Below are 121896 nucleotides of genomic sequence, written 5' to 3'. Positions count from 1 at the left end.
TCCAGCTCCCTTCCCTTCCTTGGACACATTCCAGCCCCTCAATGCCCTTCCGCTCATGACGGGCCCAAACTGACCCTGGGATTTGAGGTGTGGCCACACCAGGGCTGAGTACAGGGGGAAAATAAGACCTGACTCGCTCCTGACTCTGGTCACTCCAACTACGTGCCCGTATTCCCAGGAAAAGCTGTCCTGTCCATGGACAGGGGGATCTGGGGGATGGGAGTTATCCATCTCAATCTGTTTCAGCTGCTCTGGTCCTCCCTGTGGCTCAAGCTGGAGCTGCACCTCACAGCTGCAACAGTTTCAGTTATCAGAGCATTAATTAATTGATTAAATTAAGTGATTTAAGTGATTAAATTCAAGATTGCCATCTGGGAGGAACTCACTGCTCAAAGGAGGGTAATTCAGGGCTCTGCTTCCCAGTTACTCATCCTCCTCTTCCCACGAGCTGAGTTGCTTCAGGATGGCCCCAAGGCACGCCTCAGATCCCAAATTTTAGCCTCGTTCTCAGTGGATTAGGAAAATGGGACTGTGATTAGAATTAGTCCCATGTTGGAGTTCTGGCTGCTGAGAATTTTGGGCTTTCTGTGCTGCCAGGCACTGACCCCCAGGAGAACACTGCATTGACCTGAGGCCGTGGAGAAGCTTCCAAAATGGAATGACAGAACTGGGATTGTGGGGGTGGAGTTTGGATAGAAGTGTGTGATATCACAGGCTGGGAAACTCAGAGTTTAAGGGTTTAGAATACAGGAATAGATAGAAAGTTAAGATGGAGGTTTTGGGGTGGAGGCTGGTTCTTCTCCTCCTCCTCCTTCTCCTCCTTCTCCTCCTTCTCCTCCTTCTCCTCCTTCTCCTCCTTCTCCTCCTTCTCCTCCTTCTCCTCCTTCTCCTCCTTCTCCTCCTTCTCCTCCTTCTCCTCCTTCTCCTCCTTCTCCTCCTTCTCCTCCTTCTCCTCCTTCTCCTCCTTCTCCTCCTTCTCCTCCTCCTCCTTCTTTCTTCTCCCTCTCCTCCTTCTTTCTTCTCCTTCTTCTTCTCTTTCTTCACCACGGGTTCGGGTGGTGCCATTCATGGTGGGGGTTGAAGTGAGCCGACGTCACTGGGCTCCATCGCCCTCTGAGAAGCCCAAACTGAGCTGGCAGAACGTTGTACAATCACCTAATCCTGCGTGGACGTGGAAAAAAAAAAAGGTGCATTTCCAGCCCTCCCAGCGGCAATATTTTATCCTCCACCTGCACACAGCCTAGAAAAACACAACGCGGGGCTGAGTGTGAGGCAACACGACGTCGGGGCATCCTCTGGAGAGCTCCCTGCCCAAAAAGACCCTAAAACCTGCGGCTGTGCACGGGCTGGGGCTGGGGCTGTGCCGGGGAAGGTCTCGTTTGCCAGAAGATGGCACTGGTTCTCCACGGAGCCGCCGGTGGAGCAGGTGCATCCCAAGCCATGCCAGCTGCTTCTGCTCCTCAGCTTGCCCTAAAGCCCTTCCCAGGGATCCCGCAGATTTTGGGTTTATCAGGAGCACCGGGGCAGCTTTATCCGCCCGCAGGATGTCCTGGGATTCACAGCTCTTCCTACACGACGAGTGCAGACCAGGCAGAGTGCATCCCTCACTTGTAAATGTACAGAAAAGCCACTTTGTTTTCTTTTTTTAAATTTTTTTTTCCTGCAGCGTTTCACTCCCTCGACTCAAAGCCTTGTTTCCTAAGGAGAAAAAGCACCTGAAATAAATGTCTTCAGCTCGGCAAGGATTGTTTTATTTAATTGCTGTTTATCTCTACGCTGGAGATGTTCATCTGCCCATTCCAGCTCATGGAATCCCACGGAAATCACGGGAGAAGTGGGAAACGGAGCGTTTTGATTCTGACACGGACGAACAATTGTGGATTTTAAGGTGATTTGGAGCTCCCCGTGCTCCGGGTCAAGTCTGTGGCCAACAGATGGGGCCATTTGCACACCCTCCACCTGCAGATCCCTCAGAGCAGCTTCTCCCAGCGCCCGCAGCAAGGTGGCTCCGGAGTCCCCGGGATGAAATTTCCATGGGATGTGCTGAGGAAAAGCTGTCGGGAGGAAGGTCAGTGGAAAAGGTCATGGAAAAGACCAGCAGGCAGGCAGGAGCAAGTCTACGACAAATCCTGTTCCTCTGCTTCTTGCCCGTGATAAAACCTGCCGGTTCTGCCAATAAAACCTGGAAAAACTCCCCGAGGGCGGCGGTGGTTCCTCAGAGGAGCAGCAGGGTTTTCCCAGCCTGGAGAACAGCACAGATTTTTCCCAACCTTTTCCGCACCCACCAGGAACTCTGTTCCCGAACTTTCCACTTGTAGGGATGCAGGATTTCTCTCTGCCTGGGGAAAATCCAGTTATTCATCATTTAGTGAGCCATGGCACTCAGAGGAGGTCACATACACACCAGGGAATCACAGGATTCCCAGACTGGGGATCAAGGACCAGCAAAGAATCCATCAAAACGGCAGAAAAAACATTTTTTTCCCCCCTCCACATCTGGAAAAGCAGAGAAACACTTGCTGCAGAAGCAAATAATAGCCCCTCTTTTATTCCATTTTCAACACTTTCAATCCCTTGTGCGTTAAGACCTCAACCTGTAAAAAGCAAAATAAAGACATTCAACTTTTTATAGCAGGAATGTTCCTGCTGATTAGTAATATAAATAATAATAAATATTCATTCATAAATAAAATATAAATAATAAAAATCATCGTTAAAATTAATAAAATAAATAATAATAAATATTATTCAACTGCCAAGTGGAAGAGAGAAGCGCTGGGACTTGCTTTGGCCTGCCAGGTTCCATCCTGTGTGTGGGTTTAATTGCCTGAACCACTGATTTCTTACTCACGACCTGTGGGAAGGAAAGAAAGCCCCGAGAGCAAAGAGAAAGCCCCCAAACATCAAAGGAAAGCCCAGCAAGGTGCAGTTCTAGCCCAGGACAAGGCTGAGTCACCCAGGCATTATCCAGCAGCACAGGTAAGTGCTAGTCCTGGAGTTTTACGAGGCTCCTGCCAATCACACCTGGATTCATGGAATATCCTGAGCCCACAGGGATCCGTGAGGATCAACGGGTCCAAATCCTGGCCCTGCCCAGGACAACCCCAAAATCCACACTGTGGTTTAATAAGGGATCACAAGGGAGAAAATGCCCCAGCTTTGCACCTGAGGGGAGGCTGTGTTACCCCAGTCCCCACCTCCTCCATCTCCTCCCGAGGCCAACTGGCTCTCCCAAAAACCTCTTCCCAAATTTTAGCCTCCTCCTATTGCTTCAGGCCAAGACTAGAAGCACTGACTTCCAGTAGCAAGGCCACCTTCAGCACCTAAATCTTCACTCGCCATAAAAGCTGCTACTGGAGATTTATCCCAGCGCTTTCCAGCCTGGCCCTGCCAGTCCCAGGCTTTGCTGCAACTTGCAGGAGCCCTTAAACCTTCGGTGTGGCTTTGCTTCAAGACAGGACCTGAAGGGAGGATGGACGAGGTCCAGCCTGTGCTGAAAGTGCCAACAAGCCTTGGCCGCCTCGCACATACTTGGGAGGATTTAAAGCGAGTGGTTAAATTGGATGGGAATTGCTTTTATCTGCCCAGCAGCCCAGGCCAGCAGGAACACGCTCTTGGAAGCTGCACACGCCTTTTTGGCTTCTGAACGTGCCCCCCGGTGGAGGAAGCCAGGGCACACGGGATCCTCCCTGCAGGAAACACGAGTGCTGCAGCCTTTCCTCCACGCGGGACCACACAGAGCTGGGGACACCCAGGGCGGCCCCTCCTGCCACCCCCGTGGTGCTTGGAGACCCTGCCTAGGCCTGGACTAACCAGGATGGGCTGGGGCTGAAATCGGTGCTAATTGCAGAGAGATGGAATCGTGGAATACCCTGAGTGGGAAGGGACACGCAGGGATCATGGATCCAGCTCTTGGTCTCTCAGGGTCTGCTCTGTTGGGATGACCCCAAGATTGTAAAAGTCCTCATTTCCCAGCCGGTGCAGCCAAAGAAGGAGTCTGAAATGTGTAGGATCGGCTTCTCAAGGTTGTTTATTTTTCCTTACCTAGAACATTCTTTCTCTGACCTGCCGAGCTCTGGCTAGCAAGGAGGCCATGGCATTCTGTCTGTCACCTCGGGTGGCGTTTCCATTTTATACTAGAAATTACATGTACAATGTTTACAATATCGTACCAATATCTATCCTCTATGTTAGTGTGTCCCTACCTTAAACCAATAGAAAAGTGTCACCATCACACCAAGACACAGAGGGCAAGGAGAAGGAGAAGAAGGCCAGGACACGCCCAAATCCCTCCATTTTACCCCCTGAACCCTACTCTAAAAATCCCAAATTTCTACTTTTCCACCCTGTGTTAGTTCAAATATCACACTACTCAAACCCTTGTGGCTTGTAATTCCTCATACAAATTTGGCAGCTTTTTCCACGGGCTAAAATCGAAGCCACAGGTGTTTTTGACTTAATGCCAAGGTCTCTGAGCCCCCTGCCAGGGTCTTGAGACAGCCAGGGCAGCCAGAGGGATGTCCTGGGTTCCAACACCGGTCCTGCACAACAATCCCACCCTGGGCATCCCTGGGAGTGTTGTCCAAACTCTCCTGGAGCTCTGGCAGCCTCGAGGCTGTGCCCATTCCCTGGGGAGCCTGGGCAGTGCTCAGCACTCTCTGGGGAAGAGCCTTTCCCTGATTTCCACCCTAAACCTCCCGTGGCACAGCTCCAGCCCTTCCCTGAGTCCTGTCACAGTCACAGAGAGACAGGAGCTCTCCCTGCTGTCCCCTTCCCCTCAGGGGGAAGCTGTAGCTGAACGATTCAGGTCGGTGGGGATCTCAGGAGGGGTCTGGTGGTGAGAGGGTGGATGTGAGACACCCGTTTGGCCTGGAGGTGGATGCAGAAAAAATGTGGGAATGGGGGAATGAGAAGACCTGGGCTGATAAGAAGGTTAAGAAGGGGATTAAGAGCTGCAAGGTGATCGTGGTGATTTTTGTGTTTTCCACCCTCACTGCTGTTTGCTGGGCTCAGGCTCACACCAACAACAAGCGCTGTGCTGAAGAAGCACAAAATCTCTCAGCAGATCACCCAGAGCAGAGCCCAGCACATGCTCTGGGTGTCCTGTGCCTTGGCCGTGTCTCACCCACACCAGTCTCAGGACTGAGAGGTGGTCCTGCAGCAGCTGAGGGGTCCAGGGGCCTCTCTGCAGCCTCCTTGTGTCCTTTCCACCACCTCTTTCCAGCTGAACCCAGCGCTTCCCATGTGTGAGGCGTCTCAGTGTGACCAAGCTGCACATCGTGCACCCACAGAACCCCCTGAAAATGTCCTGAGCTCCCCAGAGCCTGGGACCCCATTGCACTTGGGTGAGGAACCACCTCAGGAGGGCTGGGACTGCTTAAATCAGGGCATGGTGGCAGGGGATGCTTCAGTGCTCAGCCCCTGACCTGTGGCCTGCTCTGTGTGAGTGCTGACAATGATTTACAGGCCAGCAGAGCCTGGCGTGCCCACACACACTCCCAGGGGCCAAAATGCCCTTGCAAATTGCAGCTGCAGCCTGCACTCCATCCCCTGGGAATCGGGCAGGGCATGGATTCTGCTTCTCACCCCTGTGCCAGCATGTGAGAGGAGAGCAGGCTGCTTCCCTCGTGCTCCTCAGGGAGGTTTAGGAACAACTAAAACAAGAGAGAGGAGGGAAGGGTGATGCCTCAGGTTTGAGCTTTTATGTTTTTCAGATTCTGTGCTGCTTTAGTGTGTGGGTCTGAGCTTCACATCAGGGGATGGTGAGCTCTGTGCACAGAGCAGGGAGACAAAACAATTCCTGCTCCAGCTGGGCACCAAGGACAAATGATCCAAACCTCAGGCCCAGGAGCACAAACAGCGTGGGCTGGAGAGAGAAAAACAAGCAGGATGGGAGTGCGTGGGCTAAAGCTGGAATGGGACAATGAACTGCAAGGTGCAAATGGAGCAGAGCTGATCCCAGTGAGAGCCCCCGGGAGCGCTCGTGCATTTTGGGACCATTTTGGTTCATCTTGGCTGCAGCCCTGGCTGGGCTCTGGTGCTGCCCAAGATGGATCCATTGAGGCTTTTTAATAAATCCCTACTTTATTCTTTAGCTCTATCCAGCCTCTGTTCTAGGTCAGCCTTCACAAGGCATCAAGGGCAGGTGGGTGATGGGGACTTGGCTGCAGGAGGAACCTGGAGTGAACCCTGCCCATCAGTCAGGGCATCAGTTTGAGGATATCTCACTTCATTCGGAGCTCAGGTGTGCCAGGCTGGTCACAACCCTGCCTGTGCCCGCCCAAAAACCCGAGGTCTGAGCCAGGATCCCGTGGCACTAAATAAACCAAGCTGGGGCATGGACAGAGCCCATCCAGGCCCCTCCATGGTGTCCCCACTCCAAACAGGGTGGCTGCCCCAAACTGGCTCCTGAGAAATTGCATTTTACCTAAAACTACTCTGGAAAAGAAGAGATCCCATCCAAAAAAAAAAAAGATGTGCTGATGCACATCTACATGCAAACATACTCTATCTCTTGCTCCAGGTGTGCACAAGCTTGGAAAAATGTTCCCAAGCCAACCACCCGACCTGGGACTCCTGCCCATGGCCCAGTGATGTGATGTGACTACTTTGGAGGGACATAAAGAAACCTGAGTGCCCAGCAGCTCCAGTGCACACAGCAGAACATTTTCCTGCTATTGGCCTCAGAAAATGATTCGAAAAAGCCAGAAGATGAAGGCCAGTTAGAGTAACATGGAGATAAACTAGAAATTAGTGATCAGGTGTCTCCTAAACTTCCCTGGAAGCTGGGGAAGGAAAGATGCAAATACAGAACCACGCTTGGTCTGGCTTGTGGCTCCTTCCAAGGTCAAATTCTCATTCCATGTCCAAGCTGAGGGCATCAGGCAAAGATGTGCAAGTTATCCAGCCACTTACAGGCCTCTGGAGCCAGAAGCCTCCCAGAACAAGGCTTTGCTGAATCCAGCAAATCCAGGGGAAGTTTTCCTTCCATGTGAGTCATTCCATGTGGCTCGAGAAGGTCCAGACATGAGCAGGAGAAAAGCAGTCCAAGATCCTTCCAGGGATTGCCCACGTTTGGTGATGGGATCAGATCCCCAGAGATCACAACGAAACCTTCGATTCCCTCTCACACGGAGCCCCCCAGATCTCAAATCAGCCGCCTCAATGTGGGTGTTTAATGTTGTCTGAGACACTGTGGGGCACCTAGGACATCCACGTGAGCCTGACCTGCAGGGCATCAAACCTTTTGGATGTCTGCATCCAGGTGGGGCAGCCCATGGGGGATTTTAGATGGCAGGAAGTCCCTGTGGTCAAACCCCATCGTCCCTCGAGGTGCAGACAACAAGATTTAGATGCTTCAACGTGCATCCAAATCCCACTTCTTCAAGGTCTGGAGGTTAATCCAAAGGCTTCCTGTGGCCAGCAGAGTTTTAAGGACAGTGGTGAAGGAGAAGAAAGCGTCCAAACTGGGGAATTTCTGGTCACTGGGACCTGGGGGTGCCTTTCCACCCTCTGCATCCTTTTCTTGGCATCAACTCTGGCACCAAGAGTCTCCTAAATAGTCACGAGTTGCCCTGGGTTGCTGCCAGATTTTCCTTTGGCCATAGACCTGAGAGCCCCAGAGCTCAGGTTTTATTGGGAAGTGATAAAACAAAACCATTTGCTGCAGGAACATTCAGAAGGGGAATCCCCGAGGATCAATGTCAAGAGTTTTACCCAAGCTGTTTTTGCAGGGATCACGTGGTCAAGAGCAATGGCTTCGTGAAGGATTGGAAATGTAAACCCTGAAGTTTTTATTTAGCTGAAAATTAGTCTGGCAAACAGTTTAGACCTGCTGGAGAGAGAAACCTGGCTGGGGACAGACCTTTTGGTTGTTTTTATTGGTTTGCAATGATCTGTGTTGGGCATTTTTTGGGGGATCAACAGCTTCTCTCTTCCCTGGCACAGGAAGAGTGTTTCAGGTTCTTTTTTAGGACAGTGCAAAAGGAGACAAAAAAAAAAATCTTTAAAACAGTGAGATGGGGAAACTGGAGACTGGCTACAGGAAGCAGCAGAGAGATCTGCAGGGAGGAATGATATAGAAATGACTGATGGATGGCTGAAACACTGATTTTTCTGTAGCTTGCAGATGCCATCTGCAGAAAATGAGTTGGGCTTTGAATTGAAACTGAATTTCACGGGCCCTTGGGAAAGGGAAAAGTGGCCTCAAAAAGATGTATGTAGCTGGTCAGACTGGAGGAAGTTCCTGTGATTTTCATCTGCTGCCTGTGGATCCCTGGAAATGTCCAAGGCCAGGTTGGAGCAACCTGGGATAATGGAAGGTGTCCCTGCCCATGGCAGGGAGTTGGAACTGGATGATCTACAAGACTTCTCCCAACCCAGACCATCCTGGGATTTTGTAGCAGGCATGGAAGTGCCTTTAAGCTCCTCCTCACACAGGTTTTTCCTGGATTCCCAGTAAAAAAAAAAAAAAAAAAAAAAATCATCAGCCTGGTAGCAAAGGCTTGAAATCAAAGCAATCAGAGCACAGCTGTCTTCTAGAGGGATGAGATCCCAAAGGATGGAGGGTTTGTTGGAACTGGATGGAGAGGAGCTGGGCTGAAACAGAGGGGACAAACAGGCAGGGGAAAGATTATTTTACATAGGTTCATTTTCTGTGCAGGGGAGTTTTTTCTGTGTGTTACTTTGCATTTCTGTCTTGAGGAAGAGGACATATTTCATCTTTGCTCCCTTGAGTAAAATACTCCTTGTTATTCTACCATTTGCCTTGGTGAATTTCAGCTCCTGAGTGAATTTCCTGGGTGTCCTGAGGTTCCTGGGGTTGGAAGCCAAGCTGGTGATTTCTGAGTGACCCCTCCACCCCCGAGCCCTGTCCCTGCTGCTGCCAGCCAGGCCTGCAGACAGGTCACACTAATGTTTAACTCCAGCCTGTGTCACTGCATTCAGAGCCTGTTTTCCCTCCCCTCTGGACAAGTTTATTCCCAGTGGATAAAGCGGCCTCATCACCTCTCGGTGTCCCCTACACCAAACAAGGCTGGCTGTCCCTCCACTGCCCTTCACAGGGCATCTTCTGAGAGCTCTTTTCATCTCAGCTCTTCAGCTCTGAGCCTCTCCAGGGGGCCCACATCCTTCCCTGGAGCAGCAGAAAGGATTTTTGTTAGGAAGAACAGGTGGATTCCTGTGCTGGGAGGAGGATGGGGTCCTGAGACAGGTCAGATTCAGGACTACGGGGTGAGAGGGCTCTGGCTTATTGTCCCTGAGCAGAAGAAAAGCCAATCTCAAAGAAGATTTGCTTCGTTGTCTTTCACTTGCAAGGTTGGATATTTGGTATTTATTAGGATGACTATTATGATTATGTATTTTATTATATATTATTCTCATTGTTGGTGTGATTATGATTGATGATTACTGATGATGATGATGATACCAGGTTATTATCACCATCTGCAGTACCTGTGCTGTGGTAAGCTCCTCCAGGAACACAGATACCTCTGGCACAGGGGCACATGGAGGAGTTCCTGTCTGGACCCAGCCAAAAACATCCCTGCCAGCTCAGCCTGGCTGTGTTTGCCTCACTCTAAATTTCCTTGAGGAGAAACCTGTCCCATTCCCCCTGATTTTAAAACCCTGGAGCACATTTTCCCCCTGGACTAATTCCTGCTGCTGATCCTCTTCTCCAGCCTGGTGGCCACGGCCTCTCCCCATCGTCCTGCGTGACATCGCTGCTTTACAACAACAAAATCAGCTTCATGACAGAAGATTCCAGCCGGGCTGTGGTGCTGCTGGAGCTCTCCAGGTGGGAAGGGAGCCTGCACTTCAAAGCTTACTCATCCCTGCCCTGAGAGGCTGCAAGTACTTCCCAAGTGTCAAGTGCCCTCCGGGGAGGAACAAACACTCCAAGTGTTTGCAGACCATTCTCCTCTTGCCCCTTTCCTCCTGGGAGGATGACAAAAAGCCAGGAGAGTTGTTCCTGGAGTGGACTTGAAGTGTGTTGACCTTGCTGAGTCACACGGGTCTCAAGGCTGCTGAGGGTAGTCCTGTGTCTGGTCTGCCAGCCCTGAGTGGCTCAGATGTCTCTTTTTTTTTTTCCCTCCTGGGTGTTGTTTCCCGGTGTTGGGGGGGCTGGGCTGTGTGTTTTAGGAGACAGGAAAATGGTGATATCCTGTTCAGGGCAATGGGAATGGATCAAGGGAGTTATTAAGTGTTGGAACCCAGAATACTGAGAGTTTTGGGCTTTCTGTGCTGCCAGGCACTGACCCCCAGGAGAACACTGCATTGACCTGAGGCCGTGGAGAAGCTTCCAAAATGGAATGACAGAGCTGGGATTGTGGGGGTGGAGTTTGGATAGAAGTGTGTGATATCACAGGCTGGGAAACTTAAGAGTTTAAGGGTTTAGCGTATAGTAATATATATAAAGCTAAGATAAAGTTTTTAGAGCAGTCCATCTTCACCGCCTTCTTCTTCAAGGGTTTCAGTGGTATTTTGTAATTAGACAAAAAAATCCACATTACGAGACACGAGTGATTAGTTATTAAGTTAAAAATAAAAAGGACATAAATAATAAATAAATAAAGGACATGTTCCAGGTATTGGGGGTGGTGTTCCCTCCTATCAATTCCCTGTGGAAAGGAGCAGATGCTCTGGAAGGGACCAACTCAAGGGAGTGGAGTTGGATGCTTAATTTTCATTATGTGTGGAACCAAACTCCTGTCAAATTAGGGTCTATCACAGAATCATGGAATATCCTGAGCTGGAAGAGACCCACAAGGATCATCCAGCCCAGCTCCTGGCCCTGCCCAGACCCCCAACAATCCCACCCTGTGCATCCCTGAGAGCATTGTCCAAACCCTCCTGGAGCTCTGGCAGTCTTGGGGCTGTGCTCATTCCCTGGGGAGCCTGGGCAGTGCCCAGAACCCTCTGGGGGAAGAATTTCTCCCTCATATCCAACCTGACGCTCCCCTGGCACAGCTTCATGCCATTCCCTGGGTCCTGTCACTGTCACAGAGAGAAAAACTCAGTGCCTGCCCCTCCACTTGGGGTGAAAATGCACATTTGTCACGGTCACACAGAGATGTTTAGGTCAGGATGCAATAGTGAAGTTTGATATTTGCTGAATACACTGAGGGGGAAAATTTGACCCAGAGGCTCCTTCCTTGACACTGACAAACTCTGATTATTCATGTGGAGCAGTCCAGGGGATCAGGTAGATGTCCCCAGGGCCGCAGCAGATGTGGTGCTTGGAGACGTGGTCCAGGGGGATTTGGCAGTGCTGGATGAATGGTTGGACTTGACTCCCAGAATTCCCAGAGTGACCAGGTTGGAAGAGACCTTCAAGATCATCGAGTCCAACCCAGCCCCAACACCTCAACTCAACCCTGGCACCCAGTGCCACATCCAGGCTTTGTTAAACACACCCAGGGATGGTGACTGCACCACCTTCCCGGGCAGCCATTCCAGAACTTTATCACCTTTCTGTGAAAAACTTCTTCCTAATATCCAACCTGAATTTCCCTTGGTGCAGCTCGAGGCTGTGTGCTCTGGTTCTGTCAGTTCCTGGAGAAAGAGCCCAAGCCCAGCTGAGCACAGGCACCTTTCAGGAGCTGTGGAGAGTGCTGAGGTCAGCCCTGAGTCTCCTTTTCTCCAGGCTAATGATGATGATCTTGGCTTTCCAACCTCAAGGGTTCCAAGGTCTTCCAGGGATTGAAACAGTGGTGTATTCCCTGTGTGAGACATCTCCAAACAAGAGACTCCTCCAAAATGATACCAGGGAGGAGAACTGAGCCCTCTGACTCCTCCACAGCATCTCTGGTGGACCTATTCAGACAGCAAAGGGTGCAGGGTGGGACGTGCAAGCTCAGGACTTGCAATCACAGTAAGAGGAGACACTCCTGAGATCCTGAAACCCGGATGGTGATGGCTCTGAGCCTGACTTGCTGCTAAAAGAATTTGGAGTGAGTTTTGCCTGTGACATCACAACCATTTGTGTGAAATTTCCCCTTCCTCCCTGCCCATGGACAGATGATTTGTAGGGTCCCTTCTGACTGAAACCATTCCCTGATTCGGTGATATCTGAAAATCAGCTCATTTATCTGTTGGAAAATCATCTGGGGTGGAAATAATAATTTCATGTCCAGGCAGGAACTCCTCCATGTGCCCTTGTGCCAGAGGTATCTGTGTTCCTGGAGGAGCTTACCACAGCACAGGTGCTGCAGATGGTGACAATAATCTGGTGTCATCATCATCATCATCAGTAACCATCAATCATAATCACACCAATAATGAGAATAATATATAATAAAATACATAACCACAATAGTCATACTAGTAACTAGAACTACAGATAGCAATAACAAATAAAATCATCATCATCATATCATAACCGTCAGTCATCAAGGTAACCTCACTGCCCTGACCAAATATCCAACCTTGCAAGTGAAAGGCAGAAATAACAATTCCATCATTTCATTTTGTGGATCTGTGTGTGTTTCTGCTCTACACACATTTTTGCTTGAGCACGCAACGTGTGTATCTACAGCCACAAATGGATTTATGCGTGTTTTTACTCATTTTGTAACCACCAGAGCCTCCCAGCCTGGCATTTTCCCTCTCCCTCCTTGTCCCAGTGTGAAATCCTTGCCCTGCTCTGCCTGGGAAGCCAGCCTGTCACATGAACGGCAGGCCAGGGGCATTATCTGCCTGCCTTTCCTCGCTGAACAATGTAAGTAGATGATTAACCATTAAAGCAACACACTTTGCTGAGCCATTAACCAGAGAGGAAGGCCTGTGCTTGGCTGAACAATGGGCTCCATACAGAAACCAGCCCGGCCTGTCCATCCTGGAAGCGCCTCTCCGACAGAGCCGGATTTTGCCTTGGAATGGCTCGGTTTGGGCTCTCACAGAGCCAGCCCCGTGCTCCCCACCTTCCCATCTGCCCTGTGCTGACCTTGGAAGCTGATCTTGCCCAAATCCAGGCTTTGGAGCAAATCTTGGGAGGCTTAGGAGCTGCCACTCGTTTTCCAGCCTCCCTTTTGCACGCTGCAGGAATGCTGTGTGGGAATTGAGGAGCTCCTAACGATGCCTTGAGAGGCTGACCTAGAACAGAGATGGACAGAGCTAAAGAATAAAGCAGGGATTTATTAAAAAGCCTCAATGGGTCCACCTTGGGCAGCACCAGAGCCCAGCCAGGGCTGCACCCAAGAGGAACCAAAATGGTCCCAAAATGCACGAGCACTCCCGGGGGCTCTCACTGGGATCAGCTCTGCTCCATTTGCACCTTGCAGTTCATTGTCCCATTCCAGCTTTAGCCCAGGCACTCCCATCCTGCTTGTTTTTCTCTCTCCAGCCCACGCTGTTTGTGCTCCTGGGCCTGAGATTTGGATCATTTGTCCTTGGTGCCCAGCTGGAGCAGGAATTGTTTTGTCTCCCTGCTCTGTGCACAGAGCTCACCATCCCCTAATGTGAAACTCAGACCCACACACTAAAGCAGCACAGAATCTGAAAATAAAACAGCTAAAACTTAAGGCACCACTAATTCAGCCAGATTTACCCATCTGGAGGCATTGGCCAAACACATGAGGCAGAATTAATAATTTCTCTCTAGCTAATAATGACTAATTAAATCTTTTTTTGGGAATTATGGTGCTCCATCCCATCCTGGCTGTGTCTGTCAGATTCATCCTCAATCAAATCATCACAGAATCACTGAAGGGCTTGGGTTGGAAGGGACCTCAAACACCACCCCCTTCCATCACTCCTGTGTTTTAAAATCCACCCAGTTCCATCTGGATGTGTGTTTTAGAGTCCCTCTTTTTTGTGTTTTAAAGACCACCTAATGTGTTTTAATGACCATCTAATTCCATCATTCCTGTGTTTCAAAGACCTTCCAGTTCCATGATTTATTTTGGGTCTATTCCTGCTCAGCTGTCCCATACTTATCCCCTGACATTCTCCTTGGTGGGTGCCACTGGAAAATCAAGGAAAAGAATTTCCCAACTCTCTGATTTCAGAAGAGAAGGAAATCTGGTGATGTGATAAAACAAAGGAGGGAACTCTTCTATCTGGATGTCATCAAAATCAGGATTTGACACAAAACCTGGATACTCTGATGGGAAGATTCCCACTTTTTTTGCCCCTGCCCAGGTTAGTACATGGATACAGACTGGGGGGCTGTTCTGCAATGTGTACATTTGGTACATGGAATATTCCTGGTGCACCTCAGGCTTCCCAGGAATATTGAAAAAGGAAGTCCCCCAAAGGCAGAGATCCTTGGAGTTGCATTTGACTCAGATTTCCAAAGTTCTTTAGTACAGTGAATATAAAAAGAACACAGAATATTTCTTTTTCATTTTCATGAAAATGAACACAAAAGATTTCTTTTGGGGCTGAGAAGAAGAGTGAAAAATGGGTGAAAATCCTACCTTTGTGGCATTTGGAGATCCAGGTTTGGGGTGATTATGTTGGTGTTGAGTTCATGGTTGGAATGGATGTCTTGAAGGTCTCTTCCAGCCTTGATGACTCTTTGATTTCCCAAATTGAAACTTCGAAAAAAAACATTTCTTTGAAACAAATAAGGATGAACCTTCCTACGTATTGAGCTTCATCTCTGCTTCCCCAGACGAATTCCTTGAAAAATTCCTTGTCAGATTAACCAAATATCTGATAGAAGTCAGATTTTGGGCCAGATCTGGAGTGACCCACTTGGTGCCTCTAGGATGAGTATCCTGCCCTGGAGTCTGCACATCCATCCCAACGTTCCACTGGGAATGGGCCCTGCTTCCCATTGCTCTGCTTCCCAACTATCCACACCCCTCACATGGTGATGTCACATCCCAAACACCCACCAGACAACACAGCCTTGGACTCTGAGCTCGTCCAGCCCTGTGGGCACAGAAATTGGGATGCTCCAAGATTCCAAGGCTTCAGGTTGGCTCCCAAACTGGATTTGGTCAAAGATTTGGACAGAAGAAAACGGATGACAGCAAAACCAGAAGGGCCCAGTGATACTGAGGTTTTCCCCAGCTGGGGGTTACCTGTTGAGAGCTGGAATTTTTGTTCTTCTGCTTAGCTGGAAACAATCCTGGGAAAGGATTTCAGGGACGCAGCAGGCTGGGATGAGGTTTGAAAGAACTTGAGCAGCAACTGGAACTTGTAAAATGATTATTTCTGTATTTTGGCTGCGCAGGGAGGCAAAACCACTGGCAGCAGACAGGTAGAGCAGCAAGAAAAATACTCTATGCTCAGAAACTCCAGAATTACAGAACAGTTTGGGTTGAAAGGGACCTTAAAGTTCATCCAAGTCTACCCAGGGACACCTTCCACTATCCCAAGTTGCTCCAAGTCCCATCCAACCTGGCCCTGGACACTTCCAGGGATCCAGGGGCGGCCACAGCTTCTCTGGGAACCTGAGCCAGGGAGGAATTTCTTCCCAATATCCCATCTAAACCTTCTCTCTGTCAGTTTGGATCCACCCCCCCTTGTCTTGTCACTCCAGGTCCTTGTTAAAAGGACTTTTGAACTCGAGTTTTCTTTCAAAAGGCTCATTTTACTCACAGGAGTGGAGGTCACTCATAGGAACCTTCTTCTAACTCGGCCAAAACCTGGCAGTGCTCACAAACCAGGCCAGGTGACAACACCCAGCTCCCAGACACGCTGGCTGGGGACCAGACAGATGACAACCTTGGAGACAATGACATTTCAGTTCCAGCAGGAAATCATAAGCCCAGTGTCAAAGGAAGCAAAACACTGTGAAATAAAACACTTTTATTAGCACGGAACGTCCAAAAAAAAAAAAAAAAGTGAAATAACACCACCGGCATCACCCGTCCTCCAAAAATAAAAGCAAAGAAGAGAGAGGTTTCAGCAGGGCTGGAAAATCCCCGACACACTTTCAATGGGTGGGCTTGATGTTGTGGCTACAAAAATATTTCTGCTCAGCTTGTTTCTGGCTGCTCTGCAGCTGAAGGGTTGCCAGATCTCTTGGCCGGATCGCTTTTCCTTCAGCGTTCTGCACAATGGGATTGCTCATCCCAAAAAGGCTTGGAGGGACGGTGGACTCGGGGAATAACTCCCCTGGTAAATGTCCTAGAAATATTCCCAACGTTTTGAGCCACAGCAACTGCCAACAACTTCAGAGAAATTCCTTAAAAAACGCCAAAAAAAATGTCATTTTTTTCTCCAGAATTTCAGGCTGGGAATAGTGGGAGCAGTTTTCCCATTTTTGTTGAAATAAGTGTGGCTGCTCACAGGATGGAGAAGCACGGGAGGACACGTCCCTGGGGACACTCCTGCCACCCAAGAGCTGCTGGGGAGTGGCTTTGGACAACGTGGGTCTCCCAGAACCCAAAACCAGGCTGGGTTCAGGAGGAAGTTCAGGTAGTTTGGAAACACCAAAGGAGCTTGGTGTGGTTTTTTTGGGGTTTTTTTGGTTTTGTTTTTGTTTTTTTTTTTTTTTTTTTTTTTTTTTTTTTGTTGTTGTTTTTTTTTTTTTTTCCAAGGCTTTCCAGCAAAAAGTGAAACTGGAAAACATCAAATGTCCTTTTAGCTCAGCCCAGGACATCCATGGAGCTCAGTGTTGTTCCCTTCTCAGGGCATTTCACTCCACCCTTTTCCAGCCTTTCCTTTGCACATTGGGATTTTATTTCTTAAAGCCAGTGTGTAATTTGCAGGCAAAAAAGGTCATATTTTGAAATATCCAAGGAAATCTGTTGATGTTTTGGACCTGCCTTGGGAATACTTTCATTTTTCCCCCACAGAAATTTTCTCCCACCTTTTGTGCCACCCACACAATTTCAACGTGGATTTTTTGGTTATCTTCTCTTCCCTGCCATTCTCCATTCCCAGAAAATTCACTATTAAAAAAAAAACAAAACAAAACCAAAAACCCAACAAACAAAACCAACCAAACCAACCAAATGAAAACAAACAAACAAACAAAACATAAAAAAGAAAGAAAAATAGAGAGAAAAAGCACTGCCCACCCAGACCTGCTCCTCATCCGCTATTTTTGTGATTTTTTGTTCTTTGCTGTGTTAAAAACTGATTAAACATCCCATGTTTCTTCCCAGTGGATCCAATGGAGAGAGGATTTTTTAACTGGGATTATCAGAGGAGTAATCAATTAGAGGGATTAAAAAAAAAAAACAAAACAAAAAAACCCACCAAAACTCCATTGTAGAATGCAGCAGCCACAGACAACAGAGATGGTTGGAAACTCTTGCAAAACTTCAACCAGAAATGAATTTGTAGAGATTTAAAGAGGTTTCTGTTACTTCTCTCCAAGGTGACAGCAGTGACCACAGCCAGGGGCAGCTGAACTCCAGAAAAAACAGCTTCTACTCCTTTTTCTGTTTTTTTTTTTTCCTTTTTCTCCTTTTTTCCTTCCTTTTTTCCCCTCCTTTTCCCCTTTTTCCCTTTCCCTTTTCCCCCACATTATCTCATCTCTCCTCTCCCCTCTCAGGGACCGTGTGTTAAATGGTTTAATGTATGTTCAAGGTCAAAGAGCCTTGACTGGGGCATCTCCCTGGCCACTGCCACCAGTCCCTGAGGGACAGAGGTGGGTGACCTTAAAGACAGAGGGACAGGTCACCAAGGGCACCCGTCACCCCGGGGCTGAGGTAAACAAGAGGTCCTGGAGGAGCAGAGCTGATGAGATCTGCACTGGGATATTTACCCTCCCTGTAACCCTTGAGTCTCCCTCTTCTCCCCCAACTCCTCCCCTCCCACAACCTCAAATTCTTCATTTCCCCCTTCCAGTCGCTCTCCCAGAATGTCCCCAGTGAGCCCAGAAGTGTCACAGCTGGGGAATGTCTCAGGGTTTCAGTATTAATTCTACTCTAGAATAGAATTAATCAGCTCAGAGGAAGTGCTGAGCTCACACAGGGGCTTCTCCCTCACTGTGCACAAATCCAGGTCTGTGTTTTACACCTGATTTTCATAAGGAAATGACAATTTTCCAGTTGTCAGCGCAATCCCTCAAATGATGGCTGGCCAATCCATGTGTTTTACAGCACAGGCAGAAGGTGGGAAGAGTCCCTGCTTCCTTGGCACTGCTCCTTCAGAACTTAAAAATCCCTCCTGCAGCTCTGCCTCACAAAATTCCTTCATTCCCGACGTGCCTGGTTGCCATAAAGACAAAACAAAGCTGATTTTGCACTGGGGTTAATTGTGTTAAAAACCATTCTGGTCCAGACTATAAAGTCCATCATTCTCCATGAAATTACCAGCAAAAAGGTGATTTCCATGTGAGGAACTCCTGCCTGGGTTTGCTCGGAGGGGCTGTTTTGATGGTATGGATGTAATGAAGAAAAAGCTTTGCAAGAGCAGAGCTCAGCTCAGGAAGGATGTGCATGGAAGCAGGAGGCAAAAAAAAAAAAAAAAAATCCCTTTTTAGGTACTTTAAAAAATAATTTGCCAGCTCTTGGAAGCATCAGTGAAAAGAAATGTGCTTTGTTACCAGAGCGAAAGGATTGGACATTAACAGAAGCAAAAAGAGAGAAAAAGAGGGTCATGAAAACACTCCTGGTGTTGGAGCCCCTCTGCTCTGGAGCTGGGAGAGCTGGGAATGTTCACCTGGAGAGGAGAAGCTCCAGGGAGAGCTCAGAGCCCCTTGCAGGGCCTGAAGGGGCTCCAGGAGAGCTGCAGAGGGACTGGGGACAAGGCCTGGAGGGACAGGACACAGGGAATGGCTCCCACTGCCAGAGGGCAGGGATGGATGGGAGATTGGGAATTGGGAATTGTTCCCTGGGAGGGTGGGGAGGGGCTGGGATGGAATTCCCAGAGCAGCTGTGGCTGCCCCTGGATCCCTGGCAGTGTCCAAGGCCAGGTTGGACAGGGCTTGGAGCAGCCTGGGATAGTGGAAAGTGTCCCTGCTCATGGCAGGGGTGGGGCTGGATGAGCTTTAAGCTCCCTTCCAACCTTTTTACACTTCCACGATTCTCTGAAGGTCTGTGCAGGCACCTCAAGGTCACTTCATGCAAAAAAGATGAAGAATTGGTGCTTCCTTCTGTTTAACTTGGAAGCAACACCTTCCTAAATTAGAGGGAAAGGGGAAAAAAAAAAAAAAACTAAAAATCACCCCATTCTCTTCTTGCATGCGATAATTTCAAAGCGTTTTATTGTGTGTCCTGAAATCAGTTGAGGGAGGGGATCCCTGAGGGGAGGGAGGTTTAGGGAAACCTCCACCTTGTTGAGACTTGAGGGGCTCTGCTGCATTTTGACCACCTCGGTGCCCTGGCTGATTCTTTTCCCATAAGATTGTCCCGTTTGGGGTAGATTTACAGAGGGGAAATTGAACACGTGCAGCCCAATAAGCGCAGCTTTGAGTCCACGGATGCCAGAGGGATCCCAGAAGGATCTCAGAGAGCAAAGCTGGTGGCTCCACACCTTCTGCAGCAGGGGACACACTCAGCCTTACAACACCCCCACATATTCCTCCATCCAGCTCTGCTCTGCATGGCAAGAGTGGGGAAACTGCTGTAATTTGCTTTTTGTTTTCCATAACACTGCAACGGGCCCATTGCCTTTTCTTCACTTACAGAAGTAAGTGAAGGGCCATGCCACTCCTTCTTCCAGTTATTTGCACGATCCAGAGCCCTGGGGAAGCAGGGATGTTCTCAGCCTGGCTCTCAGCATTCCAGCTGAAAGGATCAGAGGTGTTTTGATCACATTTTTACCCCACAGAATTATTGACCCTGATGCCTTGTGTAGGCTGACCTAGAGCAGCCTGGACAGAGAATGGAGTGAGCTAAAGAATAAAGCAGGGATTTATTCGAAGGATCTCCTCACTGGATGAACCAAAATGGTCCCAAAATGCACGAGCGCTCCCGGGGGCTCTCACTGGGATCAGCTCTGCTCCATTTGCACCTTGCAGTTCATTGTCCCATTCCAGCTTTAGCCCATGCACTCCCATCCTGCTTGTTTTTCTCTCTCCAGCCCACGCTGTTTGTGCTCTTGGGCCTGAGATTTGGATCATTTGTCCTTGGTGCCCAGCTGGAGCAGGAATTGTTTTGTCTCCCTGCTCTGTGCAGAGAGCTCAGCATCCCCTGATGTGAAGCCCAGACCCACACACTAAAGCAGCAGAGAATCTGAAAATATAAAAGCTGAAACCTGAGGCATCAACCCAAGGAAGGGATGGAGGTATAACAGCACCAGTGGCTCCAGCTCAGAGCCGTCCCTAGGGTGACTCCTGATGGAAAAAAAGTAGGAATGTGGCTTCTAGTCCATGTGTGGTCACTTGAAGGGAAGAAACACCCTGGAAGTCCACATGATGGTGAAAAAAGAGTGACTGGAAATGCAGGAGTGTTGGATTAAGCCCTTTTCTGACCCAGAGCTGGGGCACCTGAGAGGTGTTTTAAAAACTTTCATTCCATTTTCAGTCTCATGAGAAGGGTGAGACAATGCAGATGTTATAATTCACTCCATCACAACCAGAAGCCAACTATTTCCTAATGACAATACACTGTCAGTGTTTCTTGGCCTATCAGCTTTAGCCACACCATGCTGAAAATGCCTTAAAGCCAATCATCTGAAATTACCCCTCGTGGGTCCTACTGCAATGCATCTTTCACAGTTCTATTTCTCCAGAGTATCTGGTCTTATTTGCAAGCCCATCCTCTGAAACTTGTTTCCAGCTCCATTTCTCTCTCAGCAATGTCTGTCCTATTCCACGGCATTTCTAAGCCAGCATTTCTTGTCTGTCAGGCTTGGAGAATTCTCTACAAACCCATTTCTCCCTCTCTCTTGAACGGGAAAAAAACCTCTTTGATGGCTTTGTTTGTTGTTTGCTGTGTACAGTGAAGTACACAAGGTGCTATCACGAAGATTGTCACTATAATAATGAATGTCTCTAAATTAAAGGAGGTGGTGCAAGGAGTGATCCCAGTGGAACAAACGCTGTCCCGTGGGCAGGCGGCCTTCCCGGCTCTTGTCTGTTATTTCAGCCTCCCTCCGGAGGGCAGAGAAATGCCAGGCCCACTTCTAATTCAGGGAACTGAGGAAGGGAAATGTGAGTGGCTCCTCTCGGAGGTGATCTGCCGGGAGGAAACGCCGCCGAAGGCTTCTCAGCTGTCCCGGGAACGGCCTCGGACACCCGGCCCAGCCCAAGCCTCTCCTGCCCTGCTTGGGTTACTCCAACCTGGGAGTCGCTGCCAAATATCTGGTGGGGAATCCATGCAGGACTGGCAGTGAGGGATGAGCGGGATGAGCTCGCGGGTGTTTTCCTTCCCTCTCACCCTCCTGTGAGTCAGTCGCCCCGCTGAGCTGGAGTCGCTGCCCTGCAGAGGTTGGGTTTGTGCAGAGAGACTTCCACGGGCAAAATCCTGAGCTCTCTCAGGATTTTTTCATAGAGGTGCACAGAGAGAAGAAAGAGAAAACAATTTCTATTTCTGCTCCTTGTTTTTCCCATGTGGAATGTGTTTGGAGAATTGTTTACCTGGGGTGATTGCTTGGTTGGATTCTGGTGAGGATTGTTTGAGCCTGATGGCCAATCCAACCCACCTGTGGCTGGACTCTCAGAGAGGGGCACGAGCTGTGGGTTAGATTTGGTAGTTAGAAAAGCAGGTTTGTAGTTTTAGTATCTCCTTTAAATAGTATATTAATATATTATAGCATAGTTATAATGAAGAAATCATTCAGCCTTCTGAACTGGAATCAGAAATCAGCATTTCTTCCCACTGGGTTCACCTGCATTTACAATACTGCACTGCAGAGAAAAACACCTGGAGCAAGGCTTTAGGGAGGGAAGGGAAGCCCTGCAGAAACGGTGAGCTGGGATTCCTGCAGAAAACACACGGATGGGAGTGAGGGCTCCTCTGGGATGGGGAAGCCTCAGGCAGGCTCCTGCTCCAGAGCTGAGTCATGGAGCAGGAAAACTTGAAGTCACCCTCCAGGTCCCCCTGGGAAGAGCCTGCTGGGGTGGACACAGCAGTGCTGGCTGAGATCCTGGCGCCTGAGCTGCCATGGGACGGTGTCACCCACAGGACAGGGACACGGGGAATGGGATGTTGGGACCCTCTGCAGGATGCCAGGCTTGAATCCTCACAGGTCACTCTCACAACTGCTTTGCCTGCAGGAGCACATCCCCAGCGGTGGGGTCGGGGTTAGGGGGAGGACACAGGGTTTGTGCTGATGTCAGCCCAGAGGTGACAACAACTCTGGGACACCTTGTCCAGCCTTGTCCTTGCACCTGGCATCTTTTGATCCCAAAGAAAACAATTATGACCCTTTGGAATCTGCTTCCCCCCGGCTCTGCTGTGTCCCTTCCATCCCGGACAGAAAAATTCCCACTTCCAGAGCCGTGGCACTGCGCCGATGTGGCACTGCCCTCTGCTGTCGGTGGCTGCGGGGACACCGCCCAGGGCCACTGCTCTGAGTAGAAACGCCGGGATTTATGTCACCCGAGGGATTCCTGAAGGACCTGAAAGCCACAAAGCTGTCCCAGGAAGACGCTGCATGCACGGTCCCCAGGCATGACAAGCAGCAAAGCCCTGCAGGAGTCAGCGCCTGCTTGGGCTTCCCTTTTTCCCTGGCTGGAAGCAGAAGTGGGGACTATTTTTGGTGCTGCCTCGCTTTGGAAAGAGTCACACACGCCCAGGGCATCACCTCGGATCCAGCACCTCGCTGTGGGCAGAGAAAATGAGTAACAGCAAGGGTCTCACTGCCTTTCCATGAGCCACAGCTCTGCCTCGGGGCTGCCTGGGGGAACTGGAGTTTCCTTCCACGTGCTGGGATCACCAGCTTCTTGGGGATGTGCATGGAAAATGACTCTTAAACTGCTTTTTCCACCAGAGAAACGCTCAGGAAAAGCCTCCCAGTGATAACATTGCTTGTCCTGGCCTCCACCTACAACCCTGCGTTGCCTTTTCCCAAGCTGGAAGAGCTCGGGTGGCAGGATAAGGACACTCAGCATGACCCTGGCACTGGTCCTATCTCCCAAATTCTCCTCCAGGAAAGGCCTCTAGATGGGGCTTTAATGAAATATTGCTCTGGCCTGTGCCGGGCTCTGGTGGCCCATGGGGCTTCTGAACCCCAGCACCCACAGGGGGCTGACTCGGTGCCACTTCACTGGGAGAAGGAAACGGAGATATTCCCGGATAATGGTGAATCACATGGATTTGAGGAAGCTGGAATGGATGTGACACCCACTCCAAGCAAGTTTCAGCTCCCACCCCAAGGGGTGCTGATGTAGAGCCACAGTGGGAGCCCCACATCCCATGCACGGGTGGGTGTGGGAAGCTTTGAACTGTGCTTTTCCACAGGGATGCTTTTGTTTTGCCAAAACTGTGGTCAGGAGCTGGGCTGAGAAGTTTTAAACATTAAAAAATAATAAAAAAAATTATTTCTCCTTCTCATCCCCAAAAAAAGCAGAACCAACACAGTTTGCACAGTGCTGGGAAGACTGGAAATGCTCAAGGGTACAGTCAGAGGTGAGAATAAATTCACCGAGCTCCCAATGTCACTCCAGGAGCTGTTCCAGGACAAAAGGTTCATCCCCCATGATCTCTCCCTCTGTGTGGCTCCTGAACTGGTGTGTCCACAGGTTCTGGGGGTCAGAAACACCGATGGCCCCATTCTGAGCACCCGAGGGTTTTGCTGCTCATCATGCACCCAAATGTCACCTGCTGGGCGCAGCTCCTAAACCCCAGGGACAGTGGCTTTTGAGAAGAGAGCCCAGTGCCAAGTGTCCTCCTGCCTCTGTCCCCGCGGGGACACGGGGTGGCTCAGCAGTGTGACACACACGTGCTCAGGAGGGGAACCTTCCCGTTCTCGGGTGCTGGAATTACCTCCAGGACGACGGTGACAGTGACATGGACGGACCTGGAAAAACGCTGCCGGCCAAAAGGGCGACGCTTAGGGCATTAACTGTTCCCCCCCCCTCCTCGGGCTGCCCGGTGTCCCTGCATTGCTCACAGCCGTGTGGGTGCGCACACGAGTGTGCGACGGCTGTGCCTTCCCACATCCAACCTCTGCACGACTGCCCAGATGTGGCAAACCTCCCCCTTGCCCAGCTGCCTACCCCGGGGCGCACCCAGCCCTTTCACGACCGCTCGCTTCTCGCACAGCTGCCCAGATGTGCCACGCCTACCCCTCGCACGGCCACCTGGCCCTTGCACACCCCATCCTTGCCCAGCTGCCCACCCCTGGAGCAGCCACGCCTTGCACACCTGGCCCTCGCCCTGCTGCCCATCCCTCGCCCAGATGCCAATCCCTCGCACACCCACCCCTGGCACGCTCATCCCTCTCCCGCCTGCCCATCTCCCTCACCCCCTGCACCCTCACCCCATTCCCACCCAGCCGTGTCCCACCACCCCGCGATCGCAGAATAAGAAACAGATTCAGAAACGGGCATGGGTGCCATTCTTCTGTTTGTTTCTTGAGGTGGACGTGGAGGGAGAAATGGAAAGCCCTGAGGAGCAAAAGGAGGCATTCCAGCTGGTTTGTTGAAAAGGTACGGAAATGATGTTGAGCTAGGAGCTAGAACTGGAGGATTCTTCCAAAACTCCTCCAGTAAACTCCGAATAATTTTTCCAAGATCTGAATGCATTGTGAAATTACTTATTAATGCACCGGCCACATATACTCCCTGCTTGTCCCACAGGCGGGAAAACACTGATGCCTGTTTTCCCCTGAGGAAACTGAGGTGGAAGCAAAATGCTAATATTAATCGTCAACTTGTTTACGGTGAATCCCGCCGCGAATCCCCGTCTCCCCGCTCCGCTCCCGTTCCCCAGGACTCTCCCCGCCCCGCCGCTCCGTCCCTCCTCCCGGGGCGTGTCCCCGTGTCCCAGCCCGCCTCTCCTCCGTGTCCCACCCCCCCGGCGGCCCCTCCCCGGCCCGCCCCGCCGCCGCTCGGGCTCTCGCCGCCGGCCGCGCTATAAGAAGCGGGGCGGGCGGCGGGGCCGCAGCGGGCGCGGCGGGGGAACGAGATGAGCAGCGCCGGCGCCGCTGCAAGATGCTGGATGGACACGTCCTGCTGGGATGGCTCTCCTCCTGCGCGCTCCTAGGGCTGCTCGCCTGCGCCCCGCGGCCCTCCGCTGCCTACTTCGGGTAGGTGCCCCCCACGCTCCTGCGCCTTAACTTTTGCCCGAGTTTATTTTTTTTTTTTTTGATGCTGACGGGGTTTTGCGCCCGAGGTGGGGATGCTGCCGTGCGCCTGCGGGCACCCTCCGTCCCTCGCGGGGTGCGGGCATCCCCTCCCGCGGGCGCTGACAGCCGGCGCGGGACAGGGGCAGCGACAGCGCCGTGCCCGCGGCTGTCCCGCGTCCCGGCGCTCGGAGCCGGGCGCCCGGAATCCCCTCGGATTTGCCAGTCGGGACCGGGCTCTCCGGCAGCCGCGGGTCGCAGCCCCCCGGGAGCTGCCGGGCTGCCTCCCGGGGCCGCGGGCAGGAGCTGCCGGGGGCGAGCGAGCGCTTCGTTCCGCCGCTCCCCGCGCGGAGCGGACCTGTAGCGCACCAGCCGCGGGTTGTAACCCCCCCGCCACCCAGCGCGGGACAGAAAACTCCTTTTTCCCCGCAACCAAAGCGCGGGTTCCAAGGCCGGGTGGCGGCAGGCGGGCGCTGCCGGTTGTTTTTCCGGGGGGGATCCGCGGGTGCGGGCGCTGCGCGGCCGCCGCATCCCCGGCGCTCACCTGTGCGCGGGGCGCGGCGCGGCCGGCAGGGGGCGCTCCCGGCCCGGCGCGCGCCGCGCAGGTGGATCCCGATCCCGCTCCCTTCCCGATCCCGATCCCGATCCCGGGGGTTTTGTCCCCCTTGTCCCGCTGTCCCGGCTCTGTGCGGTGAGCTGGCCCGGGCGAATCAACGCGCTCCTCTCCGACGCCCCCCGCAGCCGCGTCGCGGAGCCTCAGCTCCCTGCGGGGTTTTCCCTCTGTGCTTTTTGGGGTGTCTCTGCCTCTTACCCTTAATTTTAGGCCATTTGTCCCAAAATGTTGTCGGGTTGAGAGAGAAGTTTGACGCGAGTACCTGTGTAAAGAGATTTTGGTGTAAGTTTACGCAACAGTGATGATTCTTGATTCTTTTTTTTTTTTTTCCTTTTCCTTTTTTTTTTTGGGGATGTTGTGTTGTGACCACTGGTAGGAGCCACCGGACCAGCCGTGGAGAATGTTTTAGCAGACTTGAGGTTTTCCCCCCTTCTTTCCAGTAAAACAAATCCTGGTGTTGAGGCTTGTCCATTGCTTGTGGTCTGGCAAAGTTTTCCAAACAGTGCTACTTACATCTTCTGTTTCCAGCTCCAGAACCGTTTCACTTCCTGCTGCTGGGGCTGGTTTTCTAAGGAAACAGCCTGTCCTGTGTGTGCAGGTTTTTAGGAAAAGCCCTTTTCTCCCTCGGCAGTGTGCAGAGGGCTGTTCCCAGCCCGCTGGCTCACGTGTCTGCCGAGGACCACCGGCACTGTGCAGCTGAATTGTGCCTTGGGGACTGACAGGCTTTGGAAGGAGCTTGGCTGTAGCTCTCCTATTAATCCCTGCCGTGCTGGTATCTGCTCTAGAGCAGCAGGTAACTCATTCCAGTTCCTTCTGGGATTTCTCTCTCGGCTTGTAGAGGTTTTAACTTTGGAAGGGACATTCTGAGCCGAGGGCAGTGTCTGCTGTCTGTCCTGACCGCTTTGGGTTTTCCTCTGTCTTGGTACAGCTGCTGTTTCTGGTTTGAGGCTCCCTCCCTGGCAGTGAGGAGGGGAGAGGAGATGCTGCCAGATGTGCACCCAGCCAGATGTGCACTCCAGGGCTGCTGTGGTGTGCAGTGGAGTTTGCTTTTGCAAAGCCTCCTTGTCTCTGGTTAAAGCCCCAGCCAAGGAGCAGCTGATCCCTTCTTTGTTCTTCCAAGAGCAGAGGTTGCACTTGCGGAGCTGCTGGGGACACTGGGAATAGTCAGTGCTGAGATCCCAGCTCCTGATAATCCTCAGTGAGATCCGACAAGTGTGCGTGGAAGAGCTGAGCTCCCCTCGCTGTGGCCTTCTGTCTGTTGATAAAGAAGGAAATCCCACCTGGTAAAAGCTGGATGTTCCTGCAGCACTTCCCAGGTCTCTCAGCAAGTGCCCTGGGTGGGCTGGTATTGATCTTTTTTTCTTCTGCCACGTGCATGAAGGAGCTGCTCCAGGTGAGGCAGCACATCTGTTCACTCTGATAAATCCTTGCTGACAACTTGGCTGCATCACCTGAGCTAAAACCTTCCAGGCAGGGAGAGGGATGCTCCTTTTGAGTCCAAGGCATCACCAAAGCCACTTTTTGGTGGCGTGCTGGCCCCTCTGGGTGCTGGCATCCCTGTGGAGGAGGTGGTGGGGCACAGAGTGAGGCGGTGTTCAGCAGATGTCACGCTGTGGCTGCTCCCTTCCTCAGTCTGGAGGGGGACAGGGACAGCTGTGGATGATCCCTTCCCCAGCCCCAATGTCTTATTTCAGGGAAAGAATTCCATGTCTCCAAATGCGTGGCCTGGTGGGGAATTAGTGCCCAGGGACAGAAACGGGGCATGGTTACACGATAACGAGATTGTGTCAGCATGGAGTTATGTCTGTGCCTGCCCCGGGGGGCAGCAGGAAGGGATGCTGGGCTGGGGAGACCACGGCTGGAGGCTGCTGCTTCCCTGGAAGTCTGGCTCTGGTGTTCTTGGAGGATGCACAAGCGGCTGAGCAGGATAAATGCCCTCTGGAAGCAGAGTTTGCAGTGTGTGTGGCAGCTGGAGCCGTGGTGCAGGTGGGGCTCTTGCTGCTGTTTTGCTCCGTGCCCAAGCTGTCTGACTGGGAGATGTGCTGAAGGTGGAGGGAGAGATGTGTGTCTGCCTGTGGAGGGAGAGACAGATTTTCCCTTTTTCTGAGGGGAATTCTGGCAGCCTGGCTGTTGCTGCCCTCCTCCCTGGAGCAGGTGCCAGCAAGACCCGGGGTTCCTGCCCAGGAGCAGCACCTGCAGCGATGCTGAGCGGAGCTGAGACCCTGCAGGCACCTGCTCAGGAGGGGTTTTGAGGGTTTGGCTCAGCCCTAACTCCTGGGAAACAGCTGGAGCAGCCTGGCTGCAGGGATCGGGGATGTGGTGATGCTACAGCTCCAAAACCCTTGGCTGATAAGAAACTTTTTGACAGAGAGAAAAAAGCATGCTTGCGAAACTGAGCACAGCCCTGCTGGCTTTTTGTGCGTTTAGAGCTGCCCCTCAGGAGGAGGATGATGATGGTGGTGGCTGAATTTTGGGCTGGGATGACTGTGGGAGAGGCCGTGCCTGCACCAGAGGGGGAGGCATTGCCTCGGGATCGGTGTCAGCCTGCTGGGATGCACTGGCTGCCCCAGAAGTGAAGCTGCTTTCATGTCCAGCCACGGCCTCTGCAGCTGGGCTGTCTGAGCACTAATTTGCACCGTATTCCTACTGCCTGCTGGGGGGAGCTTGGAGCAGCCCCAGGCTGCCGGGATCCCTGAGAAAGCATTGCATTTCACTTTTCCTCCCCGCTCTGCTTTCCCGGTGCCTGACACGCTCGGGGTACCTCCCCTCCCTCCCTCCCTCCCTTTCCCCTCTCAAATGTGGCTGGGGGTGGTGGAAATGCCAGAGCGGCATCTGGGAATTGTGTTGGGACTTGCACTTCTGGGCTTTGGAAGTGGCAGGTGACAAGATTAGCCGTGCTGGGGTGACAGGGTGGCCGAGGAACTTCAATCCTGCTGTGCCCTGAGCTGCTGGGAAGGGAAACCAGCCCGCAGGAGCTTCTGCTTTCCTGAGCTGCCTGATCCGTGGATCTGAGGCGACCCAGGCCATAAATCAACCCCCCTCTATTTCTATTTTTGTGGGGTCTGATTCAGTTTTGGTGCACCTCTTAAAAAAAATTAATTCTCGCTGGAAGAAGTGTTTCTCCTGCCGGTTGGGATTTGCTCTGCTTCCCCTCCGGGAGCAGAAGGATCCCAGCAGCTCTGCCCCCTCTGCAAACACTTGTCAAGACAGTAGTAATGTTACAAGTGGCTCATGCTTACATAGTGTTTATATTGACAGATTGCAATGTTCTGCATAAATGTAACTGATCTGTCCCCTGCACGCAGGCAACAGGAACCCTCAAATGCTCACGGGGTGGGGAGAGGGAGGGAGGGGAAGCATAGCTTGCCCTAATTTACCAACACACCACTCCCGAGAGCTGCGCTGGGGCTTCGCAGTGTGGGAAGCGCCGTGTATTTTTATTCCCTTTGGCAGGTGCAGAAAAAGGTGCCCTGCTCCGAAACCTCGTCGTCCAGGCTGTGATTTTTGTTGAGGGAGACTTGGGAAAGAGGGGGATGCTGGACTCGAAGGGGCTGTTCGGGCGCTGCGAGCGCTCTGGCGTGGGCACGAAGCCACGGCGAGTTCCAGCGTCACCTCCAAATAAAAGCAACCCCACGGGCTCTGCCCCTTGTTTGTGCAGCCCGTGGGCCACGCTGGGCGATGGCAGCTCCCGTGTGCGTGGCCGTCACCGGAGGGTGGCGCGGGGCCACCTGCGGCCTGCTGGCCGCGGTGGCTTCGCGGGCGCGCCCGCCGGGCCCTGGCGTGTGTGAGATGGAGCAGCTGCTTCCCAGCACAACCCAAAAAAACAAAACCTGGCCCTGGCTGGCGAGGAGGCAGGAATGCGGCGCGCAGGCAAACACAGCTGGAGCGCCCGGAAAGGACGGCTCGGCCATCCCGCCCTGAGCCGCGCGTTCTGCCTCTCCCGCGCGGCTCCGCGGGCTTTCAGCTGCTGGGTTTGGGGTTTTCCTTGGAAAACTGGGAGGGTTTGCCTGGTTTGGGCAGGTGTGGTTTTTTTTTTTTTTTTTTCCTTCTTTTTTTCTTCCTCCCTTGCTTTTTTGGAGCTGGGTGAGTCGTCACTGCCGCGAGTCCTGCCTGGCTTGGCTCCCAAAGTTGGCCTCTCTGGGTCAACTCAAAGCAGTGTTTAACCTCCATTCCTTTGGAAAGGGAGCCCCGTGCCCAGAAGCAGCATTTGCTTTGGAGGTGCTTGGAAGTGGCACTGGATTTGATGAGGCGCCACCAGCGTGGTGACAAAGCCAGGAATATTTGGAAAAATAACTGCGCCAGACCTGCATCCTCATCCCTGGGGAGCAGGATTCGTCCCAGAGCGGGCTGGGAAGTGCCTGGAAGCTCCTCCTGCCTGCAGAGGATGGAGCAGCATTCACTCAGACAAGAATTAGTATTTTTTTTTGGCTTAAATAGTGGACTGATCATGTTGCTTGACATTTTGGATCTACTGCCTTGTGCCTCAGTTTCCCTCACCTGAGGCTGTTCCTCTCTGAACTCAGGTTAATGATGAGCTCTGCTGCAGCCTCCGTGTCCAAATACTGCTTTTTTTTCTTTTTTCCCAGTGCTGTAAATGACACGTTGGAGGGGGAAGATGGGTTGTTAGGAGGATATTGAGCGGATACCTGGCAAAGCAGGAGGCTGGTGACTTCCTTTAGCCTGACTGGTGATGCAGAACCAGAGACCAGGAATCCACAGGACTCTGGTCTCCTGCTGAAAGGCCTGGTCAATGATTAACTTGATTTCTGGGAGCTGCTGACAACAATAAAAGGGAGTCCAGCCCCACAACCCCAACACAAAAAGCCCCAGAGTGTTTAATAATTCAAGGCCTCGTGCTTTATCGGGGTAATGAGAACGGCCTTAAGGCTCATTTGGTGGCAGGTAATTGAATTAGGCTGTGGGATTGGGAAGGGAGAGCAAGTTAAGTGGAAAGTCTGGAAGACTGCACGGAGAAGCCTCTGTGATGCAGCTTAGTCTGAATCTTTCTGGCCGGAGCAAGTTTTGTCAGTTTTTGCCGCTTTCTTCATTTTTCTGTCGGATTAATTCATTGTGCTGGCAGACTTGGTGTAGTTGCCTCTTGGAGAGTCATGGACTGATTTGGGTTAGGAAAGATTTTCTAGTTCCACCTCCTGCCATGGGAAGGGACACTTTCCACCATCCCAGGCTGCTCCAAGCACTGTCCAACCTGCCCTTGGACACTTCCAGGGATCCAGGGGCAGCCACAACTTCTCTGGGAAATCTGTGCCAGGGCCTCTCCACCCTCACAGAGAAGAATTTCCTCCTAATACCTCACCTAAACCTATTTTCTTTCACTTTAAAACATTCCCAGTCATCCTATCACTATCTACCTGTGTAAAAAGTTCTCCCCAGCTCTCTTGTGGATATTCCTGGCCCAGGGGTGCTCCATTCCATTCACTTCGTTTAAGGACATGCTGACAGTGTTGTTATTTCTAATAAATGTTGGTATTTAAACATTCTTTAAGGTTTTTTTTTTTTAAGTGGAAAATCTGAGTCAGAAGAAACTGCTGAGCTTAAGCTGTTGTGGGGGTGGCTGGGCAGCCAGAGGAGCTGCTGGACCAGTGACCATCACTGGTATTTCCAGAGTATGAGGCATTCATGGTCCAGAGCTGCATGAGGGGTGGTGGGACATGGAAATCTTGGCTCAGGAGAGCTGAAGACTTGGATTTGCCTTCCCTGTCTCCTGTTTGATCCCTGTGCCTTGTCGCCTTCTAAGAGAGAGTTAGGTTGGAAGGGGATTTTGAAGCTGTTAAATCAGGATATCCCCACTGGGGGGACCACCCGAGGTGGGAGGATTTCTGAGGCCAGAAGCTCCATGCAGATCCTCTCTGCTCCAGTTCCACGGAATAATGTGGCCCCCATAGGGCTTGCATTCTGTGGCCACCTGAGTTCTGTAGAAGACAAAGGGGTCAACGCTTCACCTGATCTTTGAGGAGAGGACTTGATGCATTCCAAGTGTCTTTATCTGCTCCCCCTCAATTTCTGGTTCCAGCTGCCTCCTGAGAGACCCCTCTGGGGTGGGATGGCGCCGAGTTCACGCTGAAACCTTCTGTTAGACACAAACTTCCCAAGTTCCCAACTCCCAGGGGTGTGTTGGAGCAATCCAAGAACTCTCCTGGACCCGGTTTTCCAACCTAAAACCTGCTGAGCCTCTGGCTTCCCTCCACACTGAAGCAGCCCCTTCTCTCTGCAGCCAAAACAGCTCTCAGGTGGCTTGTAGTGTGTTCATACAACTGGTTCCTTGACCTGAGGAGCCCTCGAGCACAGGACCTGGTGTTTGCACTCTTAAATGGTCCTGGGGGGCCGCTGCTCCTCCTGCAGAACGTGGCTGCAGGTTCTGGACCAACATGAGCCAGGTAGGATTTGCTTTCCTGACTTTTTCCAGAGCTCAGGAACCAGCTTGAAGTTGAGAGGACCCAGAAATTATGAGGATTATTATTATGGAAAGGGTTAACCCTTTAGAAGCTTTTTTTTTTGACGTCAAGATGCAAATTTTTTTCCTCTTCTCCTGTTTGTAACTGTGCTTTTTAAGGTTCCTTCAGATGGTGGCTGTAAGTGCTAATGAGCCTTATCTCTCCAGATACTGTCATAAAACACACTTATGGAGTTTATCAGCTCAGCAAGCTTTACATTTTATTGTAATGTGTGTTTGCACTTCCCCAAGTGGAACAGGGAGTATTTTGATTCCGTGGATAAACACAGCAGTTACAGGATTTGCTGGAGCTGATAGAAAAATCTATCCTGATTTTTTTTATTTTTTTTTTTCTTCTCTCCCCACCTCTCAGCCCTTACCAGGAACTCGTTTCAAATGAATCAAACAGCTCCTGACTGTGCTCTGTGGCCTTCCAGTCTGCAATTATAAACCATTCTCTAAAGTGTGGGGGGAGCATTTTATTCGGTTGCTGAAAGATTTTGGGGGAAGGGGAAAGGACAGGTTAAAAAAAACAAAACTCTTTTTTTTTTTTTTTTGGAGTTGGGGGGAAGAACAGAGGAAAACCTCTTTTCTCTTCATTCACCACAGAAAATGCAAACTCAACAGTGTCTGACAGTAATGCTGAGTCTGGGATACAGCATGGAACACCCAATTCCTGTTGATTCCCAGCAGGCTGGATGGGAGTTGGCAGGAATTTTATGAGCAGATTCATTTGGCCTAGCTGATTAAAATAGCATTAGTTGGTCATGGAGTTTGGGGCAAACTTGCTCTGATTTCTGCATTTGCCACGCACTGGATGGAGGAATTTCCCAACTGGAGCAAAACTTTCCTTTCTTGGAAAAACTCCTTGGGGTCTTCCAGAGAGTGAAGCAGCAAAATTGGCCGTGGAGCAGAGCAGGAGGTGGCTTCTGTGGTGTGGAGCAACAGATGATTTCCCACAGACATGACTGAAGCACTGAAAGAGGCCCACAGGGACATCTGAGCTGAGCTGAAAACCCTCCCTGATGGCTGGCTGAGGCAGTCCTGGGAGGAATGGGCAGAAGTTGAACCAGAACCATGGTGTGCTGTTGAATCTCTCTGGATTTCTGTGGAGCAGCCTCCCAGCACAAAGAGGGTCAAGCCACTGTTGTTTTCAAATCCTCTTGGAAGGGGTCAATTGATGAGCAGAAGAAAGAATATAAAAAATGAGCAGCTGATTTTGAAGTACCCAGGGGGGTGTGTAGAGTGTGACCCCTGGGTGATGCATGGCAGGGGACACAGGTGGCAAAATGAATTGTTCTGACCCACAGGACCCACAGCTTGGCACTGGGATTTCTGCTCCTGGGTCTTCAGCACTCTGGCCATGGAGAGACCTCAGAGCTCCTTCCTGGGGCTCCAGGAGAGCTGGAGAGGGACTTGGACAAGGGATGGAGGGACAGGACAAAGAGAAATGGATTCCCACTGCCAGAGAGCAGGATGAAATGGGATATTGGGAAGGATTTCCTCCCTGTGAGGGTGGGGAGCCCTGGCACAGGGTGCCCAGAGCAGCTGTGGCTGCCCCTGGATCCCTGGAAGTGCCCAAGGCCAGGTTGGATGGGGTTGGAGCAGCCTGGGGTGGTGGAAAGTGCCCCATGGCAGGTTCTTCTCATGACTTGCTGGGAATTTTGCAGCCTTCCCTCCCCTGATCCTAAAAGGAACAGCACAGAGGCATTGCTGTACCCTGCTCCTCGTGGCTTTCCTGCAGCTAATTCCCAGGGTAGACCTCAGTGGGAACCCCTGTTGTCAACCCCTGCTTGAGCTGGGGGCATTGCTTTTTCACTATTTTAATATAATTAATAATAATACAATTTAAATTAAACATAGTAATATAAGCACAATAATAAATATGTAATAAAACCAAAACTATTAATAATAAATATAATGAATATAATTTAATTAATATAATTTCTCATTATCATCTCTTTAGATTAATTTTTTTTTTTTTTTAAAGACTTATGACCTGAGGTTTGGTATTGCAACAAAACAAAGCCAGGCAGCCCTGGAGGTGTAACTGTACATTCTTTAAGAGATGGCAGCTGAGGATTTTTGGGTGAAGATGGTTCTCTCCAGAGGACCCTGTGGGGTTTTCCAGCTCTGTTTTAGGATCACTGTCAGCAAACACCTCGCTCTCCAAAGTGTCCAAGGAGTGAAGTTGAATTTTCTGGACGTTGGATAATTCTCCTTGCCTGTGGCTGAAGCTGGGATTGGGGTGGCTGCAGTTTGCCCTGGCGCCACGCTTGGCATCCGTGGGAGATCCCTGGCAGCTGGCTGCTCCTGGGGCGAGGTTTTTGGGGTGGATTTACCCTGCTGAGCTCCTCGCTGGCTGCCTTGCTGCCAGGAGCTCTGCCAGATTCCTGCAGGGGGAAACAATTTTTGCTTCCCCCAAATTTTGCTGTGGGCTCGGTGTCTCTGATTTCTCTGGAAAACCAGTCCATCGTGTCTGCCGTGGTGCAGAGCCTCTCCCGAGGGCAGGGGGGAGCGGTGGGCGAGGGCTCATCAGACAAGGCTTTGAGAATTACCCAGATAATCAAAGGAAATGTGATTCCACTTGAGTTGACCATGGAAAGGCTGCTGTGTTTTGGTGTTTCTCAGCTTTTTTACATCCTGGATTGGGAACCTGGGGGCCAGCTCAGTGATTGCAGTTGGGATGAGCTTCCACCTTGGACTGGATCCAGTGGTGTTGGCTGCAGAGCCTCTCCCAGGGCAATCCATGACTTCAGGGGACCTTTCCCAGCTCAGGAACGTGGAGTTCAGCTGCTCTCCAGTGCTGCCCATCTCCTCTGACAAGAAACCCAATCCTGCAGCCCAAACCCCTCTGGGGACAGTTCACCAGAACTGATACTTGGTTTAAAAGAACTGGCTTGTTTGGCTTAATCTTGACAAAATTCTTTTCTAGCCCTAATCCTCTCCCAGCGTAAGGTGAGATCTTGAAATACCTGGCAGACCTAGAGCTCAGCTCTCTCTCTGCATCTCTGGGCCTCTCTGCAATCAAAGGTGAGGGGGGCAGAGGCATTTTCAGCCCCTGCCAAAGATAAATCTCCTGCTGGGAGCAAGCAGGGAGCTCTTTCCCAGTCTGTGGTTAACAAGTTGATCTGACAGGCCAGAGGTGAAGCAGCCACTTGAGCTGAATTACAGGGTCTGACCAAAGATCCAACACTTCCTCTGGCTCATTAGCACAGCTGTGCTGCATCCCTGGGGACTATTTCTATCTTCTGGCTTGTCCCATGTTGACTCTGGAAATCCAGAGGCTTAGGAGAGAGGGCTGGAGCTGAGGAGCTGCCCTTGGGAGGGTGTGAGCCGGACTGAAGAAGGCTTTGAGCAGTCCCTGTGGTCAGCATTACGAGCTGTAATGTCCAGACTGGTTTGTGGAGCTGAGGAAAATGTGTTTTCAGGCAGATTTGCCTCTCTGCAAGGTGCAGGACGGGCGCTGGGCTAAAGGGATGGTGCTTGCAGGGCAGTGGGAGCAGCCATCATCCTGCACTTGCAGGACCAGCTGGGCTCCTGTGCTTGCAGAGGGATCACCAGCCATGAAGAAACAATTGTGATGTTGTGGAGATGCCTTAAGAGTAGCTGCAGTGCCTGTGGGGATTTTGTGTTCCCGGAGCACGGGCTGGGTTCAGCCACGGCAGGGTGGGAGGTACCAGGGGAGGAGAAGGGCATCCTCCCTCAGCCCTGCATCCCTGGGGCTGCTCCAGGCTCATGGAAAATCTGAGAGCTGGCGCTGGGAGGGGGCAGCTGAGCTGACAGCCTGGCCTGGGCTGACTCACAGTGACAAAAACGCCTCAGTTTGGGGCTGTGCAGGCTCAGTGACCCCGTGACGCCATGGCTCTGGGGGTATTTCTGCCAGGGGCTGGATGTTCCCCCTCACAGACTCATGGTGAGGAGTTGGGGGGTGACTCCTCTGCTCCCAGAGCCTGCAGAGAGCCAGGACTGAGGTGAGCTGCTCCCAGGGATGCTCTGCTGGCCGCTGGCCACATCAGGGACAGGTCAGTGGCCTTGTCCAAACAGCTGCACCTCCCTGCCTGCACGGGGCTGTTTACTCTGCTCCCAGAGCTCTCTCTGGAGGCTCCTTTCAGGTTCTTTTGGTGGAAGTGGCTCTGAAGCTGGTGTCTGACCTGTCTGGATGCTCAGTTTTACCCGTTGTGGGTGAAGGGAGCAGAGGTCTGTGTGGCTTTGGGTGTTTCAGCTGTGGCCCAGGACTGATCTCACAGTGAGCAGCTCTGAGCTGGGTCAGGGATTTGGTGCACATCCTTTAAAGCCCCCAAAGGCTGCTGGGCTATGGGTTGTGTTTGAAAATGCCTTCAGTACGTGCCTGACAAAGCAGAGCCCGCTGGGTTGGAGTTTCTCCTCCTGTTGCAGCGATAAAAGGGATCCAAAGACAAATTTATAGAGGATCCAAAGACAAATTCATAGGAATCTTCCTGCTGACCTGGTGAGGTCTGAAGAGTTTAAAAGCAGGAAACACCAAGCTCCAGCCCACGAGGTCTGGCTGCAAAACAAGATGAGTGGTACAGGCTTCATTTTGGGGGTGCAGCGTTGCACCTGCTCGCCTTTCCCAGAGCCTGGCTGGGAGATGCGTGGCTGGATTTCCAGGGCAGCTGCTGCCCTTGCTTTTCAAGCACCAGCCACACGTTGCTCTTGCTCCTGTCAGCTGCCCGAGCTGCTCTGTTTGTGTGTCTAAAACTTGAAGGCTGGGAGAAGGAAGAAACCTGACCAGTGCAATGGAAACCTTCAATTCCCCGCGGTCCCAGGAGGAGCAGAGCAGCTCCAGGCTGGAGCTAGGAATGAACTCCGTTTGTACACTGCCTCGCCTCTCCAGGAGGAGCAGCAGCCAGGAAAAATATCAACAGTTCCATTAAAAAGTCTGCTGGTTTGCTAAAGTAGTGGAATAAACATACCTGTAGGTAAAAGAGCCCGAACCGCACAGGAAACATTAAGGGCAGCGAACACACGCAGCCTCGCTGCCTCTCCCTGTGGATGTCCCCAGGAAAAAACGCCGCGTCCATGGCGATGGGGACATCAAACAGCAGCTGGGGGGATTATTCTTAGCTGGGGAAGAAGTGGCTTGCGTGAAACAGGGGCTCCGTGGTTTCCTAGAAAGGCAAAACCTGGGCTGAGCCCGCCCTGTGCTGCTGCTGGCTCTGGGGAGGGAGGGGGGGTGGTCCTGGAGTAAAAATCGAGGCAGGATGTGGTTTGGGGTGGTTGGTAGCCCTTTGTTTGATTCTTATTGCCCTTCTTAGCTTTTCTGATCCCTGTTTCTGTGGGAATTGTGTGGGGCTGACCTGCTTTTGCTCTAAGCAGTGGAAAAGCTGGGATGCAAACCAGTGGGAAGTGGGAAAAGCCCCTGGGAGCTTGCAGAAGAGCAGGGTGGCTGTGGTGGCACTAAATGGGGGAGATCCAATCACCCCCAACCATCAGTGCGGGGGTGGAGTTGGCCCCTTCCTACCTGCACAGACCCCAAATCCATCCTCTGACCCCTTTGGGACAGGGGGAACGGAGGGAGAGCTGTATTTGATATTTCAGTGAGGACGCAGGAGCCACCAGCATGGCTCCAGTGGGAGATGCTGCCAGCACTTCTTGGACCAGGGAGCTGCCCAGAAAACCCAACTTCCCCTTGGCCATGGCCAGCAAACATGGGCTGCCCAAAAAAATCCACGTGGAAAACGCCTCTGGTTGCAACCAGATGGCACCTGTCAGGCACAAGGAGACGTTTCTATTAGTGCTCTTATTGGAGTGTTTTGGATCCCTCCCAGGCCCGAGCTGTCCTCCCTGGGGCAGATTGATGGGATTATTGCATGCTAGAGACAGTCCCTGTGCTCCCAGGCCTCATCTGCACAGGCACTCAGCACAACTAATCGGAACTGACTTTTCAAGTGGATTAGTTCAATTACTCTTAACTAGCCCCGGTGGAAACACTCTCCTTGGGGATTAAAGAGCCTTAATTCACTTTAACAGACTCGATTTCAATGCAAAGCAGGCTAAACTGAATTAAGGGCACTTTAGAGCCTTGTTTGGAGGAGGCACTCCAAAAGTGATGTGGTTTAACCACCCCGCTTTGCATTCCTGGGCTCGATTGGTTCCAGTCGAGCATTGCTGGAGTGTCCCCTTACCAGTGACTAATGCAGGCAGATAGAGAGCTGCAAACTTTCCCTTAGCTCATGTGTGAACCAGCTCCTCTGCATCTGCTGAGCCACTGCCTAAAATTGGTGTTTTAGAGGTGTTTACGCTCCTTAATTTTTTTAAACTTTTCTTTTCCAATTTTTTTTCCCCCCTTTAACTCTTCAACCCAAGCTCTTTGCCTTTTCACTTAAAAATGCAGGGCAGTGAGTCACACATCAGCTTTTCCCTGCTGTCCTGAAGTTTCTGGATGAACTGGGAATACTTGACCAACAGCACACTCCTCCTTTAGCTGGGGAGTTTCTCTCCAGTTGAGGGTGAGCTGTGGTTGTGAAAGACTTTCTGGCCTCGATTTTCCTGAAGTTTTTGTGAAAAACAGTCATTCCGTGTGGTGCCCTGGGTAATTCTTGCTGTGGAGGGAGCTGGGTGGGACATTCCTCTGCATTTGAAGTGCTGGATGATGTGGGTGTGGAGGAGAAGAGGGAAATCCTGCCAGTACCAGGGAAGATCCCTGAGGGGAAAAATATCATGACTTTTTTATTTTCCTTCATGCTGATCCTGATTTTGACTCTGAAGGGAAGAAGAGGTGGCACTGACCCTTCTGCAGATGGGGCTCTCCACCCTTTGTCCTCATCCCTCCACCCCATTCTCTGATCTGATGCCATCCTGACCCCTTGCCCTTCCTGTGAGATCCCTGCTTTGGATCCAGATTTAATCCCTGAGGAGCAACTTCCAGCAGATTGTGGAGGGAACGGCTGCTTGGCACAGCTTTGCCACCTTTCCCTTGCAAGGAAAGGAAGGGTTAAACCCAGTGACTGAAATGAGTGCCAGCATTGCTCTGGGTAAGGCTCCTCCAGCGTGCCAGAGCAAGGTTTATTTTACTAATAGCCCTGTGTAACTTCACCCTCCCCTCCTGCTCAGGATATTTCAGCTCCTCTCCTTAGTTCAGCATCACTTCAGAACTGGGGGAGCAGTTTGGGTGGCCACAGCAGCAGCTGGCAGCCGTGTAAGGATTTTTTTTTTTTTTTTTTTTTTTTGGGGTGGTGGGAGGTGAACAAACCCTGAGTTTCTTTAGGTTGGGTTTTCATGGCTCTCCTGAAGAGTCCCTGCAGGCTGCAGAGAAGGGAACAGACACTGCACACAGGCAGGACATGGATGCTGCTGCTGCCCTGACGTGCTGGGGCTGTGAGACCTCTCTGTGCTGCAGCTCAGAAATCCCTCAAAGGCCCCTCTGTGCTGCCCTGCAAAGGCTGTGTCTTGCTTACAGCTCTGCCTGAACCCTAAGCTGATTTAATCTCATTTTCTTGCCACCAAGGAACTCCTCCTTCCCTCTCCACAGCAGCTGGAGGACATCACCAAGCTGCTCCTCAGGCCCTGGTGGCCTTCAGGGCTTGGCTGGGAGCTTGGCACAAACAGTGACAGTGTGGCTGCTGTGGTTCTGCTCCAAGTCTGGATTCTCTGGTGAAGTTTTCTGGAGCGGTGATGGAAATCAGTGGCCAGATTTCAGGAGGTTTTTTCTTATTCTTATCGTGGAATGGGTTGAGTTGGGTTGGCAGGAACCTTAAAGATCATCTCATTCCACCCTCTGCCATGGGCAGGGACACCTTCCACTGTCCCAGGGTGCTCCAAGTCCAGCCTGGCTCTAGACACTTCCAGGGATCCAGGGGCAGCCACAGCTTCTCTGGGTACCTGTGCCAGGGCCTGCCCACCCTCACAGGGAAGAATTTCTTTCTAACATCTAATCTAAATCTCTATTCTTGCTCAAAGAGTACCCTCAAAAAAAAAAAAACAAAAAAACAAACAATCTTTTTCAATTTAAATTTTTAGTTATATGACCTCACCAGGTGCTGGTATTGTCTTCTTTAAGACATAAGGCCATTAACTTCATCTTTAGCATCTCTTAAGACTTTTGGGGAAAAATTCCTCTGAGAAATATTGGAAGACTACTGAGAACACATCAATTTTGTGTAAGTGTCCAACCGAGAAACTCCTGAGAAGACACCAAGGTGTTGCTGAGAACTCTTTCCCCCCAGGACATATTTTTATTTGGGAATGATGCTGGTTTTCAACCTCAGGATCTATAAAGGGGTGCATTAACACATCCTTCAAAACCTTCTCCTGTCTTAGGGATAACTGGGGAGACCCCCCCATCCCTGGAAGTGCCCAAGGCCAGGTTGGATGGGGCTTGGAGCAACCTGGGACAGTGGGAGGTGTCCCTGCCCATGGCAGGCATGGATCTGGATGATCTTTAAGGTCTTTTCCAACCCAAACAATTCCACGATTCTCTCTCTGTTCTAGGATAGCTTTTTGAAGGCCTCTTTAAGGTCAGGCTCACAAAGTTTGTGCGTTTGTGACCATCATCAGAAGAGGGAGTCCAACAAGCTGCCTTTGAGGTGGGAGTTGCTCACATCCAAGAGCAGCCCAGTTTTCCATCCCTTGTGGCTTCCTGGGGGGATTGCAGAGCTCCAGAGCTGCTCGTGTGAATAGTCAGGAGTGCTGGAAACCGAAATGCAAGACCTGCTTGGTCCTGGGAGCTGCATTTTAGACCCAAATGAAATTATTTCACTTGCCGTGCCGCTTCTTCCATCGTGCGTTGCTGCGACCGTTGGGTGGCAGGGGGATAAAGGATCTGCTGGAGTGGCCCTAAAAATGGGCTTTCAGTAGGTAGAAGATACCTGGCAACACCTAAATTGAATTTTTCCTTCTGTAAACTTTCAATCTGAGGGATGTTGACCTGTGGCATTCATGGGGTTGGTGAGGTTTTCTGTGTTTTCTGTGTAAGTTGCCCCCTTCTTTCTACTCCTGCAGTTTTTCCACAGGGATGGAAGCTCTGCTGTTTGAGGAGGTCCTCACCTTCCATCTACAAAAATGAACAAATCAGTGTCAAAATTGGGAGTAATGGATTGAGTGAGATGTTGGGTGTATGGATTTTGTGGCTTTTTGTGGTTTCATGTTGGGAAGAACAAACCTAGGAAGGTTTGAAGAAGCTAAGAACTTCATGAGTTCTTGCTGTGGTCAAGTGGTGGTTGGGTGGAGGAGCTGAGCAGAATTACATCTGGAGTAGAATCACAGCTGCTGCCAGCTCCTGTCCCTGTGACTTGGAGGATCCAAAGGGGAAATTTCTTTGCTGACCAAGCTCTTGCCCAGTTAGATGAAGCCAACATCTTCCCCAGTAGTTCCAAAGAGAAAGGTGATGTTCTCAAAAATCACTGAAAACTCTTAAAATCACTCAAAATCTCTGCTGTGGGATTTATATACATCCTGCTTAATGGGTTCACACTGGAACACTTCTTGATCTCTTGCTGCCCTGTTTTCAGCAGCCTCTGGACAACCTGAGGGCTGTTGCATTTAGGTGCCAGGATAATTTGGTGAGGATTTGTCCTTTCTAATGGTTTCTTTCCCACCTCACCCTTTAAAGCTGCTCTAATTCCATGTTGCCCTAATTGTGATATGCAAACTTTAAAAGGAAAATCGCAGCCAATGTATTTTAAGATCCTTTTGGGCAAGCAGCCCCCTACTTAATGTGATAAATTTGGACAGCTTTTCTCACTAAGGAAAATAAAAAGCTTTCCAAATCAAGAAAATTATGTAAGCAAATCCGATGAGTGTGCTCTAAAATTAAACCTGCCTCGCAAGCTTTGGGACCTTTAGTGTGGAATTGGTGTTGGGGTTTTTCGGGGCTTTTTTGGTTGGGGTTTTTTTTTGGAAGCCGTAAAACCTTGCTGGGGAATGTCTAGTGGTTTCTCTCTGATCCACCCATCCACTTATTATGACAAAATGTGGAAGAACATAGAATTATCAGGGACCATCCTTGCCCAGGACCCACTTCCCATCATCCTAAGTGAGCCACAGTAGGTATTGGGCCAGAAATTTTCTGGAAGCAGTGGTTGCCTTGTCCTATTCCTTCATGGATCTCCTGCCATGCAACATCCAAAGGCATGACTCTGTAGAATTCCAGAATGGTTTGGGTTGGAAGGGATCTCAAAGCTCATCTCATTCCAACCCCCTGCCATGGACAGGGAACCTTCCACTATCCCAGGTTGCTCCAAGCTCCATCCAGCCTGGCCTTGGACACTTCCAATGATGGGGAATCCACAGCCTCTCTAGGAACTGCAGTGCTGTTGTAGCTCGGTGTGGATTTTCTGTGCTGGATCCAAGTTGTGCTGTCCCCTCATTTGTGACCCAGATTGTCTTGTGTGAGGTTCCTAAACCTGGAGTTTGCAAACTGCTACGGACACTCTACAAATTATAATTATTCTAGGATGATAGTGGGATAGAAAAGTTTTTACTGGCCACTTTTCCGTGAATCCCTGTGTCCTCATTCCATGTGCACTGGAATTCCATGTGCATTCCATTCCATGACATCTTGCTGCTGTCTTCATCCTCCCTCCCACTGTATCACCTGAACTCTCCTCCAGTTTGTCCAAGGTGTGTTTTTCTGTGGCACGTGGCCGAAGTTGCTTTGGAGACCTTCATTCCCTCGCTGTGAACTCGGAAGAGCTCAGCATTATCCTGCAGGGATAGCAGTCAACAGCTTCCTCCTGAGGGAATTGGAGGTGCAGGCTCTCATCTCCTCTCTGTAGTTGATCCCTTGTGCAGGCTGACCTAGAACAGAGATTGGACAGAGATAAAGAATAAAGCAGGGATTTATTCAAAGGATCTCCTCCATGGATCCACCTTGGGCAGCACCAGAACCCAGCCAGGGCTGCAGCCAAGATGAACCAAAATGGTCCCAAAATGCACGAGCGCTCCCGGGGGCTCTCACTGGGATCAGCTCTGCTCCATTTGCACCTTGCAGTTCATTGTCCCATTCCAGCTTTAGCCCAGGCACTCCCATCCTGCTTGTTTTTCTCTCTGCAGCCCACGCTGTTTGTGCTCCTGGGCCTGAGATTTGGATCATTTGTCCTTGGTGCCCAGCTGGAGCAGGAATTGTTTTGTCTCCCTGCTCTGTGCACAGAGCTCACCATCCCCTGATACGAAGCTCAGACCCACACACTAAACCAGCAGAGAATGTGAAAATAGAAAAGCTCAAACCTGAGGCATCGTAGTGACCGGTGACAGGATCCAGAAGAACAGCACGAAGCTGTTGAGGGGTTTAGGTTGGATATCTTCTTCCCCCAGAGGGTGGTGGGGCACGGCCCTGAGGCTGCCAGAACTCTGGAGCGTTTGGACAATGCTCTCAGGGACAGGCTGGGATTTTTGGGGTATCTCTGCAGGGCTGGAGTTGGACTTGATGATCCCTGTGGGTCCCTTCCCACTCAGGATATTCTGTGATTTGAGTGTCTCCATGAGGTTTCCCTGTTGGGACTCTGGTGCCAAATGCCCTTCCAGTTTGGAATTGGAGGGAGACCCTCAGCTCTGCATACAGTTGGTTTCTCCAGCTAGAGCAGGAGTTAATTGACCTTAACATTTGTTCTGAGTCATCTTTGGGCTGTTGATAGCCTGGGGTGACCTGTAGGGGTTCATGGCACCTTTCCTGGCCAAAGCCAGGTAGAAACATCTGTAAAACTTAAACATTCCACCCTACAGAGTCTCACACTGTGCTCTTCGCTTGTTGCCCACAACAGCTGTGTCAGCTCAGCCTCCCAAGGTGTTTCCATGTGGGGAAAATCTCCCCTGATCCTGTTTTACTCCTTTATCTGCAGCCTGGGGACAGGTTTCCAGCAAACACTCGGCGCAGTTGTTAGCGTTGCTATCCTTCCCCTCTCTCATTCTTGGCCCTTGGTCCTCCCGAGCTCGTGCAGCCAGCAGACACTGCAATCCCAACTGTGCAGGACACAGGATGGATAAACATCTTAATCTCACGGATCCTTCAATCTAAATGTTTTCTGGGGCCCTCCTTCAGGCAGGATTAGCCGGGAACGGCGTCCCAAAGGTCGCAGCCTTGCTCTGACTCGCGCCGCTGCTCAGGATGCTGAACGTGTGTGAAAGCCTCTGCAAAAAGCCTGAGATGCCATCACTGTTCTCCGAGGAGCATCTGTGTGTCCTCTTGGGCTTTGGACTTAGGTCTTGGAGCTCTGCCTGCCCCTGTTAGCCATTGTGATAGCGTTGCCTGGAGCGCCCAAATGTGACATGTAGCAACTGGCATTTTGGCTACACTTAAGTGCAAGATTTTTCCAGTGTAGGTTTATATCTGGTTTGTTTGTTTTTTTTTTTTTCCCCTCTTCTCTCAAGTGTGTGCATATTACTGTTGTCATTTATTTTCAGGCTCTAATTTGGGTTTTATCACTTGAAATGCTTTGGAAACTTGAAGGGTTTTGTTTTTCTAATTAGTGGCATGGCCCTCTTTACCTCGGAGGAAAATTCCAGGGTGAAGAATGCTTTTGATTCACAAAGAAATTATGTTAGAAAGGTTTTCCTCTTATCTTTGTGTTCTTTGGGCATTGAAGCTGCCATTTGCTTTGCTAAACTTCACTTTGCTTCTTGACAGCTCTCGAATGGATTAGGGTTTATTACTGGAATGTCAAAGCCCTTGATGTGGATATCCTTCAGCAGAAAGTTGGGTGGGAAGTCATGATCCTGGGAAAACAGCCTTGAGTTCTTGCTTAAAGTGACACAGGGTGGAAGAAATTAATAGAAAGAGTATTTTGATGATGAATAGCAATATTTTTGTGCTAGGATGGGTTATGCTTGCTCCCTTCATCCCGAGACCTGTACCAACGAAGTGAACATCTCCCAGTCCTTCCCTCCCTATACAACGTGTCCCCATGATTCTGGTTTCAGTGTTTTTCATTGCTCCAGCTGCCCGTGAGCGATACATTGTTGGGGCACTTTCAACCGCTGCCATTTTGGGGCTGGGCAGGGGTAAACTAGGAGGGATTCCTTTCTCCAGCACCAGGAAAACAAATGTCACCCTGGGGAGCGCAAAGCTCCCGCCGTGCTCGTTCCCGCGGTTCGGGCCGCGGCATCGCTCGCGGGGTTTCAAGGAAGCGAGGTGTGGGACATGCGGGTTGGTGTCCCTGGGGATATGAGGGCCGGGGGATGGAAGCTGGAAGCCTCCCCAGCCTTGGGGGAGGTTTGGCAGGAGGCTCTGGCAGAGGGGAGCCACCACGGCTGGGAGTGGGACAGGGCTCTTGACACGGGGCCAGCGGGAAAGTCTCGGGCTCAGACGGAGAGAGGGGCTGGGGAATGTGATCCCGGCTCCCAGCGAAGGACGTGGCCAAGTTTTGTCACAGAGCTCTTGGGTTTCAGCTGCTGCTTCAGCAACGTGGTTGTGTAGGATTTGCTGAAAGAGCTGGGAATTCTGATTCAGTTAGTCCAAGAAAACCAAAGGCAGATCTCACCCTGGGTTCTGTGTCTGCTTAAACTCCAAGTTTCTTTGAATCTCCTGAATTTCCCTTCAATTTACATTCGTAACCCTCTTTTTAAATATGTTTTGCCACAGGATTCAGGGAAAAAAAAAAAGACTCGGGCTACATTGGAGTGCAAGCAAGGCTCAGACAGATTTTAACTTCTTTTGCCCTGAATTATCTTCATGTATTGAGTGGGCAGCTCTGCTTCTGCTTATCCTCCCTGCTGAGGAGATTTATTCATAAGCAAGTTTTTATTTTAATTTTTAATTGGGAATATAAGTCCACTCTTGCTCCAGTATTATTATTAATATTTTTTTTTGAGATTTTACTCTATAGCTGATCACCTTTGTGACACTTGAAAATTAATTTAGATCCTTCTGATTTTATTTTTCTTTTTAATCTTTTTAGCTTATTAACTCTAATTCTGATAGGCTCCATGTAGCTGTGCCCTGTATCCTCCTGGGAATAATGACTCAGTCTCCAGATCCACAGAAATAGGTGGGATGTGGGATTTGTACAGCTAAGCCCACGTGCATTTTGGAGACAGATGGAAACTCCATTTCGGGCTGGGGCTGCTCTGGTTGTGATTAGCTCTAATGAGCATCTGTTGATGGAGTAGTTCAAGAGGGGTTCTCAGTGTTCTTTACCCCTGCTCAGTTTGGAATATCAAGAGCTGAACTGAGAAGGAGGATTCAGGTTGTTTGTGAAGGCTTCCAGCAAAGCTGCCGTGCTTGTGGAATATACCCAATGTGGGGGTTTTAATCCTTATTTAATTTTTATTTCCCTTGTTGTTGTGCTTCCATATTGGACAAATTCCACCCGTGTCGTCAAAAAATTCACTTTTTACTTATTCAGACCCCAGGATTTCCCTGGTGTGTCTGTACCCTCAGGTACAGGCTGGACTCCCTGGAAGTTGCTTGTCCCTTGTAGTGCTGGACACAATTCCTGGCAAACCCGTGAAAAACTGAGCAAAGCCACCAAAGTGCATCTGCAAGTGAATCCAGATGTACTCTGTGATTCAATGCCAGCACCTCGGGTATCTGGAGACACCTTTTGCTGCACAATTACTGCTAATTAAGAGCTGGCAGTTTAATTTGGGAAGCTCCAGAGGAGAAGTGTAGGAGTTACCTCAGTCATCCCCTCCGTGCCTGCACCCTGCCATGGAATTTTGTCCCGTGATTCCATGCAAGGTTTGTTCTGCAATTCCTCGCCTCTCTCAGTGAATGGGCAATTACTGAATATTTCTTTACTGTTCTCATTAACTGCCTGGCCCCAGGGCTGATTTAGAACACATTATCCATGTTCTGTATTCCATGGAAAACACATTTGGGTCCTCGTGGGTGTTTTTAAGGTGCTGTCTGAGACACAGAGCTCAGAGAAAGCTGTCAAGAGTCCACTAGCTCCAGCATCCCTCCTGATGCTGAAAATCAGATTTCTTTTCATTACTTTGGAGTACTTGGAATTATTATAGGTCATCCTATATTTGTTTTTCACACCAGGGAAACCTAAAGCCTGGAAAATGAGGAATACTGATGACTTGGGAACAACTGTGAATGTTCTTTCCCTGAATTTGCCTTTTATTGTGACACTATGAGAATGAATTTTAATTCTCAATAATGAGTTTCCTCCTCCCATTGCCCACTGCCTCCTTTCCCTTTAGTTGTCCTTTGGGAATTAAGAAAAGATGGGAATGTGGAAAAGGATTCTGCTGCCTTGCAGAGGATGGCCATTTTTCTATTATTTTTAATAGAATTGATTTCCTACTGCATACATAGAATTATGCTGATGTTTCCTGGCCCTTGAGTGGCTCAAATATAGGTAATTTGTCTGTAATGATTTTGTTCCTTTTGCTTCTTCCACTCCTAGTTCCCAAAGGAATTCTCAAGGAATAATTTAGACCTCAAACTTTCAAATCTCTTCATCTCTTTCACAGATGGATTCTGTAGCATTCTGGCTTTCAGAGGAATTTAGGGATGCAGATAATTATTTCAAATGAGATGTCAGCTAAATGCCTCTGAATATTTAGAGAACGGATTGTCCAGGCCTGGATTGGGAATGGATCCTGTATTTTCAACACAAGCAATTTATGTTGCGAGGCAGAACATCCTCTTGGGTCAGTGCTCTGTGCTGAGTGCAGAAATTGCACGGGTTGGCTTTTCCCAAATGTGTCAGTTCTTGGGATCTCTCTCAGCTGGGACTTCTGGCCTCACTGTAGTTTCTCACAGATGAAACCTGAGGCCCTCCATTCAGCTGAAACTCAGCAATCTTTCTAAAGGAAGTTATTCAAACCCTGTACTGGAGATTGGTTGGGGAATAGACCCCCCCAAAATCCCCCATTTCTGAGGTCTAAAGAGTAAAACTGTTACGACAAAGGGAAATCATAGAATCACTCAGAGGATTAGAAGGGTAAAGGAGAAATCATCTCACACCCCTACCCTGCCATGGCCAGGGACACCTTCCACTATCCCAGGCTGCTCCAAGCCGAGTCCTCCCCACCCTCCCAGGCAAGAATTCCTTGCCAATCTCCCATCCATCCCTGCCCTCTAGCAGTGGGAGCCATTCCCTGTGTCCTGTCCCTCCATCTCTTGTCCCAAGTCCCTCTCCAGCTCTCTTGAAGGGTTCTAGAAGCATTTCCCTTTTTCCTCAAGTTCTTTGGGACTTGGAAATGCCCAGTGTGGGATATTGAAAGGACCCAGAGTTAGAGCATGGCAGCTTGACTGATCTCAGTCCTGTTCAGCAGGTGAAGATACAACCTCATGATTTAGGAACTGCCCTTCTGCTCTGCTGCTTTTCTGAGCTTTTGATGGCTGTTTTAGGAAATGGGAACTTGCACAGATTGATTGAAGGTGTTCTGGATGATGTTTATCTGCTGGGATAACTCTAAACCTGTGGACACTCTTCCCATGAGGGTTTTTCCTCAAGATACTTCCTATCCTGTTTTCTTGCACTTTTTAAGTAGAATTGAAAATGTTTTTCCCTTTAACTGCAGGCACCAGGGATGCAGAGGATTGGCAGAGGAATAACATTTTCTTGCACTTCTTAATTAGAATTTAAAATGTTTTTCCCTTTAACTGCAGGGATGCAGAGGATTGGCAGAGGAAAAACACGGTGTAGCTCTGCTTTTGTTGGGACTTCCTTCTCAAACACCCCCAGCTTGCAAATCAGATGGTTTCTTTACCTGCCCTGCTGCTCCTGAGGTCACCTTTTTTAGGCAGCGGTTGTAACTCGAGGCTTGCTCCAAGCTGGTTCTTGGAATTGAAGTGGAACAGCCCCAGTTTGATGAAGGATGAGTCTCACAGAGCTGGGGAGCAGCTCTCAGCTCCATGAATATGGATGCAGCTGCGGCATCCCACAGCTTCACATCCAGCCCTAAAGCCAGGCTCTGTCCCCCCAAAAGTAACCCGAAATCTCCCAAAACACTGTGAGGAACAGCTGCCACATTCAGTGAGGACTGGGCTGGCAAGGCACACGGTGACATAATGTGTCTTTGCCCTCTGTAATCTTTTACCCCTTCCACCATCCAGGCACACAAGAGCCGATTCAATTCTTAATCTTGGTGTAACGAAACCACCTCGTGGTTTGTGTGTTTGAGTTGATCTAAATTGGGATGGCAGGAGCTCTTGAATCCGACAGCTTTAGGCTATTTTAGGTGGTGAAAATCTGCCATTGGCACTATGGCAGGCATTTATAAGTAACAAGCTAATTATGTAAAATGCACACTGTCCACTTGTTAAGATCTTCTTAAAGTTTCATAATCTAATCAGAATTTGCTATGTATAACACTTGGCTTGTTGTCCTCCCCCCTGCCTTTTTAATGCCACTTTGTGGGGTGGGTGGGTGATCAATACAGGAAGGAAATGCTTTCCTTAATACTGGTTGGTGGAGTGTGCCCCACGTGCTGCTGTAATACAAGGCACAAAAGATTTTCCTTTCAGTTACTGCGCACAAATGCATTGCTTTGAAGTGGATCAGAGAATCAGAGGTTGGGTTGGAAGGGACTTTAAAATTCCACCCCCTGCCGTCCCAGGTTGCTCCAAGGCTCATCCAGCCTGGCCTTGGACACTTCCAGGGGTGTGGTGCCTTACAGGGAAGAATTTCTTCCTTGAATCTAATCAAAGTTTCTCCTCTTTTAGTTTAAATCTCTTTCTGCTTATCCTATCGTTGTATAAAAAAAAAAAAAAAAAAAAAAAAAAGGGGCTCTCTCTCTTTTTCCCATTTCTTATGGATGCTGTGCAGTCCACAGAATAAAACTGTGGCTTTCCCTGGCCTGGGGTACTTTGGTTAATGTGGCTCTTTGTTCAGACAGACTTTATGTAGTATAAAAAAAAAAAACAACAGGTATGTGCTGAACTCAGCAAGTATCCTGAGGGTGTTCACCTGAAGTGTTGGCCAGGGTAGGTCTGGCTGAGGTCCTTGCCAATGTTCTGTAGTCAAGTCACATTTGAAAGGCAGCTGAGGTCTGTTAAAAACATCAGTATTGATCTGTTTGTCCCCTCTGATTAACCCCAGTCCCTGGATCTGCTTCCCTTCCACAAAACTGGGCCTGGATGCAGCCCTTGGAGGAAGGTGGTGGTGGAGGAACATCAGGAGGTTGAGGGCTGATGTTCACCCTGTTTGTTCTTTCCCTTTTCCTCTTGCTGGGACCAGCAGGGCTTTGGGGGCTGGGGGAGCCCCAGGGCAGGAGCAGCACTCAGGGGGTGGTGGGGAAGGAAGGACCACGCAGTGCTCCTGAATCTGGAGCAGAACATGGTTTGTGCTGCTGGTGACTTCCTGGGAACCTGTTCCAGGATGCAGCAGCAAGAACAGATCCCCCTGCACTGGTGGCTCATCCTTACTAGAGTTTGAATCCTCGGCCAGAGCTGCTTTGTTTAGTTGGAGGTTTGACCATTGAAGTCCCATTTGAGGCTTGTGAAGCCTCAGGGCTGCAAGGCTCCTTCAGGAAGTCATTCACAGGACACCTTTGGTCGTGGGATGAGTTTCCTGCAAGAGCCTTTGAGTGTCTTCCTGTTGTTTTGTAAGGAATCAACCTCTGTGCTCACAAGGGATTCCCACAACCTGGGAATTGTTGGGGCTCAGGATGAGGATAAACTTCCACCACCCCATCACCCCAGTGCCTCTGGTGCATCCTGCTCTGTCCAGTGCCCTGAATGTTTGTTTTTTCACCTGTTTAGTTTTGAAACCTGCCACGAGGATAATGTGACATTAGAGTGGAAAAGCTATCAGGGCTGCGCAGGGGAGGAATTGCAGACCCGTAAACTGCTCCCAAAATAGCTGAGATGATGTGTCAAACCGCCCAACCATCCCAATCCTCCATGAGCTGACCTCCCAGGGATATCTAATAGGGGCTGGTAACATTGGGAGGGGAGGGGGAGCTGACACTCCTCCTCCCTGAATCCACATGCTTGTTTCTAGAAGTTGTCATTTATCCAGAAGTTGACCAAGAGCCAGTCTCTGCTTCCAGCTGGGACCTCCAGGTCCTGGATGTAAAACTAGGGCTGGGGAAGGAGGAAGAAGCTCATTCTCCAGTTGTTTTTCTGTCCAAATGAACTCGACGAGCTCTTTGCGCTCGCCGTGCTTCCCTCAGAGGTTTAATTTCATTTGCGTTGTCTGGAGAGTAAAATTGATTTTCTCTTTAGCTGCTGTGCTGCTGGAGCGCGTGTGTGTGCACAGGGATATCTCCAGGCAGCCAGGGAAGCTGCTGCCTTGGCTCCAAGGAGTTTCTTCCCTGGCTGCCAGGCTCTGTGGTCTGGGCAAGGGCAGCTCTGTGGCCGCAGCATCGGCCGGGAACAGACCGGGCAGTGTTCAGGATGGCACAATTTATCTCACAGATGGGATAAGGCAGGGAGAGGCCCAGGCTGCTGCAGAGCTGGGCAGCCTTCACCCCCTCAGAGTGGACAAGAGGGCTGGCTGAGGTGTGAGGGAGACAAACGGGAATTCAGTGGGAAGTGAGATGCATTCCCTGGCAGGGGGAGACTGACACTGACACATGGCCGCGGGAGCCGTGCGAGCCGTGCCCACAGCCCGGCGTGCCCGGGGCTGCCGTGGGTGGGAGCCGTGCTGGGGACCTGGGAGCCTTGTGCTGGGATTGCTCCCAGCCCCATCCAACCTGGCCTCGGACACTTCCAGGGATGGGGCAGCCACAGCTTCTCCGGACAACCTGTTTTTCACCAGCTACTTTTTCGTAGCACCTCATCTAAATCTCTCTTCTGTATTTAAAACCATTCCCCCCATTCAAAACCCTGGCTGCTGAGAATTTTGGGCTTTCTGTGCTGACAGGCACTGACCCCCAAGAGAACACTGCATTGACCTGAGGCCATGGAGAAGGCTTCCAAAATGGAATGATAAAACTGAGATTACAAGTGTATAGTTTGGATAGAAGTATGTAATATCTCATGGTGGAAAAGTTAGAGTTTAAGGGTTTAGAATATAGTAATAGATAAAAAGCAATTTGGAGGTTTTGGGGTGGAGGCCAGTCCGCCTTCTCCTTCTCCTCCTTCTCCTCCTCCTCCTCCTCCTCCTCCTCCTCCTCCTTCTCCTTCTCCTTCTCCTTCTCCTTCTCCTTCTCCTCCTCCTCCTCCTTCTCCTCCTCCTTCTCCTCCTCCTTCTCCTTCTCCTTCTCCTTCTCCTTCTCCTTCTCCTTCACCTTCTCCTCCTCCTCCTCCTTCTCCATGGGTTTGGGTGGTTTTGTGTAATTGGATAAAAAAGTCCCCATTGCGGGCACGGGTGGTTGGTTATTGGGTTAAAAGTAAAAATAATTCAGGTGTCATTTCTCAATGGGACAGTTGATCCTTAAAAGGCCTTGCAGAGAGAGAGATGGGGCTCCATTTTTAGTTTGTTGGAGTGAAGGGCTGCAGAACTCAGGGTTTGTGAGGCTGTGGCAGAGATAAGAACTGATAAACATCTCAGTCCCAACATGAAATTCCATCTCACACATTTAATCCTGAACTTGGCAAAAAAGAAGATAAAAACTCACCATCTTCCTTTCTTATTATTCTCTAAAATCTCTCTCTTTTATAAGACTCCTTTAAGCCCTGGAAGGCCCCAGTTGCAAAAATATCTGTGCTGTGTGCTTGACACCTCTGGGGCCGTTCCTGCCATCATCCAAAGGGTTCCAGAGTGCAGATGGGTTCAATGTTAAATGTCCAAATGCTGTGGCTGGAGCAAGAAGCTTCTTGCAGGTGGTTGGGGACACAACAGCTGCCATTTGGGGTCAAATCAAAGGTTTCTCCAGACAGACATGGACCTCTGGGGGGTCCAAGGAGAGCTGGGAGCAGTGATGTGGCTCCTGGCGTGTCCTGCTCGCTGCTGGCAGCCTGTGCTTTAAAGGCTTCCTGAGGCCTCGTGTTTCATCACCCAACTGGCTGAACCTCCCTCTCCTGAGTTTGTTTAATCCATTTTGGAGTCCGTTCATCATTCTGGGCTTCACAACATCTGCTGGCAGCGAGCCTTGACGTTTAATGATGTGCACTTTGGAAAAATGGTTCCGTTCTCCATGGCTGCCTATTATTATTATTATTATTATTATTATTATTATTATTATTATTTCTTTTTTTATTTTTTTTAATGCTGTGCCTGGTCTGAGTCAAAAGGTCTGATCCCTGCACTGCCCTGAGCAGAGCTGTCCCTGTGGAGCTTCCAGCCCTGGCTGGATCTGCAGGATTTGGTCAGGCCTTGTGTCAGGAGCTTGAGCTGTAGAGAGCCAGAAGGACGAGCAGGAGGTTCTTTGGGAACTGGAATTCCTTCAAATTACCCTTTTGAAGGAATGTCCTTACCCCCTGTGTGGTGTTTTCCGATTTCTTTCTCGGTAAACCTGCTGGAATAAATAAAAAGCAGCATCAGTGCAAGAAGCACAGGGAACAAACATTTATGGGGCTTTTGGGGCTCTTTGTTTAGATTCCAAATGCCAAGTATCATTTGTTCTGTGCAACTCTTCCCAGATAAGGGAAGCTGGTGAGAAAGATCATGAACTGGGATTTTCTTTGCTTGCAACAGAAAATCAAAGCTATTTCTGCAGGTTTATAGATGACATTTTGGCTTCTAGGAATTTGGGATTTGTGGTAGGAGCGGATGGATCAGAGTTTCCTTGGGGCTCAAGTATGGCACAAGACACTCAAACCACTGAGCCCCTGAGCCACTTCTTTTGGTCTCCTGTCTTTAAAATCTTGTATAAATTCTTTTGCTGTGTTCTCTCACGTGATCCATGACATTTGTGGTCCTTTCCTGGTCCTGAATCCCACCAAAAACTGCTCGAAAGCAAGGCAGGGTGATGATGCATATTTTCTGTAAGTGGCATCTAGAAATGTCCTTTGTCTTCTATGTCATTTTTTGGCCCAATTTTAGATTAAAAATCACGGAATATCTTGAGTGGGAAGGGACCTGCAAGGATTGAGTCCAACACCTGGCCCTGCACAGGACACCTCAAAAATCACACCCTGTGCCTGAGAGCATGAATTTCTCTAACCCTGTGTCAGGGACGGAGCTGAGGTCCTGAGATGAAAGGATATTCAGTAGTGTAAAAAAAAAAACCCCAAAACCCACAAACTATTCCCCCTCCCCGAAAAAAACCCTGAACAAAAGCCCCAATATTCTGAAAATATCTCTCTCTTTGGGGTTTTGATTTTTTTTTTTCCCTCCCCTCTAGACTACGTGGAGTTAATGGGTTAAAACAAACCTTTTATTTTCTTCTCTAGGTTAATTCTTCATCTTCCATCACACTGCTCCCCCTTTTCCTGCTTCCCTGCATCAAAACTCCCAGCTCCTCATTGCCTCTGCTGCAGCAGGCTCCAGGCCAAAAGAAATTATGTTAGGCTAAAAAATAAATTAAATAAAAACAAGCAGTGGCTGGACAAGGAGCAGGGGTTTGGACCAGGGGTCCAGGAGCTGTCCAGCCAAGGAGGGGATGGTGTGGGGGGATAATTCCTGGCACAGGCTGCCAGGGGCAGAGCTAATGCCTCTTAAATCAGCAGTGAAAGCCCCTGTTGCTGCCTGCCCCGTGCATTCCACTGGCACCGCTGGGTTGAAAATCCTTTGTAAATCTCCCTGATTGCTGTTTCATTCTTGAGAGGATGAAGGGGAGAGGAAACAACCTTTCCCTCCCCGCCCTCTTTCTCTTTGCTTCTGCTTGTTTGTGGACAGAGTGGGTTGTTCCAGGGGAATTAGATCCTGGGGCTGAGGTATTTACCTAAAATCAAAATGTCTTTTGCTCTGATGGGCTGGAAAATTCCTGAATGAGGTTTGGTGTAAGGAGAGGAGGGGGAATGAGGAGAAATTCTTCAGCCTTGTGGTTCAGGTGCAGCACCAAAGACCCCAAATTGATTCTTTCCTCTGCTGTGGGATCTCTCTGAGTTTGGAGAGAAGGGAAGGCACATCCTTCCTTCAGTGAGTTGTGATTCATAGCCTGTGCAGGCCTCCTGCTTTGCAGGAGAGGGGAATGCTGCAGCAGCTTGGAGGAGTTCCTCGTGGTGCTCCTGATGGCCACGGTGCCAGAAGAGCTGCTCCTCGTGGCACCTCCATGCCATAAAGTCCTCTGCAGGAATGGGAACATCTCCAGCCCTCCACAGCTGAACTGACTCACATCTTCCCTGCTCATCCTGAGAGATTTTTTTCCTTTATATGTTACATGCCAAACTTTTTGGTAATTTGTCCAGGGGAAGGTGAGGGCGTGTTTTGGCAGGAAGTCAGATGGAAGTTTATTTATACCTGCAGCAACTGTCCTGTATCTGGGAGAAAACCATCCCATTCCCAGAGAAATCCCTTCTGAACTGATTTAAAAACCTGCTGGTTGTAGGAGCCCAGTGTTCTCCCCAGTAAGGCCTGGGGAAATCCCTCTGTGTTCAGCAGCCTGGAGAAATCTCCCAACTTCCATGCGAGCTTCATCTACATCTAAAATGGGAAACTCTGTGGTAGCATCCAAAAAGGACTTTGGGATCAGAGTGGTTGCTGAGTGCTGGAAGCATTCAGGAAAGCTGTGTTGGAAAGGGACAAGCTGGAGGTTTGCACCATTGGTTTCTTTTGTCCAGAAGCAGCCGTTGTTTTCCCTTCTTGCTGGATGCTGGAATAACTCTGGGTGAGACCCAAGATTGTGGATCCTTCCATGCCCATCCTGAGATGCTCAGAGAGGAGGCTCAGGAAGCCACCGTATGGATCTATGCAGGCATGGTTGAAGAAAGCTTGAATGATTGAAACCTACAAGAATCTGCACCTTTTTTCCTAAAAAAAAACCAAACAAAACAACAAAAAAACAAACCCACCAAAAATCTGTATGAGCAGATTCCACAAGGAGACTAGTGGAAAAAAGCCCCCCAAAAATCTGTTTGAGCAGATTCCACAAGGAGATTAGTGGAAAAAAAGCCCCCCAAAAATCTGAGCAGATTCCACAAGGAGACTGGTGCCTCCTTCCCTGGTAAGTGGGATCTGCTGGGTTGGAAGTTCCCCTGTGCTGTCGCTTTTGTCCTCTCTCCTCCTCCTTCCCATTGCTCAGAAGCTGATCCAAGGGCCTTAGAGGATTTCCCTCTATCCTAAAATCCCAGAACCTTCCACTAGAAAAACCTATCAAGCACATGCTCTCCTTTGGAGCAGGGCTGTGGGGTTTGGCTGCTTCTCACCTGGATGCTGCGAGCTTGGAAGGCCCTCTCACTACTACTTTGTGTTTTTGGGAGTGTGTAACGTTGTAGTAAGACCTGTGAGGAACAATTGAGGGAGCTGGGGGTGCTCAGCCTGGAGAAAAGGAGACTCAGGGCTGACCTCAGCACTCTCCACAGCTCCTGAAAGGTGCCTGTGCTCAGCTGGGCTTGGGCTCTTTCTCCAGGAACTGACAGAACCAGAGCACACAGCCTCCAGCTGCACCAAGAGAAATTCAGGTTGGATATTGGGAAAAAGTTTTTTACAGAAAGGTGATAAAGTTCTGGAATGGCTGCCTGGGGAGGTGGTGCAGTCACCATCCCTGGGTGTGTTTAACAAAGCCTGGATGTGGCACTGGGTGCCAGGGTTGAGTTGAGCTGTTGGGGCTGGGTTGGACTCGATGATCTTGAAGGTCTCTTCCCACCTGGTCATTCTGGGAATTCTGTGATTCAGTGTGTGTAGTAGCCTCTGTGTTGGAGGCTGTGACTCCTGTAGAAGCTGCAACTGAGATTTGGGCACTGCTGACTAAGGAGGAAGTGACATTTGAGAGGTTGTCACCTAAAGGAAACCCTGGCCAGGCTATTGAGAGGAAGATAAGGATCAAAACTCCATTGGGGCGTAATTGTGATGGGAACTGCTGAGCTCTTTGCTGGAGTTTCCAATTGCTTTGTTCTGTGGTCTCCCACAGCAAGGCCCCATTGTTTGGGGACAATGACAGGGAGAGGTGAGCCCAGGGCAGAGCTGGTTGGGAAAGGTCCTGAGGGAAGAGAACATGGCAGGGCCATGAGGGATGGTGGAACTTGCAAAGATGAGTTTTAGCAAAGCTGGGTTTCATTTCTGGCTGGGGTTCAGCTCTGTCTTCTAAAGGCCTGGGTGGTTTTGGATTCCCTCAGGCTGGGAAAAACACTTTTCCTCCTGTCACCTTCCTTGACCCTCACAATGTCACAACATCCTGTCAGGGGATCACTGGGAAAATTACAACGGGAAAGGGATGAGGTAGAAGTGGAGAATTCTGACAGAACAATCTTTGTGGACACTTGCTAAGATTTCATTTTGGAAGCCTGAGGTTTGGAGAATCCACAGCCTTATTTTTCTGTAATATAAGGAGATCTGGGATATTTTAGAGTTCATGTGGGCATTTTAAACTGTAAACATTTGAAAACCCAAACAAGACAGTGCAGAATGAGGTGGTTGAGCCTTCCATGTCCAAATATAAAATACTCTTCTTCCAAATATAAAATCATCCTCTTCCAAATATAAAATCTTTATCACTCACCCTGAAATTCAGATTTTTTTCCTTGGACTTTTGGGTTTTTATACTTCAAATATTCAATAAGCTTTATGGGAGAAGGAGTGTGATAAATCAATTTGGAAAAGATTCACAGCGTGGGAATGTGGTGATGGGAGAGAGAGCAACTGGAAGTTATTGGGTGCAAAATAAAATAATATAGGTCTGGTGTCCGGCATAACTCAGGCTCCTTGAGCTGTGCAATCATTAATTTAGGTGTTGTAGTGAACACTCGTGGTCAAGTTGTCAATTTTCCAGAAGCTTTTTTTTAATTATTAAAGGAAAAGTGGTGGAAAGAGAAGAAAAAAGCCTGGAAGTGTGGCAATTCCACAGGAGAAAATTCACGTGGAAACTGGAACTAGAATCAATTCAGTCACTGTACAGATGGACCAAAGAGGAATTTCCTAATCCAGGAGGAAGTGGGATAGGAATGCAGTATTTCAGCAGCCCTGTCACTCCAGATGGGAATAGCAGAGGGAGCAGCTCGCCTTGGATCCCATCTCCAGTGGCACTTGCAAAGGAAACTCTGGAGCACCTCAAAAATGAGGGTGCACTCACAGGTCTGTGTAGGTGCCTTAAATCTGCCTCATCCTGCTCAAATCCTCATCAGGAAAGTCCCCACTTAAACGAGGGAAAATCCAGGGCCACTGATGGAAGTGTGAGCTGATGAGGCCATAAAAACTCTTGACCCCTGAGATGAGTGGGAAGCAGGATCTGTCTTGAATTGCCTCTTGGAAGGGCAATAATTCCATGATGTCAGAGATAAAACTTGGCCTGTGCAGTGGCCAGGGCTCTGCTTGGGATCTCTCCCAAATCCTTGGGTGATTGAACTCCAGGAAAAAAAATGTAATTAGCAATGTTTGAGATGAAGTTCACAACCAAGGAAGTGACACCAGTAGAGTGTGTACAAACCAGATGGATCTTGCTTTTTCCATCAATTAATGATAGACCTTCTGATTTCCTGGCTTCAGACTGGTGGAACTGGAATGGGAATAGCAGAAATGATGCTGCAAAGGTTCCTCTCGGCGTGGTGGGTGTGGCACAGGGCAGCCAGGTCCTTCCTGAGGTTTGGATGTTGCACTCAGAGCAGAAATTGGTTTAGGTCAAAATTGATTAGGTCAAAAACCACAGATCATCCTGAGCTGGAAGGGACCCACGGGGTGCAAAATTCTGAAGCAGAAATTCAAAATCCTGAATTCTATGAACAGTCTCTTGACTCTGGAGGTTGATGTTGCTCTCAGAGTTAACTTCCAGAGAGGTAAAGCTTCCTGGGTTGTGTGCAATGAGCTGTTTGCTCTCTCTCTCCAGGTTCCTGGTGGACACACACAATCCTTTGGAATTTTGGAATCTAGCTTAACACGGTTTGGCTTAGAAGGAACCTTAGAGATCATCCAGTTTCAACCTTTTTCCACTTAGAGGTGTCCATTCCATCTCCCACTCAGCCCCTTCTTGGAGCAAAATAACACAATCACAGGGTTCTGGCTGGCAGTTCAATCATAAGAGCCGTGGCTTGGGTGTGTAAAAAACAAAAAAAAAAACAAAAAAAAAAAAGCCACACACACCCCCCCCCGAAACATTTCCTTGGAAAGAACAGCTTGGCCTTTGTGAGGAGCTGAGAAAGCGTCCGACTGACACCGTTGCCTTACAGGACCTCACTCAGCTGAGGTTGCATAAAAGGGCTTTATGGGATTAGAAGGGTTCCATGCAGCAGCGTGTCAGGTGGGGCAGCTCTCCCTGGCGCTGCCTGTGCTTTGTTATTGATGCCACTCTGGAAAGTGCCACCTCACCCCTGTTCCCAGGGCCTCTGGAATGTGCGCGCGGAGCTGAGGGCCCCCGAAGGGAAAACGCGTGTGCGGGTCTGTGTGCGTGGCTTCTGCTCTTCACCTGGCAGAGTTTCTGCGTGCTGGTGAGGGAAAACCCCTTCTCCCCCTCGATTTACTCCTTGTCTTGTTCCAGGGATGCTCCTGAGCAATAGTGCAGGCAGCAATGGGCAGATCCCTGTTTGTCATGGTGTTACACGGATTGTTCTTCCACCAGCTGTGGAAAAGTCGTGGCACTGTGAAGCACCACGAGTCCTATTTCCTACCATCTGCTGGTCCCCGGATCTTTATTTTGTGTGTGTTTAGGTGACTTTTGTTGGAGATACACACACGATTGCTGTCAGCAAGTTTTGGAAGGCTGATCTGTGGGAAAGTGTAATTTGAAATATCCCAAAGCCAAGCACCTGAGGGGGAAAGGTGGGAAGAGGGTGAAAATCACCAATTGCTCTGCAGAAATCTTGGCTGCAGGATCAATTCCCACCTCCCTCCTCACTCCAAGAGCCATCTGCTACAGGATCCCTGGAGCTTTTTTCCAGACCATTTAGGTGAACAATCCCCGCTCAGTTGGAAAGAAAAAAATGGGGAGAGGGAGCTTAGGAAATGCTTGGATGCCTCCCTCCCTCTCCTTTGCCAGCTGAGGGACTCTTGTGCCAGCCATGAAAGTTTGCAGGAATGAATGTTTAGAGTACCATGAAAGCCAGGAATGAACGTCCTGGAGATTTTGTTACAGATCTTTGCTCCAGTGGAGCTCACACTGAGGCACCTCTCTTGTGAATGAGCCTCATGGGAGCTTTGGCTAACGAGGCACCAAGGCTGGGTGATGTCCCCCTCCCCTTGGGGAGCAGCCAGGACAGACCAGAAATGAAAGGGTTAAAATATGCTTCAAATAGACCTTGCTGTTTGGCCTTTCAGATTTTTTTTTTATTATTATTATTATTACTTTGTGGGGGAGCAAAACTTGAGGGAGGATATTTTTCCATGTTTCCCACAAATCCTTCTGTGCTTTTAGCACCGCAGGGTTTTTCTGGAGATATCAATACCTTTGAATGTAACTGAAGGAGAACATTTTTCCTGCCCATCTTTGTTCTAAAAATCCCACCTCGGCCATTTTTGCTCCCTCCCTGAGATATCTGATATTAAATCACCTCATCAATGCCTCAGTAATGACTGGATCTGTACTGGATGTGCCTGGCTGGGACTCAGGTCAGGATTTTATGCCCATTGTGCACCAAGGTTTGGGAGTTAAAGCATTCGGAGTCCCTGTGCTGCTGGCAGGATGCATCTCACTGATTAGAGAGAAATACTCATTAAAGCCAGCAAATCACTGCTCCTGCAGCACAGATGGGGCTTTAAGGGGTTTCCAGCAAAGGGGCTGAGGGAGTGCTCCTTCCCCATTCCCATCACCCCATTTTTCCCAGTGCTTCTGCAGCACTGGACATGTCCGAGCCCCCAACCTTCCCCAGTGCAGGACTGCAACATTCCAGCGTGTTCCCAGTTCTGGATTTCAGCCATTCTTCCTTTTTGGCTGGGGAATGTGTCTCCAGGTCCTGTGCGAGCCCGGGGAGTGATTGCCATTGACTGTGGGGACTGGCACCTGGCCGGGGCAGGGCAGAGCCAGGAGAGTGGGCTTACAGCAGCCTGGCCAACCAAGCTCTCCTGAGCCCAGCAGATGTTCCTGCAGCCTCTGTGCTCCTGGGGACGATGCCAGCCTGGGCCTTTTCCAGCAGCTCGTCACTTGACACCGGGAACAGTCCGCTGGCATCTTTTGTTGCCCACTGTAGAGTCAAGGGCCTTGTGCTGGGAGAAGGCAGGGGAGGGAGGGGACCAGGCAAAGGGGCATGGATTTCTTTGGGTTTTGGAGGTTTTTTTTTAGGTTTTGAGCTTGTTCTGTCTTGTAAAAGCTTTTGGCAGCATCTCCTGGAAAGTGTATCCTGCTCTCCAAGCTCGGGCTGTGGCTCGCTGGGTTTTGTGTCAGGGTCTCCTCTGCTGAGGGTAGGGTGGCTCTCTGTGCCTTCTCAGGGTGTCTCTTGGGCTTTGATGGGACAGAGCATCCTCTGTCCCTTCCCAAGCCAGGTTCTGGCTCTGCTTGACGTGCTAAAAAGATTTTTTTCTTGATGCCCAGGACAGTGGCAGTGGTGCTCGTGTATTTTTGCCATTCCCCAAGTTCATGCAGTGAGGCACCTGGAATGATTTCTTTTGACTTTCAGTTTTAAACACAGACCTGTGGTGGAGGTGGCCATGGGTTTATGTCCAAACAAGCTCTGTGAGAGCTGGTAGGGAGCATAAATACAATTATTTCCTCTTACCTTTTTCCTGCTGCCATCTTGCACACACACTGTGAGGAGCCCCACTGTAAAATCAAGTCCACAGGGACGCTCAGCTGGGAGATCCTGATCCCACCACTGACCCCATTTCTATCACAGGCTGTATTTCATAGAATCCCAGAATGGTTTGGGTTGGAAGGACCTTAAAGACCATCTAGATCCAAGCCCCTGCCCTGGGTGGGGATGCCACTCACTAGATCAGTTTGCTCAGTGTCCAGCCTGGCCTTGGACACTTCCCAGGGATGGTGCAACCACAGCCTCTCTAAGCAACCTGTGCCAAGGCCTCACCACCCTCACAGGGGAGAACTTCTGAGCTGGGGGTGCTCAGCCTGGAGAAAAGGAGACTCAGGGCTGACCTCAGCACTCTCCACAGCTCCTGAAAGGTGCCTGTGCTCAGCTGGGCTTGGGCTCTTTCTCCAGGAACTGACAGAATCAGAGGACACAGCCTCGAGCTGCACCAAGGGAAGTTTAGGTTGGATATCAGGAAAAAGTTTTTTACAGAAAGGGTGATAAAGTTCTGGAATGGCTGCCCGGGGAGGGGGTGCAGTCACCATCCCTGGGTGTGTTTAACAAAGCCTGGATGTGGCACTGGGTGCCAGGGTTGAGTTGAGGTGTTGGGGCTGGGTTGGACTCGATGATCTTGAAGGTCCCTTCCAACCTTGCAGCATTTTTGTTTTTCTGCCCTCACCGTGGTGTCCCTGTGTTTCTCATCAGGCTGACGGGGAACGAACCCCTGACCATCCTCCCTCTGACCTCGGAAATGGAGGAGGCGGCCGTCAAGGCCCACTACAAGGTGTGTGACCGCCTGAAGCTGGAGAAGAAGCAGCGCCGGATGTGCCGGCGCGACCCCGGCGTGGCCGAGACCCTGATGGAGGCCATCAGCATGAGCGCCCTGGAGTGCCAGTACCAGTTCCGCTTCGAGCGCTGGAACTGCACCCTCGAGGGCCGCTACCGCGCCAGCCTCCTCAAGAGAGGTGAGTCTGGGGGGCTTCTCAAGAGAGGTGGATCTGGGGGGCTTCTCAAGAGAGGTGGGTCTGGGGGGCTTCTCAAGAGAGGTGGGTCTGGGGGCCCCAAGAGAGATGGGTCTGGGGGAGCTCCTCTAGAGAGCTGGGCCTGGGGGGCCTCTTCAAGAGAGTTGGGTCTGGGGGAGCTCCTCAAGAGAGGTGAGTCTGGGGGGCTCCTCAAGAGAGGTGGGTCTGGGGGGCTTCTCAAGAGAGGTGGGTCTGGGGGGCTTCTCAAGAGAGGTGGGTCTGGGGGGCCCCAAGAGAGGCGGATCTGGGGGAGCTCCTCTAGAGAGCTGGGCCTTGGGGGCCTCTTCAAGAGAGTTGGGTCTGGGGGAGCTCCTCAAGAGAGGTGGGTCTGGGGGGCTCCTCAAGAGAGGTGGGTCTGGGGGGCTTCTCAAGAGAGGTGGGTCTGGGGGCCCCAAGAGAGATGGGTCTGGGGGAGCTCCTCTAGAGAGCTGGGCCTGGGGGGCCTCTTCAAGAGAAGTGGGTCTGGGGGAGCTCCTCAAGAGAGGTGGGTCTGGGGGGCTCCTCAAGAGAAGTGGGTCTGGGGGAGCTCCTCAAGAGAGGTGGGTCTGGGGGGCTCCTCAAGAGAGGTGGGTCTGGGGGAGCTCCTCAAGAGACGTGGGTCTGGGGGGCCTCAAGAGAGGTGGTTCTAGGGGAGCTCCTCAAGAGAGGTGGGTCTGGGGGAGCTCCTCAAGAGAGGTGGGTCTGGGGGAGCTCCTCAAGAGAGGTGGTTCTGGGGGGCTCCTCAAGGGAGGTGGTTCTGGGGGAGCTCCTCAAGAGAGGTGAGTCTGGGGGGCTCCTCAAGAGAGGTGAGTCTGGGGGGCCTCAAGAGACATGGGTCTGGGGGAGCTTCTCAAGAGAGGTGAGTCTAGGGGGTCTCAAGGTGCTCCTCAAGAGAGGTGAGTCTGGAGGGCCTCCTCAAGAGAGGTGGGCCTTGGGGACCTCTTCAAGAGAGGTGGGTCTGGGGGAGCTCCTCAAGAGAGGTGGGTCTGGGGGGCCTCAAGAGAGGTGGGTCTGGGGGAGCTCCTCAAGGGAGGTGAATCTGGGGGAGTTTCCTCTAAGGAGGTGAGTCTGGTGGGGCTCAAGAGAAGTGAGTCTAGGGGGTCTCAGGGTGCTCCTCAAGAGAGGTGGGCCTTGGGGGCCTCTTCAAGAGAGGTGAGTCTGGGGAGCCTCTAGAGAGGTGAGTCTGGGGGGCCTCAAGGGAGGTGAGTCTCAAGGGAGGTGGGCCTTGGGGGTCTGGGAGGCCTCCTCAAGGGAGGTGAATCTGGGGGGCTCCTCCAGAGAGGTGGGTCTGGGGGGACCTCCTCAAGGGAGGTGAGTCCGGGAGGGTCTCCTCAAGGGAGGTGAATCTGGGGGTTCTCCTCAAGAGAGATGAGTCTGGGGGGCCTCAAGAGAGGTGGGTGTCAGGGTGCTTCTCAAGAGAGGTGGGCCTTGGGGGTCTCCTCAAGACAAGTGAATCTGGGGGGGGGTCTCAAGGGTTTCCTCAAGGGAGGTGAGTCTGGGGGGGTCTCAAGGGTCTCTCCTGCCACGATGCCCAATCCGGGCCATCCTTTGCTGGCATTGCCTCCCGCAAGGTCCACCAAGAGCTCTGTGGAAGGCTGGAGCTCATCCCTGGAAGCGCAGGGCAGGCAAAGAATGTGCTAATGGGGGTGATTTATGGGCTTGCCCTGCCTGCTTCCCACTGCTGGCCCTGGCTGCTCTCCTTGGAGGCTGGAGGTGTTTGTGCAGGTCTCTGCAGCCCGGAGCTACATTTTCTCCCCATTTCTGCTGGAAATTCAGCTGCTGCCGGAGGAGAGGGTTGGGAAGCTCTCAAAGCTGTCCCCTCTTTCTTTTTTATTTTATTTATTTATTTCTCCTGTTTATTATGCCAGTCTGTGAGAAAATAAGTTGAGAAAATGCCCTTTTTAAGGAGATAAGGCAAACCAGACTGTTCTGTGCTGTCCTCTTAGAGAAGGCAAGGGGAACCTTGTCATAGTATGGGGCAAAACCTGCAAATGGCTGTGTGCTGTTACTGCCATGGATGTGGGCAGTGGGAAATTCCCACACCTCTTCCCAGCAGCTCAGGTGGAGATGGCCAGAAGTTAAGAGCTTTGGAGGAGAAGGTGATATTTTTAGTTCTTTTCTTCATCATATATAGTCCAGTTTCTTCCACCCTCCCAGTAAAATCCAGTTTTTATTTCCAGGCTGCGGCACCATTTTACAGACAGCATTCAAGGGTCTCCGGGGCTTTAGTGACTTCCAGAAAGTTCCACACTCAGCAATGGGCCTGGATCGGGAAAAGCCAGGGTGTGAAGGCTTTAAAGATAAGAGCAGAGGTTTGCAGGGCTAATTAGTGAGGAGGAGTAATTCAGAAGCGCCAGGGCTCAACTAATGCACTGTCACTGACTGGTGGAAACAAGGAAAGTCCTTATGAAACCCAAGAGGTCCGGCCAGAGCTGCAAGACATTTAAAAATATCCCCGCATGCCAGAGGAGTCCCTGGATTAGTGGTGCCTTGGGGAAGCCAAGCACTTTCTCATGCTGACACCTGGAGGCCACAGCTCGCTCCTTCAGACGTGCCTGTCCCCTGGGCAGCCCTGGCCGAGGGGCACTGCGGGGCAGCCCGCAGTTAAAACCCCACGGAGACCCCCCCCCATCCATGGCAGCCCTTGTCAGGGAGCTGTGTGATAAATGAGAGCTCTGAGGGCTGCAGGGCTCTGCTGCTGTCTCATTCTGCCGTGGTTTATATCCCTGCAGCATCTCTGCCCTGCCCCCGGTGCTGTAAATCCTTCAGGTGGTGTTCCCGAGCAGTAACACAGTGCTCTGTAAATCTTCCTCCTCCTCCCCAGGAGCTGCTGGTTCCTGGTTCAGCATTGCAGCAAGTGGTACCCCAGGGGCAAAGGCTCGCATCTATCACCCACTAGGACACAGCTTTCCAAATCCATCGCTGAGGGCTTGTTTCTTCTCCTCCAGGACTTTGCAGGGAGAAAGGAAAAACGGGGAAAAACCCACTTGAAAAGTTTCTCCCTCTGTGGGGGAGAAACCTTTTTACAGTTTGGTCACCAGACCAGCCCTGGCTGCTGGTTTGCAACTTGGGCTGATGCAGCCCCGTTTCTTAAAATAACAGGGGATTGTTTAAGGGACTCGTTATCCTCTTTGGATACTCGTGCACAATTTTGGAAATGGCTGAAACTGGATAGCCAGGCCCGGCAGACTGTCAATGCACTGGGGCTTAGAATGCCTGCATTGATTTAAAGCTCATTATCTTGTTACAAAATATCTTGGTGCAATCAAATAGTGCGTGGTGGAGATGGCTTTAAAATCTGGCCAGAGCCAAATGTCACATGGAGCTAGTTGGGAGCTGCCTGTGGGTGAGATGATCCCCGTGCTGATGGGCACAGGGAATTTGGGAAGCTTTCAGTGGTGGAGAACAGGAGGAGTCGAGACAAAGCTGATGGAAGGGGAGAAGCTGGCAGATGGGCTGTTCCTCCTGGCTTTCTGTCAGGTCTGGAATGCCTTGTGGTCGCACGGCGCTGACTTTCTGCTGGGATTCCACAACCGCTCCGAATTCAGCGCTTTCAGTCAGGAGGGCTTCGAGCAGGGTGGAGATCTGGGCTGCCTAATTAATCAATTAAGGCTGATGGCTGTGAGTTAAGTGTGCAAGGCCATCTTGGGTAGGGCTTGGAGCAACCTGGGATAGTGGAAGGTGTCCCTGCCCAGGACAGGATGGATCTCAGGGTCCCTTCCAACCCAAACCATGCCATGATTGCAGGCTCAGACCTCCAGGGCAGGGTTTGCACACCCCATCCCACTGAGGATTCTCTGTTTGACGCTGGTGCCTCTTTGTTCTGTGTAGCTGTGGCAAGAATTCTCCAATCCAGGAGCCCAGAAGCTTGGGAACATCTGTCTTTGGTAGTGGCATCCCTCTGACAGGCATGTGGGCAGTCTGACCTGGGATGCAACCTAGGAAAAACAAAGGATTTTAGTGAAAAAAACATAGCTTACAAAGGAAGAGAGATGCTTAGAAGGCATTTTCTACCCAGAGGAGTCATCTGGGTACCCATGAGCTTTTGTTGTGTGAATTAAGAATTCTCTCACCGCTTCTGATGAAGTATGTGCAGTGCTGAAGGTGTTTTTGGGCTGTCAGAGGACATGGTCTCACTTCAGGGAGAAAACAGAATTTGTTAGTTTAACTGTCACCACTCTTTGTGGTGTCCTCAGTGAGTGTGGAGGTGAACCTTCTTTTATTTTAGTGTTGTTTCTAGTGAGGAAAAGGTTCCTGTTCTCCTTTGCCAGGTGAGCAGTAGAATGATTGGATAATTCCTACCACAATCTGGGATGAAGTAGAACCTCAGAACCCTTGGGAGGACCAAGCCTCACTCTCCTGGGCTGGATTTTCATCAGTCTTCCTGCTCCTGGGAGTGTTTTGGGAAGGCAGACTCTGGGAACGACCACATGAGTTTGCTTGGACTGTCATGAACCTCCCAAGGAACAGTTCCAAAAATGACCTGGCAGTGTCTCTGCATGTCCTTGGTTGACACACCAGCTCACAGATATATCCACTACTGTCACCATCCACTTGTGTTATTTTTGAGTGGGGGATTTCTTGAGTCCCATCCAAAGCTGTTCTGGAATTGCATCTCAAATATGCAGTCGTTTACGGCTTCCATAGCTGGAGAATGGGCAGCTATAAATACTGCCATGTTTGCTTTTTATTTCTGGCTTTTATAATTTGGATTGAAACTGTGGGTCCCTCTGGGTGTCGTTTGCCTGTCGGGGGCGTGGATGCTGCCACATCCCTGCAGGTGAGTGTGGAGGTGTAAAGAAAGGCTGTGCATGGGAGGTTTGAGGTGTAAACTGGGTTTTTTTTTGAGTGAGGTGCTGTGTTGGGTGACACATCTCCTGCTTCCCAGCCCTCAGGTGTCTTCTGTCAACAATTCTGGAGTAGGACCCAGGGATTTGATTCAGGAGGAGAGGGAAGAATGAGGAGGATTGGAAGTCTGTGCTGGGTTCCTGCAGTTTGGTGTCCCCTTGGTAGCAGCAGTGGTGCCTCCATGTCCTGTCCAACACTTCATGGAGTCAAACAATGCTTTGGCTTTGAGGGGAACTTAAAGCTCATCCAGTTCCACACCCTGCCATGGGGAGGGACACGTTCCATTAGACCAGCTTGCTCCAAGCCCTGTCCAGCCTGGTGTTGGACACTTCCAGGGATGGGGCAACTCTTGCTCAGCTCTTTCCATTTTCAGGCAGAGGCTGTGAGTGACACAGAGTGACAGCCACCGTGCTGGCCAGATTCCATCTGCATTCCTGAATCCTAGCTTGTGCCACCTCTGTCCCTCATCCCTTGCCCTCCCCTGTGCCCTCTTCACCATCAGTGATGCAAGCAGAGCTTGCCATGCTTTGAGGGTGTCAGGAGCACGGACCAGGCTTTTCCCAGTGGTGCCCAGCAGTGCCACAGGAGGAGCAGGCAGGAACTGGTGCCCAGGAAATTCTACCCGAACCTGAGGAAGAACTTCTTTCCTGGGCAGTGACTGAGCACTGGTGTGGAGTCTCCCTCACTGGGGATATTCCAGAGCAGTCTGGATGTAATCCTGAGCCCTGTGCTCTGGGATGGCCCTGCTGGAGCAGGGAGGTGCCACCAACTGCCCCACTGTGGTCCCTTCCAACCTTACCACTCTACTACTCCGTGACACAACTCACGCTCTTCTCCTAATAGGTTTTGCCTCCATTTCCTGTGGTTTTTTTTTTTTCCTTTCTTTAAGCTGCAATTAGAGCCTCTCCCTCCTGTCCCTGCAGGTTTTAAGGAGACAGCTTTCCTGTACGCCATCTCCTCGGCGGGGCTGACCCACGCCATGGCCAAGGCGTGCAGCGCGGGGCGCATGGAGCGCTGCACCTGCGACGAGGCCCCCGACCTGGAGAACAGGGAGGCCTGGCAGTGGGGAGGCTGCGGGGACAACCTCAAGTACAGCAACAAGTTCGTCAAGGAGTTCCTGGGGAGGAAGCCCAACAAGGACCTGCGAGCCAGGGTGGACTTCCACAACAACCTGGTGGGCATGAAGGTGCGTTGAAGGCGCCGCAGGGTGGTGGGGGTCACGCTGCCGTGGGGTTTTGGGGGGAATAACGCTGTTCGTGGGTGTGGAACAGGAGTGTTGGATGTGAAATGGATGGAGTGATGCTCCTTCTGGAGGGGAGAAGTCTGCGTTGTGGGATTCACTGTGCAAAACCATTGGAGAGAGACCAGAGGGAAAGAAATGGGACCGGCCAGGCCTAGGAAATATGAGGTGGAGACAAAGATTGCTGGTTTCCCACAGGGAGGAGAGGGTTTCACACCACAAAGGGATAGAAAGGCTTACATGAGGTAGGACACGGAGGAAGGGTTTTATGCTGCCACAACACGTCCTTGAGGGATGCTTCTCTTGCAGCAGTTCAGTAGAATAGGGACAGTGTAGCATCTCCTTGGCCAGGTTTCTTTAACACTGGCTGGAGAAACAGCTGGCAGGGAACCAGGGTGGAGAGATTAATTTCTGGCTGATCTCAGACCTAACAGTCCCTTCAGTTTTGTCTTCTGGCAGAAACCTTTTGTGTCACCTAGAGTGGGAGACGGTGCTTGGTTGTAGAGTCCCTTTTTTCTTTTCCCATCTTTATCCTCTCTGCCTGCTCTTTACACCTCCTCTGAGGCTGCCTAGGGGCCTCCTGCCAGAATTCGGGAAGCATTTGGACAATACTCTAGGGCACATGGTGTGATTTTGGGGTTTGTCCTATGCAGGGCCAGGATTTGGACTCGATGATCCCTGTGGGTCCCTTCCAGCTCAGCATTTTCTGTGTCAGATGTAAAGGACAAAGTGTCTGCAAGTGCTGGGTCATCCCAGCAAGGGGAAAAGGAAGAGGCTTTCCACCTTCTCCCATAATATGCTTGGCTGTACCTAGCCTAGAGTTGCTCCAACACGAAAATCCCTCAGATTGGCCAGCACAGGTGCTTAGGATCAGTGTTTCATTGCACCAACCTCCAAGGGGGACATACTGCAAGGCCAGAAATAGCCCCCGAGCCTTGTTATTGTCTGTGTGATTGGATGCAGGCTTGGGGCTGGGATGGGGGACCTGGGTCTCCAGTTTCCCAGGCAAATGCAGCCCAGCCAGTTGTGCATTCTAGGAATGGCCACCCCAGCTCAGTTGTTGCTGTGTCTATGTATAAAATGTCATTCCTCGCGACGGAATTGGGGCATCGGGGAATGCCACCAGCCAGGGCTGGCCAGCAAAGTGTCTCCCCCTCTCCCCACTACCAGATGCTCCTAGACAGCGCTGAGATCAGGATTAGAAATATCCTGGATTTAGCTGGTGTCTGGTTTTGGCTGACAGCTTTCCTGCTCTGGATTAAAGGGCTCAGTGTCTCTGAACTCCTGAGGCAGCTCTTTGACGTGTGAAACAGGCTTTGCAGGATGATGGAACTTGTCTCAACCCTTGTGTTGGTTGCTCTGTCCCGTCTTGTGGAGTTGAGTGTGTAGCAGATGGGATGGCAGTGGGGAAGGTGGCCCATGGAGCTGTGATTCCATGCTGGATGTTTCTGTGAGATGTCCTGGCTCTCCTCTCATTCCAGAGTCACACAAAACCTCCAAGGATGTGACTTTAGCTGCCACTGGCAAGTCCTTGTAGCTCCAGGAATATCCACCAAGAGTGGCAGGGCTAAAAAACCTCCCAGATGGGTTTGGCCCAATTCCCAGTGTTCCCAGTCCCAGGAGCTGCAGTCAGGATGTCCATATGGCTGAGGCCACTCTTGGATTTAGGATTTGTGTCCTTAATTATCATCTGTGCTCTACACTGCATAACTTTGAGCTAAACGAACTCCAAGGATGAGCTGGAGAGGTTGAACCTTCCCTTCTGTGTCCTGATCCTTGCGAGTTAGCTCCCAGGGGAAGATGCAGGACTCTCCAGCATCCTCTGCCTCCACTTCCCTTGGCACAGTCGGACTCTGGCCACTGGCAGTGGTTTCACAGTGTGATATCTGCAGCTAAACAGCTGAGTAACAGTTGTGACGGTTGTCCAGACACCGAGAGCCCTCCTGGCAATCCAAGTCACAGACCTCTGCTGCAGGTCAGTGATCCAGTGTTCCTATTTTCGTCCACCCACAACGTGTCTGCCGAGCTGGGATGGCTGTCTGACAGCTTTCCTTTGCCCGTTTGCAGCAGCAGTTGAAATGATTTCTGTGTTTGTGCTGCTGGATGTAATAATTCATTGTGGTTGAAAGCCAAGCCAAGCAGCCCACCAGGCTCACAGCATCACCATGGAGCCAGGCAGGGAGGGAGGGAATGTTGAGGAGGAAGCTTTCAGGAGCGTGGTGGTAGAAGATCAGGAGGACACACATCTCTGTGGTCGGGATACGTGGCCCTAAACCCCTGGCACAATTCGGTGTCACTAAGATGATGATCAGAGATGAGGACCCAGGCTGGCTTTGTGACTACAAAGTCAAAACTTGCAGTGCTTGCTTCAGATTCCAGAATACTGAAACCAGTTTGTCCCTCTTGACGTGGTGGACGGGTTGTCTTTGGCACTGCTTGCTCTCAGGTGTGGATTAATATCAGGTTTGGTCTCTGTTCTTCCTCCTGTTCCCACTGCAAGCGCAGGGATGAGAGGATGGAGGCTGAGAGCACTACTGCATTCCTTGCTGAGTTTATGGATATTTTCCTTGAGGAAGGTAGTGAGTTAAAGATGATTCTCAGCATGTTTTCTGTGTCTTCAAAGAAGCTGCTCACCAACCAACTCCTGTCGTAAAGACTTCAAAAAGACTTTGCCCTATCAAGTAGGGTTTGCTCACCCAGTGACTGCAGCAGTCTGAAAGCACTTTGGACTAACCTAGCATGGTTATTGGAACAATAACTCATCTGGATTTGATTTGGGGTGGATCAAAGGCAGTATAGGAGTGCAGACAGCCTTGATTTGTGCCATTTGGGAGCTGAGCAGCTTGGAGCTGCACTTCTTTCAGTGTGTGGATGTGTGTGTTCGCTGGGGGAGTGGAGAAGTCTCTACGAATGATACAGCACAAGCTTGGTGGTCTCTCACTGATTCTTTACGTGTCATTTTTCCCATCTAATTACTCCCAACCATGGCAAAACATACAAATAGTCCCTTGAGACCCAGCAAAAAAAAAAGGACCTGTGCTGGACTGACTAATTTGGCAAGCAACCCTCTCCCCTCCTGGTCACCACACCAGTTTCTCCATGGTGTCACACCAGCAAACAATCCCTGTATTTCTGCGAGGGTGACATGATCCCATCCCGCCTAGTTTTAGTGTCTCTTGGTAGACGTTCTCATTTAATTATGATTTTACTTCTGCTTTTTACAACCTTGATGGGCTGCCTGTAATTTTGCTGCCACCAGTGAAATAATCACTGAACATGTTGTGCCCGTGGTGGCTCACCAAGTTATATGATATGACCTCAGTGGTTAATGAAAGGGTGAGCTTGTCTAGTGTGAGGATGAGGTAATTAGACCAGGACTTCTCCAGCCTTCTCTTTATTGAAAAGCAGGAGCTCTGAATAGACCACTTATTAAAAAAGCAATTTCCCTTCCTTTGCCAGATCTACTCTCCCTCATTCAGCCATTCTTTCCGAGGGGTCTTGGGTGGAGAGGGTGTTTTGGGGGGAGATGTGTGTGTGGAGGGGATGGGGGAGAAGTCAACTGTATTAAAGCTCCGTTGCCAGCAATGAAGTTTGAGTCATATTAAATGAAGCCCAGGCAGCCTTGCTAAAGCTCTCATCTTCTCTCTGTCCTCCCCCCTTTTCCCCCTTGTACACACAAGTGCAGCCCTCTTTTGTAACCCATTAATGAAAAGGCGGAATATTAGAGCACTCAATTAGTTCCACTGGGCTTGAGTAAGTGATGTTTTAATTAAATTTGCCCAGTTTCTCAGCCAAGTATCATTAAACATGACTTTCCAACTCCCTCTCTGGAGCGTTGCTAAGTTTCTTAATCCCAGGAGTGCTGACCTCTTCCAGAGGTATGTCTGGTCAAGCATGTCTTACAGATCCAAGGGGCACAATTAAAAGGGGCTGCTGTTACCCTAGGAAAAAAAAATTATCATGTTCTTATTGCCTTTTTCCTTCATCCTTCCAGAAGGAGGGACAAAAACCTTTGCCTGAAGTCCGTGTATAACCACAGTTGTCTTGAGAGCCAAGTGTTTAATACAAAATTACGGGGATGTAGAGATGGAGAAGAAGAAAAGATCTCTCTTCGAGCAGTTTCCTGCTTTGAAACTGGTTCCTTTCATGAGGCTTCATTCATCTTTTTTTGCACAAGATGCTTTGGTCTGCGCAGAGCAAGTGTTTCTGAAGGATCACAGAATCCTGGAATGGCTTGGGTTGGAAGGGACCTTAAAGGTCGCCTTGTCCCAGCCCCCTGTCATGGTCCTTGTCACCCTTGTAGGCTTCAAGTCCAGACCCATCCTGAGACAGCTACACCTGAAACCATCTGGGATGCTCTGGAGAGGATAGTGGGAGGTGCCTGGACTTTCCCTTGCTGTTGACTTGCTTATTTTGGAATTCCATCCGAGGAATGGCTTTTCCCCCCCAGGCGGTGCTGGCAGGGATCTCTCTGGAGGGCTGGAGATGCACTCTCCATATCAGGGAGATGTTTGCCCAGCTATCATCTGTCTGAGGAACTTCATGAGCTATCACATAACACGTTATCAGAGCATGCCACCCTCTTCATTTCTGGAGCTCTGTTGGGCAGAGGGGGGAAATTGAGACCCAGAAAGATTAAGTGACTCACTAAAGGTCACACACAGGCGGAGGGAGGCACAACTCTCCTGTTGCAGAGACAGTGTTTACAAGCACTGACCATCCAGTCTCACACAGTTCCTGCTCGTTAACACAGTTCCAGTCCAACTCCAGGTTTTGCTGCACCCTCGTGATGTGTAATTATTGCTATTTTGGAGCTTAATCCATTTGGTGCATGCAAAAAAAAAAAAAACAAAACCCAAAAGACATAAAGCATCCTTTTTGGCAGTTTTTAAGGGATGTGTTTGCAGTGAGAAATGGGGCATCACATGTTCACCAAGGTACAAATCAAACCCAGCAAATAACAGCCTGAGAAGAGCTCTTAATGTACAGATCAGTTTTCAGGGCCACCACTGGTATTAATTGCTGCAGGTTATGACAGGTAGGAATGCCCAGGCGTGCTCTCTGGATTTTCCTCTCCTTTCAGGCTGAGAATGGCTCAGCCAAAGCCTTTCTTAGGCCTGGAAATCAATACTCTGGAAAAAAATTGCTTGCTGTGTCCCATAAGTGATTGCAGTTGGTTGTTTATGTGGAGCTTTTTTAGCATGGGAAGCACGCTAGGAATACTAAGCATGGGGAAAATACTTCTGAAGTTCTCAGTTTTAAGTGGGGTTATGTTGTTCTATGCTTAAATGTTTGTGTTTTAATACCTATGTCACTAAAATATGAATGTTCCTATTTTTTAAAGAGGGGAGAGTGGTGGGAGGGGAAAACTGTTCTGAAAAAGCAGGTTGAGAACAGGCTGAAGAGAAGGGTTTTTAACAAGGTGGAAGAAAAAAGAAAGGACAACTTCTAACAATCTGTGAAACTTCTATAGTTCAGCCAGTGTGAAGGGACAAGTCTGGTCCAGTGGTTGTGTGTGGGGACCGTGGCTGCTGTCCAAACAAACACTAATACTTGAGCTGAGAGAATGACTAAGCCTATTTAAATTGAAGAGGGCTCCGTACACGGGGGATGGAGGGGATCGGATTTGTGGGGAAGCATCCCAAAGCCCTTCCCAAAGCCAGGCAAGGCTTTTCCCTGGATGATCTGCCTGCGAGGAGGGTTTGCTGCCTCCTCTGCCCCAAACCATAGCGAATGGTTTGAAGCCTTGGAGCCGCAGCCCAGCCATGACGACAGCGGAGCAATAAGCGAGGAATTCCCACGGCCGGGTGTCCGCCCTGGGCTGCTGCTGCCCAGACAAGAGTTGTCTGAAAAAAAAAAAAAAAAAAAAAAAAAACCACCGCCAGAGCCCCGTGACCCAGCTGGGAATGAATGGGAATCCTGTCCTCGGCGTTTCAGCTAAAACACTGAGAAATTGTGTGTTGCAGCATGTCTGAGACTGATCATGACGGGGGCACTTAGTCTGAGCTTCGCGGCGCACCATTGTTGGGAGGAAGGATTACATGTTGCATAGCAATGCTCTGCTGTGATCCCTTTTCCCCATGTAAATCCAGTTGGGAAGGCAGTCCAGCAGTGCTATCTGATTTCCTCCAAGCAGGAAAGCCCCAGGAAAAATGGTTCTGTCTTGCTTTGTGTTTTCCTCATTCTGCGTTTGTCAGTGTTGGGTGTTCTCACGGCAAGGTCAGTGGGAATTTGTGTTCCTAAGTCAAGCTAAATAGCGCAAAAATCTTTATTTTCCTCCCAAACCGTTCTGTCTGAGACTTCCAGACCAGGTGGTTGTTCAGAGGAGAGTGGGAGGACAGAATTCCCATGTGTGATGCCATCCCTGACCCACCACTTGTCTTTGTTTGGCTTTGTTTTCATGGTAGGAGCTCTCTACAGCACAGAATACAAAAAGAAAGCTCCTTTTTGCTGTTACTCCTGAGTTACTACAACCCTACTGCTGTGTAGTAGCTGTGGAGTTGGGGCCATGGGGAGCATGAAATATTTTGTGCCTTGGATGGAAGCTGAGCCATTCTGCTTCACATCTGTGGTAAAGGTGCAGGTGGCCACATCCTTGGTGTGGATGAAGTGATCATTCAGTGGTGTGTTCAGAACAGCTTCAGGTCTGTGTAGGATGGAGGCAAATCAGGCTCTGAACTGTGATGAGCCTTGAAACGAAAGCAGGAGCTACTACAGCTCTTGAAATACGATTTTATGTGGTCAAACCTTATTCTTCCTCATCTAACCGAGAGATTTTTGGGAATAAAAGGGACGTTTTTCTATCCTGGAAGCCCCTCCAGGTTTGAAAGCATGATCCAGACATTTGTCCCAGGATCCAGCCAGCAAAGCTTTCTCCAAGCAACCTGCTGACTTGGATCAGTCTTGCTCTGCTTCCTGAAGAAATGAGGTGGATTTAAGTGTCTCTGACAGGAGCTTGCAACAAGAGGAGGAAAGGTCGTTGTGGAAGCTGGGGAGCGGGACGGGAACCAGAAGGGCTTTGCCAAGATTCATTTTGGCTCGTGGGTGGTTGGGGCCCGGAGGCAGCAGTTCCCCATCACGCAGCGCCTCGAGGAGCTGCAGCGTGACTGACAGCAGCAGGGGAGGCTGCCGGGGCAAGGAATTTTTCTAGGATTTTCACTCTTGCTGCCTCGTAACATTCTTGAGCCCTTCCCGGTCCTTCCAGGAGAAGGTTTACGGGGCGGTTGGGATGCACCGCGCTTGCACGGCAGCCATAGGAAAATCCACACGCTGGATTTCATGAACTGGTGCATTCATGGGGATAGGGACAATGGAAACCTTTTATGCTTTCGTCTACCAGAGCTGTCCCAGCCACTGCCTAAGAAGGAGCAAGAAGCATGTCAGGAAAATCCAGACTGGGGTTCATGTGGAACTCTGAGCCCAAATGAGGAGAATAGAATTAATCTACCTAAATGCACTTATTAGTACCCCTTGAGAGACCTTTATGCTGCTGCAGGGACAGCTAGTGTGAGGAGAATGTTTTAAAGCACCTCAGTTAGTGCTTGGTGGAGATATTTAAACATCTGAGTTTGGCCCAGACGGTGGGATTCTGCTCACAGAATCCCCTAAAGTGAGGTGCCTCTGTGTGGGCTTGGTCCCCAGGCTCCTGTTGGTGATAGAGGTGTGCTCAGCTGTCAGTGGGAGCCTGGAGAGCTGTTCAGTGGAGCAGGTGTTTGCCTCACTGCAGGGTCCTCTCCTGCTTTGGCTGCCCTGACTGCGATGAGAGTTCTGAGGTGTTTCTCCAACTGAGGTGTTTAAACTCAAGTGTTTGCCTCAGTGAGGTCAACCCTGGCTGGCTGATGTGATTCAAGTGCCTAAACCTACATGCTTACACCTGACTGAAGGTCTTGTGCCATCAGCCAGCTGCCAATCCATCAGGATCAGGTTTTCCAACACGTGTTGGGCTGTATCCACCAGCCTTGGCTGTAGTGCTCCTGCAACGTTAGCACTCCCACAGAGCTCTGGAGAGGTGGCTCCTGACAAGAACAGCCCCAGCTCCAGGTTCCCTTCCTGAGTTTCGTGACCCTGTCTTGTTCAATCAGCTCCACGTCCAGGAGCACGACTACAAGCTGAGCCAGTTCCCGTTGGTTTCTTGCTTTCCCAACTCCTGTGCAATGGGGGTTGTCTCCTTTTCCAGGTGGAGCAGATGCAAACGCGCTGGGGGAGGAGGAAAGGTTGAGGAAAGCCTGAGCTGATGAATGACTGCAGTGTGCAGCCCTTTCCCAAGTATCCCAGCAATTTCTGCCCGGTTTGCTGATGGCGTGGGCGTGAAATCACGTGGAGGAGCTTTGTTTCACACGAACTCAGCTCTCACTTCTGGACAAGCAGTGAAACGAGACTTTACACGAGGGAGGGGATGGGTGAGGGTTGGGGTTTTTCCCCCGCCTCCCCTCGGTGTTGAAATGTGTTCTGCACGCTCTTGTCTGACATTGTGGGATTTCTTGTGGACTTGGCGAGACACTTTGGCACACAAAGCGTGACAGCCCTTACCCAAGCCATCCCAGCTGAGCGCTATAACCAGCAACACATCTCCCCCTGTAACCCGTCACCGCTTCCAATGCTACTGTGTATTATTGGATTGCACTTGCAAAGGTCTTTGGCTGTCACAGGAATGAAGTGTGACCATTGGACAGGCTCTGCTGAAGGCTGCATTATGCATATTGTCTTTCTAAAAATGTTTCTGGAATATCACAATTGGGCCAGGCCCCAATTCCGAGTCCATGACCTATTGCACGGTTGCACATGGGGCTCAGCAGGATTTGTGCAGCCAAATAATTAAGAACCGGATGGTCAGGAAATGGACTGCAGCCAGTCCTCTGCTGTCAGGAGGCCACAACGTAGCCAGATGCCATCATGGGCACGGGGGGAGGTTGTTTTCTTCTTTTTTAGGTACCGTAGATGCTCAAAAGAAGAGCACTTTCAACAGTACTTTCGTACCTTGTCAGGACCCAGCTCTGTCAAGCAAACTCTGTTCTCACCTGCTGTTTTAAGGGGTGGTTGTACCTTACCCATTTAAAATCAACAGAACCTATGTTTGGGGAAGGGGCAGGGTGGGAGAATTAGAAATGCAAATTTGTGTTTATAATCTGTGGACAAAATGTGGGATATCTATGGCTGTCCAAATAACATCTCTGCTCATGTGTTGCCCATGGAGGTACCCCCAGTGTAAATCTCTCTCTGGCGACGGGGAGCTGGAACATTCCAATGCTGTTTCTGAGATGGATGTGGTTTTGTGCCGTGAAACTTCTTTATTGCAGTTGATTTGAAAAGGATGGGATCCTTTGTTTAGCATCAGTCAGTTGATGATGCTAAACTAAGATTACTTCTGCTTGTAATTCTGCTTGGGTTTTGGGTCCTGTGGTATGGAGAAGGTTCCTATTATCCACACTCCTGTTCTGGAGCATGTGCCACCCCACCTCTTTCCACTAAACCAACTTCTTCCACTTTCATATCTTACCTACTTATTATTGACAAAATAAATAGGTGTTAAAAGATGTATTAATCTCTTAGTTGTATCACAGTTTCAGATCTTTATCTACACGATGAGTGGCAGCACTGGACAATCGTTGTGCACCTTTCTAGTATCTTTAATTAGCCAATTAAGCAAGGTTTTTGCAGGTGAATGTCATACTCTGGGAACTAAGAGCCTTTTGAAGTAAATATTTCCTGTAGGATGCGTTTTCTGTCTGCTTCCAACAGATATGTTTTGTATTGTTACCAACTTTGTGTCTCTGAAGCGTCTTCTAGAAAATGTCGTGTTTTACTTGATGTTTTGATTTCCTCCGCCATGACTGATTCTCTCTGGGGCCGTGTGTGTGTCTGCAGGTCATCAAAGCCGGCGTGGAGACCACCTGCAAATGCCACGGCGTGTCCGGATCCTGCACCGTCCGAACGTGCTGGAGGCAGCTCTCCCCCTTCCACGAGATCGGGAAGCAGCTGAAGCAGAAGTACGAGACCTCGCTCAAGGTGGGCAGCACCACCAACGAGGCCACGGGGGAAGGCGACATTTCCCCCCCTAAAAAATCCACCCCGGGCCACAGCGATCAAATCCCAAGGACTACGGATCTCGTCTACATTGACGACTCCCCGAGCTTCTGCCTGATGAGTCGGTATTCCCCCGGGACCTCGGGACGGAAGTGTTACAAGGACAAGAACTGCGACAGCATCTGCTGTGGCCGGGGCCACAACACGCAGAGCCGGGTGGTGACGCGCCCGTGCCAGTGCCAGGTGCGTTGGTGCTGCTACGTGGAGTGCAAGCAGTGCACCCAGAGAGAGGAGGTTTACACCTGCAAGGACTGACACAACCCGCGGCCTCTGCTGCACGGCCACCCCCGGGGATGGGCCAGCTTGGAGAACTGCCTATGGAGACAAACAGGGTTTGATTGACCTTCTGGCATCTGGAAGCTATGTTGAGACATAAGCACTTTGTAGGGTACAGGTGACCCAGCTGTGTTGCTGTTTTGTTTTGGGGTTTTTTGTTTTGTTTTTTTTTTTTCTTTTTTGTTTTGTTTTGTTTATCCTGTAGACTGAATTTTCATGAGGTCCAACCATGTGGAAATAAGTGCCTGTCACACTGGGGTTAGACACCAGTTGACCTTCACCTTCATCGTCTACGCAGTTTGGCGGATCATTTCTCCTTGGAACATTGTTTCAGCCATCCTCCATGAACTCCTGGGCTAAGAGATTCCCTTTGGCATGAATATCCTGTACTTCTTTATTCCTGGAGCTCACCCAGCTGCTTAGAGAGCTGAGCAGATACAAAAGATCTTTCCGCTTTGAGTGCGGTGGTGCCGGAAGCGGACATTTATTTCTCCTAAAACTGGAGCGGGATTTGTAGGGAAAGATGGGTTCTTCCAGTGGAGTTTCTGCACATGGAGCAAACCAGGCTCTGACAAAGAGACCCACTGGGAGCATCAGCTCTTTAATGACAGCTCCGTGTCCGCGTGCATCGTCACCACGTACAGCTCGGAAACGTTGGGTCCACCACGCTGCAGACAGAAATAGATCCAAGAAAGAGGTTGGGAAGACAGCAGAACACCAGACGTACCTGTCCCCTTCAATCCAATCCCACGTTCTTTATTTAAAACAATTTGCCCAAACGCAGGTTCTTCAGCACTATCGCTGTCTTAAATTTAATATTTTTTTTCTTTTTAAACCACTAGATACTTTTGTTTCATTTTCACTTCGCGCTTGATTTATTTCTCTCTCCTCTTCCCACCTCTTGCTGATGGAGGTCAACCTGTGGTAACTGCTTCAGAAATCCCAACTGGAACTTGTTGAGTCTTATGCCAGCTGAATTTGGACGTGTTTCTCTTGAGTAGGACGAGAGGAATCCGAGTGCCTCTTGGAACCCGGGGCTGTCTTGCCTTGTGGAGCAGCCTGGATCAGACCTCTGGAGGAGTTGACTTTTCTTTCCTAGGTCATCATTCCATTTACTCTAAACCATGGCAGTGGTACATGACACAAGCTGTATGTAAACCCTATGACCTTAAGATGATTTTTTTTTTTTTTTTAACCACTAGATCGAGAACTGTACTTTAAAAACTGCTAAATCCTAACAAACTCATGGATTTGGAATAACCAATCGACACAGAGACAACCTGAGAGAAGCCAGAGATTTGACTGCAGGGGTTGATCACTCCAGCGCTCTGAAACACATGACAACCTCCAGCATTTCTTTTTCGCTTGGAAGAGGAGATTTACAATCCAGGACATGGCATGCCAATATTCTTCGTATAAAAGTGGATTGGAGGCAGCCAGTGAATGCATGAACGAAGCTTTCTAAGGAAAAAATGGGGAGCAGAGGGTGTTTTGTTTGATCTTTGGTAGCAATTTTTCATTGTCCAGTAGTAGCAATTTCCACCAAGTTTCTATAAACCCTTGATCTGGTGTTCAAAAGAGGAGATTCTCAAGCATTAGTAAATATTAGTAAAACAAGATGAGAGCAATTTCCCAAGATGAACCATTATTTTTTCAAAGTCTTTTTTTCCTTATTTAATTTTTTCCCCCCGCTAATTGTAGCCACTAATATTTAAGCTGTTCATATGCATCTACTGGGAAAAGAAAAGATAGATTTGGGGTTTTCTTAGTAACAAGTACCTGCAGTCCAGCTTGGCTCGTTGGCATCAAATCTTGAGGAGGGGGCAGGGGGAGGGACAGGGTGTTACTGTTTAATAGCACCATGCTTCTGCAAAGTGAAGCAAAATGTCTCTTTATTTGGTGTTTCCTTATTTGCTGTACAATTCTGGAGGTTGGAATAATGCTGGAGGAGTGAAGGTGGAATCCACATGTGGAATTCCCTCCTTCCACCCCAGCAAAGCACCGGGAAGGTCTCGCAGCTTTTGGCAAAGTCCCCCCCGAGCAGTTTATCTAATGGTTTAAAAAATAAATCGCCTAGAAACCTATTATTCAGTGTGTATATATAGATATATATACACACCTTGACACATAAATATATATATATATATAAATATTGAACATTTATTTATTGTAAAGCCCTTCAGAAGGACCTTCTTATGGTTTCAATGTGGTATTATGTTAAATTCTCTTTCTCCCTCTGTCTCTCTCTCTCACACATATGTGCAAACTCACTGTTACATTTTTGTGTGTTCTAGAATAGCTCTTCCCCTTCAAAGTAAATCCAGATCCAAACCTGCTCAAAACAGGACTTTTGGGGTCTGAATTACTATTTCTGGCTCCATTCTTTCTTTCTTTTTTTTTTTTTTTTAATCTGTTCTTAATTAAAGGATGGGCCGCAATTTATGTGCATTATTATTATTATTAATAATTATTATTATTATTATTATTATTGTTATATTTAAACCATGGGCCTCATTTTCCTCCTTTTCACTGGTGTCTCTGTCTCCGTTGACCTCGCTGGAGTAACTCCACATTGCACTGGTGTGAGAGGAGAATGAGTCCCTAGAAGCAGAAGAGAGGGGAGTGTTGGCATGGATATCCTGGCCAGAAAAATGCCAGGATGAGGTGGGATGGGATAGGGAAGCTTGGCGTGTTCAGCTGTGTGGGGGAGAGAGATATGGGTGGGAAATTAGGCAAGCTTGTCTTGGAGAAAGCAGCAAAGAGTGAATGAACTACTGAGTGAAAGAGCTCTTCTGTGTATTATAACTCACGCACTGAAGCCTGGATGCTTTCTGTAAGTATTCAAAAAAAAAAAAAAAAAGGCAAAAAAGAAAAAAAAAAAGACAAAAAAAAAAAAAAAAAAAAAAATGAATAACAAAAAAAAAAAAAAAAACCACCACAAATTGTATTTATGTTCATGTGGATATAGTACTTGCCTGTTATATATTGTAAATAGCAAGGTTTATTCTCCTGTGGTTAAAAAAAAAATTATAAATAACTAAATAGTAGCGAGGCACATGTGTTAAATGTATAGGCAGTGTATAAAATATACTAACACTCTGAAATCAGGAGAACTTGTCTTCTTGGCCTTTTGACCTAGGGTGGTAAAACAAATGTGGGTTATTTTTCTTCTCCCCCTGCACCATGCTGTGGGTGTGTTTTGGGTGGGGGATCTTTAGTTCCAGCGTTTTCCAGTGTTTGCCTTATCGTTGAAGAAGGAATGGGGGCAAAAGCCTCCTTCTGGAAAAATCCAGTGGAGTTTAAGTAGGAGCTGGGAGAGAATATGCCAAACCATCTCTAAACCCTTTGGAGTGCTAGGCCTGGGTTTTCTGATGGTGAGAGATGCGTTGGGGTTGAATTAACTCATGGAGTACGAGTGCTACTCCATCCACAAGTCTGGAAAAGCCTAAACAAGAGACTGGGAACTCCTGCATAAAACACTGGGGAGTGTCCTGTAAAACCTTTTTGTCCCAGCTGGATTAAACTGGATTTTTCCAGAGAGGCTGATTCTGCCACCACACCATTGGATCTCCAGTGCAATTCAATGAAATTGCTCGGTTTTGTAAAACTACTACAACGGTGGATTTGGGTCCCTGAACTTTTTCATGGTGTCATTTCATATAAATATATATATATATATATATAAAAAAGTGCAAAGCAACTTTCCCCCTTTTTCTTATCCCCAGAGAAACAGGATTTTGCTCAGATGTAACTGGAGAAGGACAGATGGGTGGAGGGGAGATCTGTGGTTCCTGACCCCCTTTCACCCCCTGTCCCCCCAAAAGTGTCAAAGTGTTGGTTCTCCTAAGCTGATCCAGCCCGATCAGTTTTGGGGTGGGGGGGTGCAACCATTATTTATATAACTTTTTTATTAATTTTTTTAAAAAGAGAAGTTAGCTGATGGAAGAATATTTTTATTGAATAGTGCATTTTAGTTATGTCAGAAATATAAAAAAAAATATATAATATTTTTGTAAACAAGGCAAACTGAAAATGTTTGCTGTTTTATATTAGAATTTTCTATTAAAAGAAATAAAAACCCACAGAAATAATTGTTGCACCCGTCATCTGTTTTTTAACAAGCTTCTATTCTGTGTGACTGACTCATTTATGCCGGATGTGGAGAAATGCAAAACAAGTCCTAAACATTATGTTCTCCTTACCTTCCAGTTATCAAAAAACTCCAGTTGGTGAAACCAGCATTGTTTAATCAAAGGGGATTTTTAATTATTATCATTATTGATGCTAAAAATGAGTAATGAAAAAATTAGTAGCTTGTAATGGAAGGATAAAAAAATCTACCCTAAAATTTCAAGTTTAGCCTTTTTTAGCTGAACATCCTGGTTTTGAGATGGGTCTGGATGGAGGAAATCCCAAATCTATTTGCAATAACCAGGGATTTGCCATTGAGCTCAGTTGGCTTGGGAAGAACGGCTCTTAAAACGGTGGTTGGGGAAAATAAAATCAAAATCTGAGTACATTGGAAGGTTAAATGAAGAGGACCAAATTCCAGGCTTGATCCAACACAGGCAACTTTTATCTATTTGAATAGGGCAGTATAAAACTGGGGAGCTGGGGATCTGATCTGCTGTGATTCAGGAAGTTTGTCCATCACCTTGGGAAGCAGGGAATGATTTATGGACCCCCTGTTTTCTAAAGAACTTCTGGGATTGCTGGTTTGGAGACCTGAGCAGGGGCTAAAAGAATTTCTGGGGAGATTTTGTTGTCAGGCAGCTCGTTGACATCTGCCTTCCTTCAGGCCAGGTCTGGAATTCCTTTGTCCGTCGTTTTTCAGCTGCCCTGTTTTAGGGAACATACAGTCGGGAGTTTTGGCTGGGGTAGGGTTGGATGAGACCCCAGATGAAGGGGCAGATTTCTCAAGGGTACTTTCATGGAGTAGATGCTGCTTAAGGTGATTTTCTGGTGGATTATGGTGCCTGTGAAAAATTCCTCAGTCGATGCTGCAGTAAAATCCGGTCTGTTCTGTACCCTGTGGAACAGGTGCAGTAAAGCTCCTCATTCCCGGTCTCTCCAGCTCTGCGGGCACATCTGTTGGGTTGAGACTGGCTTCCGTGGCCAGCTCATCCTGGATTTCAGTTTTTAGGGTGCTAATTAGGTGATGACTTTTAGAAAGCGACGTTTTCCCACAAGAAATACAAGATGTGGCCTTTCTGGACCGCATCGCTCAGTATGGAACCAGGATCAGGTCCAGAGGAATCATAGGAATCATGGAATGTTTGGGGTTGGAAGGGGTCTTTAAGATCCATTTCATTTTGAATCTGCTCAACAAGAAACCCGGTCATGGGTATTACCACTGAATAGCTTTTAGATCTATTTTTCAATTGGATTTGACCAAATTATTCACAAACAGAATATTTCTAAATGGAGCAAATAAAAAAAAAAAAAAAAAAAAGGGAATCTTGAGGCTTTGTGGGTGGGGAGGAAAAGAAAATGGATTTGGCAGCACAGTTTTACTCTGGCTTCCTGTAACTACAATTCCTCAGGTGCAGGGAGGGCGTGGGGAGTGAGACAGAAATTATGCAGACACGTCAAATTCACCTGTCAGGGGAAACACCGGAATTTTGCCTTTTTCTCAATTGTTGCTGAGTGTTTTCAGCAATGGGAAAAACCCTTCTTAGCACTGGGCAAGATGACCCAAAAGGATAGGAGATGGCTTCCCTCAGGAGTGTTGGGAAAGGTGTTGGCACTGATGTGCAATGGATCTGGAATCATCCCCCTTTTAGGAAAGGAGGCTGCAGTCAGCGGGGGCACCTCTGGAAAGGTGTTTGGCCCATGTGGAGGTGCCAGTTTTCACTGCTGACAGCAGAAGGGGATAAAGACATCCAGATTAGTAGAGGTGAGATTGAATTCAGGAAAATCACGAGATGTGTGGATAATCCTTCCAGCTCCCCTTGAGCATGGATCCATCTGAAACACCAATCACCAAACCAGCCCAGGAATTTCCCTTGGACCACCCCACCTTTAACAATTTGAAGCAGGAATGTAAAGTCTAGGATTTGTTTTGCACACCTGGGATGGCATTGCCTTTTAAAGGGAGGTGGGAATACTAACATGAAGGATTAGTATTTTTCTTGTTTTTCTTTTTGTTTTGTTTTGTTTATTTTCCAATGTCTTATGGGAGCCTAAGTTATTTTTCTCTACCTCATATGTACAGCTTGTAGGTATAAATCTGATTCTGAGTGACTGTTGAGAATGTATTTAAGTTATTTAACATCTTTGTATAACAAAAAAAAAAAGAAAAAAAAGCAAGAACAAATGAAACAATAAATGTATTTTAAATTATACTTGAAGCGTGCTCCTCTTTCTTCACATCTGTTGGAAAAGTCTTTGCACAGTGGTTGTGGGAGATCCTTCCTTCAGCCTTATTCAGGAGCATAAGCCTGGCCTTGGGGCTAATTTAAGCCCCAAGAGTGGCTGGGGCTCTCCTGAGCTGAAGAAATGCCTCTCCATCCATTGTAAATTACATCATTAAACAAGCTCAGGAGGCTGAGGGGCTCCATAAGCTTCCCATGGGATTCCATGGTCATCATACTTTGCTGGAGAAGTCAGGATACCTTGGCAGGGTGTCACTGTCAGGATGTGATTCCAAAATAACTGGCTGGAGCTCAGAATAGGTTGGATGTGGCCAAATTTAGTCTGGGGGAATGACAACGATTAAAAAAAAACCTGTTGTTGTCCCAGGCTTTGACTTGCGTGGCCCGTTGATGTCATTGTGTCCTTGCTTGGCACACTGACTTGCTTGATCAAATGTCCTTTTCTTCACAATGGACCTCTGGGGCTGTTCAGTACCTCACTGCAGCTGAGCTTTAAATAACCAGAGTTGGGAGGGACCCACGAGGTTCATCCAGTCCAACAATCCCACCCTGTGCATCCCTGAGAGCGTTGTCCAAACCCTCCTGGAGCTCTGGCAACCTTGGGAATGTGACCATTCCCTGGGGAGCCTGGGCAGTGCCCAGCACCCTCTGGGGGAAGAACCTTTCCCTGAGATCCAACCCAAACCTTGGAACAAGACCATTTTAAGGTCCCCTCCAACCCAGACCAGTGCATGATTCTGTTACTTTGAAGACTCTGACTTGTGTCTCCAAAGGGTTCCCAAAGTCCCTTTGGCTTTCCAATTCTCTCCTTCCCATGCACACAAAATTCCTGCATTTATTCATTTATTTTACCTTCCAGTCCCATTTCCTGCTGTGGGAAAAGCACCCGGGCTTTTAATCCACACCTTCAGAGCTGGTTCCTTCACACAGAATCAGCGCTGCCATACTCAAACAGAAAGTCCTTTACCAAGGATTGTGCTGGTGTTGGGATGGTATCCCACTGTTGTTCTCCTCACAGATTATTATTCACCCAAGGAATTGTTCACTGAAAACTCTGCTCAACCAATGTTCCTCCTGCTTTTGCTTTGCTTTGCCCGTCCTTGTGGTGAGAAATATCAGCTTGAAGCTCTGAGGAACTAGGCAAACACTTTGATCCAGGGTTGGGTTGGAAGGGAGCTCAGGGATTATCTAATTCCCATCCCCCTGCCATGGGCACCTTCCACTAAACCAGGCTGCTCAGCTTTTAAGCCAGAAGAGCGGACAATTGGAGAATATGGGATGGGAGATGGATCTACCTCGGGTTTGCTTCCCACCAAACCCTGCAGGGTAACCCCCTGCCTTCTTCAGCTTCCCGAGTGACCTCCCATTTGCACTTCCCGGCAGTTGGGTAATGGGAACTCGCAGGTTTGGAACCTCACAGGCAGCCCCTTAAAGAGCTGCTAATGGGAGTCGTAAAGCCGCAGGAGCCGAGGATGTGGCAGCGTTTTGACAGCTGTTCCCGCAGAGGAAGTGGGTGATGCGAGAATGCATTGTAAGAACTTGGGATTGAAACAAGGATCAGATGAGAGATTTCACCTCCAGAAAAATAAATTAGGTTTCTTCCCCACTTCTCTCCCGTTGTTTTCCTCAGCGTCACTGAGATGTCTTGAAGGTGGTTTCAGCCTGCAGCTGTGGATGTGCTGAGCAGAAGGGGAGCATGAGAAGTAACATTCAGTAAAAAAAAAAAAGGGGCCTTTTAGCTTAGAACAAAATTACTTCTCTGAATCTCTTACAAGCGTCCAGGTGCACTGAGGGATGTGTTTTGTGTGGAACTGTGTGTAACCCAGCTAGGGAACCAGCGATGGAGCACAGATGAGTGGAGAAGAGCATGAGAGTAAAAACACAGAATGAGGAGAAAGAGAGAGAAAAAGCAACGAGGGGACAAACTTTATATCGAGCTTCCTTTTAAATAGGCATGAAAGACTAAAATATGACTATTACTTGGACAAAAATAAAATTCATCACCAAGAGATGAGATGAAAAGAGACAGGTCCCAGAATCACAGAATGGTTTGGGTTGGAAGGGACCTTAAAGTTCCTCTCATTCCACCCCACTGCCATGGGCATGGACACTTTCCACTAGACCAGGTTGCTCCAGCCTGGCCTTAAACACTTGATATTTATTCTTCATCATCATCATTAACATCATTAGCACCATTAACATAGCTCAAGCTGTGTAGTGCCTTTGAACATCTCATTTTAGAGGTTCTAAGTGAGCTGCTTAAGGGACAGAAGCGATGCCTGAATTTTTTATTCTTAAGTAGAATGACAAACACAGGGCCAGAGAGGTGAAAAAGGGTCAGAAATGAGACATGACTTGGCCAAACTCATCCCTTAATCCCTCTGAGAGCTGAGGCCAGGTAGTGGGAAGTGCCCTCAAGGCTGTTTGAGATGTGGGGGCACCACGGGTGAGCAGGGTATAGAGCCCCAGGTTGTGCCACATTTCAGAGTTCACATCCTGCTCTGTGCTGTGGGATGTGGATGGGGGAGCAGCAGGATTTTCCTGTTTCCCAAGGCATTTCCTTCAAGCTGTCTCCTCCACTTCTGCCAATGGCCAGTCCTGCAGTGGGAACCAAAGCTGGAGATGATGGTGAAGGTGTGACTCCCTTGTGTGCTGGTGGCTCCAGGGTGTAACTGCTGCCAAATGCAAAATGGGGCATTTCCCTCAGGATCTGGGATATCCAGGTGCTGGGAAGCTGCTTGGAAAAGAGGAGGAGCCATTCAACCTTCCACATCCTCTCCCAGGCCATCTCTGCTCCTGTTTCCAGGAGTTATTGTTGGTACAGGGAAGGGATTGGACTTTTTAGCTAGAGCTCCATGAATTAATTAAAAGCAGCCCTCATGCTGATGCCACCTGGCCTAAACCAGCCCACATCCAACCTATGAAATGTCCTGGCCTTCCAGAACAAGGTGGCTCTATCCAAAATGTCTCCTGGGAATGGCCCTTGGCCCATGGCAGCTCCTGAGCCATGCCAAGGAATTACTTGGGAGCGTGCTTTTACCTGAGCCAGAAGCACGCCAGGGATTTTCTAGTATTCCAACAATATATTTGAGCGAGTTCCACTGCCCAGGAATGTTCCTTGCCACTCTTTAAATGGGCTAAAATCGATGCAGAAATTCAAGTGCTCTGCAAATAACCCTCACAAGCCAAGCCTGAAGTGTTTTGGGTTGGTCCTTTGATTCTGCTGGCGGAGAAACCACATTTCTGGAAGGCTGACCTTCCTGGTTGGACTTAAAGAATTAACTGAAGGAATTAAAGCAAGGAACAAGTCCATGGAGCTGCTCCAGCACATCAGCCTCTAGCTACCCCTGAAGTAATGGTGAGTAAATAGAATTGGACCTTACAAAACTTATAAAAACAAAACTTATACAAAACTTTTTTTTTTTTTTGCATAAAACATGGCCAGGCCTTGAAAAAAGCCTCATATCAAATGACAAAGTGGGGGTGATCCATTTGGGGGATTACCAGTGTTTGTAGGCCCTTAAAACCCTTCCGTGGCTTTATTCCACATTCTCAAGGACTGAACAGCCACAGCTTCCCTTAATTATTTACATAAAATAATGTATTTTAATTAATGTAATTTCTTCCTTCTAAAGAATGCAGGGGGTGCAACCTCCACCAGGGGTTAGTGGGGGGACAATCAGTGGGAGTCAGAGGTGCCTTTCATCCTCCTCTTCCTCCACTCTTCGTGCCTTGGGTTGTTGGTGTGTCTGGCCTCGCACTCATTTATTTCTTTTTTGTTTGTATTCCCTGAAATTGGTCAAAAATATGTAGCTGTGGCACTTGGGGCGTGGTTAAATGGTGAATATGGTGGTGCTGGGTTAAGTTGGACTTGGTGATCCTAAAGGTCTTTTCCAACCTTAATGATTCCATGATTCACATTCCCATATCCTATAAAGGCTGGCAGCATTCCCTGCAGAATTCCAAACTCAGGGACTGGTACAAAATCTTCTTGAGTCAATAGACAGACTCTGATGGTCCCTGAGCAGACCAGAATCCCAGATCCACACAACTAGTGTCAGAATATCAATTATAAACATCGGAATATCAATTATAAATGTTAGAATATAAATTACAAATATTAGAATTCAAGTCCAGAGCCTGCTTTTTAATCCATTTCCCACCTCTCCTTCAAAGATGAACTCCCCAGAATGACATTCCTGTCCTGGCTTCTCTTTCATTCCTGGCCTTCTCAGCTTCCCAGGGCAGAGTTAATTTGCAAGGTGCTAATTACAAGGGCACTCAGCCTAAATTAACACTCATTTCTCCCTCTCACTTGCAAGGAAGAATCTCTCAAAGGATTAGGACAGGTTGGATGGGGGCTTGGAGCAACTTGGTCTGGTGGGAAGTGTCCCTGCCCATGGGACAGGGATGATCTTGAAGGTCCTTCCCAACCCAAACCAATCTGGGATTCTACTTTTTTAAAGTAAATTCTACTTTAAAGCTTTTCAGGCTCTCCCTGAGTGATGTCCCAGGAGAACTGGGCAGCCTCTTGGGAGGGCTGGGGGAATAAAATGAAAATAAAGTGGTTGGGCACTGAGGTGTTGACTAAAGGGATCTCCAGCCTAAAGAAATCCCCCCAAACCTGCTGGGAAATTCTACCAGTAAACCCTGCTTGGTGAAGGCTCTGTGTATCTGAAATTTCACTTATTTTTGTAAGAACTGAGGAGGAAAAAATGGGGTTTTAGTGCTAACAAGGTAGCACTGAAATTATCATGGTCAGAGCTTAAAAAAAAAAAAAAAAAGGCATAAAGAAGACATTTGAGACACTTTGTCTGATTTGGTGTCTTGGTTATGAATGGCCAAATGTTCCAAACATCAAGGCTGGTCGGGAATCATGTTTTCCATGAGCCAGCTCTCTCTTGTTCCTCTATTTGTTGTCTCCTGAGGCAAGGAAACTTCAATAAAACCAAAGTTTTCCCCTCCTCAGGTGGGAATGACCTCACTTGTGCCTGTTTTCCTTTGTAATTCCTTGTGACAGTCACTGGGACACAAACCCAGCTCCGAAACTACAAGGCCACAGTGAGGAGGGGGTTTGTTTGTAACTGAGTTTTATTTCTGGACTGCATTTGCCTTTAACTTTGAATTTTCCCTCTTAAAAACCTACTTCTATCAGCTGCCATTTGGGAAAAAAAAAAATACAAAGAAACCATTCCTGACTTTTTTTGGATGCTCTGGGCTGGGGGTGGCCCAGAGCCCAAACCATGTTTGGTTGAGTCTTCTTTGGCTTATTGTGGCAATAAATTGGATTTTGGGATCTGTAGTGGGAGGGCCTTGCTGGGGAGAAGCTGAGCTGCAGGTTTCCACTTTCAGTCACGGTTTGAGGCAGCCAAGGTGGGAGAAGCAGGCACACGTGAATTTTTTCCGAAGCTTTGGCAAGGTTTGGTGACAGAAAATGAGCTGGAATAGGTTATTTCAACAGCATAAACAGGACCCTGGTGAGAGTGACTGCCGTGGATTGGATAATATTTGGGGTCGTTTCCTTTTTATCTGTGCAAAAAGCAATTTTTTTTTTTTGTTGAAAAACTGAAAAAAAAAATTAGAAATTTCATCTCTGAATCCTCAAAAATCAGAATTCAATTATTTCCATTCCCACTTTCCCCAGTGGATTGGTCTCCTGGGCACACCAGATTATCCTGATGCATGAAATGTCCCCTCCATGGGAGATTAATTGGCCAGGAAGTTTGGGCTGTGTCTCAGAGCAGTGACAGGAGATATTTGAGTTTTAATTCTCATTAAAAAAAAAAAAAAAATTCTGTTCATGAAAGTACAAAGGAAAGGATTGTAGTAAGGAAATCTGATGAAAACAGCAATATTTTTCATGAAAATCAGAATATATTTTATAAAAGAAATGCAATTCCACTGCAAGAATTTATGGGAATTTTTAGGTTTTCTGCAGATAAGAGGATTCTGAGAGATCATCAGGATAATCCTGAAGCTTCCTGATCCAATTTCTTGGCTCCTGATGCCAAGATCATCCCAAGGCCAACCTCACCCAAACCACCTCAGTTTTACCTCTCACTCTGCTGAAATCACATCTGAGATGTGCTGCAGCGCTTTCAGAAGGGGAAGGTTGTTTACATAAATCCATATTTCATTTTTATTTTTGGATTCTGTGTTGTGAATTTATGAGAAATCCAGAGCCAGTTCTAGCAGGTTAAACACACTCAAAATGCAAAACAAGCAGCTGTGTGGGAGGCCTGATAATCTAAGTATTCAGGAGTTATAGAACTGAAAATATGGTTCATAATTTAATTATTGTTCATTTAAAATTAATTCTTTTAAAAATGCCTGTTATTTTCTGTACAAATGATCATTCTGGAAGATTCTTGCTTTACACAGGGCTTTTAATTCCCTATTTAAAGTATCTGTGTGAAACATTTGGTGTAGGAATCACCAGTGGAGGGAATGTGATAGAGTTATTCCTGATTATTTTGAGGACAGAAAAGCATCAAATGGGAGTTGTTTCCAAATAAAACCTTTTTGCTGGATGCCCTCCCCAGTGCTCTGTCCTGCCTGGCTCCCACTGGAATGCCCACCTCAACTGGAATGGGAATTGTTAGGACAACTGCCAAATATCCTTGGGAATTAATCAGCAATTCCTGACTTCCCTGTGGTTATTTCCAAGAATTTTATTTTATTCTGGAGTTGGGAGACAAAATATAGCTCCAACACTTCCTTTTTTCAGGGTGGGAATTCTCTCCATGCTCTCCCTTGCCCCATGGAAGAGCCAAATGCACATTTGTCTTGGTTTGAAAAGACAGGTGTCTGCTAAGGAAGGCAGGAGCTTCTCCTGAAATGGAAAATGCAAACCCCCTCCCTCTGAATTATTATAGCTTTGAAATTAAGGTGCTCTCAAGCAAAGATATGGGAATTTCTAGTTCTTTACTAGAAAAATTAAAAATACAAATGCAATAGTACAAAAAAATAAACCAAACCACTGCCAGAGTCAGAGCAGGCCCTGGCAGCCTGTGGGTCAGGGTGGTGGCAGCAGTGCCATTCCATGGGGGCTCAGCCCTCCTGCAGTGCCAGCTGTGCTTCTGCTGGAGCAGGATCCTGGACAAGGCTGGAGTTTTCCTCTGGAGCTCCAGGGCTGCTGGAGATGGGCCTGGGCTTCCTCTGGGAATGCAGTGGGAAGAAAGCTGCTCCTCTGGGAATGCAGTGGGGAAGAAAGCTGCTCCTCTGGGAATGCAGAGGGGCAGAAAGCTGCTCCTCTGGGAATGCAGTGGGGCAGAAAGCTGCTCCTCTGGGAATGCAGTGGGCAAAGGCTGCTGTGGTGTCCCAGGATCTCAGATTATATCCAGGTAGGAATGCTTGGCTCCTCCCCTGGGCACAGCATCTCCCCATGGGATGATGGAATTTTCTCAGCCATGCAGGGACACTCAGTGGCCATGGACAGAAGATAATTAATAATTAATGGCCCATGAACAGAAGAGATCTCCTGGAGGGAGGATTGGCTGTGGGAGAGATAAAGAAAACTTGCTAATGAACAGCAGAGAACTGCCCCAGCTCTGACAGGTGGCAAACAGAACACACACATATCTTACAACCCAGGACAACATTCCATGTTCCATCCTGGCATGGGCACCTCTCCCTTCCCACAGGGATGTGCCCGAGTGGGTGGAGGACAGAGAGCAGCAGGAAACACCCCTGAAGATCCCAGTGGGTGGGGATTGGACTGGGACATCTGCTCTGCTGGTCTCCACGTGGCCTTAGCTCACACTGGGGTGATTTACAGAATAAATGGGATTCCATAGGATGCAGGGCTTTTGGAAGTGTTGCCATGGCTTTGCCTCCCTTCCCCACACTTCTTGATTCCATATTGTCTCTCCACAGCTTCATCAGTGCTTCCAAACCTGGAATTCGCCCCTATAGCTCCCATAACTCCCTACAAAGGCTCCACTTCCCACACCCTGATGTTTTTCACACCAGTGACCTCAGCTCCTGGCATGTGGAAGCCAGGGGAAGATCCCAAATGGATGCACCCAGCATTCCCAAGCCATTTCCAGCAACCATAAATAACAGTGTTTGGAATCAGCTTGATGATAGAAGTCAAAGCATTGCATGTTTGGGGCTGTGACATCTTAATTAGCCATGAGCCAGGCCCAGGAATTTTTGCCAGCTAACAATTTTTGATAATTAATGATGTTTAGGAATTAGATATTTAATATTTAAGAAAAAGTTGGGACTTTTTCATTATTCCTTTTTTTTTTTTTTTTTTTGTCTCTTGTTATTTTCTCAGGAATATATTCTGTTATACATTTTAAAATATCAAATTTCTAGTATGCAAAAAACCAAAGCCATTATTAATTCCTGTTTTTAGGAAACTATTTGCATTTCTGCAGCTACCTTGATTTTCTTTGCAATCTTCTTCCTCTCTTCCTGGTTTCTTTCTCTCCCTTTCTCTTTTTTATTCTTTCTCTCTTTCCTTCTCTCAGTTGGTAACAGCAAAAACCAGACAATGATGTTGCTGCTGCTGTTCTAATTGTGTCTGGAGAAATTTGTGTTAAGGCCTGATGTTGCTGCTGCTGTTCTAATTGTGTCTGGAGAAATTTGTGTTAAGGCCAGGAACTGACCTGATCCTTCAGATATTTTAATCAGGATTTATTTTTTTAGTCATTCAAAGGGCTTTGAAGGGTCCTGCGCTGATCCAGTGTTATCTCATGGTGTCTGTATCTGTATCTTATCTTTTTACAACCCCTTATCGTTACGGTCGTGTCAAATACACTGATAAAGCTGAAGTTATCTGCACCAGCGTGAGGCAGAGGTGCAACCTCCACTCCTTCATCGGGGAAGCAAAGCAGGACAGGTGAGACCCTTCAGGTTACCTCTGAGGACACGAGATGCAGCTGAGTTCAGTCTTGGACATCCCAAAGGCCAGTCTGGGAGATTTCATTGCTCTGTTCCCACTTGGGGAAGCCTTCCTGGAATTATCCCAAGTTGGAAGGGACCCATCAGGATCACCAAGTCCAGCTCCTGGCCCTGCACAGACCATCCCCAAGAGCCACACCCTGTGCCCAAGGGTGTTGTCCAAACTCTTCTTGATGGTCTTTCAGGTCAAGAAAAATTCAGCCCCAAGGAAAATACTGGGAATAGCTGCCAGCCCCAGGCTCCCTCTGCTTTCTTCCCAAGTTCTTTCCTCCCATCTGTGACTTCCCCGTGGTGCTCACCACGGGCAGGGTACGGGGACTGAATTTGCTTCCCTGTGCAGTGAAGGGCTGTTCCCACCCCACAGGAGGAGTCACATCAGTGCCACCCAGAACAAGGGGCTCAGCAGAAACAATCCCTGTCCCCTTGGAGCCCAACAGCAACGGCCCAAATGTCCTTTTTGCCACCAGGTGGAGCTGGGAGAGAATTCCTTGGAAGGGGCCAGCTGACAGCACCCCAGGATGAAGGTACAAACAAAAAGAGGAATTCTTGTTTGCTCATCTGGTTGCTTCCAGGGCTTCTCCCAAAAAACTCTTGTCTTCCTCACAGAGAAATTTCCCCACAAAAGGGGAAATCACAGTTTGTTTAATTCGCGATGAATAAACTCCTGCATGGCTGGTTGGAACTTGATGATGTTTAGGATCTCTAAACCCAAAGGGTTTCTGGGGATCTCTGGCTGGCTGTTGGCTGAGAGGAACAGCGGGTACAGCGCCGTCATCATTCACCTCACGTGCGGCTGCTCGGTCGGCATTCACGCCTGCCCGTGGTCACCTCACGGCCCAAGGACTGTCCAAGTTTGCTGGGAGCAAGGCTGGCTTCAAGCTATTCCCATGGAACTTCTGTCCCCACCCCTTGGTGACTGCTCAGGGAATGGGAGCAGCGTTCCTGAGCACCCTGGTTGGTTCAGCCCTGGGCCAGTGGGTGTGGAAATGCTCTGCCCTTGCTCTTCTCCCATCCACGAGAGGCTCTCAAGGCCAGGAGGCACTGAGACAGCTTCTCCCACCCAACAGCTCATAGGAGCCACGTCTGTAGACAGGTGGGGGTGGTCTTTTCTCCCAGGCAACAAGGAGAAACCTCCCCACCACCAGCCAAACATCCCTCACTGGGCAGAGCAGAGCAATGTTTTCCCAGAGTGCTCACCAGATCATAGCAACCCAGACTGGTTTGGGTTGAAGGGACCTTAAAACTCATCTCATTCCACCCCTGCCACCTTCCCTTGCTCCAAGCCCATCCAGCCTGGCCTTGAACACTTCCAGGGCCATACACAATTTCCCTGGGCAGCCACCACCTTCACAGTAAAGGGTTTTTCTCTCTCAATTTTACTTGCACCCAACCAGGGTGTTTCTAGCCTCTCTTTTTTTTTTTTTTTTTGTTTCCCCCAGCTGTGCCATTCCTTCCTCGAGCTGGTTTATGTCTTTTCCATACACTCGGCATCTTTCACAGGGCTGCTGGAAAGGCTTTGCAAGCTCCCATGGAGGTACCCTAGGTAATAAAATTCATGTTACTGAATGCTGTGCAAACAAGTGAGGTCACCCTGTTTAGTAAATCTGTTTTTCCCCCGACTGAGGATAAAACCTTGTTCTCTCAGAATGCTGGAAAGTCTTAACACCTTCCTTTTTTCCCTCTCTTTTTTTTTGCTTCTTTTGCTCATTTTCAATTCCCTCCGTCGGTTCCCCTTGCGAGTATCCCACCTATTTATCCAATGCTGTTATTGTTGTTGGATGACTGGAAAAGATCTGCCTTTGGTGAGCAGTCTCCCAGCCCACAATGCTGCCTTTTTCTCAGCAAAGACGCTGAGGATCACTAATACCAGCTTTATTTTCCTTGGCACTTCCCAGAGCTGGAGCCACCCAGCCTTTCCTTGCCGAGTGCTTCTTAATCAATATTAAAGGGCTGAGAGTGCAGGCAGCTTCCCTCTGCAAATAATTATTAATCAATGGTGTGGGGCTTTGGTGGGGAAGGGAGTTTGAGAAGTCTTTAGGATGGGAGGGTGCCCGAATTGGGTTTTGGCTGAGGGGATGGGTGTTTATGTCAGGTATTGGTGTTTAGATTAGATAGAAAAAAGGACATTTTTTTACAATGAGGGTGGTAAAATGCTGGCATGGAGAGGTGGTGGAAGCCCCATCCCTGGAAACATTTAAGGACAAGTTGAACAGAGCTTGATTTAGTTGAAGATGTCCCTGCTCATGTCAGGGAGGATGGAGTAAATGACCTTTAAAGGTCCCTTCCAACCCAAACCATTCTGTGATTCAAGAATCCACCTCAAGCCCAGACTTAATTTGAAATTCTGGAGTAGCTCAAGTTGTATATTGACATTTCTTTAATTAAAGGAACATTTAGGTTCTTAATTGAATCAATATATTTTGAAAACCAAGGGTATAAGAATTTAAATTCCGAGAAAATAAAGAATTGGCTCAATGTAAACACTGTTTGAATTTAGTCATTGGTCCTGCAGTGCTCCTGAATACACTGATTAAAATATTTAAATTCCTTCAATTTAAAAGGATTCAATTCCAATATAATAATTTTCTGTGAAATGCATCTTCTGGGAAAGCAATAGTTGGGCAGTTGAAATTCTTGGAGAGCAGAAACAAAACCCACTCTTTGTGACCTCGATATCGCAAAGCCCTGCTTGTGAGTCAATGGGAAATTTTCTGCAGGAATGTTTTCCCGTTGGAAAAAGCCAATTTGATAAAACTGATATGGTTTGTAAACAGCAATTCTGACAAGCTTTCTTTAAAAAGGGAAAGTTTTGGTTTTCAATTTCAGAAAGTGGTTTTATTGCTATTTTTTCTTAAGATGCTGCCGTATATTGTTTATACAAAAACAATAACCCTCAGCTCAGGCCCAAATTTTGTCTTTATTGACATTTATACCAACTGCAAGTGTCCTTTTCCCTCAGAGCCCTGTTTAGTAGGAAATCTTGAAAATGTTTTGCTTTCCCTTGCATCCAGACTGGAAAGATATTTGAAAGCATGGGATTTACCACAGAATGGAAAGTTGGATTCCTCTCCAGCCCCGTTGCTCGCAGGTAATGGGCGCTTCACGGTGCCTTTTAAAAAGGACACGGGACCAGATTGTGGAAAAGCCTTTCCAGGAACATTGGTAGAACCCCCTGTTGCTTGAGGAATGTTAAAGCTGATTTGACAAAGCCCTGGAGAATATGTTCTTGAGGGCAATTTGGGATTGGCAGGCGAGTGGACGGGTTGCCTTAAGACATTCTTTATGCTTCCATGAAGGGAGGACAAAATGTTTATTTTGGTTTCAGGGTTTAATAGGTTTGGAGATATTTCAAGCTACTGGAGGCTTCAAAATTATTCAGCCCAGAGACTTCTCCTTAGTTTTCTATTTTTTTTGTTTTCAGTACTAAGAGCAATCTGGGCAGTAACAAAGCTCCAGCTATTGACACAAAACCTCTCTCGTGTCACAGCTGGGGTCAAAAAGCACTTTTCCACCTGAAAAATGAAATTTTAGAGGGCAAAGTTTTATCCCTTTGTCAATGCACTACTAAATTTCCTGGAACCTTCAGTCAAATGGACTTGGGAAAAGTTAAATCTGAGAAATAAAATCCCAGAAATGAATATTAATTCCTCAAATGAACATTGCTAGTTGTTTTCTGCAGGAGGGTGAGTGTCTCATGGCCTCTTCGTCTCCGTTTCCGTTGGCTGTTGACGTTTCCGTGAGGCTTTGCGAGGAACCGTGTTTTCTCCAGAACGTGGAGACTTTCTTGCCTTTCAGTTTTCCAACTGCACGTCAGGGAGCCAAAGCCCTTGGAAATGTCAGCTCCAAGGGGAAACAGGTGATGTGAACTCGCCATGAGTAAGGCTGGAGGGTGGCTGCAGGAATATGACATTCCAAGAGTTTTACATAAAAATGCCGACCTGCTGGAGCATGAAATGACCCTGCTGGTCTTTTATTTTATTTTTTTTTTCCCCTTTTCCCTTTTTTTCCTGCCTCTTTTAATTGTGTGTGTCCTTTTCACTGCGCCGTGGGTTGTGTGTTTTGGATGAGGAGGAACCTCCTGCTCTCTCGTGTGACGGGTTCCAAGGACGGGCCCACCAAGAGCAGATAAAACCTCGGGAAATCTCCGAATCCAAGTGTGAGTCACCAGAAGAGTTGATTTGAAAGGACAGCTGTACTAACATTGACTAAGATGCCTATTAAAAATATTGGCAGCCATGGAGGGATCACTCAGTATTTGATCATCCATTTTGGAAATTAGTAAAACAATCCACAGAGATTCTGAATAATATTTTTATGTCAAGATAAGAAGTTTTAATTTGTGGGCGTTTTTTAGCATTTTACGATTTCCTCCCAATTTTACTCAGGAAATCATAGAAACACAAAATACTCCTACTTTGGTGGAACTGATATTTGAAACAAAAACAGAAGCCTAGGCTACGTTTGGTGAACCTAATTATGATTTTCCCCCATGATCCATTATTCTCTTTATTAGCCTGTGACAAACTGCCTGAGGTTTCTGGGAAATGAGCAATTAATTCCATGTCCTCGGGGGCTCAGTTTGTGTGTGGTTTAATGCCTGGGTAATGCACAAGGTTTTGGGGGCACTTGGAGCCTTTCTGGGAAAATCCTCAGCGATGAAGATGCCTTTCCCATGGGGCCAGACGGACATTGCAAGATCTGCTCCATCCCCCAAAGCCCCGTGTTCAGGTGCGGTTTTGGGACCACATCACAAGGTTTGTCCCTGTACCCGGCAGTCCTAACCCTCCATGTGTTTTATCCATCAGGAATGGCTTGCTAAGGAGTGTGTCCATTCATTCAGAGAACCTCTGCGGCCAAGGCTGATCCTCAAATCCTTGGGAATAAATACCTGGTTGTTTTATTGTGTGAATCCCGTGGTGGGATAAATCTGGCTCCTCCCAAAGTCAGGTAGAAACACAGGGAGAGGGTTAGGATGACTTTGGTGAGGAAGGACCCATAGCTAGATTTCTGGAATCCCCAGAAGGGATTTTCCTTGAGTTTCCTTACAGGGAATCCCCTCCGTCTGTCAGTCCTTCCTGCTTTCCCCCTTGGCCCCTTATCCCTTGCCAGAGCGGGATGCAGCAGCGTAGGGGCTTTGGGGTTTGCTCTCTCCTGAGGTTGGGATAAATGGCAGCATTGGATTCAGTGTGGAGACCTCTTGGGAACTAGGGAATCATGGAATATCCTGAGTTGGAAGGGACCCACAAGGATCATCCGAGTCCAGCTCTGGAGGTGGAGCATTTCTATTTTGGCTCACATTTCCTCAGCCCTCTGCTGTGTTGGGGGCTTGGGGGACATCAAGGTTGCTTTTTCTTCTTGTTGCAATAGAAATTATCATTTTGATGAGAGCAAAATTAATTTTTGAAATGGAAATCTTCTTTAACTGAAGTTTTAACTGAAGAGATGAAGCTTGTAATTCTTGGGGTTTTGTTTTCAGGTTTTTTTGTGCTTTCTTTTGGATTTAATTTGTTTTTTATATATTTGTTTGAGGTTTTGTTTCATTTGTTTTGTTTGGGTTTTTTTTTCTTCCAAAGGAGAGAGGGGCAAAACCTCTTTGCTTTTGTCAAGGTTATCAGTTGGACTTTATGATCTCAAAGGTCTTTTCCAACCCAAAAGATTTTGAGATCCTAAGATTCTACATTCGTGCAAGCCTGTGTGCAAATGAAAGTAGAAAATATAAATAATATGAGTAGGAAATCACTTTTTTTTTCCAAGTGCCATAAATATGCTACTTTTTTAAGAGCTTTCACGCACTTTTCTTACCTCAAGACAAAACTGAGCTCCCTGAGCACTTGTTAAAATTATCAGAGGCATGAGGCCCATGGGAGAGCAGCCCAAGAACTGGTACCAAGAAAAGTGACCAAGGATGTGATGAAATTGGAATTTAGACCTCCTATGTCCAAGATGATTTGCAGCCTCACACAGGGCCGGTGCTGGAGGGAGGGTGATGGGTTGGTGGTGCTCATGCCATGACAGCAAAGCCTAGATCATCTTATATTATCTTATCTTATATTATATTATATTATATTATATTATATTATATTATATTATATTATCTTATCTTCTTCCAATAACTGTTATTTTCCACTCAGACCCTCATTGTTTGTACATAAATTCTGCCATGCAGTGATCCTTGTGTTGTCCTCCCTATTCCAGAGGAGTGGATCAAGGGACAGGAGAGATTTCCACCCATTCCTTGTCCTTGCCTGTGCTAACACTCAAGGAAAGTCCCTCTTTCACCAGAGACGATTTACACTGCTCTGACTCGAGCCAGGCTGTCAAAACCTCTCTCCATGAATCCATGTGTTGCAAAAAGTGGGGGATCTTCTGCCTTTCCAGCCTTTGAAGAAAATGGGAATGACTGGTAACCATTGAAAGAAAAGCAGAACTTCATCCCTCTCCCCAAAGTCATCCTCCCTCTTGCCGCCGTGGTGCCAGATAAAATTTGGATTTGTGCTGCTCCCTGATGAAAATCCATTTTCCCCCCGTGTTCCTGTTGACAACCTGCCAGGAAAGGTTATTAGATACCATCCCTAAAGCCTGTGCACACTGACCTGTTCCGAGGGAATCAAATAAAAGCCTATTCCCACCCCAGCCTGGGCCCACCCAGGGAGAAGCAGGCTGGTGGCTTGACAAAACTCGGATTATTCTGTCCAGAAAGCTGCACTTTTAATGGATTAAACATCTCTGTCTTTTGTGGTTGCCTGCTTAAGAAAGAAAATCATTACAAGAAGAAAATGTTGAACTGGTGTATATTTTCATCTTTTGATTCAGAGTCATTTTTCTTTCCTCCCTGCCTTCCTCCTCTCCTGCTTTTCTCCGTACAGAGGAGTAAATTTTGCCTCCGTGATATTTCTTTGGCTGAACATGATTCAGCACCGCTGGTGCTCTAAATCAAGGTAATCAAAATAATCTTGTTCTTTTAATCCAGCCACTGGACCCAACCCTGTGTACGACATATATATTTTTTTCCAAAGGTTTGGCTCTGACATCACTGAAATATTGCAGCAAAATATCAGGAATAAACCAGCATTGTTCGTTCCTGCTTTCATCCCCAGCCAAACACCCGCAGCTCTCCACAGGCCTCAAAAAAGACCTGGCTGCATAAAAATGCCCAGGCAGGATTCCTTCTCCAGCGCTCGGCTGCTCAGGAACAGGATTCATTATGGGGAAAAGCTGGAATTAAAGATTCCAGGACAATTGTACTGTCTTAGTTTGGAAATGCAGGATGTGGCAGGGGGTGTGTGTTCTATTCCCATCTGTCAGAGCTGGGGCAGTTCTCTGCTGTTCATTGGGCAGTTTTCTTTATCTCTCCCACAGCCAATCCTCCCTCCAGGAGATCTCTTCTGTTCATGGGCCATTAATTATTAATTATCTCCTGTTCATGGCCACTGAGTGTCCCTGCATGGCTGAGAAAATTCCATCATCCCATGGGGAGATGCTGCGCCCAGGGGAGGAGCCAAGCATTCCTACCTGGATACAATCTGACTCCTGCAACACCACAGCAGCCTTTGCCCACTGCATTCCCAGAGGAGCAGCTTTCTGCCCCACTGCATTCCCAGAGGAGCAGCTTTCTGCCCCACTGCATTCCCAGAGGAGCAGCTTTCTTCCCCACTGCATTCCCAGAGGAGCAGCTTTCTTCCCCACTGCATTCCCAGAGGAGCAGCTTTCTGCCCCACTGCATTCCCAGAGGAGCAGCTTTCTTCCCCACTGCATTCCCAGAGGGAGCCCAGGCCCATCTCCAGCAGCCCTGGAGCTCCAGAGGAAAACTCCAGCCTTGTCCAGGATCCCTGCTGCAGCAGAAGCACAGCTGGCACTGCAGGAGGGCTGAGCCACCATGGAATGGGACTGCTGCCACCTCCCTGACCCACAGGCTGCCAGGGCCTGCTCTGACTCTGGCAGTGGTGCTTTATATCACTGCATTTAAAAAAAAATATTTTTCCTATTAAAGAACTATTATTCCTACTGCCATATCTTTATCTGAGAGCCGCTTAATTTCAAAAATTTAATTAAAATGTGATTATATTTATTTATTAAATTATAATTAAAATATAATTCTTTAACAATTAAATTATTATTATATTTAATTAAATTATAAATATTAAAAAATATAATGTCAAAATTATAATTTAGAGGGAAGGAATTTACATTTTCCATTTCAAAGGAGGCTCCTTCCTTCCTTAGCAGACACCTGTCTTTTCAAACCAAGACATGTACAGAGGGGAAAAGAAACCCACAACAACAACACAACAAAAATCAAGAGGATCCTGGGCCGGCTCTGGGCTGACATCAACCTGCAAAGCTCTGACAATGTCCAAAGTTATCTCTGCTTAATCCAGATGGATATTTGGCCCGGGATATTCCATCTGAGGCTCCTGTTTGCCATGCAAGGGTGTAGAGTCAGTGGTGGTTTTTCCCATGAAGCCCTAAAAACGAGCTCCTGGGTTCATTTTCTCCACACCCACCGAGCTCTGCTGATCCATCCCAAGGTCTGCTGTGCTCTGTCTCCCCTCTCCAGCCCACCCAGGCTGCTGGAGGTCACTTCCATGGATGGGAATGGTGCTGGTGGAATGGATTTGCCTCTTGAGGGACTGAGAGGCTGATAAAGAATTTGGGAACTCCACCAGCAAGGCGGGTAATATCTGAAATCCCAGTTTTTGATCTTTGCTTGTGCTCCAAATCTCTTCTTTACTGCGTGAGTGGCTTTTTCCTCTTGTTTCCACATCTAAACCTCCTGGAAAGCAGAAGTTTTCGGCTCAGATACAACATTTAATCCCAGCTATGTTGTTTAAAGGATTAAACTGATACCTTATGTCATGCCAGAATGGATTATATGAGGAAATTGGACAAAACTAAGTATCAGTGAAAGATTCCATTGCTCACGGGAGATGTTCCCAAGTTTTGGACCTTTTTTTGGAAAGTAAACACCTGCTGCCTTCCATGTGACCTCCACCAGTGATTACCACTGTTAAAAATAGAAGTTTTGGTGCCTAAATCCTAAAATGCAGAACATTATAGATACAGATGTACCTAAATCCACAGCTTCTGACAATTCTGTGTGTGTTCTTCCTGATTTTTTTTTTTTTTTTGAGAATATGAAGTCTGGAAATCAACATGAATATTTAAAATTTACACCTAGTCTCTCTCCACTGATATCAGGGAGGCTGCATCAATTCCTCATTTGCAACCTTGGCTCCGGGAAGTTGCTAAAAGTTCCTGGGAAAGAACCAGCTCAAAGTTTCAAGGAATCTCACTAAGAAGTTATGAGTAACAGGAAAAAACCAAAGGCCAAAGCTGGTTTTCCAGCTAACCATTTATTTTCCCAGAGAAGTCCCTTATTAATTTTTATGGTGCATAAATACCAGAAAACGAGACACCAATAATTAGTGACTGGTTTTAGTCTTCGTGCTCAACTCGGTTCAATCCAAGCCAAACTGGGATTTTTTTCCTTTAATTTTTTTTAAGAGTAAGAGAAAAGTTCAGATGTGGATAGACAGATTTTGGTGTTTATTTGATTTTCTGAGCAAGTCTGATCGTAATTTAAATTAGTGCAGTTTTCTTTTTGTCCGGGTCACTGGGACCCTCTCTCAAAAAACATTTTTCTTCACCCCAAATATTCCAGGATGTGCATCATGGTGCTTTAGGGATGGATACAGCACCTGGAAGAGTGAATTCCATTTGGCTTAGATCTTGACCCAAAATCTATTGGCTCAACACATGGGCACCCTTAGGGTGGTTTGGGAAGTGCCTTGCTGAGTTGGATGAGTGTTGGATGTGCAGTCCCTCTCAGACAACATTCCCACCGCAAAAGTGGGACAAAACAGGCAAGAGATGATCCCCAGCAGATCCCTGTACAGAGGGCTCCAGCCCAAGGTACATTTTGGCTGCCAGAGTGGCACCAACAACATTTTCCTCCTCTGACAGAGGAATCCTTGGAGCTGACCTTCACCCCTCATCTCTCACAAGGGCTGTCACCCAGAGGATTGGGATGGGCCCCTTGCTGTAATCCAGGGAGACAAATATTCCCTCAGCCCTGATTAGCTGGAGTTTGGAGAAGACATCCCTGACAGACCTGGCCAATCTGCAGTTTCTCTTTCCTTTCAGTTGCTGGCAACTCTTTTCCTCACACGGAGCTTGTTTTTAGGCTCCAATGAAAGACCATCCTTGAAAAAATTACAGATAATCACACCAGGAATCTGTTCTACGAAATTCCTGAGCCTGAGAGGATTTGATGATGCCTCAGGTTTGAGCTTTTATATTTTTCAGATTCTCTGCTGCTTTAGTGTGTGGGTCTGAGCTTCATATCAGGGGATGGTGAGCTTTCTGCACAGAGCAGGGAGACAAAACAATTCCTGCTCCAGCTGGGCACCAAGGACAAATGATCCAAATCTCAGGCCCAGGGGCACAAACAGCGTGGGCTGCAGAGAGAAAAACAAGCAGGATGGGAGTGCCTGGGCTAAAGCTGGAATGGGACAATGAACTGCAAGGTGCAAATGGAGCAGAGCTGATCCCAGTGAGAGCCCCCGGGAGCGCTCGTGAATTTTGGGACCATTTTGGTTGATCTTGGGTGCAGCCCTGGCTGGGCTCTGGTGCTGCCCAAGGTGGATCCATGGAGGAGATCCTTTGAATAAATCCCTGCTTTATTCTTTAGCTCTGTCCAGTCTCTGTTCCCAGGTCAGCCTGCACAAGGCATCATTGAGTGCAATGAGCTATCGGCCACTGGCACTGGTAAAGGATGATGTTTCTCTGAGCTTGCATTTACCAGTAAATAATACAGAAGTCTGACTTTTAATCCATTTGCATTTTGGAGACGTGCCTTAGGTGCTGTGTTAACCCTTCTCTTTCCAGGCTGTGTTTCAGGGCTGGCTGCAGAGCTGGATCCAGCACGACTTCCAGTAGTCCAGAAGAGGTATAGAAAGAGCACTCACTGAGTCTTTATCACCTAAACTCACTTAGATATCAAGAAAAAAAAAAATCAAATATAAATATCTAAGCCCAGTTTGGTTTGAAAACCTTGGAGATTGGATTCACTGGCAGGATCACACGCTCTTTATGTCTGAACAATACATCCTCAACCCAAAGCAACGATATCCTCCTGCAGAGACCAAGCTTTGGCTTTTGTGTCAAGGTCTCATTGCAGATCCAACACTTCTGCTCCAATTCCCACCAAGTCAGGAAAAGAAATCCACCTTATGAGGTGTTTTTCTGTATCCTCTACTGTCCCACTGGATGAAAGATTATATTGGTTACACCTCATGCTGTTTTGAGGTGTAAAATTCTTTGGAAATCTCTCCATCTGGAACAGATTTGCTTGATTTAGGGTGAGGGTATTGCTGGAATGTGACTGGGTCCAGCTGAGAGATGAGTTACATTGGTCACTGCACAGATGGTCCAACAGCCAAGCTACAAATTTACCTTCCAAATAAAGAATTCCTCCTTTTTTTAACCCTTTTTAAAATTTTGATTACACAAATGACCTCTCTATCAGCTGGAGGAGTGCGCATGTTTAGCTTAAAAAGATGGGTAAGGACTGAAAGTTTCAAAGATTTCTTCACCCCTTACAAAAGGAGGAGGTGGAAAGGAGGTAGAATGAACTTTTTCTGCCTCACTCTGCTGTGGTTTCATCTCTAGTTCTCAGTGTCCCACGTCACTGACAGCTGTTGTGTGGTAAAACCATCATGGAACATCCATCAACCCCTCCATGCCATTGCTTGGGTATTTTTCACCCCTTTTTGCTTAATGAAATAATTATTAAACAGAAGAATCAATTCCAGAAGCCAATATAAATCAGAGCAAGGAGCACAGCGCACTGAAAGCATTTTGCCTCCAGGCTCTGCCAACCCTTTGGAATGAGAAGACAATGTAAAAATTGGAGATCTGGGTGTTCAGACCGCAGAGCTGGGAAAACGGAGTTGTCTGAATGTAGGGTGGTGAGAAATGGTGTGAAAATTACAGGTCTTAGGCTGGAGCACAGCTGTAGAGCACCCAGGGGTATGTGCTGCTCTGGCTTTCTGCTATTCTTGGCTCTCGTAGTCCCTCTGAAGTGGCAGATGACATCTTGAGAGTCTCCATGATCCGTGTGCTCTGGGAGAACTCCATGCAGGATTAACGTGCTGTTTGCTCGGGAGAAAACCTGGAGGTCCTGGAGAAGCCAAAACTCGGTGTCATTCAGGGGAATTCATTCCCAGGAGCTGCCTAAGTGGAGCAGCAGGGATTTGGGAGCCTTGGGAAAGGCTTGTGGGTGTTCAGAGGGGTAAATCTTCTCTCTGGGATCCTCCTGCCTTCTCTGCTGTTCCACCCCAGTGCTGGGTAACGTGTGTGGGCAAGGAGAGCTCTTCCAGAGGCTGGTTTAGAGCCCGGCGCCTTTACCAGTAAAACTGGACTCATTTTTCAATATTTGCCTGAAATCACTGTTGACATTACAGTTTAACTGAAGACAGACTCACTTGTGGCTTAGGAGATGTAGGTGCAAGTCCCAAGTGGGATTCTGGACAAGCCACTTGAACCTCCCCCGTGCCTTGGCTTTTTTTTTTTTTTTTTTCTCAGAAATGAAATGTTTTGGTTTTAAGCAAAGCTGTTTTCCCCTCTTTAAAATGTTTCTCCCTCCCATTTTTATATTTTAGATGGAAAATTTCTAAAAGTTGGGGTTCGTTCTGTTTTGTTTTCCCGGTTCCAGTTCCTGTTGGAGAACATTTTTTTGTGGAAAACACAACTTTTCCCATAAAGTGTTCTGAACTCTACCAGAGGAAAGCACAATATGAGTTCTATTATTCTTGTGGTGCAGCTGGGGTCAGGACACATTCACTGGTCACGTAGCCTTACCCAGTGTGCTCTCCTGGAATGGGAATGCTGATGGGAGAGGAGCCCTCAAGGACATGGTTTGGGGTTTTTTGGGTCTATTTGCTCTTTAAACATTTCTAACCTCTTCTTAAATGCAGCCTTCTGCTCCCTTTTTTCAACCGTTTCCAAAGGGAGGCATCCCAAATCCATTCCTCAAGAGTTTTTTTTCTGTGTGGAAGTACCACACACAGCTCTCATTACCCTCATTTACCTCTCCCCGTCCCCACTCCTCATCCTCTTCCCCCGTTCCCTCCCAAACACTTGGGCTTGGCTCATTCCCGAAGCCAGTTTGGTTTTCCTTCAAGGAGCCTTTCCGCAGCTCTTGTTGCAAACCACACATTAGCAAAGCAACGAGCTCCTCCAAGCCTCCGTGCTGTTGTGAATCCAGGAAAAAATAATAAAATTCCTCAAGAATAACAAACATCCTTCCCCCTCTGCAGACCTGGTGAAAAATCAGGATGTTCCCATCCCGAAGCAGGAGTTCATAGGGTCGGCACCCCTGAAATCCACGGCGTGAGGGGGATTTTCGGGGAGCTGTGCCACAACACTGAACTCTTTCACCGACCCCTTGGTGGATTCGCTGTCTGGTTTGGAGCAGAACCCACGACCTGGAAGGGAATGTTTAATTTAAAAGGGAACCTGGAATTTAATTGTCCTTTGGTTTTGGCTGCACTGCGAGCAAAGCCCTGGTGTGCGTCTTGTGGAAAGGGAGCAAACCCAAATCTAGTCAGGGCTGATTTGCTTCGGTTTATTTTGTTTAATTCGCGTGAACGTAAACCAAGAATGTTTAGAAGTGGGGTGTCTGAGCAGAGGAGCCGGAATGGGATCAAGGAAAGGGACCAAGGGGTGATTTTCCAGCAGCATGTTCATCCCCAGCTCTCAGATCTCCAGCCACAACCTCTGCTTTCCCACTTGCCCCCAGACAAGATGGGGAGTCAGGGCTCTAAGAAAGACACCAGGAGCCTTCCTGAGGCTGCAGTAATGAACTCTAATTATTAGCTGGATGTCTGGGTTTCCACGTGGGGATGTATCAGCGCAGTCATCTGCGGAGAGGCAGACTGGAAGGCACACAAAATGTGTGGGATCTGCCCCTGGCTTTGAAGAGAATTCTGTAACTTAAAAAACACTGTAGACTTTCCCAAGAAGTTAATCCCCTTCCTTACCCTCTCTCTCCCCCAGATTGCTTGAATAACATGAATCATTCCACCCTGCACATGGCAGACAAGGAAATTTTATTCTTAAAGCATTCATTTTCTATTTTTTTTTCCTAGAATAAAGCATTATCAAAATAAATTTGTTTTCACATGATATTTCCATCTTTTTACATGAAAAAAACAAACTGCCGGATTAAAACCTCTCAGGAGCTCGACAGCCACCAAGATTGTAACAAACTCTGTCACTGTTCCTTGCTTTGTCACTGCTGCTGGTAAAAAAGCACTGTAAGAAATAACCAACCCGTGGTCAGACAGTGTTGTAATAATGTCCCAGTCAGCACCAGTGGGAAAGGCTGTGCTGGAAACATCACTGGCTCTTTTTTTTTGGATACGAACCAACCTTTTGAGATGTTCTTTAGGTCACAGGTATCAGTGTTGACTTTCAACATGTTATAAAGTCCCTCCTTTCTTTTCTTTTTTTTTTTTTTTTTTCTTCTTTTTTTGACTGAGATCTTATTGGTTATTTAGGGTTGCTCTGCCCAAATCCCTCTTTTTCTCATTTCCTTGTTTATGTGTGTAACAGTGCCTTGAAGCAAGACTTTCAATGATGTTATGCTCCGACAAGCATGGACTGATAATCAGAATTTAACATCTATACAAAGTACAAGGAGGGAAACATTTTAGGGAGATAATGGGGACACAGCTGGCTTGTCCTGGACACTGTCACCCTTTGGGATGCATTGGTGGGGTGAGCCTGTTTGCTCCCTGGACACAGGGAGAGGTTTTTGTCTTTCAGCATTATTGGTTTTCCCGCAGGGAAAAACAAATGGGGTTTTCCCACTCTTCATCCTGAAGGAAGGGCTGTTCGTACAGTGTTAGAATGGTTTGGGTTGGAAGGGACCTTACAGATCCTCCAGTTCCACTCCCTGCCATGGCCAGGGACACCTTCCACCATCCCAAGCTGCTCCAAGCCCTGTCCAACCTGGCCTTGAACAATTCCAGCGATCCAGGGGCAGCCACAGCTTCTCTGGGCAATCTGTGCCAGGTTTCTTCACCTTTATAGTGAAGAACTTCTTAATGTTTAATCTAAACCTACCCACCTCCAGCTTAAAATCATCCCCCCTTTTCCTGTCACTCCAAGCCCTTGTTCCAAGTTCCTCTCCAGCTTGGAAGCTCTCTTTAGGCTGGAAGGGGCTCTAAGGTCTCCTGGGAGCTTTCCCTTCTCCAGGATGAGCAGCTCCAGCTTCCCCAGCCTGTATTTATCACTGCCCACCTCCTGTGCAGCTCCTGGCTCTGGCTGGGGCAGCCTTTGCCCTGCCCTCACCTCCCGGGTGATAAATGTTTGATAAGAGTCATAAGCAGAAGAATTTCAGGGGGGTGTGGGGAGTGATGTGAAGTCAAGGAGAGGAGACGAAATTCTCATTATGGTAAGTCATTCCAGAGCTCCTCTGTTCATTGGAAATTTCTGTACACCCCCAGAAAAAAATCCACCCAAATGGAATTTTTTTTTTTTTTTTTTTTTTTTTTTTTTTTTTTTTTTTGCCACATCTCTGCCCCTCCCTTGCAATGACCTCCATTTCCTTCGGAGCGAAGGCACTTTGCACAATGAGTGGCATTTTCTCTTCTGCCCATCCTTTCCCCATTTTCCAGCCTGGAATGTGGGATTAGATGTTGTAACGTGGCATTAGGAGCCATAAAGGTCGATATCCTGCCTTCCAAAGTCACTCTTGGGCTCACAAGGCTTTGTTAATGAAAACCCCACAACCCTCCCCTGCTTCCCTCTCCCTCCCGAGAAAAAGGATTTAGGAAAACAGCTCAGGGTGAGAAAGGGGGAGGAAAATAATAATGACCAATAAATTAAATAAAGACCAAGCCTTGTCCTGCCATGCACAGGAGTCAGGAGGCCTTTTGCATTTGAGACACCCAGCAATTACCAGCTAATCCATTGGGCAAATGCAAGATGGTGCCTCCAGCCATTCTTCCCAGCCCAGCTGTGTTGTGTGGGGAATGTTTGCCGACTGAATTAAGGGACAAGCAGAGAAAATACCTTTCTTGTTCCCCTCAGGGCAGCAGAGTGGCTGCGCAAAGCCTCGGGCTCTTTGGGCTGCAGCTCTGGGAGGTGGAGGCCGTGGAGATGTCTGGGAAGGCTGGAGGAGTCCCGGAGCTTTTGGGGGAAATTCCTGGGTGCACCTTGGCCCCATCCCTGCTGGGGGAATTCATCCTCTGCAATTCCACCTGCTGCTGGCCACGGTGCAGGGCAGGCTTGGGCACAAGTTGGGGTGGGAGAGCCCGAGGTGGCACAGCCCTGGAAGAACTTTGCACCATAACTCAGGGATTCGACTCCGGAAGCTCTGGCAAGGACAGGTGTTGTCCTGGGGAGGGGACTCCGTGGTGAGCTTCATTTACCTGCCCCCTGGGGATTTTTGGGAGGCTCCTGAGCACCCAGGAAGGATGTGTGGTGTCATCCTGATTGCATCCAAGGTCGGAACGGCTCCTGAGCCTTCCTCTGCTTGCTCCTCCTCACTCTGCCAGAGGAGCCCTCTCCTAGGACTGAGGACTCCCACTGCCATTTGGAAAAGCGTCCTTCACACCTGTGTGTGGAAATGAAACAGGCTGAACCTGGAATTACCATGAGGGTCTGAACTGTAGGAGATGGAGCACAGGGCCAAGTTCAGCTTTCCTCTTAAAATCCATAGCTGGCAGATAGATGCTGTCAGTATTTTTTGTTTTCTACCTGGATAATGGAGAAATTTGATATTTCTTTGCCTGAAGTCAGCAGAACTTTTCAGGAAACCAAGGAGCTCCAAAGACAAAGAGATAGGAAGGAAGGCTGCCTAGAGAATAAAATTCCTGCCTCATCATAAACCCCAGAAATTGGTCACTGGCTCTGGTTTGCTCATCCCATCTGCTTTCTCAAGCTTGGGAATATTTTTCAGGCTCTGATGGGAAATTTTACCCTGAACCTTACAGGGTCTAAGGTAGTATCTTCTTGAAAGAACAAATTTTTCTGTGATGAAATGACATTTTTCCATTAGAAAATTTTCCATCACAAACAATAGTCCAGGAGCCCTTTGGAACCAAGCAAATTTCCAAGCAATCTTATCTGAGTGGCATTTACAGGTTAATCGAGCAGGATTGTCATGCTCTAAATAAAAAGTTATAATTTTGCTAGGTCAGAAATATTTTGAAGGGAAAATCCCAATAAATGAAAATATCTCCAAAGCATTAGGAGATAATAACCACGTCTGTTCTGGTTATTTCTTGAGTAATTCCATAAAACAAGAGCAGTCCTTGCTCCTGCTCTGGACTAGGTAGCTTTGTGCCTGTTGTTATTTGAATTCCTATAAAATTCTCATTTCTAATATCCAAAGATGTCCAGTAAAGCGTGAGAATGAGCAATTGTAGGGGATGGAACTGGTATTTCAGGCTTTTTACTTGTTTCTTTCCTTGGTTATGGTATTTTAAAATGGAGAATATCCCCTGAGATTATAATAAATAATCTCAGCATTGATGTCTAGAGCTGTTCAAGTCATAGATAAAGCAGTAGCTAAATAAATCAATATACTGATTTATCTTGAATAAATTTATCTTGATTTATCTTGAATAAATTTATCTTGAATATCTTGAATAAATCAATAAACCAATAAACTAGAAATACCTCAGATATTAGATCCATGTCCCACAGACTCCCATCTATTACTGCCCTGGATTTTTTTGGGGGAATATCTGCGCAACTTTATCCACGAGAAACCCTCCACCCTAACACTAAGTTACACAAATCCTGTTTTACACTAAGTTTGGATTGAGCTGGAATATTTGAAAGCTCTTTTTTCATGCTCAGATTTCCAAAATCCTCGCCGCGAACCTGCTGGAGGCTCCACTCCGAGCATTAAAAATAATTTTATTTTTTAACAAATTTAATCAATTAAATAAAATTTAAATAAAAAAAAAATTAAATACATTTTTAAATAAATTAAATAATAATTTAAAAATAAGTTTAGCACCCAGCCCAGCAACTCCAGCGATCTGCTGGGAGTGACAGCCTTTCTCCTGCCCAGCCGTGGGAAGTGCCATAAAAAGTAGGGAGGGTTGGAAGCGAAAATCGGTGACCAGAATTGCTCCAGCGTTCATAAACCGAGGACATTCCCACTCAACAGCTCCGAGGGAAGGTGTCCCTTTGCCACCTTGGCTGTCCTCCAGCTTCAGCTCCAGCAGGACCTCACACAGGGCCATGGAGAAGGGGAAGGAGCCGTGGCATGGCAGGACTGGAGGAATGAGGAATGGGGATTATTCTGGGAGAATGACTCGTTTCCACCAGCCTGGCGTAGATGTTTGTGAGCTGGATGCTGTTGGGAATGTGAGATTAAAGTCCTGCAGTGGAGGCCTTAAAGGCTCTGGATAAGCCCAGCACTAAATAGACCACAGCAGCAGTGGAGGAATCTCCTCCAGCCTCCCCTGCTGGGGTTGATTCAGTGCTGAACTGAAGGAAAAAAAAAACCCAAAATGTTGTTTTTCTTAATTTATTCTGCTATTGCCTGTCTTGGATCCACTGGCAAGGACTGAAGTCAAATCTTTTCAGGGGTACTAATTGGGATAATAATAACTAAAAAATGACTGCTCACCAGAGAGCAGAACTTCCCCCCAGATCTTTCACCTATTCCAAATCCTGGATTTTCCATAAAACCTGATGTGCCTTATTGGCTGTTTTTCTCCTTGGGAATTTCCTAGGGACAGCTGAAGACACACAGATAATTCCAGCTGTGAGTGGTGAAAAGGAAGGAAACAGAACACACCACATTTGGTCTTTGCAGAAGATTTTGCAGTGGGGCTTCTTTTCCTTTTTTTTTTTTTTTTTTTTCTCAACATGGCTCATGTGTTTGAAGGAAACATTTGTGAATCTGGACTTGATCCTCCTAAAGCTGCAGGATATAGGGATTGCATCAGAGTGTAAAGGAGATCAGAGGGTGCAGTGAGTGTGTCATGGTCTTACCAGCACCAGGAGATCTCAGGAAAAGGTGATTTTTGTGTGGCACATCCTGGTGATGGTGGATGCACTTTGTCAGGGATGATTTTAGGAATGGAATCGTAGAACAGTTTGAGTTGGAAGGGATCTTAAAAATCATCCAGTGTTGTATTTGTACTTTTGGTTGTTTGTGTTTGAAGGGGAAGGGTGTGGAATGATCCTGAAAGATGTCCAAGAATATGAGCAGGAATGGCTCGTGAGGCACAGCTGCCATCAAGGGCATTTCTGCTTCTCCATTGTCCAGCCTGGCTCCAAACTTCTGCCTTTGATCCCACTGCAATTCCCGGGTGCCTCATCACCCAGAGAGAGCACAAAGCACTTTAATGAAGTAATTAACGTCCTTCTCTGATCACTTTACGTGCAGCTCAGCACAGGCTCAGCAGTGTTATTGTGGATGTTGGGAAGAGTGAGGTGTAACCTTTGCTTTAATCCCAATTGATCCCACACTTCCTGTAAAACGTGGAATTTAAAAAAATACTCTCAAGAACCAGCTCTAAGTCTAGTCTTAGCCTTTCTTTCAGATTTCTTGCTTTGCTGCTTTGTTATATTTGTGATGCTGATCACACCCTGTGTCACTGAGCTGGGATCCAGCTGGGAATTCCAGGGCTGGATCTGGCTCCTAAGAGAATTCCCTCTAACTTGCATTTGCCTTGGAAAGATGGCTGTGAAAGCAATCCATGAAATCCACCAGATAAACACATCCTGTCATTTGTCTGGATTACACCTGGCCAGAAAAGAAAGGTCAGTGTTTGTTTTTATTCCATCTGTGGAGATTCTGAGAAAGGGTCCCAGTACTGACAACCAAGTGGTGACACCGAAGAAATTGGGTCCACTTTTCTTGTGAAAAATAGATTTTTTTTTTTTCTCTTGTTTTTCTTCTAGTTTGGAGCAGCCTGTTTTGGTAGCAGTGGCCAAAGGCTCTGGAGTGTTGGTGGTGACTGACGTGAAACAAATTTGTGGTCTGAGCCCATTTCCCAGTACACTCAGGGGCTGTGTCATCCTTAACATCTTTAATTGTCCGGGGGTTCAGCAGAGAAGCCAAACCCTGCTCTGGTGCAGGGGTTAATTAATGGTGTTCTGCAGAGCAGACGCAGTGGTTGGGAAGTGGGAAGAGGCACGGTGCTCTGACCCTGATTAAGTGTGGATTTGTGGAGAAAGCCATCCCCATTTCTGAACCTCGAGGAAAACCAAAGCAAACCAAACAAAGGAAAGCAAAGAGAATCGCAGAATCATTTTCAGCTGGAAAAGAGCTCCAAGATCATTGAGTCCAACCATTCCCCCAGCACTGCCAAGGCCATGACTAAACCCTGTCCCCAAGTGCCGAATCCACACATACTTTAAATACCTCCAGGAACGGCTGCTCAACCACTGCCCTGGGCAGCCTGTTCCAGTGCCTGACAACCCCTTCGGGGAAAGCATTTTCCCTAATATCTGACCTAAACCTCCCCTGGCCCAGCCTGAGGCCCTTCCCTCTCTGTTCCCTGGGAGCAGAGCCTGACCCCCGAGCTGTCCCCTCCTGTCAGGAGCTGTGCAGAGCCACAAGGTCCCCCCTGAGCCTCCTTTTCTCCAGGCTGAGCCCCTTTCCCAACTCCCTCAGGAATTCTCCAGCCCCTTCCCAGCTCTGTTCCCTTCCTTGGACACATTCCAGCCCCTCAATATCCTAAATAACTTCCTTTTCCCTTTCTCCCATCCCAAGGCTGGGAAAAGGTAGAATGTAGCTGTTCAAGCCTGATTTTGGTTTTCACCCCAGTCTGGGGTGTTTTATCCAGATTTGCCCTAGATTTACCTCCCAGGACAGCTGAGGTTGGATTTCATCCCCTGGTTCTTTGGATGGGTGGTGTAGTTAATGGCTTATGTCCTCAGGCCACTTATGGATTGTTGTTGGGTTTTAGGGAAACCACAGTGCCAGTTTTCAGCTTCTTTTTTCTACCTCTGTCAAGGTAGGGATTGAAGCTCTCGAGACAGGATTTTGCATTCAGGCTTAGATGTTTATTTTTTCTTATCAATGTTACAGCCTCACAGCAGTGAGTTCTGCAGTCCTTCAGTAACAAGGCACAAAATTGCCAACTATATTTTGTTACAAGGCCTTTTAAGGCTAAGCTGTCCAATTAAGTAATGACACCTAAATTATTTTCACTTTTAATGCAATAACTGATCACTCAAAGTCCAAAATATGAACTTTTCTGTCCAATTACAAAATACCACCCAAACCCATGGAGAAGAAGGAAGAAGAAGGTGAAGAAGAAGGAAGAAGAAGGTGAAGAAGAAGGTGAAGAAGAAGGTGAAGAAGGACCAGCCTCTGCCTTAAAACCTCCATCTTGCTTTATATATATATATATCACTATATTCTAAAACCCCAGACTGTAAATTTTCCACCCTTTTCTGTGATATCACACACTTCTAATCAACTCCACCCCCACAATCCCAGTTCAGTCATTCCATTTTGGAAGCTTCTTCACGGCCTCAGGTCAGTGCAGTGTTCTCCTGGGGGTCAGTGCCTGGCTGCACAGAAAGTCTGGAATTCTCAGCAGCCAGAACTCCAACAGCGTAGGATTTAGATGATGGAATCAATGGTTTGGGTTGGAAAGGACCTTAGAGGTCATCTTGTTCCATTCCCTGCCATGGCCAGGGACACCTTCCACTACCACAAGCTGCTCCAAGCCCTGTCCAACCAGACACAACCTCTGCTCCAGGTTGCAGGTGATGTTTGCATTGCATTCATCTTGGAAGGCTTTGCACCCCTCAAGCCTTGTGAAAACAGAGGTTGGGAACACCCTTTCTTTTGGCCCAGATTTTCCCAGGAGCTTTTCCAAACCATTAAGTTAGAAGTCAGTGTTAGTAATACTCCTGCTCACCCACTTGTCATTTGATTCATAACGAAGATAAAGGATTTAGTGCATTGAAGAGACTTTAAGCCTCCTTCCGACAAGTCAGTTGTCTTGCCTCAGTTTCCCCAGTGTGAATAAAAAGTCTGTCATTCCTGATTTTCTAATATCCATGATTTTATGGGTCTTTGCTTTATTGTCCTTAGCAGCTTGCCTGCTGTACCAGAAGTGTTTCAGGCCCTCAGCACTCCACACTTTGTGGTGACAAATACCTCGTGGGCAAGGGCACTAAAATTCCAGCAATTTAGCTGATTCCTGTGTCCTGTCCCATTATTTCAGGAATTATTTCTCTGCTGCTTAGTGTTGTAGATGTACTTAGCACAGTTTAGCACTTTTAAAATAAGTTGATTCCACCGGGGGCCAAAGGCTCCCAGCCAGTGTTTGCCAGTGGAAGAGAAGGAGACACTTTGACCAGGACAAAATCAAACCCAGCACTCAGCCCAAAATAGAGTCGTATCTATTTTGAGGATTTGATTTCTAGTTTTAATTAAAGAAACCTTCAGATGGTCAAAGAGCCCTGTGGCTTTGCAGCAAGCACAGGAGGTTCCTGCTTCAGGGGCTGGAGAGCTGAGCCCTCCTCTGTGGCACAGTGGTGGGATGGGGATGCTTTCAGGGAGAGGTCATCCTCACATCCCGAGGGAGCCGGGTTTGTGGGCTGGCTCTGACCGCCGGAGGCTGGCTGGGACAGGGATGAGGGTTTCTGGGATGGTGTCATGAAGGGAGGGGGGACAGTCACCGAGGGAGGGTGACAAGCCCTTTGTGACACGCACGAGGAGGGCAAAGTGATTTATTTGTCAGAGCTCTGGGACAAGGGGGAGTTCAGAGGGATCCTTTGTGTGGTATTCCAGCCGGGAGGGTATTCCACTTGGGAGGGAACCCAGAGGCTTTAGGAACGTCCTGTGACAGAAGCCAGGAGTCATCTGCTGCTCCTGGAACGGCCCTGGCACCCCTGGCTGCTGGGTTTGGATCCGCTCGAGGTCATTCCCGTGGGATGGAAGGGACACAATCCCTGGCTCCTGATCACCCTGCCAGACACCGGGGCTGTGCTCTGTCACTGCCAGTGGGGACACTTGGGTGACAAGGAGTCAAAGGCTGAGGAGCTTTGGGGGAGGAAAAAGCCCCAGGAAGCAGCGCAGGAGAGGGGAGGCTGAGGATTTGATGGGAGGGAAATAACTCATGGAAGCAGCACTGGAAAAGGGAGCCTGAGGATTTTTTTGGGAGGGAAAAAGCCCATGGAAGCAGTGCTGGAGAGCCTGAGGATTTGATGGGACAGAAGGACCCCACAGAAGCAGCACTGGAAAAGGGAAGCTGAGGATTTTTTGGGAAATAACCCATGGAAGCAGCACTGGAAAGCCTGAGGATTTTTTCTGGGGGGGAAAAACCCGTGGAAGAAGCACAGGAAAGGAGAGGCTGAGGATTTGATGGGAGAGAAATAACCATGGAAGCAGCACTGGAAAAGGGAGGCTGAGGATTTTTTGAGAGGTAAAGAGCCCATGGAAGCAGTGCTGAAAAGGGGAGCCTGAAGATTTTTTGGGAAATAACCCATGGAAGCAGCACTGGAGAGCCTGAGGATTTGATGGGAGGGAAAGAGCCCATGGAAGCAGCACTGGAAAAGGGAGGCTGAGGATTTAATGAGAGGTAAAGAGCCCATGGAAGCAGTGCTGAAAAGGGGACCCTGAAGATTTTTTGGGAAATAACCCATGGAAGCAGCACTGGAGAGCCTGAGGATTTGATGGGAGGGAAAGAGCCCATGGAAGCAGCACTGGAAAAGGGAGGCTGAGGATTTAATGGGAGGGAAAGAGCTCATGGAAGCAGTGCTGGAAAGGGGAGCCTGAAGATTTTTTGGGAAATAACCCATGGAAGCAGCACTGGAGAGCCTGAGGATTTGATGGGAGGGAAATAACTCATGGAAGCAGCACTGGAAAGGGGAGGCTGAGGATTTTTGGGGAGGGAAAGAGCCCATAGAAGCAGCACTGGAGAGCCTGAGGATTTGATGGGAAGGAAATAACTCATGGAAGCAGCACTGGAAAGGGGAGCCTGAGGATTTTTTTTGGGAGGTAAAAAGCCCATAGAAGCAGTGCTGGAGAGCTTGAGGATTTCTGGGGAGGGAAAGAGCCCATGGAAGCAGTGCTGGAGAGCCTGAGGAGCTGTGGCAGCGCTGCCGTGCCTCTGCCAGATGTGGCTGGGATGGACACAGGGGCATCCAGCTGTTTCTCTGCTCGGGAATGCTCCCTCCAGCTGTTCCTCCTCACTGGCACGGACAAACCCGGCCCTCACCCTCCAAATGGATCAATATTCCCGGCCTCCAACTCCCATTCCTCAGGGCCCCTTGACCAAGGTGGCAGTGGGGAAATTATCTGGGTGGATGTTTTGTTTAATGATGAGGATATATTTGTATAATGACACGTTCAGGCCTCAAATAATGAGCTCAGATTTTTCTCCCCACCCCCCGCCCCCCCTTCCCCGTTCTCCTTGCTTTCCAGGGAATGCTGGCAGGTTTGGCTCTGTGCATCATACCACAAAAATCTCACTCCTCCAGAAGAAGGCTAATACACGGAGGAGCTTTCTACCAGGCTGATGTATCCCACATGCTTTCTATCTCAGCTTGGATTTCTTCAGGCCAGACAAAAGGATCAAAGATAGGGAGGGGCAGGGCTGGGGGGAGCTTTAATCCTTGCAGTCGTGGAGAGCAGGGCAGCGGAGCAGGGCTAGAAAGGCTCAGACGTAGCCAAATTTAAGAGCTGGTATTTATGAGCTGTGCCTAGAAATTGCCTCTGAGGATTGCAGAGCAGCTGGTGTCCCTTTCAGCTGACATTTGTACGGCTGGAGCACAGCACAGGCATGAGCAGGAAAGACAAATCACGGGCGGAATTGGTGGATGCAGGAGCAGGAAATCGGTGTTGTGTGGTCCAGGTTGCCTCTTTATGGGTCTATGGTCACGTTATCTGCGTGGAGCTAAGGCAGGTATTAATCCCAAGGCTGAAATGCTGCTGGGGTGGGAGGAAATTTAAATGTCTTCGGCTAAATCAATCTTCAAGGGACGCCAGAGAGGGTCTGCTAAGGGTGTTCACCTTTCAGCAGGTGAATACTTGAGATTCTGCCATTCTTCTCCAGCTCTGAGGGTGTCCTGCAGTCAGCTCTCCATTTGGATGAGTTACCTGGGAAGGAACATGAGTGGAATTCCAGCAACAGAAAGAAGGATGTCTGCAGGAGGAGCTACCCAAGAGTAGTAATTTAAAATATATTCCAGCTCACAAATATTTGAAGGATTTTTCCAAACATAACTCACAAGGGTTGCTGTGCTTATTAAACGCTTGTTAAGAAACTGCACAGTGCCTTGTCTCTCAGTTTTGACTGGGAATCATTAACACCCACTCAGTAACATTTCACATTCCAGGCTCTGGATTTTAAGGCAGTTCAATGTATTCAGGAGACTCCAGGAAAGAAGAGAAGCTGGTGACAAATCAAGATCATCCTGGTGGCACACATGCCCATCTCCCATAACTGTCCCCTAGCGAAGAGATTCTTTTTCCTGGCCTCTCAGAAAGCCAAATAAAACGGGTTTTATGCTGAGGGTGAAGGATTCAGCAAGGCACTGTTGTCCCCAAGTGGGCAATGAGGTGACATTGCCAGCAGGGATTGGGAAAAGGCATTATTTCCTTCAAATGTGGTGGATTAGGCGTGTCACCGCTGCCCACGAATGGCCAGTAGCTCTTAGACTGGAGTCGGTGTCTTTGAATATTTTTATGCGACAAAGGATTGTATCCCATGGATGCACTGGGTCATCTCCATGCTAGGATATTATTCCTGAGTCAGTAAAGGCACCCCCATCTCCAAAACTGCCACCAAACATCAAAAGGGATATCCCAAAGGGGGGAAACCTGGGTCACATCATGGCCGGCCTTGGGTGGGGTTTGGTCCTGCCTGGGCAGCTCTGGAGGACGCTCAGCAGATCCATGGGGGTCGTGTTGTGGCCTTTGGGCTCAGCATCTCCTCATTCCCTTGCCCTGAGGGTGACGATCCCTTTCCGTGGCCAATGGCCACATTGCCCCTTGCTGGGACACCCTGGATCCACACGGGATAAGAAATGAGGGCACACGTGTGGAAAAGTCCTGCAGATCTCCTGAACTGTGGGCTGCCTCCCCCTCCCCATCCCCACACACAACAGGCATCCCCCCAGCCCCTACTTATATTTATATTTATATTTATATTTATATTTATATTTATATTTATATTTATAGGTGTGTTTATTTTTATTTTTAATTTTTTATTTTTAATTTAAATTTTATTTTTACTTTAATTTTCATTTCAGTTTAATTTAATTTATTTATATTTGTATTTGCATTAATAGTTATATGCATTTTAATTTTTATTTTTATTGGCATTATATTTGTATTTGCATTAATAGTTATATGCATGTTTATTTTTATTTTTATTTTTATTTTTATTTTTATTTTTATTTGCATTTGCATTTGCATTTGCATTTGCATTTATTTCTATTTCTATTTCATTTGTGCCACTTTTACTGAGGACGGAGGTTCTCTGGACCCCAAATCAGACTTGCCAAGTCCAAGAAGACAAAGCCAGGCTTATATTCCCAGCCTGGAGAGAGGGAAGGAGGGAAAGAGGGAGAGAGGGAAAGAGGGAAAGAGGGAGAGAGGGGAAGAGGGAAAGAGGGAGAGAGGGGAAGAGGGAAAGAGGGAGAGAGGGGAAGAGGGAAAGAGGGAGAGAGGGAAAGAGGGAGAGAGGGAGAGAGGGAAAGAGGGAAAGAGGGAGAGAGGGAAAGAGGGAGAGAGGGAAAGAGGGAAAGAGGGATACAGGGGAAGAGGGAGAGAGGGATACAGGGGAAGAGGGAGAGAGGGAGAGAGGGAGAGAGGGAAAGAGGGAGAGAGGGAGAGAGGGAGAGAGGGAAAGAGGGAAAGAGGGAAAGAGGGAGAGAGGGAGAGAGGGAAAGAGGGAGAGAGGGAGAGAGGGACACAGGGAAAGAGGGAAAGAGGGACACAGGGAAAGAGGGAAAGAGGGATACAGGGAAAGAGGGAAAGAGGGATACAGGGAAAGAGGTCCTGCTCCGCCCCCTCCCCGTCAGCCCAGCCCAGGTTTTACCGTTCCTTGCCGCTTTATTTTCCTTGCAGGAAGAGCTGGAGAGCTGCACACACATTTTTGTTCCCGCTGCCCCTGCCTGGGTTGGCAGGAGGGGTTGCTAAGCGCTCATTGTGAGTGTTTGTACACACTCGCACCAGGTTACCGCGAAAATTTGGGAAAGACTCACCCTGGAGGTGACGTTTTCATGGCTACAAGGTGACTCCCTGAGCAGTTTTCCAGGAGTGCAGGGAAATTCTCACTCTGCAGACATCGATAGGATTTTTTTTTTTAATTTTTTTTTTTTTTTTTTTTTTTAGGTAATGCCAGTATATTTGTTGTTCTTACTGCCTGCCTTATAACAAGACATCAGCAGGGATAGGGAAAAATCCTGCTTGGAGTAAAAGTGGGAAGAAGCTGTGCTTTCAAGCGCTGCACATCATTAAATAAATTCATTTGCATCACCCAGGGACAGGGAGGGGGCATGGAGTAAG

At 48.5% G+C, this 121896-nt stretch overlaps 1 protein-coding gene and 1 long non-coding RNA gene across 5 annotated transcripts; one reads left to right on the top strand and one right to left on the bottom strand.

The window, feature by feature from the left end:
- Positions 1–4054: 4054 nt before the first annotated feature.
- LOC128790825 (uncharacterized) lies at positions 4055–14741 on the bottom strand. Of its 4 annotated transcripts, none has more exons than XR_008431882.1 (3): positions 14418–14741; positions 12944–13092; positions 4055–4136 (listed from the first exon to the last, which is right to left on the bottom strand). It is a non-coding gene; the product is annotated as an uncharacterized LOC128790825 (long non-coding RNA). The 4 variants fall into 4 exon arrangements; XR_008431884.1 differs by lacking the exon at positions 4055–4136 and adding an exon at positions 7809–8446; XR_008431880.1 differs by lacking the exon at positions 4055–4136 and adding an exon at positions 8500–8598.
- A 10205-nt stretch (positions 14742–24946) lies between these two features.
- On the top strand, positions 24947–79242 carry WNT9A (Wnt family member 9A). Its single transcript, XM_053944696.1, has 4 exons — positions 24947–25041; positions 62356–62615; positions 68423–68685; positions 78604–79242. Exons 1-4 carry the CDS (start codon positions 24947–24949, stop codon positions 79075–79077), a joined length of 1092 nt encoding a protein of 363 aa, XP_053800671.1. The 3' UTR covers positions 79078–79242.
- The last annotated feature ends 42654 nt before the right edge of the window (positions 79243–121896 follow it).

The sequence above is a fragment of the Vidua chalybeata genome, chromosome 1 (assembly GCF_026979565.1).
Source record: "Vidua chalybeata isolate OUT-0048 chromosome 1, bVidCha1 merged haplotype, whole genome shotgun sequence".
In the NCBI taxonomy this organism is placed as follows: Eukaryota; Metazoa; Chordata; class Aves; order Passeriformes; family Viduidae; genus Vidua; species Vidua chalybeata.
This window is presented reverse-complemented; position numbering and strand designations above follow the sequence as displayed.

Excerpts from the sequence above, each read along its gene's own strand:
- WNT9A (XM_053944696.1), top strand. The coding sequence starts at position 24,947 with ATGCTGGATGGACACGTCCTGCTGGGATGGCTCTCCTCCTGCGCGCTC. Across the intron at positions 25,042-62,355 it reads CCCTCCGCTGCCTACTTCGG|GCTGACGGGGAACGAACCCC; the intron begins GTAGGTGCCCCC and ends GTTTCTCATCAG. Across the intron at positions 62,616-68,422 it reads CGCCAGCCTCCTCAAGAGAG|GTTTTAAGGAGACAGCTTTC; the intron begins GTGAGTCTGGGG and ends CTGTCCCTGCAG.